Genomic DNA, 130499 nt, shown 5'->3' with positions numbered 1-130499 from the left:
CCCATCCATCCATCCATCCATCCAATTCCCCCAACCCATCCATCCATCCATCCAATTCCCCCAACCCATCCATCCATCCATCCAATTCCCCCAACCCATCCATCATCCATCCATCCAATTCCCCCAACCCATCCATCCAATTCCCCCAACCCATCCATCCATCCATCCATCCATCCAATTCCCCCAACCCATCCATCCATCCATCCATCCAATTCCCCCAACCCATCCATCCATCCATCCATCCAATTCCCCCAACCCATCCATCCATCCATCCATCCAATTCCCCCAACCCATCCATCCATCCATCCAATTCCCCCAACCCATCCATCCATCCATCCATCCATCCAATTCCCCCAATCCATCCATCCATCCATCCATCCATCCATCCATCCATCCATCCATCCATCCATCCATCCAATTCCCCCAACCCATCCATCCATCCATCCATCCATCCAATTCCCCCAACCCATCCATCCATCCATCCATCCATCCAATTCCCCCAACCCATCCATCCATCCATCCATCCATCCATCCATCCATCCAATTCCCCCAACCCATCCATCCATCCATCCAATTCCCCCATACACCCCCCACTTGCATCTGCCATTTTGTTATTTTTGGCCACGCCCCCAAGCTTTATTGTGTAAACCCAAAGCCTCCAGTTAGCCAGTTAGCCATCCAGTTAGCCTCATGCGTGGACAATCGATGCTCGCCAAGCGCTCCAACGAGGCCGCTTCCACGGAATAGGCCTCTCAAACAATTTCCCGTGTGTCCAACAACATCCAGTGGCTTATGTCCGCCCAGGCGGGGTCTGAGAGCCGACATGCGGGGTCCGAGACGCATCAAACTGCTCAGCCAACAAAGCCGGTAAAGCGTCACCTTGGCTAGCTGGCATCCACTCATCTTGTCATCCAAACAATGCAGGCTGTCGTGGGTGCTGAGTGGGACCGACTGGCACAGGAAATAGACTTTGCACTCCGTCTTCCGCCCCTCCTCCCGTCACGCAGGTACAGTTTATTGAATTGTGATAGAATCTCACCAAACAAAAGGCGTCGTGTTGAAGCGATTGTTCCCGTTTGAACATTGGATGAGACGCGACGGCCGCCTTCTTATTCTCGCTATTCCAATGCAGGGGGGGCCATGCAGGGGGGGGGGGGGGGCATGTGTAAGAAGCAGTAGATTAGACAGCACTTCCATAGCCGATTCCAGGTATTATGCATAGATTCCTGCGGCTGCGTCACATTATCAGCAAAAGTCAGCATAATGTGAAAATCCCGAGCGCTAAATTGAATGTCAAAATGTGGCAAAGACGCCGGCTCACCTTGGACTCCATGCAAATGTGAGGAGCATAAATGCATGTCCAAATCTACTTAACAGCGGTGAGTCACCGCCATGTGACCACGCTCGGGAAGCGGCAACGCTGACCTTTAGTATGCTAATGTAAACGTGTAGCGCTGCCCTACAAGAAGCAGGCCTGTGTTTTATTCACATCCGGCTTCAGTAGCCGCCAAAATACACTTTATTTTGGCGGCAGTTGACCCGTGAAAGGCTGTTGTCCCCAACCGCAGCCGAAAAACCGTTTGGGTGGCTCTTGAGGGGCTTCCTTTTTAAAGTCGCCACAGCTGACAACAACGAATGGGCTCACCGTGTCGTCATTCATGCTGAGTATTTCCTTTAATACGAGCGTGTTTGTAATGTTTGGACGGGATGATGGCCTTTTATGGCGGCCATTAGCATTCCACTCAGCCCATCATATTTTTTGGAGGACATTTACTTTCTCCTCAGGCTTGAATGGACGCGCTGATGGACGTGCTGATGGACGTGCTGATGGACGTGCTGATGGACGTGCTGATGGACAGGCCGGACAGCAGCTGACCTCTTTGGACGCCATCCCAGCTTCCTCCAAGCTTTTACCCTCTGAGGGAGACATGGCGTTCTAGCGTGGAACTGTCAGATGCTAAATTCCGAGTGGCAGCCTAAACTGAGGCTTTAGAAAGGACAACAAACTTTTCAATCGGGTTTTTTCTAAGCGTCATTCGCTGGAAAAAAGTCCTTTTGTTTCACGCTAGGAAGCTAAAGTCTCGAGGGGAAGCGGCCATCATTAATCAGTGGGGGTGACGAAGCAGCCACGTGAGGGGAGACTGGTTGAGATCCCAAAGCGGCTCCACGGAGGTGGAGGTCGGTGCTCAGCGTCGGCCAGACGTTAGCATGTTAGCAGGCAGGCAGGCTGTGATGTTCTCAGCAGGCCAGCGGAGTGGATTTGATGTGAAGCTGAGGCATTAATGAACGCCCCTCCAGGATTGAAGCGGGGGTGGTGGGGGGAGGGGGCAGGTAATTTACTGCTGAGGGACAAGATGGAGCGACTGCGTTATTATGGACTTGATCGTCCCTCGGCAGGCTGGTCAGTAATTGATCTGCAGGGCGTGTCCAAGGAGGACGGGCTTGAAGGCAGGATGTAATAACACTCGCTGTCATGGCTGACACCTCCAAGAGGCAATTAAACATGCGGTACTGTATCAGGCCCATTTCTATGATATTCTATCTGCAGCTTTGGGAAGCCATCCTTCGATTGTGAGTAAACATGGTCTGGTGAGGGAGCGGGAATTCAACCGCGTTATTCTCATGGATGGCTGTGCTCCAGAAAATACGGAATGTAGAAATAATAAGGTTGGATCATGGCGACCACCGGTCCTCCGAACCACCAGAGGGGGGCCCTACGTCCAGGAAGTAGAACCAGGAAGTGTGAATGGCAACTCCCACCTGGAAATGTCAAAGTTCTAGGAATGTTCAAACCTCATCCACAGCTGTTGGGACCATTTTTTGGTAGTCCCAAGTTGAGCGTGTGCATGTACCTTCTTCAGGTTCTTGTTCCAGGAGTGTTTTTGGATCCCTTGGCGCTAATGAAATCCACTCAGGAGGTTATTGTTGTTTTACTCCACCTTTGTTTGTGTGCAACATCCTGCACGGCTGAACTTCACCTTGGTAGGGACGATGATGATTTTCGACCCGCGGGGGCCAAGTCGAGGGCGGCGTGCACGTGCATTAACATGCTAGTCTGCGGCCGAGCGAGGGCCAAAAGGAAGCCATTATTATTTATGTCAGGGAAATGTAAAATGAGCTGATTTCAACAACATGCGGTGAATCCGTCAACACGGCGGGGTAATTCATCTTCAACAAAAGCACACATGAATACCAATCTGGAGGACTCGCTACATTTAAATTGCACATTCAGACTGCGTGTGCGTGCGTGTGCGTGTACGTGTGCGTGCGTGTACGTGCGTGTGCGTGGTTTGGTTGCGAGGCAGCAGATGAATCTGGGCTCTGCATTTTCTAAACTGCTGTCTATCATCTTTACGGAAGGAGGAGGCGTTGCAAGGCCGGCCGAGAGAGCAGGAGCCGGCGGTGGGGATCAAACCTTCTACTGAAGCTGTGGGTTCCTCAGTCAGTCAATGGGGGGCCGCCGAGGTCAACTTCATTGAAGACCACGTCACCAACTTTGAAGCGCGAATCATAAGCACCTACCAGACGGGCGCCAGGCGGCGATGCGGAACACTTCCTGCGTGAATCACGGCAGAGGCGGCGGTTGGCGGCGGTGTCACTTTGCGTTACGTTGCGTGTCAGCGCCTTTGAGACTGTTTTGGGGAATAAATAGAGATGTCTTTTCACATCAACGCCGGCATCAAGCCTTAGATTTAATCCCCGCTTCCTGTTCCGCCGCCGCCACGGCGCTCGCTCGCTCACGCTCCAGCGGTCCTGCGCACGGAGCGGTGGCATGTGGGTCAACGCCACTGACTCAGGCCCTCGGCGGGAAGTGAAAAATAGTGTCAGAACACGCGGACACAAACGCACGCGGCCTTCATTACGCTTTTATCTCCTCTGCTCGGCAGCAGCAGATGCGGATGTTCTGTGACCGCCCCGTAACGCCGCAGAGCGAGCCGCTTCCTGTCAAACAAGGGATCGCACCATCGCCGCCTAACTGCTTGGAATGTGGAGCCCAGTCACCATCACAATGTCACGACTCGGTATTGATCTGATCGGGTATCAGAAACATGGCTCCTTGGATCCGGCCTCCTTTAGAGCCCCCGTATTCTAAGTCGTATTATTGGTTAGCCACGGTGACCCCCCCCCCCCCCCCATTAAAGCTCCATTAGCTTCCATTTGCATTGGCAACAAGAGCACTCCATCGCAATGTGGCGGCGACGACCTCCATGATGCTTCCCTCATCACGGGAGACGCCGTCATGGAGGAAAAGTCGGCCAGCAGACGGGAAAGCTGCATTCATTCATCATTAGCTGGCGTGCCAACATCCACCCCAAACGTGCTGTCCCGTGCTGTCCCGTGCACGGGCGGCGTGATGTAGAGATTCGGTGGGACGTCAAGAGGACAATTATTGCCCCCTTGTGTTGATAGACGACCTCCATGCAGACGCGCGGCCATTCCAGGATGCAAAGGCTGCGGTGGAGGTCCAGGATGCTAATGACGAGCCCGGCCAGCTATTAGCCGTTTCCTATGAATATTTTACAGCCAACAAGCGGCAGCCAGGCCATTACAAGCTTAAATACACAAGGCAAGGATTATTCTCCCTTTAAAGCCTTTTAAAAGACAAGAATCAGGATTTATGTGTCGCCGTCTCCGCTGCATTATAGCTCAGCTTCATATTTCATAATTACTGGCCCGTTGTGGGCCTTTTATGTGGCTACCAGCTACCAGCTACCAGCTACCAGCTACCAGATGATGGCAAACAATAAGAACAATCACAATTAAACCTTACATCTTCAACATTAGGCTGAGATGAGACAAAACGGCTTGATTGCATCATTTGGCCGTAGCGTAGCATAGCTTAGCGTAGCGTAGCGTAGCGTAGAGCAGCTAATGTGTAGCTAATGTGTGCACGTGTGGCTTTCCTGTCAAATGCTGCAGCTCTAATTCCACAACATTTGATTAGAACGACGCTAACGCAGTAAAACACAACACTCATCATCATCATCCTCCTCGTCCTCATCATGACTTCACACAGGAGGGCCACACTTTGGACACCCTACCTTCATCCCTAATATATTTTAGAAATGAATCCATGTTGGAGTCTTTGGTCTTTACTGGGACAAGACATACAAGACATACAAGAATACTGGAAGGGCCTTCCTACTACTTCTACTACTACTTCCTGCTACTACACAGTGTGTACTGTATGTGTATATCATATGTACCCAGTGTGTACTGTCCGTGTATACCATACGTACCCATCATGTACTGTATGTGTATACGTCTCCAGTGTGTACTGTACGTATATACATACCCATCATGTACTGTACGTGTATACATACCCATCGTGTACTGTAGGGGTATATGTACCCATGGTGTACTGTAGGTGTATATGTACCCATGGTGTACTGTAGGTGTATATGTACCCATGGTGTACTGTAGGTGTATATGTACCCATGGTGTACTGTAGGTGTATATGTACCCATGGTGTACTGTAGGTGTATATGTACCCATGGTGTACTGTAGGTGTATATGTACCCATGGTGTACTGTAGGTGTATATGTACCCATGGTGTACTGTAGGCGTATATGTCCCCATGGTGTACTGTAGGCGTATATGTACCCATGGTGTACTGTAGGCGTATATGTACCCATGGTGTACTGTAGGCGTGTATGTACCCATGGTGTACTGTAGGCGTGTATGTACCCATGGTGTACTGTAGGCGTGTATGTACCCATGGTGTACTGTAGGCGTGTATGTACCCATGGTGTACTGTAGGCGTGTATGTACCCATGGTGTACTGTAGGCGTGTATGTACCCATGGTGTACTGTAGGCGTGTATGTACCCATGGTGTACTGTAGGCGTGTATGTACCCATGGTGTACTGTAGGCGTGTATGTACCCATGGTGTACTGTAGGCGTGTATGTACCCATGGTGTACTGTAGGCGTGTATGTACCCATGGTGTACTGTAGGCGTGTATGTACCCATGGTGTACTGTAGGCGTGTATGTACCCATGGTGTACTGTAGGCGTGTATGTACCCATGGTGTACTGTAGGCGTGTATGTACCCATGGTGTACTGTAGGCGTGTATGTACCCATGGTGTACTGTAGGCGTGTATGTACCCATGGTGTACTGTAGGCGTGTATGTACCCATGGTGTACTGTAGGCGTGTATGTACCCATGGTGTACTGTAGGCGTGTATGTACCCATGGTGTACTGTAGGCGTGTATGTACCCATGGTGTACTGTAGGCGTGTATGTACCCATGGTGTACTGTAGGCGTGTATGTCCCCATGGTGTACTGTAGGCGTGTATGTCCCCATGGTGTACTGTAGGCGTGTATGTCCCCATGGTGTACTGTAGGCGTGTATGTCCCCATGGTGTACTGTAGGCGTGTATGTCCCCATGGTGTACTGTAGGCGTGTATGTCCCCATGGTGTACTGTAGGCGTGTATGTACCCATGGTGTACTGTAGGCGTGTATGTACCCATGGTGTACTGTAGGCGTATATGTACCCATGGTGTACTGTAGGCGTGTATGTACCCATGGTGTACTGTAGGCGTATATGTACCCATGGTGTACTGTAGGCGTATATGTACCCATGGTGTACTGTAGGTGTATATGTACCCATGTCCAGTGCAGTGGAGTGTGTGTAATCTGTCATCCAGCTGGCAGGCGTCTTGTGTTGTGCTAATAAGAGCTGATTGATGTCGCTCAAGGCCTATTAGTTGAATCATGTCGGAGCACCGGTGCAGCACTCGCCCACACGCTGGAGATCTTTTACAAGAGTTCCTCGTCGGGGCAGCTCGCCAAGCGCCGGATGGCGTGGGAGGGAGGAGCTTGTTTCCAAGGACGCTCATAGCGGATTGGATAAGTTGGATGTTTACGTTTGTGCACTGCCGGCCGACAGGGGGCGGCAAATGGTGGAGCTCAGCAGTAAGTCGCTGTGTGATGAATAACACAGGCCAACTGTAAAGGGGCACACAAACCCTTGCTCATGGATTCTTGGATATTGACACGCTACCTGTTAGCACCCCTCTGCCGGGTACTACCACGCAGTCAAAGTCATTATGCTACTTCAAGATCCAACGAGTACATAAGCTAACCTTCTAAATGGACTTTTGTCTTCAGGTCGTCAGGTCTGGGACAGACATGGACCATGGTTGCCTTCCACCTTCACGGTCATCAGGTAGGCCCATCACCTGTTCCTGTTCAGGATGATCTTTTAGGAAAATTGAATGGAATGGGATTGAATGGAAGAGACTCTTACTTTGAAAGGATGCATGGAGTGACCGCGTCGCGGATCGAATTTTCCCGTGTAAATGGCAGCCGGTCTCTGAGGAAGTTGACATTGTGATGGGCGGAGAATCACACAGCAAAGACGACGAGCGTGCGAGGCGAGTCAATGAAAAGGAATTCTTCTTATCGCTTCCCGACAGCCTCCGCACCGAGCCGAGTGGCCAACATGGCCGACGCCGGGAAGCTACATTAGCGAGGAAGCAGACGCCGCCGCCGCATTGCGTGAAATATGGCCCCCCGGGCAGACAGCACAAACAGCATTCCAATCCAGTCCCATAAAGGGACTATACATTTTTGATTAGTGTTCCGTGGGGCAAATCTTTGAATGCGCTATTAAAAGCGGCGCTAACAAATAGGCTTGTCACTGATATCCGATGCCGGCGAGTACTTCAACTAATTGCGTTTCCCCGCCATGAAGGAGCCATTTATATGAGCAGTGCGGGTCCGTGCTCGCTACACGAAGACTGCGGCGTCGGGAGCATGCCGGATGCATCGGAAAGTCACGTTGGGATTTCAACACGGGATAAAAATGATTGGTGTTTTTGTGCGCCCGTGCTGGCCTCAGATAAGTGATGAGCGCACGAGTGCTCCTTTAATGAGCAACTGTGCTGCTTTGTCTTATTACGGTGATGACGTCCACGTGCCCTGCAATCAACGCCGCTCTTATGGACGTTCAGGAAATGAAAATACTGAATTTCCCGCGGGACCGCGGTCTAGTTTTTAAACATGGTGACGGTCTCAGCCGTATAATTGGCCGTGACGCGTGCGCATGTTGTTTTTATGGACGCCGCGGGAGATAAAAGTCACTTTGATGAGACGTTTTTGACACAAGCAAGACGGAGCTGCGGCCATGTTGGAGATTCCAAATGTATCCAATGAGAGCTCAAAGTTGCTAGGGGGGTGTGAACTGATGCCTCATGCTACGTCTTCTTTTTCTCTGTTGGAGAGTTGGAACGACAAGCGTCAGTCCCGGTCAGTCCCGTTATAATGTGTTGAAGCGCCAACAGACGGTCCAAATTGATCGCATCCTTCTTTCCTGCTCTCCGATTGGCAAATCTGTCGATTGGCAGCGTTTCACTCCTAAAAGCCGCATTCGCAGCACTTTGGTACTTTTGATGTTGACACCAAATGTTGCCGAGCTCGTCAACGTTCATCCGGATTCTGTCGACTTGGATTCCAAAGTGTGTATTCCGATGGCTTTTGCGAGTCGTGCCAGTCGGTACTCGGAGTAACAGCAGGAAGGAAGCACGGCAGTGACATCCAAACATGACCTGACGCCTGACTAACGACATCGGCGGCACACGCCAGGAAGTACAGGAGGCGAATAAACACATTCATCCAGGAACTCCCACTCCCGCCATCACAGCCATAAAAGTGTCGGAGCGCTGCAGCCCACGCCGCACGCCGCACGCCGCACGCCGCCTGAAGGGTTAGCATGTAGGAGTGTGACGACTTAGTTCAATGAATATGAAAGCACGCTCGGCCTTGTTAGCAATCAAGTCAGGAACACGCCAGCGCCAGCGGGCATCCATGATTGTTTGATTGTTGGCATGACCTTTTACCTCGCGGGAAGGCACGGAAGCGGGAATCGTTCGTTCCAGGATCAAACTGTCACCCACGCCGTCGTCTCCTTCGGTAAATGCACCTCACTTTTGAATACTCCATCATCCCTCCTTGTTGTCCCGTCTTCTCCTCCTTCTCCTGGTCCTCCCTTCCTTCCCGGTGCCTTCCGGTTTTCACATATTTTTAACTTTTGTGAAAAAACCAGGTTAGCGCAGCTTCCGGTCTGCTGATGCTAGCACAGCAAGCTAACTAGTTAGCCTCTCCAGTTTTCCCCAGTCTATCTCAGCCATGGGGCGTCCAGTTAGCATTAGCATTTCAATATATAACTTTCAGTATGTACTACTCCGTGTAGTACTAAAATGGGAATTGTAGTTCAAGCTTAGGGGTAATGCCCACCACGTCTGGCCCCTCCCTTGCTAAGCGCTAATGTTACACAGGCTCCTTTGGTTGTTCAGACACGGGTTGGTCTCATCCAGCCGGCCAATCAGATTTGTAGACTGACTGAGTCTCCATGTGTGTATTTTATTCATGAAGCCTTTAGAAAGGGAAATCGACTTTGCTTCTGCGGTTATTGGTTCACGGCGGGGTCGCGGTGGGGTCATGCCGAGGGCAAGGCTTTTTTTTTTTTTTTTTTTTAAAAGCTTCGCTGTGTGTCAAAAGTTCACCTCTGTGTGTATTTTTAGATGACACACCACACGCCTTGGACCCGGGGTTGGACCAAGACACACACGATGTCCCAAGGACCGATGGTGAGCGTCATCCATGTCCTCCGAGACGAGACTTTCTATCTCCGCTTCTTATTTTTAGCCACTCCAATGGGAGCGTTGGTGACCGGAAGCTAAAGGTTTTCACTCTCCAGCAGAAACAAATGGATTGACTTGACTCTTCCATGACTTCTGTTCGCCGCATCCTGCGTTACGTCAGCCTGGCTTATGGACGCCAGTCAGGAAGAGGCGGGATATCATACCAGCGGTACGTTGGAACGTTGGCGCCCTCCAGGTAGCCGAAGGAGCCCGCAGCTTAGAGACCCTTTGAAGGTGAACTTTGAACCTGCGGATGTTTGGGATAGAATCCGTGTTCTCCTTTCAACTTTTGTCTGGACTTGATTCCAGCCATGTTGGCTGGTGTGGACTCTGCGGGCCGAGGCGGGCTTTGCTGTCAGGCTTTCATCTCCAAAATCAGACTCATGTTAGCCGCAGGCCTCGGTATTCCCAGCTGACTGGAGCGTTCTTTTCGGGCCTGGCCGGGAATGACAGCTCTCATGGGGGGGCGGGGGGCACGTGACTTCCTGTTTGATACAACAACTGCTCAGCGGGAAAATAGCTGAGTGTTTGCCTGTAAAAAAAAAAAACACGGCTTCAAGGTCTTGCTGAGCGAAACAAGCGTCCATGTTTGCTGATTGGGGCGCTTTAAAGGGGGGGGGGGGCTGCCAAGTGCTTGAGGGCTCTCTGCAGGCGCTTTCCTGGCCAACGTAGCTCACGGCGCTACGCTGTGGAACTGCAATAGCTCTCAGTATTCTGATTATTCTTCATGGGCAAAGCGACCCAAACGATACCCCTTGAAGCGTAAGGCGGCGTAAGGCGGCGTAAGGCGGCGTAAGGCGGCGTGAGGCGGCGTAAGGCGGCGTAAGGCGGCGTAAGGCGGCGTAAGGCGGCCTAAGGCGGCCTAAGGCGGCCTAAGGCGGCCTAAGGCGGCCTAAGGCGGCCTAAGGCGGCCTAAGGCGGCCTAAGGCGGCCTAAGGCGGCGTAAGGCGGCGTAAGGCGGCGTAAGGCGGCGTAAGGCGGCGTAAGGCGGCGTAAGGCGGCGTAAGGCGGCGTAAGGCGGCGTAAGGCGGCGTAAGGCGGCGTAAGGCGGCGTAAGGCGGCGTAAGGCGGCGTAAGGCGGCGTAAGGCGGCGTAAGGCGGCGTAAGGCGGCGTAAGGCGGCGGCGGTTAGCAGCTGCTTGGACAAACGCCATCGTGTCAAAGAAGTGCGGCGTCATCCATAGCCAATCAGAGCAGATGGCTTCCAGAGGAGACACTTTGAGGAGGGCGTCAAGGCGGCATGCGTACGCGGCGTGTCGATACGGCGGCTATGGCTCCCTCTTGCACGCTAGCACGGCGCTCAGCAATATTCTTTGGCTTTTATTACCTGAGCGTCAGCAGGCGCTCCACGCTTGCAGCAGGGCTCCACAATAGAGGAGCCGGAGTGCGTCAGGAAGCATTGTTATTTCAAGTAATTGTCAAATTAATTCCTATTATCCTTATCAATATGCATGTAATGTGGCGCTCTGAGCGGCGTTGACATTTAGCTTGTGATTAGCGCGTGGAGACGAGCCTCATCAAGCAGCGTTTATGTGCATTTGATTTGACGGCTCCAGCGTGTTCCCAGCTAGGCGACTTCTTCTTCGGTCTGAAGTGTCCTACTGCCGTGTGGCCTCCAGTTCTTTGAGGCCAGAAGGCCTCCAGGCCAACGCCGGGGCTCCTCCTGCCCTCAAAGAACTGGCGTTGCCGCCGGGTTTCACATCCACACGGCTGGGAACAGCCTCTAGCAATTCTTTGGAAAGGATTTGTCGTTAATAAACCATCGCTGACCTTAAAGACAAGTTTGACATTGACGCAACGTGCGGGTTGGACTCGCGAGACGAGTGCTAATGGGCCTAACAGATGCTAGCTAGCGCCATTAGCTGCTAAAAGAGCTAATGACTGGAATGGCAGCTGTTCTCATCGCCGGTGGACAAAACATGCGTCTCAACATTTGGGGGTCGAACTCATCTCATCCTAGTTTGTGATGATTTCCTCTTCCATTCTTAAGACTGCTATTTATAAAAGATAGTTGATGTTCAAAACCCTCACAGACCAAATGTGCTCCTCAACATTTGTGGGTCAAAGTCATCACATTGGAATGCTAATGTTCTTTTAAACGCCCGACATTATTCATCATTCTCTTTATATATGTCATATATTGTAATTGTGTTCAACGTTGTCCAGTTTTTTTGAACCAAATTGTACAAATGGCGTTTGTAGATTATGGCGCCAGCTCAGCAAAGTCCTCGCTCAGCAAATTAACGCTTCTCCGAAGTCCATCACTGACTTGGTTAGTATGTTTTTCTTCAAAATAATAGTCATGCCAAAATGTCGTGTTGCTGCTGGATGTTCACAGTATCTGAACGATACTGATGATGTCACATCAGGAAACGAGGCTGAGCTCCAAGAGCAACGTGGTCAGGCGAACGTTAGCCCGGTTGGTTTTACCCAACTGATGAAGTGTTAGTGAAATAAGGAACAAGGGAATCCAGCTCGGTAAATCCCCGGAAGCGTCCTTTTCATAATCTGGACGCTTCTTTTCACGGGTGTCATCTTTCAAAGATCCCACCATTTGTCATTTTCTGCTGCCGTCTGGAGCGCCGAGCGCTTGTGGCGCTCAGTTAAAAGCATTAAAACGCAGACGGCAATATGCAAATGGACCAACCTTGAGCTAACGATGCCTTTTATTGCTGCCAGGAAAGCGTTCCGGTGCATACCCGACCCACAGAAAGGTGTGTTTCCTTTCCAGCGGCCTTCCAAGTCCATCTTTGAAGGACACTTTGTTTGAAGCGGAGCCGGCCCAAAGTCAAGCGTTTGTACTTTTCCACATCCGAAGCCAGTTCTTCTCCACAGCCGTCAGTGTTAGATACGCGACTATCGATCGCGCTCCCGTAATTAGAAAATCCTATGCGGAAGATGGTAAACAGTGCTCAAAGGCGGCTGCGGCGTGCCTCTTCATCCTTAATGAGATTTCAGTGGGAAAGCTTGCGAGCCATCCCAGGAATCGATAGTTTCTCTCTCTTTCTCTCTCAAATGCTTTTGATAATCTTCTCTAAGGCCCCTGATCAATTTGGACTCGTTCAACTCATTAATAAAACTTGTCCCGGCCAACTGGGCCCGTGTTTGAGTCTTACAAAAACAGCCTTAAAGTCACTCGTCAGTCTGCCGACGCGGGAGTCGGGTGACGTCGGCGGAATGTTCCGGCACGGATGGCGTCTCATTAAAGCGTCAGTCTTTATTAACATCTCATCTGGCGTGCCCACATTCCGAACGGGAAGGATCGATAAACCATTTGCTTCATTTTGTGCTTTGCTGCAGATTACGTGCACGATGCCGTCCAAGTTGACACCAGCGATAGAGACGGTTTCGGCCAAGCGGTGCACTTATTCACGGTGGCGACGAAGATGGCCAACGTCCGTGCCAACATTCTCCAATTCTTACTTTCACTTTGGCAGGAAGGATGTTCTCAAAAGGAGGCCTGCTTTCTGACGGTTGGAGAATATTTACATTCATAGAGACGACCACTTTCGTTGCTTCGTTGCTTCATTGCTTTTGTCTCCAGAGGGGATCAATGCCATTGACCGATTGATCAGCCAGCCCGCCTCATCATCCTGTTTACTCAGGTAAAGTCAACCATAAGCACTCAAGTCTTCCTCGCTCTAACCGCATGGGCGTCTGGAGAGAGAGAGACCAGCCAGGTGGTGTAAATAGTCCTCATTTGCATAATAGTGACAAGAAGTCAAATTATAGTCTTCCTGCTACGTGACGGCTACGTGACAGCGTGTGGACGGCCAAGAAGCCAGCAGGGCGGAGGGCATTGTTTGTTTTTTAGCCTCCATCTTTAGCAATGCCCCGTACTGTCCTTTCTGGTTACGTCTGAAAAGCACCTTGCACCTTTGAAACGCTGGTCACGATTAAGTGGTTCCAGACCCAACCCCCATCCATCCATCCATGTTCCTACCACGGTCAGTCAATTTCCACCAAATAAACATTCAATGTTTAATCATGGAATTTTATTTGGAGTTTATCTTTTCAACGTGATTAGAGTCTCGTATACATCGTCAGCTTTGCGACTCCTATTCTTCAACTGTAAAGCTGCAGGGACTCAAAGGCCACTAGCTAGCACGATAGGGAGCTAACAACCTCCTGAGCTAACCAACCTCAAATTCATTTCTTCTCAACTTAAGAAGGCCCAAACTTACCACTTCCACACGCAATGGGAGGATATTCTTTTTTTCACTGACTTCACTGGCTGAATTTGTGACTTGTGTTAAGCTAAGTCATGTAAGCTAATGTCATCACTGCCACCTAGTGACCACATTACGACATATTACTTGTATTTCTAAAAAGCAAACAACTGGTAACCAAACCACGGCATTCATCCTGGTTCTTTCGCCCTGCGCTTGTGCTGCAGGCGGCCGTTGGGCTGGCGTCCATGGCGGAGCGGACGAGGGCATGGAATATAGTCGGCTCGGTAAGCGTAATAGCTACAGTATGTTCCTGTGTCAAAGTCAAGCAGGTGACACATGAAGACCAATTACAGGCCTCCCACTCACCAGGCTGCACTCGGAGGACTTCTCCTGGCTTCCTGAAGATCCTTGGCTATTAATATTGCACTTCCTGCTGTAGAGCAAAGGACGTGGCTGGCGTGAAGCGACAAAGGCCACTACTCCAAAAAGCCTTGCGCTTTAATGAGGCAGAAATATTTAACAGGACATTCTTGTCTTTGATTCCCGCCAGCACCTTCAGCTATGATAATAAGCTACATGCTAATGTGTGAAGAGCGACCAATTGAGAGGACCAGTGCGGGGTGGGGGGGGGGTTTCGCTTTCACGTCTGGGGGAGCTGACAACCTTTTCTATAGGATGCACGTTTTCATGGGATTCTTTCATGTACTTTCCAGGTACGCGTATCCACGTCACTGAATGACTGTTGACGTTGACTGAGCAGCCGGGACGGCCATGTTTGAGGAAGTACACGACAGCCACAGCTTGGAAGTAAGACTTCATGTTGGGGGGGGGTTGTTTGCTGGCGTGTAGAAGTCATTAAATGTGATAAGATATCTTGTGGTGTTGACTAACGTGTAGAAGCCGTGGGTTACTAACCTGCTACATCCGTTGACTGTTTTACATTGCAGGTACTGCAGTACTCAGGGTTTTATATACTCTGGTCTAGGATTATGTTTTCGCCACAAATGATTGCCAAAAATGTCTTTGGTTTTTGTAACCGGGCCGCCCTAACTAGTCAAAGAAGGAATCTCAGGCATTGGTCTTTGGTGTTTTGAATGGACTGCATGAGTCCCCCTTTATTCCCAAAGCTTAGCCGTGACCCCTAAGAGGATGTAGAAAATGGATGGATGGATGGATGGATTGATGGATGGATGGATTGGTGGATGGATGGATGGATGATGGATGGATGGATTGGTGGATGGATGGATTGGTGGATGGATGGATGCATGGATTGGTGGATGGATGATGGATGGATGGATCGGTGGATGGATGAATGGATGGATGGATGGATGGATGGATTGGTGGATGGATGAATGGATGGATTGATGGATTGGTGGATGGATGAATGAATGGATGGATGGATGGATGATGGATGGATGGATGGATGGATGCATGGATTGGTGGATGGATGATGGATGGATGGATCGGTGGATGGATGAATGGATGGATGGATGGATGGATGGATTGGTGGATGGATGAATGGATGGATTGATGGATTGGTGGATGGATGAATGAATGGATGGATGGATGGATGGATGATGGATGGATGGATGGATGGATTGGTGGATGGATGAATGGATAGATGGATGGATGGATGGATGGATGGATTGATGGATGGATGAATGGATGGATGGATGGATGGATTGGTGGATGGATGAATGAATGGATGGATGGATGGATGGATGATGGATGGATAGATCGGTGGATGGATGAATGGATGAATGGATGAATGGATGGATGGATGGATGGATGGATTGGTGGATGGATGAATGGATGGATGGATGGATGGATGGATGAATGGATGGATGGATGGATGGATGGATTGGTGGATGGATGGATGAATGGATGGATGGATTGATGGATTGGTGGATGGATGAATGGATGGATGAATGGATGGATGGATTGATGGATTGGTGGATGGATGAATGGATGGATGGATTGGTGGATGGATGAATGAATGAATGGATGGATCGGTGGATGGATGATGGATGGATGGATCGGTGGAACAGCTGAATTTCCATGATGAAGAATTGAACATCCAAAACGTAGTGTAGATGTGACCAATGGTCTGAGGTTTCTACCACAGGTAGAAGAGGCCTGATGTGAGGACGTCCAATTCCGCGGCTCTTTACTGCTGCCAAATTCACGTCTGAAGCCCAGAATAAATTCTGACATGTTGGCAGAAGGCAGCTAATGAACCAAACAAACTTCTGGAGACGTGCAAATATGAAACGGCGCTTTTGTCAACCCCCATCATCGCTCCTGCGCGGCGATCACAACAAGCGCAACGCGACAAAAAGAACAGGGTGCGGCGTGTGGTGGGGGTGCGGCGCGTGTGAAGTTGATGAGCTGCACATTTCAGCGCTCGGCCTTTAATGTAAGGAGTGATGCGACACCACAAAGGCGGCCATCTTGGCCCAGAGATTGGTTTGCAGTCAGATGAGATCCACTTCCTCCGTGCGAGCTTCATTTGCGCTGACCCAGGGTTTGGTCTGGACGCCTCATGCAGTCATTAAGTTCCGTCAGCAAGGAGGCAGCAGCGGCTCGAGAAAAATAAGGAAAATGTTTTCTAAAGCTGATCCATCTGCTGCTGACATTGACGGCCACGTCAAGCTAGAAGTGATTGCAGTAAACGTTACCTGTGAACTGGACTGGCCGTGTGTCACCTGGTCAAGACAGCCTTTGTGGTCTGGTCTCCAACTGAAAACAAAGGCAGCGTTCCGCCAAGTTGCTGACCCTCTAATAAACGTGGCCGACCTCCATTGAGGCACCCCGGGGAGTAATAATTGTTATTCTGCGCTCGCTGCAGCTTTGGGCCGACACGGCGCTATTATGGAGCTGCTTTGATGCTCTTATGTGAGCGTTGTTTGGCGCCCTTTGTAGGTTAATGGAGGGATAATCGCCGCTATTTGATCTCTGCCAACGTGAGGCTGGTGTGAGGCTGCGACACAGGATTTCCTCGTTAAAAACACATTGGAGGACCGCACGCTACGGCCGGGATAGGATCTTATCAACCATAATGATATCTAATCATATCACGATACAGCGATTATGTGATGATGCTTTTTTGGAGAATATCAGCTGCAGGCGATGGAGGACATCACAAATGTGTAGAAGTGAGGAAGACGTACCGACATCAAACGATTTTATAGTCGAAAAACACTTTGCTCATAATATTCCCTTTTCTGGAAAAATGATTAGGATAAGTTTAGCATGAAATGTGTGGAAGAATAAAGCGGCTTGGTTACTAAGACACGCAGTGAATGAAATAATCATGGATGGATTGGATTCTCTCCCGTCAGGTCCTTCTCAGGCTTCAAAGTGCTCCGTGCTGATCAAACGCTGCGTTGCCTCACCTTGCCGCCTGGATTAAAATTGCATGTTTAGACGTCAGAGTGAATGCGGCCAACCGCCTTCACCGCCGCCGGCTTCTGGAAGAAAACGGCTCAATAAACCCGCAAAGGATGACAAACTGCCATTCTTTCTCAAAGGTCCTGATGCTAACCTGTGCTACGCCGTGTGGGACCTACATGCGTATATACTAGTATGTATTACAGTATGTAACTAGTATGTACAGGAAGTGTCCTTCTACGGTAGCACCATCTGGAGAGCAGCAAGATATTTTTCTTTTGAAGCAAGTTATGCAATTTGAATATAAATGTCATGAAATGCATGAGCAATAGTGTGGAAATATCATGGGGTTCAATTCCTATATTTATATTCGTCCCTATGATGGCCGCCATAACTGGCCATCTCCTCATTGGACACCAGAATGTTACCTGATCAATTAAAGATGAAATTATAATGAATGGGACTAAGAAGTATAGATTTTTTTTAAATTGACATTTCCCATTTTATTTGGCGGTCCTTGAACACACCATGAAATGTAAATACGACATCTACACTGTGACTCCCATTCCTGTCACGTCCTGTCTGGTGGCGTTCCTGTTCCATGCCCTTATCGTTCCTGGTTTTCTTGTCCTGTTTTCAGACCCACGGACCCAAGGACCCAAGGACCCAAGGACCCAGGGACCCACGGACCCACACTATCACTAAGGGCATGTTCCCCTCCACTTGGGTCCTGCTCTCTGCATCCGGGGTCGCCGCCGCAACAAAAAGCGATCCAGCACGTGGTGAGTAGCTCTACATTTTATACGTGAAATGTGTTCATTATTTCAATATTTGGGGATTAAACCTGGATTGTGTGGTGAGTGAACAATGGCAATTGAAGAGAGAAGGGGAAGGTCCTGGAGCTTGATCTAATCTAATTATTGCAACAGTCATTTTTATTGCAAATGTTGATATAAAATCAAAGGAGAAGATCAACAAGTTTGTTGGCTAGCAGGCGAGCTCGGAGGGGGGAGGGATGATGGGATAGCTACAGAAACATGTGCTGATGCATCCCTGGCATCCGACTTAACACGAGACATAATTGATTTGATCACACGAGGACCATACATTGCCCCCCCCCCAAGTCACTTCAAGATTCCCACACCGTGTTCTCTATCATCCTCCAAAGCTCCTTTATCTTTATGACCGTATCTTCAATCTGCACACTTCCAATTAACTTGGAGCGTGACATTCTCGGGGGGGGAATGGGGGGGGAGAAATAGGTGAGTCATGAAAAAAGACCAGTAAAAGTGGAAGTGGGAATAAAACAAGAGCTGGCGAGGTCCCGGGCTGTGAACGCCACTGAAGCGAGGAGGAAGTCGCTAGCGGACTGGCTTCCCATTGTCACAAATATATGACACACTTTGCTGAAACGACGCTACGCCGCAACGTTCACGTCAAATATTCATGGCAAAACATCATTTAACATGCTGTAAAATTCAACATTTATCCCCAGCACGGCCGCGCTACGTTTTTCAATGAATAGCTCTCTGACATCAAACCTTCTCCACTTCAACAACACCTCAGACATCTCCGTGCTGTTTGGTTGCTAGGTAGCGCTGCTACATCGGCATCGGATACAAAAACAGTCAGTCTCATCCGAACCTGAAGTGGCTCCAACAACGTAGAACGGGGGTGTCAAACATGGAGCGCCGCGACAACACTTGACCTAAACACACCAAGGTGGGTCATTTTAATGATCAGCACCTCCTTCCGTTTGGGGGAGGAGCTCATCAATTACGTCATCAGATTTATTGCTAAGTATAGTTACAGCGTTTTACAAAGTACCCCGTAACAAAAGGCCAAAAAACACCCCACCCACCCCAGATTCACTTGAATGTAGCACATGAAGTTCAATGATATCAATAATTAATATTATTATGAGTGTGACCTTCACCCTGAAAATACAGTATATGACTATTTGATGGCAGTATTGGCATAAAAATAGCATAATATTCATGATATTGATGTGCGATTGATGGCGTCGTGCTCCATACAACAACTAGCTTGCTATAGCACCGACATAGTCTGTATGTCTGTGGTCTGCACTTGGTTGGTTCTTAGATTGTTCTTTGGCTTGTAGATATGCAATGAGACGGTTGTAAGGTGCTGCTGTGAGGAGTTGAGGCGCCCCAATCTACCAATCTTCTTATTTGTGGGGTATCAGGACTAGCCCGTCATATTGGCTGATAGTAGGACAAGATGTTGGGGTTATGGCATCTGCCATTAGTTTGAGGGAAGAGCTTGGGCCTCCCTGTCGGTATCGGTTGGTACGGGTAAGAAAGCCGATACGGAGCACGTGTAATAAACACGCCTCTGCCCTGCTGGAAGGGAATGAAAAAGTTCCAGTGGCTCGATGGAAGCACTTTTGTTGTAGTCCTTTTACAAGTTTGTTGGAGCGTTTGTGCCGGAAGCGAGATTGGAGCTGTAGAAGAGCTCCATACATCATTGTGCCGCCGCATTACTGCAGGTAATGAAGTGTGAACCAGGAGCGCCTCTTGCTTCTGTCATAAAGGGCTCGCCGTAGCGCAGCCCGATCGTGGCCAGTCTTCAGGCGATCACAGCCAAGCGCCTCAAATTACACATGTCCAACAAATGGAGTCGAAGATTCCTGCCGTTGCTTTTCCATATCGGCGGGGAGTGGGAGCTAATGTGCCAATGTGGAGATGGACTCCGTCTTCACCATGAGGCCTCGTGTGCTTCCTCGGCTCCTGTGAACATTTATCATTCATGCTGTCTGATACTTGACATGCTGGATCTCCTGGAAAGGAGGTTGGCTTTTAGCAGACTCACCGAGGAAGATATGACACACAACGTTGGCGGCCCTGCTGCCTTGGACAGTACTCTGGTACTCATCCTTCCATCCTTCCATCCTTCCATCCTTCCATCCACCCAAACATCCATCCATCCATCCATCAATCCATTCATCCATCAATCCATCCACCCATCCACCCATCTATCTTTACATCCTTTCATCCATCCATCCATCCATCAATCCATTCATCCATCAAACCATCCATCCATCCATCCATCAATCCATTCATCCATCCATCCATCAATCCATTCATCCATCCATCCATCTATGCACCCATCCACCCTTCCATCTTTACATCCATCCATCCATCTATGCACCCATCCATCTTTACATCCATTCATCCATCCATCCATCCATCCATCCAACCATCAATCCATTCATCCATCAATCCATTCATCCATCCATCTATGCACCCATCCACCCATCCATCTTTACATCCATCCATCCATCTATGCACCCATCCATCTTTCCATCCATCCATCAATCCATCCATCCATCCATCCATCCATCAATCCATCCATCCATCCATCCATCCATCCATCCATCCACTCATCCATCCATCCATCCATCCATCCATCTATGCATCCATTCATCTTTACAGCCATTCATCCATCCATCCATTCATCCATCCATCCATCCATCCATCTATGCACCCATCCACCCATCCATCTTTACATCCATCCATCTATGCACCCATCCACCCATCCATCTTTACATCCATCCATCCATCTATGCACCCATCCACCCATCCATCTTTACATCAATCCATCCATCCATCCATCCATCTATGCACTCATCCACCCATCCATCTATGCACCCATCCACCCATCCATCTTTACATCAATCCATCCATCCATCTATGCACTCATCCACCCATCCATCTATGCACTCATCCACCCATCCATCTATGCACCCATCCACCCATCCATCTTTACATCCACCCATCCATCCATCCCTCCATCCATCCATCCCTTTGTATCCTGTTCAGCTGGAGCCTATTGGAACCCCAACATTTTATGTGGGTCGAAGGCAGGGGTGTCCACAGTGCAGCTGGGGGCCATTTAGACTAAACAAAAACTGGCATCATATGAAGTGAAACAGGAAAACAACTAAACTAGCTAACAAGGTCATAGCAGAACCAAAGTAAACAACAATAGAGTTGCATTTTTGGGAAAGTTGATGAATGAATTGAAAAGTAAAGTGTAATAAAGGAGAAGAAGGCCATGATAGCATACATGGGGTTCACCACGCCGCCATTAAGGGTACGGGGTTGGGTACTGGCTTGGGGTACGTTGTAGCGTGAGGCTTAGGTCGAGGTGTTTGTGGCGCTGTGAAATAGAAGCTTGGCCAGACACGGCCGACCTAATCAGGATGACAGTCCAGGAATCCCAGGCTGAAGCCCAGACAAAATGTTTTCATAAATAGGACAGCGGCTCTCCTCCAATCATCTAACCTGCAGGCTGGATCAGCTCCCCGGTGGAAACATTTCTAGACCTACAATAGCTTCTCGGCCGACACCGATGATTTTACTGCGTGATTTATGGTCCACAGACAACACGGCCCGGGGATATTTCCAGACCAGCGCACTACATTAAAAAGAAAAAAGCCTGGGTCTCACGAGGCAGAACATTTAGTTGTCATGCGGCGCGCTGAACAAGAACATGTACGTCGGCTCGATAAATTGTTGTCACGCCGAGCATCTTGATGAGAGAATGGAAGCTTCTGGAGCTGAATCATGCTCCTCTTGTATCTGATTTAGAGGTTCATCTTCTCTGGATGAGCTTTATCGATCCCACTTAATGATCTGGGCTGATTGTGGAAGGGCAGACAAACAACGGGAGAAAGATGTACTTCACTTCATCCTTCCCTGCCCCCCCCCCCCCCTCCTCCCCCACGCTTGGTAGTTAGCGGAGACGCTTTTGCTGTGCGGGTGACATTCTTGTGTGTGTCGCTATCAGGCCGGCGCTAGATGGCCGGCGTACGGCTGACACAGCAGCCGTGCATCTGCAGCGCCTTCCTGGAGGAAAGGTATCTGATGGCGGGTAAACAAATAGCTGGCCGCTAACAGGAAAGGAATCACGGTGAGTGGACAAGTGGCGGACGTAGCGTACGCTTTCCGTGACGGCAGACAGACGAGGGGCTTTCTTAAAGGTGCTTGAATGGAGTCCTGATTCGGAGTCCTTGGCATCTTACCTGTCACCAAGCAAACACCTGCAATTACAATCAGTCCGCTGTGACGCGCGCTAGCTTGTTTTCAATCAGCTTGATTGGCCGTGTGATTGGGACACGCATCGTTTGGAATGGCTGCCACTTGGCTTTGTTCCGTGCTAATGACTCTACTGAACCGCCGGGTTCAGTAGGTCAGAGATCTTAGAGCAAAAACCCCCGTTACGTAACGACCTGGAATCAGTGGATGCACCTCGCCTGCTTTTTCTCTCTTCCACGCTTGCCGTGATGGCGGTCTGGGGATCGCCGTAACACGCGTGTCCTCGTTAGGATTCACTTTGCAATTGTTGCAATTGTGCTTCGGTCCTTCATCGTTGGTGCTCCAACTTTCAGGCACATTTTGGCCTTGAGTTGGAAGCTCAGTTGGAAGCTTCTGTCGCTAGCTACTTCCACATGCAAGAATGGCGCCATTTTTGGTGGTGCCATTGTTTCTGCTCTGAGCTTACCTGACTGATTCCGACTTATATCCGAAGTAGAAACCAAAGTGCTGCACAAGCCATATGGGCACCAGGACAAATAAAAGCAACACATGGACTACAACGTCATATGAAACCAGCAGTAGTTTTCCTGGGGGTGCTGGACTGTTTGGCATCTGTGCCGTTGAGTCCCTGCGGACTGGTGGAGGCCCGGCAAAGCCAGTTGCATGTGTTGCATATTTCATTATCTTCTCGAGGGCGAACGGAGCGTGATGCTGAAAGGTCCAGAGTGAACCCCGTCGGTTAAACCGAATAAAGACTCGTCAAGCGATGTCAGATTCACCGCCACTCTACGGTGTGATTGACGGAAGCTAGGTTGTACAATCGTGGACCACCTTCTCATCTTAGCACATCACGGCTGTGCACCTCCTCCTTGTTCCCACTCTTAAATATAGTACTTCTCCCCCACAGAGCATGAAGGGGCGTCTCCTTTGACCTCTCATTTGGAGTTCCCATGGCAACAGGTCCCGTCCTGGTGGTAGACCACTGGATCTTAGCATCCATCATCCATCTCTGTCCTGTGAAGGACCGATACGGTGTAAAATGTTTCTATTCCTTTGATCAGGTGGATGATGTTGCGGCAGGAAGATATTCCTTCACTTCCTGTCTGCACTTGAAAACAAAGTCCTTACTGAACGTCAGGATGTTTTTGTGCGGATGCCTGAAAAGGAGTAACAAGAAAGCAACATGTCAACGTTTGAATCATGGGCCGAACACATGAAAGCCATCTGAAGGATTCCGACGCAGCACGCCGCACAGAAGCATGAGCTAGTAATGATACGGTCTCCCACGCTAGCTTGTTTATGTCTCCACGGGCCTCATTACGATAGCGGGGGTCTGCGGCTGTCAATTGACGGCAGGAAGCCTCAGCATCATACTTGATTCTTGACCCGCTCTTCTCACAAACCCAAGGCTGATTCTGTCACACGATTGATATCATATGATTTTGGTTGCGGGAGTAAACATGCGGGAAGTGGCGGCTCTTCTTTGTCACCACGTATATTCCTCTCCGACAACGACAGTGCTGCTCCGTGCCTTCTCCCAGCCACGTGAGGGATAATGAGGGCGCTAGGAACGCCGGTGAACGTCTCCAGTGCGTTTAGAATGCTGTGATAAGCAGCGAGAGGCCGCACGGCGACGGCTGACGACGCATCATAATCTCTCGACTTCGATCTTGCGACATCTCTCCTTGAAGGATGAGCGGCGCTGTCAGCGTGGGAGCTATCGAGCGGCCCGTCTCCAAACATCACACTTTAGCGGGGCGTCTTCAAACGTCACCCCTGACACCGGCGCTAAGAAAGACATCTCTTTGAATCAGCCGCCTTGGAGATAAAGTGCATTCTCTGTCAGGGAGCGCAATCTTGTAACGGCGTCGTTAGCCCCGCACAATGTTGGCGCTCCATCGCCACGGCCCCTCTGGGAAAAGGCGGCATTTTTCCTCCAGCCGGAGCCGGGATAAAAGCGATATTTATCTGGCAGCACAAACATCTCTGTGGGCCTTGTATCAATACCGAAGTGATGGTTAATCATCGGCGCTGTTGATTTACTCCTCCCACTAAGCAGCTGACTGACGTTTGCTCCACAATGTCCACACAAGACGCCCCGTCGGGGAAACGTTTTGTTTACCTGCGCCACCCCAATGCCAATCGATAAAAAACCTATTAGCCCCGCTGAACTCTTTAACACCGGCCAATGATGTTTGTCGCCTTAATGGGATTAGTTGCCGATTTCTTTTAAACCTTTCTGGTGACTCCTCGTGGTCTGAGGGCCGCGTTTGGTCCGACGGGTCAATGTCCAATTTAATGTCTTTCAAAAGTGCCGACGGCGCCTGCGTCGTCAAGGTTCGTCAATACGGCGGTGGAGCTTAGCATTGACAACGTTTGGCGGAAACGTATTTCCTGGTTTGGCCATCGCTGATCTTTGACCTTGTGGAAGCCCGACATGTTGGTCTTTCTAAACGATGATGGATGGCGTATGCCGTGTTGGGGAAATGACTAACGACCTGTCTTAGTGCTTACTAGCGACTTCACCAAGTCATGGAACTACTGACCACGGAACGTATTTATTGCCCAACCTTCGGGTAAAGATATGTCAACATGACGTTTGGTGGCGGCGGTGAGGTCGGAGCCACTGACGGGCTTTGTGGTCGTACATGATGGACACGTACATCCTGACAGCCGTACTTGGAACCTGTCGACACTGGGGGCATGCTGGAGCCTATCCCAGTTGGGTGTAGCATGAAATATTGTGAGGTGAATGTACCTTGGACAGTCCCCTAGTGCAACATTGTGATGCCATTAGTGCATCTCGGTGAAGGTGAAGCACCTGAAGGACGAGGAACCTAACTTGGTAGTTTTCCAGACGTTAAACGGAAGGAAAGGATGTCCCGGCCATGCTAGCTTGAGGTGTATTTGCATGAAAGGAGCACACGCGGTACCGAGGCCGACCGCGGTAGCAGAGGACACGGGTGAAGTGGGAGCAGACGGGTCCGGGGTGGCCCCGCGGGTGGTCCGCTCTAGCGTTTCATTAGCTTGACTGACGTTTCATTAAGTAGGAAAACATCTTCATGTGGGACCTGACACGTCCAAGTCGGCGTGCATCTGCTGAGAATGCTAAGTGATGATGATTGGTATGTACATGGTATCTCCGCACCTGAGCTGGAGCTCGGCGGAGGCAGCTAATGACGTGTTTTCTGCTCGGCTTAGCTGGGGGGTCTTGATGGAACAAAAGTAAGCAAGTAGCCTGCTGCTCCAGCTATTGACTTTTGTGTTGCTGCTGACAATCGGGGGCCTAAATGATGGGGGATGCTGCGGGTGGCGTCTGGTGGCGTCCTGGGAGAAGAAGCTCCATATTTCTCTTTCAATGACTCTTCCATTGCTGCTTTCTTCTTCAGCGTTGGATGTTTTTGGAGACTGAAGTTGGCCTCCTCTGATGTTTGACCACACTTTGGATGAGCTGCTCCGTGGTTGGAGTCCTTGGAGTCTTTCCTTGGCTGAACGATTCATTCGTGCTGCCATTCGGTCTTTGCCAAACGTTTGTGCTGACACCCAACACATCTTCATTAGCCTTGCAAAATACCTTCTTTCATACCCGTACTCATAACCCTCAAGCACAAGAGTACTATCAGTAGAAGCAGAGTATCGTGAAATACCATGACATTAGTACTAGCACATGAGTACTATCATTAGAAGCAGAGTATCGTGAAATACCATGACATTAGTACTAGCACATGAGTACTATCAGTAGAAGCAGAGTATCGTGAAATACCATGACATTAGTACTAGCACATGAGTACTATCAGTAGAAGCAGAGTATCGTGAAATACCATGACATTAGTACTAGCACATGAGTACTATCAGTAGAAGCAGAGTATTGTGAAATACCATGACATTAGTACTAGCACATGAGTACTATCAGCAAAAGCAGAGTATCGTGAAATACCATGACATTAGTACTAGCACATGAGTACTATCAGTAGAAGCAGAGTATTGTGAAATACCATGACATTAGTACTAGAACATGAGTACTATCAGTAGAAGCAGGGGACCGTGAAATACCATGACATTAGTACTAGCACATGAGTACTATCAGCAAAAGCAGAGTATCGTGAAATACCATGACATTAGTACTAGCACATGAGTACTATCAGTAGAAGCAGAGTATTGTGAAATACCATGACATTAGTACTAGCACATGAGTACTATCAGCAAAAGCAGAGTATCGTGAAATACCATGACATTAGTACTAGCACATGAGTACTATCAGTAGAAGCAGAGTATTGTGAAATACCATGACATTAGTACTAGCACATGAGTACTATCAGCAAAAGCAGAGTATCGTGAAATACCATGACATTAGTACTAGCACATGAGTACTATCAGTAGAAGCAGAGTATTGTGAAATACCATGACATTAGTACTAGCACATGAGTACTATCAGTAGAAGCAGAGTATCGTGAAATACCATGACATTAGTACTAGCACATGAGTACTATCAGTAGAAGCAGAGTATCGTGAAATACCATAACATTAGTACTAGAACATGAGTACTATCAGTAGAAGCAGGGGACCATGAAATACCATGACATTAGTACTAGCACAAGAGTACTATCAGCAAAAGCAGAGTATCGTGAAATACCATGACATTAGTACTAGCACATGAGTACTATCAGTAGAAGCAGAGTATTGTGAAATACCATGACATTAGTACTAGCACATGAGTACTATCAGTAGAAGCAGAGTATCGTGAAATACCATGACATTAGTACTAGCACGAGTACTATCAGTAGAAGCAGAGTATCGTGAAATACCATGAGATTAGTACTAGCACATGAGTACTATCATTAGAAGCAGAGTATCGTGAAATACCATAACATTAGTACTAGCACATGAGTACTATCATTAGAAGCAGAGTATCGTGAAATACCATAACATTAGTACTAGCACATGAGTACTATCATTAGAAGCAGAGTATCGTGAAATACCATAACATTAGTACTAGAACATGAGTACTATCAGTAGAAGCAGAGTATCGTGAAATACCATGACATTAGTACTAGTACATGAGTACTATCAGTAGAAGCAGAGTATCATGAAATACCATGACATTAGTACTAGTACATGAGTACTATCAGTAGAAGCAGAGTCCAGAGGGGAAGGAGCCACCTGCTGTGGCCCAGCAAGGTGTCCTGTATTCAGACACAGGCCCCGAGCAGCTGGTGCTGCTATGGAGGTCTCCGGCAAACCTTGTCCCCTTTTTGGACGCTGCAGCACCCCGTAGCCTGGACCAAGTAGCAGGGAGTTTTGTCGTGTGTCATCTGGGTTTTTCGTGGAGCTTGTGGTAGCACGCACAATGAAACGTAAACGTCTGGTTACAAGTGAGGAAGTCACAGGCAGGAGAAAAAAGACAAAACCCTCACCCATGTAGACCAGGTGTGTTTGTCCTGGGAAGATCCTTCAAGGTTAGAATCAGGACCAGGGTTAGGTGTGATGGGTCAGTCCTAGTTCTCCACCATCTGGGGGAAACCATTCTCCAAGGTGCCCACTCCAAAGGAATGGTTTTTATCAGAGTCGAGTAATTGGCAATGTAATTTGTTGCGTGTGGCTGTCGCGGAAAGACTTTGGAACGTATCCGGCTTCATTTCGCTGGGAGAAACACGCTGCTGGTGGAAGCCAGGAAGCTAATCTTGGGATGATATTAGCCATTAGGAAGACAAAGCGGGTTGGGAAGTATTCATTTAGCTTCGGGAGAACGCAGGTGAGGCTCTTGGAGCTTCCAATTGCGTTGCAATCCTCCACTGCACCTTTTGGAACGCACGGAACGTCTTTATCATTTTCAATGGAGGCTTTGGCAGCGTGCCCTCATTGTCTGCCATTGATTTTGGTGGGGGGTCGGCGGGCTCGCACGGGGGAAATAGGATGCACGAGGCTCCTCACCGGAGCGCCTAATGAGATTTGCTTTGGGAATCGACCCGGAAAGCAGAACAAAAGGAATTTGGTTCAAGGCCTTAGACAGCCCGAGCGCTGCGATGACCTCAGCGACCTCCTCCAGTATTCCTTCATGTGGGTATGATGCTACGTCGTCTCCTTGGCCGGTTCGGGACCGCTTTGTTGGCACCAAAGTGCTAGAGACACAGGCGGTCGCTTTTTGATGCTCACAACGTCCACCGGTGACATCGAACAGTCGGCGTCTCCAGCGGTGGACACTTAAGTCGGCGGGGGGGCTGCTGCTTCTTCTTGTCCTCCCTTTGACTTCCACTTATCTGCAGTTTGAAACCCTCCTGTCCTCAGAAGCTCGACTTGCACCCGAGTCACGCCGACCTCTTTTTTCAAATGGGAATCAAACTCCAATAGTGAACAGCCCGTCCTTGCATTGTGATTTTTAGATATTTATATTTCTATATTTCTATATTTTTATATTTAGTTCCTGCTTGTGGAAACAACAATGGTGCCAAAATGGGAGAATAGAATAGACATGAATACACACGCAGGTTTAAGTACGCACTCCCATTCATCCTGTAGGAAAAGAAAAGGACAACTCATTATTAGAACGCCACTTCCTGTTTAGGTGCGTTTGACCATCACCCTTCGTCATTGGTCAAAGGAAAGGGAAGTGAAAGGTCCGAGCTGTGTCCATCATGTGAAAGGATCTGCTCCTCTCTAATGGTCTGTGATAACTAAGCAGTATCATGCCCCTGTCTCTCCCTCTTTTGCAACGCCCCCTTTGGTGTGCCAACGAGTACATGTAGTCTCTGGACCTCGGCATGCGTCCAAAAAGGGGACAAGTTTTACCAGAGACCTCCATAGCTGCACACCGGCTGCTCGGAGCCTGTGTCCGAATACAGGGCACCTTGCTGGGCCACAGCAGGTGGCTCCTTCCCCTCTGGACTCTGCTCTCCTGGTAGTACTCATGTACTAGTACTAATGTCATGTACATCGCTTTACTTCTTTTTACGCTTGTATAGGTGGTAAAGTGGATGGCTTTAAATCTTGCGTGTCCTGGTGTTCTCCATGTGTTCTCCGTCAGTCACATGACCGTGTCATCCAATAATGCCATGAAACGCTCCGCCTTCGAGTGTTTCCTTCTCGGGCCGCCGACGCCGCCAAAGTGCTTGTTGCTGAGTCGCATGTAAGCGATGGAACCTGCGACGCTCGGCTTTAACGCCGGCCCACTCAGGTCCTCGGGGGCGGGCGGCTGTCACTCAGCCATCGAGCGCTCTTTATTGGTGGAGGTAATTGGCAGGCAGGCTCATCTCTCGCCTGCACTTTCCTGATCTGTCAGTAGACTCGGGCCTCTGCTGGGATTAAAGAAAGCAGGTTTTGGAGCGCACCCCCCCCCCCCCCCCCCCCACACACACACACGATATCGCTCCTTCCACCCTGACATAAAAATCCTTAGTCAATCAAGCTGCCCACTCTGCTTTGCTAGCACTGATGCCCGCTAGGCTTCTTTCTGCTCCTCCGCATTTTCAGCTGTTTAATTAAAAGGGGGGGGGTCCGAGAGGGGCCGTGACCTTGCGCTTATTGACTGACATTTGATTTGAGATAATATACAGTGGATGCTCACGTGTTTGCATCCTCGCTGACCTGCAGGTTTTGGCTCGATTTTATTTGGAATCTAATCTAATGACACTTTTATGGCAAATGTTAATCTGAAAGGTGATGGCACTTTGCTGCAGCAACATAATGGTGGAAGTCCTGCATGTTGTTGTTCAGCGATGAGGAGGAAAAAGGCGGAATAGCGCCGTCCTCCTGGTCTCGTGCGCCCGGGGCAGGCTTGCCGGAGGAGGCTGCGTCCGCCGTGTTTAGCAAGTCCAGAAGACAGTAATTGCATGTGTTAGGTGGCTATCATCTGGTAGAGGTCAAGGCAGGCAAATTATTCATGGTGGGGGGGCGGCCTGACTTAATGTTGCACGGAAGGGAGACGCGTACCTCCGAATGCAAAGTGGCCGCTTGGCGGGGGGAGGTCACTTCCAAGGTGTCTGTGGGCCACCTTGTTTTACCACCAAAATATGCCGGCATTGATAGGAAGTTCATGGGCGTCAAGTCGCCGGTTTCAGCGAGCAGACTGTTTGGAGGAGGTCGGAGCGTGAACACGTGTTACAAATGGACGCTAATGTCTAAAAAATGTACGGCTAAAAGCGACAGTGGCGCCATTTGGACAGCGGAGCGCTCCATTGGAGGGCCTGTCAGACCCAGCTGGTCAATTCCTGCTGCAGACACAAGACACTTCCCTGAGCCACTACGGCAATACACAATACAACTCCATTTAAAATAAATACCCATCCTTACTTTCTGATACTTGAATAACATGTACTGTAGTACTGACGGAGCAAAGGCCAAATGGTCACCACATGGGAACATCTCATCCTAGCAGATCAGGCTCCAAGACTTGATAGGACAGATCCAGTCTAGTCTAGAAGTGTCCTATCTAGTCTCCAAGCATGAACTTGAAGATGTATTCGTGGAGATGTATTTGTGTAGGTGTATTTGTGTTGGAATGCTGAGAAATGTTGAAATGCAACAAAACTGGCAAAGAGTTTCTCATCATGCGTTCCTTTGTAGGCCCCATGATGTCTGTTTAGCAACACTGCTAATAATGAGCCTCGAGCATCAAACCCCCCCTTATACAGTGCTGTGTGCGCGTGTGCGTGCACGGAGGCTAATAAGCAGCTTTTAGCAGGTAGCGCTCCAGAAGTTAAAAGTAAATATCTGGATAGCTTTCCCCTCAGAAGACGCGGCCCTGGCTGCTTCAAAAGGATCGTGTAAAGAAAGCGCACGTTACGACACACTTGGCAAACCACAACGTGCACAGCAAAGGATGCTTTAAGGAAGCCATTTTATCCCGTTGTCTTTGCTCCCGGAAAGATGATGAGATGGAAGTTAGGTTGTTTGTGCACATCATTGATGGATGTGGTGGTGCGCCGTTAAGAGCGTGTCTGATGGTCTCCCGTCCGCCGTAAACACGAGCGCTGCTTTACATGCCGCCGCGTCCAAAGTACCGTAAAGCTGCTGTCTTGTGTATCTTCCAGCACTTTACGAACGTTTCACCGAAGGATTCTTCCTCTTTCTCAGGTCAAAGGTCAGATGCGGACGTTTTAAACTTAGTTTGCTCACAAAGCTAACAGGCGCCATTGTCTTGCTCGACAAGCGATGCTAACAAAATGCTACCGTACAATATGGAGGGGGTCACATCAGTTCAGAAATGCATCATGGACAGGAAATAAACATAATAATAATAATATGTAAAAACATTCATTACAGTTCATTCACGCAGTTCACGCAGTTGGCTAGCTAGTTGAGCTGACTCGCTAGTTGGCGAGTTGAGCTGGCTAGCTAACTAGCTGGGTAGTTGGGTTGGCTAGTTGAGGTGGCTAGCTAACTAGCTGGTTGGCTAGTTGAGCTGGCTAGCTAACTAGCTTGGTAGTTGGGTTGGCTAGTTGAGCTGGCTAGCTAACTAGCTGGTTGGCTAGTTGAGCTGGCTAGCTAACTAGCTTGGTAGTTGGGTTGGCTAGTTGAGCTGGCTAGCTAACTAGCTGGTTGGCTAGTTGAGCTGGCTAGCTAACTAGCTGGGTAGTTGGGTTGGCTAGTTGAAGTGGCTAGCTAACTAGCTGGTTGGCTAGTTGAGCTGGCTAGCTAACTAGCTTGGTAGTTGGGTTGGCTAGTTGAGCTGGCTAGCTAACTAGCTGGTTGGCTAGTTGAGCTGGCTAGCTAACTAGCTTGGTAGTTGGGTTGGCTAGTTGAGCTGGCTAGCTAACTAGCTGGTTGGCTAGTTGAGCTGACTAGCTAACTAGCTGGGTAGTTGGGTTGGCTAGTTGAGCTGGCTAGCTAACTAGCTGGTTGGCTAGTTGAGCTGGCTAGCTAACTAGCTGGTTGGCTAGTTGAGCTGGCTAGCTAACTAGCTGGGTAGTTGGGTTGGCTAGTTGAGGTGGCTAGCTAACTAGCTGTTTGGCTAGTTGAGCTGGCTAGCTAACTAGCTGGTTGGCTAGTTGAGCTGGCTAGCTAACTAGCTGGTTGGCTAGTTGAGCTGGCTAGCTAACTAGCTGGGTAGTTGGGTTGGCTAGTTGAGGTGGCTAGCTAACTAGCTGGTTGGCTAGTTGAGCTGGCTAGCTAACTAGCTGGGTAGTTGGGTTGGCTAGTTGAGGTGGCTAGCTAACTAGCTGGTTGGCTAGTTGAGCTGGCTAGCTAACTAGCTGGGTAGTTGGGTTGGTTAGTTGAGCTGGCTAGCTAACTAGCTGGTCGGCTAGTTGAGCTGGCTAGCTAACTAGCTGGTTGGCTAGTTGAGCTGGCCAGCTAACTAGCTGGGTAGTTGAGTAGTTGAGCTGGCTAGCTAACTAGCTGGGTTGGCTAGTTGAGCTGGCTAGCTAACTAGCTGGTTGGCTAGTTAACTAGCTGGTTGGCTAGTTGAGCTGGCTTGCTAACTAGCTGGGTAGTTGGGTTGGCTAGTTGAGCTGGCTAGCTAACTAGCTGGTTGGCTAGTTGAGCTGGCTTGCTAACTAGCTGGGTAGTTGAGTAGTTGAGCTGGCTAGCTAACTAGCTGGTTGGCTAGTTAACTAGCTGGTTGGCTAGTTGAGCTGGCTTGCTAACTAGCTGGGTAGTTGGGTTGGCTAGTTGAGCTGGCTTGCTAACTAGCTGGGTAGTTGAGTAGTTGAGCTGGCTAGCTAACTAGCTGGGTTGGCTAGTTGAGCTGGCTAGCTAACTAGCTGGGTTGGCTAGTTAACTAGCTGGTTGGCTAGTTGAGCTGGCTTGCTAACTAGCTGGGTAGTTGGGTTGGCTAGTTGAGCTGGCTAGCTAACTAGCTGGTTGGCTAGTTGAGCTGGCCAGCTAACTAGCTGGGTAGTTGAGTAGTTGAGCTGGCTAGCTAACTAGATGGGTAGTTGGATTGGCTAGTTGAGCTGGCTAGCTAACTAGCTGGTTGGCTAGTTGAGCTGGCTAGCTAACTAGATGGGTAGTTGGGTTGGCTAGTTGAGCTGGCTAGCTAACTAGCTGGTTGGCTAGTTAACTAGCTGGTTGGCTAGTTGAGCTGGCTTGCTAACTAGCTGGGTAGTTGGGTTGGCTAGTTGAGCTGGCTAGCTAACTAGCTGGTTGGCTAGTTGAGTTGGCTAGCTAACTAGCTGGGTAGTTGGGTTGGCTAGTTGAGGTGGCTAGCTAACTAGCTGTTTGGCTAGTTGAGCTGGCTAGCTAACTAGCTGGTTGGCTAGTTGAGCTGGCTAGCTAACTAGCTGGTTGGCTAGTTGAGCTGGCTAGCTAACTAGCTGGGTAGTTGGGTTGGCTAGTTGAGGTGGCTAGCTAACTAGCTGGTTGGCTAGTTGAGCTGGCTAGCTAACTAGCTGGGTAGTTGGGTTGGCTAGTTGAGGTGGCTAGCTAACTAGCTGGTTGGCTAGTTGAGCTGGCTAGCTAACTAGCTGGGTAGTTGGGTTGGTTAGTTGAGCTGGCTAGCTAACTAGCTGGTCGGCTAGTTGAGCTGGCTAGCTAACTAGCTGGTTGGCTAGTTGAGCTGGCCAGCTAACTAGCTGGGTAGTTGAGTAGTTGAGCTGGCTAGCTAACTAGCTGGGTTGGCTAGTTGAGCTGGCTAGCTAACTAGCTGGTTGGCTAGTTAACTAGCTGGTTGGCTAGTTGAGCTGGCTTGCTAACTAGCTGGGTAGTTGGGTTGGCTAGTTGAGCTGGCTAGCTAACTAGCTGGTTGGCTAGTTGAGCTGGCTTGCTAACTAGCTGGGTAGTTGAGTAGTTGAGCTGGCTAGCTAACTAGCTGGTTGGCTAGTTAACTAGCTGGTTGGCTAGTTGAGCTGGCTTGCTAACTAGCTGGGTAGTTGGGTTGGCTAGTTGAGCTGGCTTGCTAACTAGCTGGGTAGTTGAGTAGTTGAGCTGGCTAGCTAACTAGCTGGGTTGGCTAGTTGAGCTGGCTAGCTAACTAGCTGGGTTGGCTAGTTAACTAGCTGGTTGGCTAGTTGAGCTGGCTTGCTAACTAGCTGGGTAGTTGGGTTGGCTAGTTGAGCTGGCTAGCTAACTAGCTGGTTGGCTAGTTGAGCTGGCCAGCTAACTAGCTGGGTAGTTGAGTAGTTGAGCTGGCTAGCTAACTAGCTGGTTGGCTAGTTGAGCTGGCTTGCTAACTAGCTGGGTAGTTGGGTTGGCTAGTTGAGCTGGCTAGCTAACTAGCTGGGTAGTTGGGTTGGCTAGTTGAGGTGGCTAGCTAACTAGCTGTTTGGCTAGTTGAGCTGGCTAGCTAACTAGCTGGTTGGCTAGTTGAGCTGGCTAGCTAACTAGCTGGTTGGCTAGTTGAGCTGGCTAGCTAACTAGCTGGGTAGTTGGGTTGGCTAGTTGAGGTGGCTAGCTAACTAGCTGGTTGGCTAGTTGAGCTGGCTAGCTAACTAGCTGGGTAGTTGGGTTGGCTAGTTGAGGTGGCTAGCTAACTAGCTGGTTGGCTAGTTGAGCTGGCTAGCTAACTAGCTGGGTAGTTGGGTTGGCTAGTTGAGGTGGCTAGCTAACTAGCTGGTTGGCTAGTTGAGCTGGCTAGCTAACTAGCTGGGTAGTTGGGTTGGTTAGTTGAGCTGGCTAGCTAACTAGCTGGTCGGCTAGTTGAGCTGGCTAGCTAACTAGCTGGTTGGCTAGTTGAGCTGGCCAGCTAACTAGCTGGGTAGTTGAGTAGTTGAGCTGGCTAGCTAACTAGCTGGGTTGGCTAGTTGAGCTGGCTAGCTAACTAGCTGGTTGGCTAGTTAACTAGCTGGTTGGCTAGTTGAGCTGGCTTGCTAACTAGCTGGGTAGTTGGGTTGGCTAGTTGAGCTGGCTAGCTAACTAGCTGGTTGGCTAGTTGAGCTGGCTTGCTAACTAGCTGGGTAGTTGAGTAGTTGAGCTGGCTAGCTAACTAGCTGGTTGGCTAGTTAACTAGCTGGTTGGCTAGTTGAGCTGGCTTGCTAACTAGCTGGGTAGTTGGGTTGGCTAGTTGAGCTGGCTTGCTAACTAGCTGGGTAGTTGAGTAGTTGAGCTGGCTAGCTAACTAGCTGGGTTGGCTAGTTGAGCTGGCTAGCTAACTAGCTGGGTTGGCTAGTTAACTAGCTGGTTGGCTAGTTGAGCTGGCTTGCTAACTAGCTGGGTAGTTGGGTTGGCTAGTTGAGCTGGCTAGCTAACTAGCTGGTTGGCTAGTTGAGCTGGCCAGCTAACTAGCTGGGTAGTTGAGTAGTTGAGCTGGCTAGCTAACTAGATGGGTAGTTGGATTGGCTAGTTGAGCTGGCTAGCTAACTAGCTGGTTGGCTAGTTGAGCTGGCTAGCTAACTAGATGGGTAGTTGGGTTGGCTAGTTGAGCTGGCTAGCTAACTAGCTGGTTGGCTAGTTAACTAGCTGGTTGGCTAGTTGAGCTGGCTTGCTAACTAGCTGGGTAGTTGGGTTGGCTAGTTGAGCTGGCTAGCTAACTAGCTGGTTGGCTAGTTGAGTTGGCTAGCTAACTAGCTGGGTAGTTGAGTAGTTGAGCTGGCTAGCTAACTAGCTGGTTGGCTAGTTGAGCTGGCTTGCTAACTAGCTGGGTAGTTGGGTTGGCTAGTTGAGCTGGCTAGCTAACTAGCTGGTTGGCTAGTTGAGCTGGCTTGCTAACTTGCTGGGTAGTTGAGCTGGCTATCAGGTTGGTTGAGTTGGCGAGCTAGCTGGCTAGCTGAGTCGGCTCGCTAGTTGAGCTAGCTGGCTAGCTGGCTAGCTGAGTTGGGGCAGTGAGAGCCAAGGTAATGAGAATAAATAAAGATACCAGAAAAGTGCATTTGATGGGTGAGCGATCAGACACGCTGGCATCGATTAGCGTAGCCTGCGGCAGGCTGTTGCTAAGCTGTTGCCAACGGAATCCATCGACATTGTACTATTTTTGATCGGTCCCGTTTCAGCTCAATACGGGATGCAGACTTTTGTTTAGGAATGGGAAGGATCCCGTGAAATGGTGTGATTGTGTGGCCACAGAGGAGGGAATGCAGAACAGTCGTAGTTTCTGGAGATAAGAAGCTTAGCAGCCGCGCCGCTCTTTCCTTCCCTGAAGCTTCTCCGAGAGCAGCGCGCTAATCCCGGAACGCCCCGGCCAAACGGATGCTTGTTCAAAGCAGGTGCTTCCCGGTCGGCATGGCCACGCGTGCAGGGATTGGGAATGGACGGTTTCGATGTGTTTGATTGAATACCGAACGGGACGAGAGAATCCAGCTTAGCTTCCTGCGCTTCATCACCGACCGACCGCTGCTTCTCCTCGAGCTCTATTGTTGTTCTGGCGACTTCTTTCGTCCATTGTGGCCTCAAGAGGTCGCTGCTTTAAGCTCAGTGTGCTCTCCATCTCCGGGTTCAAACAGTTCAACGCTTTGAAGGACGTCAGTAAAATCCAAAGCAGCTTCTTCATCTGGAGCAGCAGGTTGCCATGGCGATGATGAAGCGGCCATTAGTGAACTTTCTCGGCAATGGCTGCTCGCAGGCGGATCAGCTTGTCAAGTTCTGGTGTCAGCGACTAGTCGAGGGCTGGATGAAGGAACGGCGACGTAATTACCTCCTAACAGCAGCCAACTGCCTGCCCATTCACATCGCCAAGACGGGGAAGAAAGGAAGTGGTTTTCAGCAGCCAGGAAAAAACAAGCCTATCAAAAGCCATGAAAGAGCCTTGACCCTAATTGTGTGAAACGAAGGATTTTAAAGACGCCTGGAGGCATTGTGCGAGCGCAGCGCAGCGGGCTTTTAACTAACGCCAGCGCCAACCTTTTAGCGTTGACGTGCGCTCGCTCTTATTTGGAGGAGGAAAGAGCGGCTCATTGGATTGCGTCATCAGTGGAATTTGGCGCCAGTCGGTCACAGAACCAAACCAGGAAGGACGAGGCCACAGAACCTCCAAAGTCAAACGTGTTGTGTTTGACCGCTTTCCGATCAAATCGTTTGGAACGAATGCAGCGGTACCTTTCCCGAAGTTATTCCTTCGGTAGACCCTGAGTACAAAACGTCCAAAATCAGGTTGGGAGACGACCACCCTTCCCACCCCAAAGTATGCGTTTCAGACACCCAAAAATAAGAACAATTCCTGAAACTGTAAATTCCTGCCAAATTGCTGTTAGGATGACTTCTTTCTGGAAGTCAATGGAGTCAATTTCCGAACATTTGCATTTGCTTTCCTGGGCACATCACTCCGTGCTCGGTCAGATCTTGGTGGAACGCCGTGTGGTACGCAAACGGAGGCTTTGGAAAAGCCAGGTTTGATGGTCGGCGGCCAGATTAGCCGAGGTTAAGTCAGTCTTTTGTCTTGTCACTGCGACTAAATCCACAGCAGCTAAAGATTTAAGTTTCCTCCGGGGAAATGTCGCCAGCATTCCCCTCTTCAAATATGCTTCTCTTCTGGGAAATAAAGCATCGTCCTCCTCGCCGCCACTCCATTCATTTGTCAATAAAGCCATTGTTCCCTCACATGTTTGAAAGACTCGCTGGATTAGATGAACAAACTCTTCCTTGCTAGCATGAGTTGCTGGAATCAGCAGGGACGTTCCTAACTAGCTGGCTCGTCTGTGATATTATTGTCCGGGTCCCCCAGGATCCTCTCAACGTGGCAAATATGATCACAAATTCATATCTGAGGCGTCTAAAGAGGCAAGCTGAAATCCAGCGTTGGCTTTGGTGACACGGCGTGGGAATATTTGCATGCCTTCGTCTGACAGCGAGGGGGGGTGCAGGTGTTTCCGTAATCACGCCTGGGGGGGGAAACCTTTCAGCCACCCACCCGCCACCTCGTGATCAGCAAACGTTCCCGTCTGCTCCTCCACAATTCCAAAAGCAGCATATTCTTATGGAGCCAATCTCTGCTGTAACGGAGAGGCAGCAGCGTTCCGTTTACTGCAAAAGTCGGTGTAATCTTTGAGTCTTCCACTGTTTGCGACTTCTCGTTAGTGCATGTGATGGCTTTTCTGGCGCTACGAGATTGGATCTGGTGACAAATAGAAGCGCCCGCCGCCCCCGGACAATTGTTTGCCTCCACCGAGCTCGGACTTTCCGAGTCGCTTTGTGTCCACCTGCCAGCGAGGACAAATTGATTTGATGAGGGTGCCGGCCAGGACGCTGCTGTCAGTCAGCAGCGTCCGGCTGATTGGGAGTGACACGCCGTCACCCGGGCGGGCTCAAGTCCGTTGAAGCGAGATGGCCTAAACCTGTTTGTGCCAGTCTATGTCACTCTGTCTCCAAGATGAAGCGTAATAAAGTGTAATAATGAGTAATAATGTGTAATAATGTTAAAGTACACCTCCAGCTGAATGCCACTTTCTGCCCTCGGGTGATGGAGCCAAATTGGCGGCACAGCGAGAGGCTAAAGCTAATCCTGTTAGGAGGACAGGGCATTCTTAGCAGTCTATAGCAGACCTGCCAACATGTACACATCCCGAGTACACGGCATGCACCTTCACCCTCGGAAATGCTTTGCTGCTCTCCAGCTGTGTTCTCTGTTGCATTTCAGTTTGGAGTCTCCTCCAGCCGTGAAGGCTGTGATTGGTCGGCTATTAGAACATTATTTCCTGTGTGTACGACTCCTTCAAAGTGTGCGCCCCCATGGTGCCAATTGGTGCCAAGTGGCCTGGCTCGCCGTGAGAGTGTGCTGTATTTTCCGTGTCGAGTAACTCACTGTCATGGTTTACCGCCACAAGTTAGACACCAAATTCCCGCTTAAAAGCTGCAAAGAGCAAGGAAATGGGATGTGCTATTTTCGGAATGATTGACTGTTTGGGGCCGGCGCTCCCACCTGGAGAAGGTCGGCCTTTCAGTCAGGAATGAATTAGGTCAGCAGCTCTACGAGACTCCAACAATGGGGACCCGTCTCCAAAGGCTGCTTCACTTCTTTTTACACTTGCATGGCACCTGACGTTGCCAGGGCAACCAATGAAATATTGCGTAATATTGTGAACTTTGGCATTGTCCATGTTGTTACAGTGGATTTGGATGGCTTTACGCTGCTTCGTGTTTGTGTCTTTCTTTCGCCGTGGTCCAGATGTCATCTTCCATTTTGGTCCACGTCCTCGATGTCTTTGAGGAGAACATTTCTTCAGGTCCTCGTCTCACCTTGATGTAGATTTTACAGTTGGCGCCATGATTCCCTCCCGGTCCTTCCGTTGTGGATTTCTCATGGATTGAGTCTGTGTGAGGAATATAAAGACGCTACATGATGAAGGAGGGAGTTTTGGGAGAGAAAATGAGAGCGCCGCCGCCGCCGCCACCATCGCTGCTGTAATTGATTGTGTTTTGGCGCCTGCTCACATTTAGCATCATGAGTCAGGCGGGGAGTATCGATCCAAAACAAGAACGGAGGCGTCCTTAAATGTATTTCATATTTGTCATTTCCCCTCATTTGCAACTTGTTGGACGCGGGGGTGCTCCTTCATTGTCTGGGTGCTCCTTCATTGTCGGGCATCCTGGGAGGAGGAAGTGGATCAACAGTTCAATTCCTCTGCTGTAATGACATTTTAATAACACTTTATTTGCTGTATTAGTGCAGCTCATCTGGAAATAATTGCACTATTAGTATGGGTGGCATCGGCCCCCGCTCCCCTGACGTCCCATTCTAATCACCGTCTTCAATTATTTCCTAAATGAGAGGCGGCTTCGTGGTTGATGCCAGTGGGAGTGTCTTTACATGTTGGGACTTTTTGGAAGCAAACACCTGCAGCACCTTCACTGACGAGGGGGGGCAGAAATGATGCATTCCAACTCGCCGGCTTTCAAAGGAATAATTAGGAGGCCACTTTGATTCATTAGGCGCTGGGAAGTGAGGAGGAAGCTTCCTCTTCAAAAGCCGTCTTTGATCCAGGAGACGCGGCGGTGTGATTACCGCCTGCTTCATGGCTCCGCCTGCGGACACCGGCTCTGCAAGATGGATGGCGGCCGTCAGCCACCTTGGAAAGATCATTTGATGTGATGCGGAGGAGGAGGAGGAGGAGTAGGAGGAGCAGTTCCCCCCATAACTTGCTTGTCCACTTCTTTAACTTTGTGTCCTGAGATCTTTGTTGTCTATTTCACAGACCGCTGGTCACAGGACTGATGCGGTCTGGAGGCAAGCGTACGCATGACCGAGCACTTTCTCCGCCCGTCTCTCCTTGGGACGTTCCAGTTGTTGACTTTGGTGTCCTCACTTTCCGCAGCGCCTCCTTTGTCCGCGTCCTCACCTTTTAAAAGCTTTTGGACAGTTGGGGCAGACGGATGCGCGTGCGGGAATGCGGTTTAACGTGGAGGTGGTTTGTTTAGGCCTCCTCATCAGATCAATTTGATGCGGGGGGGGAGGGAAAATCATTACGCAGCTTAAAAGAAAGCTAAGTGAATTACAGTAATTATTTAATGCTTGCTCTTGATCAAGCTAAGTGTCCGTACAGGCTCTTTATTTATTTCCCTAATAGGTCGTTCATCTCCCAAGGTCCCTGTGTGGATACGAGAAACATCCATAAACGGCCAACGTGCTGCATCTTGCAGCGGGAGAAAACACTCGGAATAGCTTTAGCCTGCTTGTTTATGCTGGAAAGAGCAGCTTGGAAGTTGCGGCACCGGCCAGCAGGAAGATGGAGCTGCTCTACTGCGGACATCTTGCTTTGAATACCATTTTTGGTCAACATCAGTTTTGGTGTGTAACCACCATACTGAGTGGAGAACTAGTTCCGGAACTCGTAGAGATGATGATGCTGTGTACAGTGCAAGGATGCTCCGTGTTCGGCTTTTTTTAAACGAATGAATCAACAATGGACATGCCGTGGCTGAGATGGAGTCTCCTCTCATTCCGTGTGGAAGTGGTAAGCTTTGTGCTTCTTTGTCCTTCTTCGCCCGGCTGTCTGTGACGTCCCCGCTGGGATGGCGTAGCCTGTGCGATGTGACGTAAACCAAGAATCAAACGCCACAACCGTTATGGAGGACATGTGAGAACATCTTCCCCTGTGAAATGGACAGTGATAACTAAACAACTAATTGCTAATTATGGTCAGGACTGGAACATGTTTGGACCCCAAGGAGCACCTTGATTCTTGTCCTGGAAGAACGGCGTTCCCTAAGGAACCTTAGGTTCAGGCTAAAACAGGAATGGTCTTTACGTGGGCCTTGGGGGAGGTCTGCTCTGTCTTTGCCAGCGACATACAAACATCAGCTGGTACGGAGTGAAGGAGGAAATGTGGAGCCAATCGGGAGAACGCTCCTCAATGAGCCTTTTTTCCGGCTGTGCCGTAACGTCATTCCAATTCCAGCGCGTCCCTTCAGGTCAGTCGGCGAATGAGCTGCGATATATCTCTGCAGCGGCGTAGCCACCGCTGACCCCCTCAACATAATCAATTATCTCTGCTCCGACAGCAAAGAATGCAGAATGCTGATAAGACTTTGTAGACTTTTTTAATGACGAGAGAAAAGAGCGCTTGGTTCGATACCTCAGGGGAGGATTTTTACCATCTTGGTAAAAGAGAATTATTCATTGCATCCTTGGAGGGAAAAGTCCATGTTTCCCAACAAGTCACGGAGTTGTTGTTGTGACTTTTCGGTCACGCTGAGCAGGACCTTGGGCGATGTGGACTGCAAGTCGGATGCTGGGTCCGGCTGTTTCTGGTTTGAGGGCATGCCTGTCCCGTCCCCATCAAGCCGCTTCATGGAAAGATGATGTTCTCCCCCCGACATATGAAAACAATGAATCGGCCCCCTCCGCCTTTTGGATTTTGACCAGTCCCATGACTCAAAGTCACGCTGACCTTTCACGGGCAGCGTCTAGGGGGGAGGGGCGATTGATGGCGGGTGCTGCAGGCTTGGCGCCAAATACACCGGCTTCTCTTTTTCTACCATTAAACATGAGTTATGTCATACTTCCCATTTAATCACACCAGCACGGTGATTCACTGCCAGAGGCCCATTTGACAAATGACACCTGCAGTCACACTTAAAGGGAATGTTTGCCGGCCTAACAATTCCATGAAATGTTTTCAATTGACCTTCACGCTTGTTGCTTTCCACACAGTAAATGCTCACAACAATCAATATGGCTGCTATGAGGCTATGAATCATTATTTCCCACAAAGTCACATCAGGACTTTGGCGGTGCCCCCCCTCGCCGAGTATCCTTAAAGTACTGGAGCGTCTTCACAAGGGTACACCGGCACTCCCAGGGCAAACGCAGCAGTTTCACGGTCCAGCGGCGCGGTGGAAGCGCTGCCTCGCCGCCATGGAGAGTCCCTGAATTGTATGGACAGCAAAGTGTGCTCCAACCTCTTTTACACTTCATCACCATCACGGCATCCACGCGGAGTTGGCCAAGGTTGATCACATCTGTGAAATGAGCAACACTTCAGGCCTGAATGTGGAACAAAGTCTGTTTACTTTTGCAATTACGTCAAAGCCCCGAGCTCACGCTGCTCACGCTGCTCCTTGCATAATGCACCGAGCTCACGCTACGCGGAATAGTCACCATGAAATTTAGGGCGGATTTCATGGCAAATAAACACCACAGCAAGTTTATTGCGTGTCCTGTTACGTTTTAGAGCATAGCACATTAGCTTAGCAGCATCCCGACCTGGGATTGGTTCAGTGGTCAGGAAGTGTAAACACGGTCATATTATTAAGCGGAAACAATCTGGTACAGTACAGTCCCTAAATCTGGTAGCGGTCCCGCGGTGCCCCGGCAAGGCCCGGTGGACGCGGCGCCGATGTCGAGGCCGCGTGAGGTGAAGGATGATGGCCGTCTTTGTGGAAGCTTAACATGAGCCAGCCGGCAAAGCTTCCGACCTTGAAAGTATCATCTGGTGGCTTTGCTGGGAGATCTGCTCGGTCCGACTCTTCCAGGACTGTTTTACTATTAATCTCATCCGCGGGCTCGTCTCTTCGGAAAAGTGGCTTTATCGTTTTAAGCCGCACCGGAAGGCGAGCTCACGGCAGCTCTGTCTATTTTGGCTTGGCTGGTATGGGCGCGCACGTGTCCGCAGACTGCAAACCACCATTTAAACATTCACCCATTAGGATTCCCACAGAAGCCCACCTCCGTAAGCCCCTTGCCGCGTGGAAACGTGGGCTGGAATGAATGACTTTCAGCACGCACGGCGGGGTTGGCTTTGCGATTAGCTATCTGAAAACTATTTAGGAAGGCCGGGCTATATATAGCGGCAAGAAGACGTTCTCATCCCTTAGTTAACCAAGTGTGAAATAGCTCTGGATAAGTAAGGGAGGACAAGCATTAATACCCATAAAAACACCACCAGGTGCTCTCAAGGTGAGGTGTGACTTAGCACCAACAAAGTGATTTATGCCACCTTCGCCTGCGACCCTGGATAAAGATCACACACACACACACACTATTTTAGACAGGTCTTACCCGGACTTATATGTTTGTAATGCCACAATATTCAATCCAAGCCACAGTTGAAAGCTCCATGATTTGCTTGAGCTCAAAAATTCATTTTAAGGCGATGGCTAGCATAATCTCTGAAAGCCAACCTTACGTCAGCGGCGTCATATTTTGTCTTGCAAGGCTTTGCAACACCAGACCTTGTTAGGGTGAGAAAGGATAGGACTTGGACCTGCTAACGAACTGTTGAGCTGTCACAACAACGTAAGCACCGCTGGTTGGGAAGAGGCTACCAGTACAGATGGGTTGTAACGTTGGGTCCACACAAGTACGGATAAAACTGGGCTGGGGTTTTTGGTTTTGTGTCGGGAGAACCTAACTTTAACATTAACCTTAACAAAACCGTCATTATCATGCAAGACCACGTCAGCGTCTGATTCAAGTCCGCTAAAACGGGCAGGACATATTTTAAAACTCCGACATTTCTTCAACAATAAAACCTTTTTGAAAAGCCGTCGTTTGTTCATCAGTGCGAGGCAGCGATATCGGAACCGCGATGTGTGTTTGCGTCCACGCGGTCTAATTGTGCCCACCAATGGAAACAGAAGGTTTGGAAATAATGAGCGTCTTTGTGGAGTGCGGCATCCAAAGTCTAAACCGGCAGACGGAGCTCTGGCTTTTTGAGTTCAAGTGAAAAGTGGCGACTGTTTGATTCTTGTCTTTCAAGTCCGGTTTGAAAAATGTCTCCCTGGCGTCATTATGCTAACATGAGATTCCCGGCGTCTGCACAGAGAATGTGTCCAGGGCTTGTCACATTCCTAATTGGCCGAATCAGCGTGCCGAACGTGCCCGTGGATATGCGTTATTAGCCTAATCAGCTCTCTGGAGGCCAGACCCACGCCATAAGACCCTTGTCAACTTGTTAATAAGGTCCTTGGTCAAGATCAGGTCAGAGCGCTGCAGCCTTGTGATAATTTAGCGGAGGGGAATAAGACGACGAGAGCCTTTGGAGAGGATGGAAGGCTTTTCCCAGCGAATGCTAAGCGAGGAATACATGCAAGGACTCTCAACATGAGAAATGTACACCCAAGGCTGCGGCAAAGGTCCTGGGCAACAGCTGGGAGTGGTCCAAAGGCGGGCTGCTGCACTATTTACAGCTTAATCCTCGCATGTTGCCGCATGAATAATGAAAACCCAGGCAGAAATATGCACACCCACGGTTAATTCCACCCACAAATGCGAGCGGATATTGCCTCTGCGAGAGGCTGCTTATTCCAATTAAACATCTTAACCGCTCTGACTTACTCGGCTCCTTTCTGCTGGCGCAATAACACAATAAGCTCGATTGCTGCACTTGCTTACCAAGACCCCCCCAAGATCCCGCTGATGTCCTAAGTCATGCCGCGCTCAGGCAGGGGTCCTCTTCAAGTTCGGGTAGAAATTAAATACATTCATTTCACAACCAATCACAGCCAGAAAAAGGCACATGCATGCTGGGGGGGGCATACTTCTCTGAGACTCGCTGCTGCTGTTGATGTATATACCCTGGTGAAGTGTAGGTACCAAGGGTAGGTACCAGGGATAAACACCAAGGGTAGACACCAAGGGTAGGTACCAGGGATAAACACCAAGGGTAGACACCAAGGGTAGGTACCAAGGGTAGGTACCAAGAGTAGACACCAAGGGTAGGTACCAGGGATAAACACCAAGGGTAGGTACCAAGGGTAGGTACCAAGGGTAGGTACCAAGAGTAGACACCAAGGGTAGGTACCAAGAGTACACAGCAAGGGTAGATACCAAGTGTAGGTACCAAGGGTAGGTACCAAGAGTAGACACCAAGGGTAGGTACCAAGAGTAGACACCAAGGGTAGACACCAAGGGTAGGTACCAAGGGTAGGTACCAAGGGTAGGTACTAGGGATAAACACCAAGGGTAGACACCAAGGGTAGGTACCAGGGATAAACACCAAGGGTAGACACCAAGGGTAGGTACCAAGAGTAGACACCAAGGGTAGGTACCAAGAGTAGACACCAAGGGTAGACACCAAGGGTAGGTACCAAGGGTAGGTACCAAGGGTAGGTACTAGGGATAAACACCAAGGGTAGACACCAAGGGTAGGTACCAGGGATAAACACCAAGGGTAGACACCAAGGGTAGACACCAAGGGTAGGTACCAAGGGTAGGTACCAAGAGTAGACACCAAGGGTAGGTACCAAGAGTACACACCAAGGGTAGATACCAAGTGTAGGTACCAAGTGTAGGTACCAAGAGTAGACACCAAGGGTAGGTACCAAGAGTAGACACCAAGAGTAGACACCAAGGGTAGGTACCAAGGGTAGGTACCAAGGGTAGGTACCAAGGGTAGGTACAAGGGATAAACACCAAGGGTAGACACCAAGGGTAGGTACCAAGGGTAGGTACCAAGAGTAGACACCAAGGGTAGGTACCAAGAGTACACACCAAGGGTAGATACCAAGTGTAGGTACCAAGGGTAGGTACCAAGAGTAGACACCAAGGGTAGGTACCAAGAGTAGACACCAAGGGTAGACACCAAGGGTAGGTACCAAGGGTAGGTACCAAGGGTAGGTACTAGGGATAAACACCAAGGGTAGACACCAAGGGTAGGTACCAGGGATAAACACCAAGGGTAGACACCAAGGGTAGGTACCAAGAGTAGACACCAAGGGTAGGTACCAAGAGTAGACACCAAGGGTAGACACCAAGGGTAGACACCAACGGTAGGTACCAAGGGTAGGTACCAAGGGTAGGTACTAGGGATAAACACCAAGGGTAGACACCAAGGGTAGGTACCAGGGATAAACACCAAGGGTAGACACCAAGGGTAGACACCAAGGGTAGACACCAAGGGTAGACACCAAGGGTAGGTACCAAGGGTAGGTACCAAGAGTAGACACCAAGGGTAGGTACCAAGAGTAGACACCAAGGGTAGGTACCAAGAGTACACACCAAGGGTAGATACCAAGTGTAGGTACCAAGTGTAGGTACCAAGAGTAGACACCAAGGGTAGGTACCAAGAGTAGACACCAAGAGTAGACACCAAGGGTAGGTACCAAGGGTAGGTACCAAGGGTAGGTACCAAGGGTAGGTACCAAGGGTAGGTACCAAGGGTAGGTACAAGGGATAAACACCAATGGTAGACACCAAGGGTAGGTACCAGGGATAAACACCAAGGGTAGACACCAAGGGTAGGTACCAAGGGTAGGTACCAAGGGTAGGTACCAAGAGTAGACACCAAGGGTACACACCAAGGGTAGGTACCAAGAGTACACACCAAGGGTAGATACCATGTGTAGGTACCAAGGGTAAAGTACCAGTGATGACATTAAACAACAGTGGGTCTCACAGGGCACCCTTTCAAGAGTGGTGGTGTCATGTGACACAACACCCAACCCAGTCACTGCAGGAAAAGACATGTTTATTTAATGTTGTGGGTGTTTTTTTATGCATTTATTGCTTGAAATAAAAAATATAAAAGGTGAATTAGTGCATGTTGAACACAGGAAGTGAACAAATGTATGAGCAATTGACACAGAGACACGGGGGGGGGGGTGGGTAGGTTGAAATCAACTTATTATTCTTCCTACTCCTACTCCTCAGGCGTGGAATTGTGAATTGTAAGATGATGCAAACTGCTTGCATGATCAAAATAAACAAGATAACAAGAACAAGTGTTTTTATTGTTTTTATTTTAGAGCATCACGGACTGTCATGGACATTCCCGTTCCAAAAGGTGAGCTTTGGACGTTTGTTTTTCATTGAAGCTGCAGGCTTCCCGGAGCACCGACTTGTCCATCAGCAACCGTGCGACCCCGCCGCTCTCGGCACAGAATGGCCGCCACATCACGACTGCCCTCGCCCCTGTGCCGCCGCTTGCCTTTCTCCGCCACGAGCAGATGTCGCTCGGGCCTCCTAGCAACGGCTCCAGCTGCTTCACGACGAGCCAGACCCAACAGCACCTTATTGGTGTCACGCAAACATGCACGGAGTCGGCACGGCAACGCTCCACACGCTAGCAGGAGCATCTGCTGGGTATTTGACGTTGATCCTCGTTGTGCGACGACAAGTGCCAGCAGGTATTAGCCACTTCACACCGTTTGCAGGTGCATCGCTTGGAAAATGTCACGTCTCTGTCCCGACATTTGCACCGTATGTCACAAGAGCTTTGTGATGATTCAACTTCTTATGGACTTGAACGTGGGTCACTGCTTCCCTTGCTCTGGCATGAGGGCGGATGTGCTGCACGGCTAATTTGATTTCATTTCAGCCTTTTTCATCTGATGCTATGATGCTAGCCGAGTGGATTGGATGGCAACCTAAAATGAAAAACCTGTGACGTATGTAAATGTCTTATTATTTCTATGCTTTTATTCTTGGACTTCTTTTCAAGTTTTATTGTGTAGTTCCAGGTGACTTTCCCTGGAAGAAGAGTCTGTTCGTGGTGTCCACAGCTCATGTCGAGTACATCCTGGGGGGCTCGCTTTTCATGACAGTCATTTGGCGGCGTCATGTTAACAAAATGCATCAGATTGCGACTGGCATCAATATTCCAAACTCGTCTTCCACGGCAGGGAAGCTGAGCTGCCGGCAGCCGTGGGCGGCCTTGTTGTTTTCAGGGACGGAAACAGCCTGAAAGACACGAGACAACAACGTGTCACAAGGTTTCGTGGGCTTTATGCTCTATTTATCGTCTAGTTATCGTCTATTCATCGTCTATCGTGGTCGATAATGGAATAACGGTAGTTCCAAGGCTCCGTGTCAGCCGCACCTCATTCCAGCGGATTAGAGGTGTTAGCATCATTTTCCAATGACTTCCTTCAGTCATTAGGGAGCCACAATAATTGTTGAACCTTCATTGCTTTGATTGCTGGTGTGGAGTGGATCAATGGCGACGGGACACGGGGCATCAATACCTGTCATGGTGTCACCAAGCCTTCCAAAGACATGACGAGTCACAAGTTGACTGCAGAGTTATTTCTAATGAGCATGGAGCCTGATGGATCGCTTGTAGAAAGCAATCATTTATTCTCTTCTTGGACTTTTCCACCAGGACGATGATCGGATGGGAATGCCATAGACGCCCGTGGCCCCTTTCCATCACACATCTGATGAAGGCCTGAGAAGAGTGGTGGAGGCTTTGGACTAAGATGGTTCCCCTTGGCGTCCGGTAGTATTTAAAAGCACCTGAAACGAGCGGGAGATGTTCTAGCTGACTCTGGGTTATTGATACTGTTGATACAGCAAAATAATCATTGTTAGGGAAACCGGGAGAAACAGGGACAACATTCCTGATGTTTGCTGGGCTCACCAGATGGATCAACACATGTGTTCATAATGTGTGGTACAGTAGTCCCTCTTTTATTGCCATAATTGGTAATAATAATAATTCAAGACCAGAAGTGAAGTTCCACAAAGCAGGCTTCCTTATTTGGAAATGGAATACTTCCCCACCGCCTAATATGGCTGTTAATATTATTAGAGCCCTGTAGACATGAAATAACACCCCTACAGCCACCTGTACCCTCCCGTTATCCAGTATAATAGACATAATACAAGAAAATAATACATAAGACTATGTTTATGTGTGTTGCTGGAAATGTTTGGGGAGTTCAGCCTGGCAGTAGGAATGTTTTTGCTGAATATTGTACATTTTGTGTAATAATTCAAACCTGTTGCTATGGCAATCAGGTCTTGTGCTTCGTGTTGATGCCATTACTGACACCTAGTGACCACTTACAGGTCCAATGTCCCCTGCTGGTCAGCATTGGAATGGCCAGCCTCGCTGCTGGTGCAGTATAATGTGTTTGTGACCAGGTAGCACCAGCTGTATCAGTGGCGGTCCAAATATATCATTGGCAGGCCGCCCCAAATGAATGAATAGATGTGAAACAGTGCAGTAATCTTTGCATGGCGAGGCGGCGTCGTGCAGCGGCTGCTACTCAATATGGAAGTCATTGTGTGGAAGTACATTTAGAGTACTACAAGTACTACTAGCGCATTTACAGCCAATGAGCATAGGATGAAGATGACATCAGCACCATCGACCTGTTTACGGGCTCCCGGTGATGACGGCCTTTTGCCAGAGATGTCAAGCCAAGTTATTTTCCGTCAAAGGCGGGATGACCGCACGGGTCGGTCCACGCTGATAATGGCCGCTCCACCACGCTGTCGGCACACAAACAAGAGACCCGCCGTCCCGCCGCGAGTGATGCCGGTAATCAAGCTAGCAGCGGGTCAGACAGACAGCAATCAAGCCACGGACCCGGCCTCACTCAGCACGGCCTCCTGTATCGGGGGCGGCCCGGCGACCCCCACCGAGGGCCATCTGCTCTGCATTTCATCTCAAAGTGCCTTAACTGGCTATCTGCCTGCTCGCCGCCCTGCGGGGGCGGGCGCTCAGATGGGGGGCGGCTTCTGAGGATTGGACCTCCATTTACTTTCTGCAGTGTTGGTTGTGCTTCGTGCGACCGACGCCCATTTTAGTGCTGCCGATTTAGTCTCTCAATAAATAACACAATGGCCGCCCCTGTCACTTATACAGATGCAGATATAGTACAGATAAAGTACATATACAGTACAGATACAGATATAGTACAGATACATCTATAGTATCTCTATCTTTATTGGAAAGTGTTTCATTTACAACCAAAGACAATCAAATGAAAATGATGCTATAGGTTATTCACCACATTTGACAAATAATGATCAAATAGAAAGAGAATATAGTCAAACATACGGTATAGTAAGATGTACTTCATAAAGAAATAACAAAACCAAAAACTAAAAGTACTGGAGCTAAAGATGGTAATCAGAAGGGAAGAAAAAATCGGGGGAAAACACAAAGTCGGAGTAGTTAAATGGAACGGAAAGGACCGCCAATCCCCCCTATGACTTCGGCGCTGTTGGTACAGTCCTCTAACCTGGCCCGCACGAGCAAGCCCCGCCCACTAATCTCAGTTGGCGCTTTCAAACTGGCAACAGCTGCACGTCCACGCAGGTAAAAACAAGCCAAAAAGGTCAAATAAACATGTCGTTTGTCCATGAATAGTCATGATATGTATATTAATTCAGCGGTGACTAATGGATAGATGTGAACGGGTGCTGATTGTGACCACATTTCTTCGGAAGTTTAACGCCACGGACTTGAATGTGGGGTTTAAGGCTGAGAGTCCATCCGACTGCATGACTTTAAATCACTTAGTTTCATACCCAATTCACGTTTACCCCAAATATGATGGAGCCGAATTCTGGGCCGAGTTCATACGGGAAAATAGTGCTTTTGGTCCCCATGGCTTTAACATTGACACTAAAGCTGTGATGGACCCACTCACCTTTGCTAGTACTACCCTACAAGTACTACAAAATATACTATTATGACTTACACTGGGGAAATCTCTCTTAAAAGGGAGTAGCCAGAGTCGCCATTTACATGTTGTTGTTATCATGTTTGTCATGTGTGGCAGCATCAAGCGCTAATGGAATACCTGGCTAGATATCATCACTCATATTTGGGAAGGTCACTTTCTAGCACCGTTTGGTTATAGCTACAGTGGGAATATTATGTTTGCAATCAAGGTATCCATACTGGGAATAGGACACCAATGCAAACATATATCAAATAAACATATTTCACAACATCTGATTTGAGTGAAGCTGATAGTTATGATGGTCCTTCATGGCCTACATTCTCTTATCCCAAAGCTCCCATCCATCAGTTGGAAAGTTGGATTTAACATGTGAAGCCCCCCCATGAAACTGCCCTACGAGTCCATGTGGTCCTACACAAAGGACACAAGGACGTCCTACCTAAGAAACATGTGATATCCTATGAAAACAATCCATTTCTAAAGACGCCCCGCCCCCTCTTACACTACAAATGTCAGATGTTAGCATCGCTAAAAGGCGGGTTTTGTATTCCTGTAATCCTATTTCAGGGCAAACAGCAGTTGAGTGTGCCAACAAATATATACGGTATATTTATATTGCATTTGAGTGTGCTAGCATGCTAGCATGTTGTGGTGCAGCGCTGCCTCCCGTTGACTTTTTGGTTGCTTTTTCACGCCACTCAAAAACAACAAAGTCAAGTCTCGGGTGACATGCTTAATCCGAGGCTCGGAGCCTTTAGCTTTTCAGCTAGCAGCCCCGACACCTTGACTTAGCATTTGAAATGTCCGCAGAGAAGACTTGAATGTCTTCCGCTGCCGAGCACGCGCCACACTGAATTATCAGATCCAGCTTCAAAGGCGGTGCTCTCACCCGAAATAAATGAATCAACAGAAAAATGCGAGAAGCTAATGTTTGGATCTGAAATCAATCTGCTGTCTTTCATTCCGTTCACAGTGCAGACCCCCGCCTCGGCGCTGCGCCTCATTAAGATGTGGCTGGTGAGACAGAGACAAGGTTTGTGGGTTTTTGGAGACGCTCAAACATCATTGATATTTTTCTCTGCTTTCTGATACTCTCTCTCCTCTCTGCAGCATCTCAATGTGCACACGGTATGGCTGGATGCTTGACACTTGACTTGGACCATGCTAATAATAACAATAATGCTAATGCTAATGCTAATGCCTGCTGCTGTATAGACATCACTACATTCATAATGACCCTGCCTCAAGGCCCAATCTCCACAATCCAAAGGCCCTTTTTTATTATTTTAACATTACTTACTATTTCCTAGAGTCAGCTGAAAGGAAGCGCCGGATGCCGGGAATAAATCCCATTTACCTTCTGTGATTTAAGGTGGCGAGCGAGCAGAACGCCAGCGGTGTGAACCGGCGGAGGAGAAGCCCAACACCAGCATGGCGTCGTCCTTCATCCCACGCAAGAAGACGAAAGCGAGTGAGTTCATTAAACCGCTTATTGTCCGACAGAAAAGAGAAGTTAGTCTCAAAGCGAGGAGTAGATTGCGTGTCAGCCCCAAAGATACCACGCGTCTTTCATCATTGTTACGCACGCCGCTGAAAAACGGAGGCAAGTGAAATCGTTTTTGCCGGGACGCTGACAGAAGCTTCATGAGTGTCTTCTTGCCGGGAGATTTATTACCTATTGCAAATTTGTCCGTACCAGATATTGTTCTATTCAACTTTTTACAGTGGGCAAATGTAAGATGGTGAAAGCTGAGTTGGGACCAAAATATTTGCCGGCTGCTGCAATTTATCTGATCTGATTTTAGATTAGAAGCCAAAGAATAAAACCATTGACACGAATATTGTACAACTTTTAGCCTCACCTTACATCAACCCTCTTACATAGAACACAATAGTCAGTTACAGGGACAATGAAAATCTTCCTTATTAGCAGCATTGAAGATAAAAAGCTCCGAATCGGCCAATTGCCGCACTTTGGATATCCAGTCTTCCCTAGCTTACTGCGACCCCAACGTGTAAAACACATTTTTTTAATATTAATAAATGGAATATTTTTGCCTTGAAAGCATGGAAAACCCGTGTGTGACTTTCTAGACAGTATTTAACAGTATTAGAGCCCTGTACACCTGAAGTAACACCCCTATAGTCACCTTTACTCTCCTATTGTTGTCTCTTTTGCTCAAGATGGCCTCCAGCTAGTAAGCCAACGAGCTAAGCGTTTTGCCGCAAATATATTCATATTTAATATATATTAAATATAAAATATATATTTATATTTCTCAACTTAAGAAGCCAAACAGTAACCACTTCCACACAGGATGTGAGGGTAGTTTATTCATGGCATGGCTGACGTCGTGATTTCATGCTGTGTTCAGGTAATGTTGTGTAAGCTAATGGCTCATCCATATATTGACTATATTATACTATATCATATGTATATTACTATATTACTATGACTTCACTGTCAATTTCTTTTACAAATACGTTGTTGCGTTCACTAGAATAGGGGAGACTCTCGTCATGTCTTGTCATTGTACTTACTTAGCGTACCGTAAAGTCTTGTCTCATCTTGTTCTCGTAGAGCCACTTGTGTATCATCTCGCCTCGTGATGCCCGACTCAGCACGTTTGTTGTGCTTTATTGGTGTACTTTGTGTCATATATTGGGAAAGCCTGTACGCTTGACGGGTGTAATATAGCCACTTGTCCCTCAGGACGCGGTTTGGAAAGAGCAAGAGAGATTTGATATGCAAATAATGTCGACCCCTCGGTCTCGGTTTGAGCAGCCATCTGTTAGCACGCCGCAGCGCTGGGCGACACAGACAGGGGTCGTCCTGCTTTCAGTGCTCACGCTAGGACCTGATGTCCAAACGGGATGCTTCATACGTGCAGCTGACGTATCGCTAATCGTCTTGTTTTTGCTCGCCGTGCACGCCGTACACTTCCTGCAACGTCTCGTATTCTTCTATGGGCTCCCCCTGATTGATCTGTCGCTGTTATCTCGTTCCCCTGACATGCACGTTGCCTTCTGCGTAATGTCAAGCAAGCCATGTGGAACTGTTGAGTCGTAGCTGCACTGACGTCTGGTGTGCATTGTTTACACAATTAGCATGTTTTGTCTAGCTGGAAAAGAGCAGCCTGACCTTTTGTTGACGGTGGCACACGGTAATATTTGCAGCCAGCTGGCATTAATAATCAATTCAGTCAAACAGGCCAACGCTTGGATGGTCTACTCCCAGTATTTTATCTGCTGATCCCAGACCGGGGAAACCAATGCTGCCTACCTGGTGGGGGCTGCTATACAATCCTCTTTTTCATCCGCAGGAATTTTCTGATTTTCGGTCATAATATTCCCTCCAAAGGACGTTTTTCCCACCTAAAATACATCTCATTCTCCATACGCTGTGGGTCACATGTGCTAATAAATACATAGGTCAAAATAAAGGTAGTATACATGTACTACATACATGTACCATTTGCATGTTTCTCTTTTTATGCTTCATGGATATCTGTTGGTTTTTGCCTCGTCAGTGACTCTTTTAGCTTTTAGCTTTAGCCTAATGACCAGGATAAAGGCTACATTCTGACTCTGAGGTCTTAAAACCCCTTCCAAAATGTCCCGTTGGCAGGAGGACTGGTCTTGTTATGACATGGGATGGTGGTCTGGGGGTGTGGTCACGCGTATAGCCTATTTCTCCACTCTAAGCCGCTACCTTGTCTACAGCAATGGCGTACCAGAAGCAACGTTGCCATGAAGCTACGAGTGCCAAAGCAGCATTTAACCGCTAGCTTTTACGACGTATGCAGCCATCGTCTTTTGATCAAAGGCAATTCGATCAAGTGTTTTTCTCACTCCAGCTTCTGCTTGGATTGTGGCAGCTGTTCAACTCCGATGGGGGGGCTTTGGGGGGGGGGGGCAGGAACACAGTGTAGTTAGGGTTATTACATTGTGTGTGCAACGTGGTGTGAGGTGTATTTAAGGTGTGTCCGTGTGTAAGTACCTGCAGCTTGTACACAAGTGCAGCCCATCCATGTAGCATTTTTTTCTCTTTAAATTGAGTGGGCGGGGCTTACGGTATATTCAGGTGGTATTCCGGTGTATTCAGAGGAGCAGCAAGTTCTTCCCGGCCTGATTGCCTCACACTTTGCGCTTGAGGTTATTTGTTTCCTCAAGTTGTGCCGTGCGGTGAAAGTGTAGCAGATCCACACATCAGTGGCTAAATTGATCGTGCGAGACGAACACGAATTGCACAAAATGAAATGTGTTCCTCTCGGCTCGGCTTATGCCCCATATTTTCCGTGCTGTGAATGGTAGAAATAATGACTTCCTAATTGGTATGCCTTTTCTTGCCCCTCTCTGTAGGAATGTTGATTGGTGGGGCGCAGAGAGCCAGTACGCCGCCTCTGCCTTATTAAAAGTCTGCTGTGGGTTGGGTATCGCTATCTGGCGTACAGAGGGCGTAAAAAGAACAAGCCACCATGTTAGATTGCCTGCGCCAATGGTAAATATCAGGTGTATAATTAGCCTCCCTGTCGCTGCTTGCCTCTTTTGTTATGTAAAGTGGTCGCGCATCCCTGAGAGAGGCTCCCACGTTGCTTCCCCAAACAACATTCCACCCTCCGCGCACGTCCCGACCACGTCCTGATCCTCAGCGGCATGAAAGCCGAAGCCAAGCTTCACGATAAAACAAACGGACAAGCTAATCTTGCCTTGTTGAATACCGGAGAGCTCCTGAGAACGCATTTAAATACGCCTCCCCACCTTCATCAGTTACACTTTAATTAAACCGTAGGAGCGCTCTCCTACCGGAAAAGGAATCGCTAATGAGCAATTATGTGCAGCAGAGAATAGAACCGTGCATCTTAATGGAGGCAAAAATGTATTTCTTCACCGAGGATCTTCATTGAAGGAACCTGGTAGTCCTCCAACATCAATATCTGGTTTCTTGGAGGCAACAACCTGGAGTCCAATCTACAATCATGAGATGGTGAAATCACAATCTGCTGATATGCTGGTGTTGCTAGAGCAGTGGTCCTGTACGCCTTCAGACGTCATGTAGCCCCCACCTCTGCAGGGGTTTTGGAATTTATCCCATCTGCAATCTTGTGAGACATGAACACACGTCCTACTGCTTTCTGTGCGTGGATTGTAGGATTTCCAAACGGCTAAAAAGAGGCAGGTAATTGATGCCGGCTATTAAAGCGCCTCCAACCAAGATGTTGCTATCCTTGCTGTGAGCATGGACTAACAGGTACGCTAATGTAACGCTTGCAGTACTGTTGGCTGCGTGGATGTCACATAGCAACAATGTGAAGGGAGGCGACACCTCGCCTCCGCAACCAAAGACGGCTCCGCTATGTAGCCTTACCTTTTGGCTAGTGGCCTGAGGCTTTAGGAGCAGGTCTGGGGAAGCTAGTCGCTAGCCAGCTAGTAGCTAGCCAGCTGTGTTGTGGCTCGGTGTCGCTATGCCAGTAACGTAGTTCTTGGTCGGAACAATCTTAATATACATCATTATGGAAATGGATGCATTCACTTACCCCTGTGAAAACGTGGGTACCCAGACAGTAGCTGGCTGAGATGAGACAATTGGAAACATGAACGGCTTCATGACCAAACCCTGGTCCATCTTCCACATTTAGAGTGCTTTGTTCAGATGTTTACTCGGAGTGCTCTACATACTTCCTGGCTGACTCGGTGTCCCGGCCAATTAGTCCATCAGCGTTGCAGTCGTCACGCTCCCTGAAGAGCGTGTGATATTTTTAAAGGAAACATTCGGGGCTGTCGTGATGATTCAAGCGGTGGCCGTGCTAAGGATGCTCAGTGCGTGATTCATCTCTTCTTTGAAATGTTTCTGACAGGACACTTGCCATCTGCTGCAAAAATACCGGGCATAATAGCGTTTGCCGGGATGCTTTGATGTAGAAGGAAATAAAGTCCGCTCCAAGTCGTGTTGGACTGGGTGACAGGGACCGCTTGCCTCCCTGAATGACAGTCAACCTTGTTGCATTCTGTCCGCCGCTGCAAACTGCAACTGCGGCGGCATCCATATTCATGACGGCGTCGGTCCAAATGATCATCATTGCCTTCGTCAAGGCAAACCTTGTGATACAATCAAGCTTTAGAAATGTAAAGTGAAGGTTGGCGTCATGGATGAATGTACAGTTGTGGGAGATGATCTGTTTTCATGTTGAATGCACTACCCCGCTGTTAAATGTGCATGGTTTCTACCAAGGTTTCTTCATTTTCTGGTCATTATGGCGGTTTGATTGCCATGAAGGCTGAGCACCTGAGGAGGCCGAGTTGGCCTTGTCCTCGTTATTTCTCATTAATTTCTGGAGTTCTATATTTATGTGCTAACTGAGTAGATTTTTCTCCCGCTGATTGATTTGTTGACGGAGGACCATATTGTCTTCAGTCACAGTAAACAGATGCGACTGAAGTCAGCACAGGTCTCAAATTGGCAATGTTCCCCCACATCCCAAGAAGACACTTGTCGTTGGCATTTATTCATGTTGCCAGACGTCCAGATAGCTGGTACTGTCCTCTTTGCTTCCTCTGGCTGAGAGGAGTTGCTCCTGCAGCCAGCCCCGACGCTGGAGTTTATGAGGGAATGGCTGCATGTGTTGTCTCTATTACTTATTCACCACTTTGTTTGGATACACCACCGCAGATTCACACAGGAACCATGCATTAGCAATGTAGTAGATAGGCTGAGTCTGGCCCAGCGCCTGCAGGAAATGGAATGTCTCCATTTAGAATCCATCTCTGGTATTTTGGGAAGCTCATCACCCGTATGCAGCCTGTGGCCCTGCAGCGCTGCCACCACCAACATGAGCCCAGGGCGAAGGAGTGATGGGAGCCATGGAAGGGAAGATATGACACCGCCAATGTTTGCTCTCCTTGACCTACAAAATATAATGACATTTAGAATTTTCCGTTTTGGGCTTTCCGATAGGGTGGTCGATAATCTGCTTTGACACTGCGGATGCAATTTAGCGACGGTCCAATCCTCCAATTGGAATTCACCTATCTTTGTGTCTGCGGCATGGAAAAGTGTGCGCCTTGGTTGTAACCTTGGCTGAGGTATTTCTACTGCTGCAAGGCTTTTTCTCAAAGGGTGTTCAGTAATTAGAAAGACATTTGCACATCATGGTGGCAGCCATATAAGTTCTTGAACTGTTCTTGACAGGCTCCATGCTGAGACCACAGTGTTGGAGATGAGTGTCCTCATCTTTGGGCCATTTGGACACCACCCTGAGAAGAATGCCTCACATCCTGGTGGCCACAGAGACCTTTCTTTGGCCATTCAGCACATCTCGCTTGATGAGCCCCCCCGTATCTTTTATCGGAGTATCGGCTGAATACTAATCATTCGCCAACTTCTTCAAGCTTTGATTCTTTTTGTAAATTGACACAAAAGATGTGAATAAGGCGAAGTGAAAGTAAAGCACCATCCTCTCCTCCTTTGTCGGGGAGGAACATCAGTGAGTCCCTAATGGTTGGCGTTCCTCATGAAAGCATTTATTTACTCTACGCTTGAAGTTGACTTGTGATCACAGATTCACTGAAGGCGGCCACATTAACCGTGCACTGCTGTTTACCCCCCCGCTCCTCCACACAGATCCTCTCCCCTCCCCACGACCCCCCGGCCCGATGCGCTTTCAAGCCCCTGTGGCATTCTTCTACTCAGCTGATGAAAGAGATTGCTTGGGTCTTGCACTAATGAATTGGCATTATTATTAAATGATGTTTATAAATGATGACCCAGTTTGCTCTGGATGAATGGTGCACAAGCCTAAAACACACATCATCAATTAGGAGCTCAGCTATTTGTGGAGCTCACAGCTCTGGAGTTGGCGAGGCTCCATTTGCAGCTCAATAGCACCACCTTGCGGCCAGCATGGGAAGGCAGTTGTGCTTTGGAGGCAGGAGCGATCAAACGTTCAAATGATGACTTCTTTTCATCAGTCACTGCACTGAGAAATGTTTTGACTCATGTTTAAGACAACATCTTGAAATAAAGTTGGCCAAAGAGGCGTGAGGCAGTTCCGTCCTTGGCCGCCAGGGGGCATAGCGGCATCAGGCAGCCTTGCTGATCAAATGCTCCTTAAATGTAGCTTTGTTGTTTGTGAGGTTGACCGCATCTTCACTCCTTCTTTTGAAGGCAAACGTTCCTGAGAAAACTTTAACTCCACTCTCCCGTCAAACGCTCTTGTTTTCCCTCCTCCCTTTCAAGTGGGGATTTGGAACCTGCACAAGTGTGTTGTTCTTCAACGCTCACAAAGCACTCAAGTGGCGTCTCATGGCACAATTCATTTCAACATCCAGTCAATTTGGCCTACCGTGGACCATCATTAACATGCACACACACACACACACACACACACACAGATAATAAAGCATGCCTGCTGGCGCCGGATGAGTGTTGCTAAGTACGTGTGCCAAACTACTCCTTAGTTTAAACAGCTGTGTTGACTCTTAGGGTGTTTGTTTGGGGGGTGCACACCGTAAGATGGCAGCATGGACATAACGGTGCCCCCTCAGGCCCCACGCCGGAAAGAAAATGCTTAACCAGTATGTTTTAAAGCACTCCAAAAGCCGGCTTGCCAGAGTGGAAACTTTGATTTGCAATTATTTTGTCAACCGATATGACTGTGCGAGGAGTTTTCCCTGGATTTAGGCCCCAGCCGCTTTGTGCAGACTGAGAGAAGGGATTGGATGCGGTCCACCGCCGCTGTTCACTGACCAGATGCGTGTCCCACGCTGTAGACAGCCTGAGAGATCCCGCCATGATGACTACATGGCATTCACACCTAATTTCCACCCACCTGCAGTGGAATCTGTCTTGATAACGGCTGAGTCATGCTATCAGTGCCGGCTGATGAGTAACACTTAGCAAGAGATGTGCTGTGGGACGATGGCTCTAAACGCTTCCAATGCGAGAAGACTGCCGTCCTCCATGCAGCGCTTCATCACCTCACAGTAGAAACATCACGTTGGCACCCAGCTTAATGTGCCATCCACACTGGAACATCATGGAAGGGGGGGGGCATTACAGTGCATTATTTGTGTAACAAGCAGGAAAATACCCAAATACCCAAATCATTGCCTGGTGGTGTTTTAGTGCTACTTAGCGTCCCACCGTCTCTGCTAGCTGCCAGCTTCCCTGCCTCATGCAGGACGTGCAGGCTTCCTTTTGCAGATAGATTTCATCCGTCCAGACTTTTGAGGAGGAGGAGGCAACCTGTGGGTTTTTGGGTGGGGGGTGACATTCCACATCCACTGGCTGACAGGAAATGATGTCAGCCCTGCCCAGACTGCCGTGAGTCATTGTTATGTTCATGCTTTCATATTGGCCTCCATCTGGGAGAATGGCCACCGTTTCCTTTGTGGGAAAGATGCAGTTTGGCCTGTGAACGAGGAATGGACCCGAGCCTAAACTTGCTGGTCCACGGATCCTTTAACCCTCACAGCGTGGGTGGCCAAAATGTTGGATGTGCGGTCTAAATTGATTGACGGAATATTTGATACTCGTTTAATCTTATACTCACAGTCCACCTGAAAGGATTTCTTATTTCATCTGTAAAAGTCATACAATCTGCTCTATGTCTTTTATTCAAGAACATAAGGAAATTTGATGGTTTTGGTCCAGAATCAAACACCTGGATTGAGCATGAATACAGAATGCGTGATGTACAATCTGAACTACGAAGAATCCAACATTGCCAGTGCAGCGGGGGGGTCAGTTGCCTGTTGACTTGTGTTAGTCGGGCGCCACGGGTGACGTCGTTGTCTGGATCGCTGGATGTGGAAGGCGACCTCAACCATCAACCCACATCAAACCATCGTCTCAGTTTGACTCACTCTGCCTACTTGCAAGTCATGTTGCCAAAAGATCGGATGTGACCCCTGGGCCGTAGTTTGCCCACCCCCGCCTCACAGCTTGCCAAATGGAAACTTGTGTAATGCGTGCAATGCAGCCCACGTTGAGGGATGATTGCTCATTTCTCATTTTTCTCTGGAAGTTTCAAGACAATTAGAAATAATTGTTAATGTGAATAAACCACATTGGAAGCACCAGAGTCTTATGTCAGTCAAAACAGCTACGTCGCCTTCGTTAGACATGCCGTTTGAGTATTAGCCCGGTTAGCATCTGCCATCAAACACTAGCGACAACAAGACATAAAAATGATGATGCAAAGGACAAAGCAGCCAAGTCAAGGCAACATGTTCATGGTGAAATAACGGTAGAGCAGGCGGAAGTGGAGAAAGCACGCATTCCTATGGTGGAGTCCAAACATGTGTCTGGGTAACCTTTGTTTCAGCTGGAGACATTCCTCCTGCTGACATCTTTAGTTTATTTATCCAAATCACAATAATAAATATGCAATTGTGTGTTCACCACTTTATCTTTGCCAGCCAATCAGGAGGGGGGCTTCATGTCAGCTGACTGTCATATGACATCCACAAAGTGACGTGAAGTTTAGACATGCAGAGCTGACTCCGGGTCAGCTGCTCTTCGCTGCTTGCGAGTGCAAATGATAGGAAGTTGTTTATGAATAGTAGGCACACGTAGGCAAACGTGCCAGCCGCAAACTGACCTCAGTTATTTCAGCCGCGTGACTGAATCCAATTAGTGCCTGGAAAGGCTTTCTAACTGCAGGTATTTGGCGTGTTGGTTAATTAGAAATGCCACGCTGGGCACATACCGAGATCTGCTTTTCGAGATGGATTTCTGGTTTAGTCTCATCTAAAGTGTCCTTGGTCTCAGGGTCGTGGGGCAGCTGTAGCGTTGCCAGTATTTGCATGGTGCATGTCAAAGATGTACGCTTAGCAAGGCTTTGTCCAAATGAAGCCACATTTCCCAAAGTGGAACCATGTGTGAGACAGCAGCTCCCGTTCCCCTCATTAAATGAAATCATGTTGAGGAATCTGCTCACGTAGATAAGTTGAAATGTTGTTCGTATTTTTACCTTTTAATTGGAAGCGTGAGAAGCGTGGGCGGCGAAGAAGGCAAAGAAGGGAGAATGATGGAGTTGGAGTTGCCGGCCAGTCTGAGACTTTGCATTCCTGGGAGGTGGCTGCTTGAGGGATTCCTCGTGTTCCCCGTGCTCGCGAACCTCTGATTGTGGGAGGAAGTGAGGATGAGCGTGGGGGTGGTCCAAAATGACCACTCGGCTTTGGCACTGTACTCTGCGCTTGTTCCCATTCCGACCTTCCGAGGCGACGTGTGGGCCCACAGGGCGACCAGACGCAGGCCACCTTTTACAGCGTATATACAAGACATAAGCAAGGTAATTGCAGGTCTCTGCCGCACCAGGCTTTATGGACCGGCCCAGTGCAGCCATTTTGTGATATGAAGAACGGCCGTTCCAGTTCCACCCAAGGGAAATGTCCAAATGTACTAAAGGTTTAACTACCTGCCAGTTATTGCTTTCAGCTTAAACAACACCTTGTAGGCATCATTCCAGTTCTGGAGGGGAGGGGGGGTATGGAGAGACAGCTAGCGTTTTGTCATTAAGAGTACAATCCACTTAATTCAGAAAGTTTTTATCTGGTGTATAACAAATACAGTAATATGTTTGGAAACCGGAACAAAACTGGACTACTTTTTAGATAATAAATATGTGGTACCGCAGACATGTACAATATACTCTATATGTGCTACTGCAACCTTGCTACCTTGCAACCTTGTCTTTGGGCTTCACTGCTAATGTGGGGGGGCTGTCGGCTGGTAGTTCTGCCACTTGCCATCAGTGAAGAATCTTTCCTTGGCCTCGGCCTGTCAAGTCCAACTAAAGCAGATTCATGGCAGGATGACCAGCACCGCAAAATCCTGCGTGGATGACTTTCTTCAGCAGAGGAATCCCACAAGAAGTTCTGCTGGTGGATCTTTTAAGTGGGAGCCAGAGGGGAGGATCAGAGTGGATCAGCGCTGGTTTTGTCACGATGGCTTGTGGTCACCACATTGCCAGGCCGCTGCTGTTGTGATGTTTGTTTGGGCCGGTCAGAGGGCATGCGGTTCAACGAGATGTCTTAACGTTCCTTCTGAGAACGGGACGGGCCTGCATAAGCAGCGCGAACATGAGCCAGACAAGCAGAGCCTGAAATTACAACGTAGCGAGGAACAAACAGCTCCTCAGACAGAGCCCACTGCTTTTCTCCGCCAGGGCGTTTGGCTCCCAGGCGACTGCGACTGATTACGTGGCACAAGCCGGGATGTGTACTTGGCTGAACCCGCCATGCATCCATGCATTGAAGTGGTCAGGTTCCCTCCGATCGTCTTTGCATCGTGTGTGGTTAAAATGTTCATTGACCTCACTGACCTCCGTTGGCCAAAGGATTCGGGTTGAAATCAGCTCAAATGAACTTGTCCAACAGAAAAATATTCACATCCTCTTTCTTGTTGTTTAAAAGCCCCCCCACCACCAATGGTGTCATTTCTTTTCAGTCACGCTTAGAAGCCCGGATCTTCTGATGTCATTGTGTCTGGCGTGTGCTGACTTTCCGATGAATCGTGGTTTAGCTCAAGCGGTGGTTGACTGGAAAAGCGAATTCTTTCTAGCACAGCCTTAGATCTATCTGGTAGTTTTCCATTTGCTCCTCATGCAGTTTGTACGGATATACAAGTCAGGTATTAACCTTGAAATCTTCGTCATACTCAGCATGCCTTTGGAAGACTTCTTGACATAGTAGATTTCATGATGCTTGGAGACCAAAACGGGGGGTCTCTTGGGTTATCTCGTCCTGTTTCTGTGCCCCACACAGAGACCCTTGGACCAGAACTGCCAACACGGCTATTTTTCACCAGCAAACAAAACAGACTGAAGGATTATTCAAAGGGACCCCAGAATAGCTCGCAAAGGCTTGTATTTTTCTCTGCTTGCTATAAACGGAGGTTGTGTGGCTTTGGAGGGCTCCCCGTGTCCCATTCATCTTCCTTCAGCAGCTTGTCGCCTTCATAAATCAGTATCTGTCTGGCGGGTGGAGCTGCTGCTGATTCTTTACAAGGCGCTGTGTAATTTGACTAAGTAGTACTTGCACTTCGTACTCATGCTCAACAGTCTGCCTCATAAAAAGTGTGCGCATGAAATAAGCTATAATTGATATTGTAGACTGTGATTTAGCACTTAGCATCTCTTTAGGCAGGTAGTATTATGGGGCCATTATCATCACGACTGTTTTAGTCTGCATGTAGCACATTCTACCCATCAGAACCAGAGCAGAGCTGAAGGAGCCACCTGCTTTAGCCCGGCACGGTGCACTGTATTCAGGCGCGTGCTCCGAGCAGCCATTGTGCATCCAAGGGCAGGAGAAGCGGAGCATTGAACGAGAGGAGCGGCCCGGCCCAGCTGAGATAGATTTGGGGGTTGAAGGCAAGATGTTCAAGCTGTCGGTGTTAAATAAACATCACTTTCACAATGTTTACACAGATGTTTCACTCGCAATTGCACCATGTGCAGACCTGCACACACTCGCCCCCGACCGCCCACCGCCCTCTTTTTCCAGCCTTACCTACAACAGGTCACCTGTGTTCCTAGCTGGCTTTGTTTGGAATCAGCATGCGATATAGATATGAGATATAGATCTGTAACTCCTAGCTTTGCAGGAAGTTGGACTGTAATGCTGATATGAATCTATCATGTCCGTACGCTATGGACACTATGGTGCATTTAAAGTAGTTTACTATAGGGTGACTGTAGGGTTGGTGCATTAGTGACGTGAGTGGTTTGGACAGTAATGCCCGAATGCCGTGGGAATTCTGGCATCGTCATGTATACTTTATTTCATCTTTTGTTTAGTTAGGACCGCAGTGTTTTCCAGAAATCACCAGCCGTCACCGGGCAGCCTGTAGTTAGTGGTGTCCTTAACTCGACATGTATGGAATCATGCTTCCTATCCCCGCGGCCAGGCAGGCACTCCGAGCATCACTGCCATTTTGGACCCACCCAGGCTGGACTGTGAAGACATTTGCCGCTGGAATGTCTCATGGTGCTCTTGAGCAAATCATCTGAGGATGCAATCAGACACCCGCTCTGCTGCACTTTCATTGTAGATCGTTTTTCCCTCAGTTTTTGCTGCTGGATAGATTCCTGTGCTAGTTTGGGCGGCAGCTGCCTGCCAGGCTGCGATCAATGTCACCTTTCAGAGAGGCTGGACGCAGGGTAGTCTGATGACCACAAAGGGCTCTTTCAGGAAGAGGGAGCTGACCCAACCCCCCCCTTCATAGCAGCTACCCGCACATTCCACCTTCACCAGGTTGCACACAAAGGAGAAGCATGCGAGTCCCTGATATGGGCCTCATTGTGGGAGGCAAGTCAGCGTGGGTGATGGTAAATGTAACGGTAATTGATGGGAAGGTCACATGATGTTTAGTTTATCTCCTGGTGCGGGCAGAATCGTGTATATAGTATATATAGATATATGTATATAAGCATATAGCTTTTCAACACAACGGATGTCTATCCAAACAGATCAGATCATAACGTTAGGGTGACAACTGTAATGTAAATAAATAGGCTCCCCTCCATTCCTCCACCAGGCTTAACATTCCTCATGTGTGCAGCTTTCATGCTTTCATGTTCACGCATGTTATATGCGCCCTCTCCCCAAGGTAAACTGAACTACATTTGCACCGTGTAGCTCATCAATCCACATGTAAACATCCACATGTTGCTGCAGCGCACTTGATGCTTTCTGCATGTGACGTGAAGTGAAGGACAGGTTGAAGGAGCCGTGAGCCAAGCTGATATTACCAGAGGAGCACTGACTCATCCATTCCACTCGTACGCTTTAGTCGCTGCTTGCCAGAGCCCCTCGCCCGGGATGTGTACATTGGAGGTACTTTGGGAAGTCCAATACTCATCATGTCACTTAGGTTTATTACATTTTGGCAATAAATTAAAAGAAAACTGTTGCAAAATCCATTCACACACGACTTACAAGAGTTTTGTTTCAGAGGAAACAACATTTTGGTGTGCAAAATACAAAAAATAGATGTATTTTTTTCGTCAAACTGTGAAGGTTTACAAATCAACTGAACGTGCTCACATCACCTAGCAATGAATTCTGTCGGAATGTTTCATTAGCACCATCTGTAAGGTCTGTAAACCAATCAGTGATGCTTCACCGGTGAAGACGTCAGAAACCCCAACCAATCCACATGCTAGCATGGTACAGCCAAAATGGGAATGAGCGTCCTACATCCGCCCTGCCAGGAAATGGGAGTTTGTACCCTGCTAGCATGGTGAGAATTTGTCACACTCAACACTCTGTTTGACAGAGACTGGCTTAATGTAATTACCCATCTTTTCAAAGCAAATGCTTTAAAATGTGCATCAAGAAAATGTTAAGAACGACGGCCGAGATCAGTCAAAAGATGGCATGACGGTGGAGTCAGAGTTTCTAGGGGTCGATGAAGGACACCGCGATGTAGCGTGTCCCGTTGGTGGTTGGCAGACCTTCGTGGAGATGAGTCAGTCGTCCAGGGTGCATAAAGCTCCAGCCTTTCCTTGGCGACTCGATGGAACAGTTGTAGCGATGGAAACGACAGCCCCCGCCCTAAAAGTACAGAATGCGTGGTCAGATGTGGGAGAACGCTTCCTTAACACTTGATTTTTTTACCTGGAAGTCCGTGTCTTTGTTATTGAGAGCGATGTTGATGGTGAAGGTGGAGGAGTCATGGTGAGGTCTTAGGTAAGCTTGCCTCTCGGGCGTGTACTTGACCACAAAGTTCATGACGGCGTAACCCTTCAAAGGGACGACAAGACATCAGCGTCGTCTGACAAAGACATGAGCAGGCTTTCTTGGCTCGCTGTAAAAACACGATGCTACCAACCTTGGTGTAGTAGCCCGAGAAAACCTTGAGCGTGACAGGCGCAATGAACTCTCGGATAAAGTGAAGCCACTCCTTGTCGAATCCGATTTGCTTCATGTGAATGTCGTCAGTCGGCACGGTCTCATAGCCGCCGGATATACGCTTGTCCTAATGAGAAGAGAGAGCGGCTTTGTAAACGCGGCGTGTACAAGCTCCGTGTACAACCAATCAAGATCCTGCACGTTATTCCTTTCTGTGCTTGGGGTCAAATGTTGACATGCTCCATCTTGGCTTTCTCACACGCATCTGATATCCAATATTGTCCAGCACTTCAGACAATATAGGCAGCAGCTCTTCACTCGGGCGAATGTCAGGTCGCATCTTGATGCTTTATTGACTATGATGGCACAGGATGCATTTCACAAATCAACCTACGCAATAAGGCAAAGACTGTATAGACTGTAATATGAGATGTAAGTTGAGGGAATGACGCGCTTAATATGTCTTAATAAACGTAATATGTGATAATGTGAAACCTCTAGCCAGCTTGTTTATGTATAATATCCTCATCCTTGTTCCAGGAACAGCCTCTTTGCCGTCTTAAGACTGGACACATCCCTACGGTGGGACTCGTGCCACAGATTTAATTAGCATCTAACAACATAAAAACACAACCTCATAAGCCGTTTTATGGCTACATTAATGCAATGTGGGCAATAATAAACCAAAGGCACATCTGATGAATATACCACCCCGCCCCCCTGCAAATATAGGTAGCGTCAAAGTAACTGCTCCCTTGATTGGCAGACCGCCCACTTAAGAATCAACACGGGTGCCGTGAAAAAGTTTAGACTTAACGAGGGATGCTCCTAATTCCCAACTCCCGACTTCTTATACTGTCTGCTTCTTATTTATTTACGACTACTCATGTAAACACTCCAGCAACAAAGCGCTTTATTATTGTGTGAAATGACACCATGGATAATGGGCACGCCCTGGGCAATACCACTCCATGGATTCCCACAAAATATGGTACTGAATATATCAAGTAGATTCGTCTGTACTTTTCCTGAATCTAAATAGCATTTTCTGGCTTTGGCACACAATTCCATCTACCAAATGTAGAAAAATGCACTTATTTGCAACATTAGATTTGCCCCAACGTTTAAGGTCATTTCTCTGTACCTCTGTACGGTGCCAACATTCCCTGTCCCTTTCCTGGTCCCTGTGGGGGGAACCGGGCTGAGCCTGTGAACCACGGCCCGTTTTGTTCAAATTATTTAGTGGAAGTTGGCCGCTGTCATAAATGCCTTGAGGGAGAAGCGATCGCATTCATGAAATGACTGGCGAAGGCGGAGAGTACACCCTCGTCCGTGAGGTCCATGTTTTGTCCATTCAGGAAGTTTTTGGGAACATTTGTCCCAGTAGTTTAGCCGCTGTTTCGAATGCAAACCTCAACAAAGGTTAAAGCTTTGCAGATTGTCCATCGGGTTTGAACGGTTATCAAAGGTTTGTCTAAGCTTAGACTGCTTTAGCGATGTCTAAGAGATATGACCAGAGATTTATGAGGGTCCTTCTTCCCGCATACTTCGTCCCTTCCACCAAGCAATGAAAACACAAACTGGGTGGAGTCAAGACCAAAACATGCGGTGGAGTTAGCTTGCTGCAGGCTACGCCAGCGTGTGAAAGGAGGAAAGCTAAGCGATGACTACAGCAATGTGGTGTCGGTGAAGCGGAGCTAACTGGACTGACCTCGTGTTTGCCCCCCGACCACGAGCCGTAGTTCTCCATCTCCTCCACGAGTTCATCACAAGCCTTTTCTGTGAAGACCGGGAACCAAAACACATCTGGACAAGGCTGCAAGCCAAACACACACATCGTATTATTTATTGAGACTTCTTTCAGCCTCACCTTGGCTTGAGGTGCAATGTGACTTATTCACATGAAAAAGCATTCCTCATTCAGCCTCACTGTACCCCCCCACAAACCTCTTCCATGGAGTTCTCTGTGAAAATGTTCATGTAGTTGGGGTGGATGTACTTCTCCTTCCAGTCCTGCAAAGAGAGACACTTTCATATTAGAGGCCTTTTTTGCTCCGTTTTCTGACCCACATACCAGACTGCACTAATCCCCCCCACCCCCACCAGCAGTCGCCCCCAGGTGCCCCTTGGCATCGCACTACATGCCAGTCACAAATGGATTCCATTTATTGTGGCAACTGCATGTACAGGCACTAGGCCGGTAGTTCTTCCGGAGATGGCGGTGGTGACTTACCAGGGGGTTTTCAAAGATCTGCCACAAGTCACTGTTATAATGAGAGGTGTTATAATTGGCTGTGGAAAGCAGCCTTCCGAAAACATGGCGGTTGGTTAAGTACATGAAGACTCCCTGCAACAGAAAGGAAGAAGTCAGTGGCGTCCAAAAGCATCCTTCTACTGCTATAGATCGCCATGTTTGACCGAGGTAGAGCAGAAACAGAAGCCATATAAATAATCTAAGATTATTTATGGGTGGTGTAAGAGTGGGTCGGGGGTTGTTGGGGGGATGGGAAGAGGTCAGGGTGGGGGTTGGGTGAAGTGAAAACAAGGGTGGGAGTACAGGGAGAGAGGAGTACAATTCCAGGAATGATATTCCCCTCTGTAAGGAGGTATGGGGAGGGGGGGACCCACAGTCAGACTAGGCTTTGGAAAAGTAAGGATAAATTGGGGATAAAAATCCACTGCACAGTGACAATAAAGCTGGGATGATGCCCAGATGCCTGAGATTGGATAAAAAGACGAGCCTAGTCTGAGATAGGTCTGTGGACTGAGATGGTGCTTTTAGGGTCAAGCATCACCACGGGGGGCTGGAGTGTATGGACAGTATTCCTCCTCCTCATTGTGTCTTGGGACAACTGTGTCCTGGTGGGCACCGTGCATCATGGGACATATTTTTCAATTTTGGCCTGGGGTTTGTCTTTATTTCGAGGACTATGGAGCAACATCGCCCTTCCCCTTAGCCCCACTGACAATTGGGATGCAACTTGCTAAATTCCCAAAACCAAGGGTTCAGGATTGGCCTAATGGATTGGGATTGCTAACCTAAGCTCAAGCTGCTAACCAACCTAAGCTCAAAATGACGTTGAGATCTGTGGACACCAAGATCACGTCCTCAATCATGTGTTGGTATTCCTGATAATATATCTATTTTCATATAAATGTATCTATGAAGTTGTCGAGGATCCACCCAAACAGTGACAAGCCGAAGCTTGGAATGGCTTCTGTGTGCTAGCTCGCTGGAAATGGATGTTTCAGATAGCGTAGTAATCAAAACAGATTGAAACCTTTGGGGGCCTGAGCATATGGAATGATTCCGGAGAAGGGGATTCTTTTTCTCTGTGACTGGTCTAAAATGAAGGAGAAGCATGATCAATAGGATAACATAAATGACTGTTTCACTTCAAGACAGGGCAACACAGCAACACCAGGGGAGGGAAAGGTCATGTGCCCGTGTGGGGAAAGAGGCAAGAGAAGAAGCTGAGGTTTTTTGCGTTAGCATGGGAAGAATGCATGCAGAGGATCAACAGGCAGGAATCCCAACAGGCAGGAATCCCAAGGGTGACGGCTTTGGATTAGACCCGGAGGCGTGCCGTGGTGCCATGTTAACAAGTCAAGGCGCTGATGGGTTAAAAGCATGGAGACCTTTGATCAGGTCATTTCCAGCCCGTTGTTAAAAAACAAATGTTCATATGACCAGAAAAGACAAACGGAGGGTATGATGGGATACGACCACAACACACGAAGCTGACCATTACATGAACGTAGTACCATCATGCCATCGGCACACACACAAACAACGTATACTTGCCATTCTTTCACTTTCCATTCAGCTGTTGGCTTTTGTAGGATTATGATTCATAGCAATTTAATATTTCTATCAAATGTCTCTAGAGAGGAGCTCTTGGAAGTCGTTCTTACCAGGTCCCTGGTGTGTTTGCACAAAGCCATATCAGGGTCCAGTTTCTCAAGAACAAAGTAGTTCCTTTCTTTCAGCTCCTTCCTCAAAGCGCTGCCCTGGACCAGGTATACGTGCGCCATGAAAGGGATGTTCCACACCCCCCTGGAAACAGTGCAATGTAGGGAAAGGAATGCCGGTGGCCATCTGCTCCAGTACGTCACGTAGCTCATGGACATTATCTATCTTGTAGGCCATGTTTGTAGGCAGTAGCTGAGGTTGCAGGATATGCAAATGGGAACCCTCGTTAAACTTGTGACTTACACTCGTTTTCTTTGCACGATGTCGACGTAATCTTCAGAGCGGGCGTAATAACCATCCAGACTCAACGCTCCCCAGAAGTTGGACCACAGCTTACTGTGGCGAGTGACAAGGGGGCCGATTATCTTCCTGTGGCGAGGCAGCAAGTGGCACAAAGAGGAGATGATAGTTTTGTCAGGGTAGAGAAAAAGCTTTCTGACGTCTGCAGCCAAAACGATAAACCCCCAGGAAAAAACTAAACACATCCCACACAAACTCTCTTGCATTTCACAAGCTGCAGAAAGGAGCCAGACGTTTGCATGTTTGTTTTTTGTGTCATGCAAAGGGCCACTTTGGAGTTAGGCGCTGTCGTCACTTTCACCGTTTCCATGTGGCCGGTGAAAACAGGAAGCCGCTGTGGATTATTTTTAAACCCTCAGTCACACCGTTGCAATGCTCCAGCGGTTCTGCCACTTGGAGAATAAATTCAACGGTCCGCTGATCTTAACAGCAACACAGGGGTTTTTCCAGGAGGCGTTCCAATACCTGTTCTGCTCGATGAGGAGCTTCAGTGTCTGTCTGTTGGTGAGCATCACGTCTGAGTCGATGCTGAAGTAGTAGTCGCATGTGGAGTCCTGACGGCAAAGGTCCCTAATGACATGGTGGCAAACACATCGTTATTATTCAAGCCTAAACGAACACACAATCTCAGACCACATTAAAATGTATCAGCAAGCATCGGATGTCAATTTCAATTTAGGAGTTGGTCTCTTGCTGATATCTGTTAGTAGCTATGAGTAATAGATACTTCCATCTGAAGAAGATTAGAGAGTGCTTATGGACTGAAGAGTTCATTAAGGGGAAGATCAAACATCAGGATTAATTTTTAAATCCGTACATGCCCATGTTTCGGGCCTCCCCTTGGCTCAGATTTTCTTCTGGTCCAACCACCTTGAAACTGCTGAACACGTTCCTATGTGCATCAAAGAAGGTTTGGATGTGCCTCTCATGGTAAACCTCCTGAGAAGGGGAAAGACATTCATGAATTGGAATCAATGCTCTCCAACAAGCAGCAGCTGGGGCCGCACGTGCTCACATTGTTGTGGACAAAAACTTTGATTTTATCTTTGGGATAGTCCAAAGTCATCAACCGTTGGAAGAACTCGGGGAGAAATGGCGATGGCTGCTCAATGAAGATGCTGACCAGCACACTGGGGAATTCCTGTTGATGTTGGACAGAAAGAAATGAAAATGGAGTCCTGTTTAGCATAAATCACGGCTCCGTTTGACATCTCGCCACAAATGCCTTAAAGCTGTGAAGTGAACTGATGACATCAGTGGAGCCTTTTGTTTACTTTGGTCACTAAGCTAATATGCTGTAGACCATATTGGGTATCCTGTTGCTGGGTTCTTACAATTCTTTGGGAATTCAAGAGCCAAACTGAAGGATAGTAATAGTATGAAGAACATTTACTCTGACACCAAGTGGTGGCTGCAGTGATTGCCATCCAAACTAAGTAGTATCAGAAATTTGGTGTGTGTACTGGACTGCTCCACAGGGCCTCTGACTCCCATCCCACATTGCCACATAGAACTTTATTTTCAGCAAACAGCCTGTAAACACTCAGTTCGGAAAAGAAAATCAAAGAGGAAACTTTTTCCCATGAGACTCCGCTTTACCCACTCGCATTCATTGTGGATTTCAAGTCCCTGTGACCAGTTCACAGTGAGGCAATGGGACAGGGATGAAAACGGACGTAAGCCCAGGCATCTAATTTGATGGTTTGCAATGTCTGGCGATGGAAGACTGAGGAATTTTGCCAATGTGCCAATGGGAGCAAAAAAAACAACCCTTTGGGAGCAGACCAGTGCAACGCTGTGTTTTTAAAAACAAACTAAAGCATCAGGATGTGGTTGGCTAGTTTGTTGTCTTTGACGGTAAAACTCAGACTCAAGCTCCAATCCTAACAGATAGGATGCAAGACTCAAGCAAGAGCAGCTTTTGTAATCGGGCTTTTCATGCAGCTGTCTTGAACGAGTTTCAGCTATTTACGGACATCCATTTTACTAAGCTCGTGGGACACTTTATAGTAAATAAAGATCACCACGGAGCAACATTCTTCCAGACCAGTGATGTGAAATAAATCCAAAACTAAAAAATCATGCAATACAAAAATGATCAGTATTATGCTGCAGCAGTTGGTTAACATCCGAAACAGACGCCACCGCATAAGCGGAGATGTTTTCAAAGTCTTCCCATTCCTTCCCTCTTGACCTTGCCGGTCTCGGCTGAACTCCACGGCAAATTTTCAGCGTGACCGCCATAACTGGCCATTACGGACATAGCCTGTACTGAGAGGCCCACCAGAAGGAACGGCGGCCAGCAGTGACACCCCTTTAAATGAGCCCTTCTGAAAACCCCAGAAGCCATATCCTGCACCGCTGTGGTAACGGGCTTCCTCTTGCTAGACTAGTTTCCCTTGCACTTCTGCTCTTTTAAAAGGATCCAAGAGCTCCAGTAGGCACACAACCTATGATTTTCTGAAGGGGGTGTGGAGTCTTGCTTATCTGTTGAAATAGGACAAGCATGAACGGACTCCTCCTGTCTAGACGGTCACTGATGGATGGCATGTGATGCTTCATCCTTTCCTCCGTCCACAGGGAGGTGGCTAAAGATAAACATTCCACAGGACCAATACGATCATGATTAAAGCGAAGGAAAACAGGACCTACTTTGACCTGAGACAAGTCCACGATGTTGTCGTCACAGTGGCTGCAACCGTGTTCGTAGTTCCATGTGTTGGGAACGTAGTTGGCCAAGTAGTTCAAGTACATCTGTTCGGGAGATAATCCAGAGTTGGTTGCAGAAGATTTTGTGCTTTTTTTCCAGGTCAAGTATCATCTCTTAAATATTATTGTGACAGACCAAGAGTGTTGTATCCTAAAAGTGAATACCAAATAAAGAAAAAGAAAGCTACTCAATTCTTCGCCATAGCAAATGATTCTGATATGGACGGGCTTTTTTTGATTACAATAATTTACCATTGTGGGTTTTTTATTCCGATGTTAGCGATCGTGAGTCGAATGACTGTTACATGAATTTTAAATCAGGGACGACAATATAATAGTCCAGAGAATGTCATTCCAAAGAATAGAACAGACAGAAGCACTTCGGCGTAGTTTGGGTTCAGTTTCTTCAATAAAAGTCAATGTGGAGGAACAGGTCCATATTTCCTCAGTACATGTGAAACTTTTTAGAAATCTTTTAATAATGATCGTCAACAGAACTCTTGTTCATTAAGTCAGCATCAACACAAACAGCAGCATCCTTGAAGCATCCATGTTGCAGTAGCGTGGACGGAGATTAACCTCTTTGGTACTCACTTTGGTGTTCCCGTTGCCATGGACAACCACGGGCAGAGAGTCGTATGCTGTGTTTCTAACTCTCACACGGTCAGTTCCAAACTTGAGAAGTACTTCGTCTGCCAAAAGCAGAAACATGAGACATTTTGAAAACTGACATATTGTCTCTGCAAAAACTCAAATGCTCTAATACTTCAAGTAGAAACAGCCAAACCTCAGACTTCTCTATACAGTACACAGCCTTTCAGAAGATGGAGTAAGTGTATTGGGTATTGGGTATACCGATGGCAGCAGAAAAGCCAAGAACCATTAACAGGAAAACGACTTAAGCAACTTTCTGGGAATTCTCACCAATTGCTCCGTTCAGATTCTGGAAAATCTGGCACTTGTGGTCCAAAGTGACATTGAGAGAGTCCTAAGAGACATGGGTCCTGTTTAGCCTCTCATGACCAACACAATAGAATTATCATTTAACTGTCGGGAGTAAAAGTACTTACTCTTTGTAATGGATCCAAAAAAATTTTAGTGTAGAAGAGCTGGTCATCGTCGTTGTCGTGAAGGTTCCACTGTGAAACAATTCTGTTTATGTACGGGGCATACCCAATTATTCCTGCAAGTAATAAACAGTGTGAAGTACATAGCAAGAGTAAAAACAGAGTGTGAGAGAATTACAAGGCTTTACATAACTAGCAGCGACTTGGAGTCAATTATTATGTCAGCCGGGACCATAAACCGCGCCTAAGTGTCATTTTGACCGGTATTCCTAAGGCCAGACTCTCTTATCCCCCGAAGAATGAACGTTCTTAGAAAACCTGAACACCTAGAACCATAGAATGTCAATGTGTGATGGTGCAGGACCAGCAGAGCGCCTGGGACAGTACGTATGTGCTATTACAGTACATCCAAATGTATACTAGTCTGATGGCGATCTCAGCTCCCACTGGTTGTAGACTTGACCACACCACCTGATTGTAGGGTTAGGAGCGTCCGTGTGCACCATTTTACATCCCATCATTTAGAAAAGCCTCAGGGACTGTAAACAAGTTGACGCGTCAACAGTAATTTCAAAAACAAAAATGAGGATAAAGCTAAAAGGAAATTGTTTTATTTTTGTCAATGTTTTGTTGTGTCTTACCCAAAATGCTGGCCTCAAAAATGCTGTTAAACCGGTTTAGTTTTTACTGCAAGGTTTCCAAACCAGTATCTGTATCTGTAACCAGTATATGAGTAAAGTTAGGGCCCCCAAGACCTCATTTCAAAGATGATTATTCTGTTTTTTTTTTACTGACATTCTTGTAGGTCTAGTCTCACAAACAGAAGGACACGTCAACACAAGCTGTTGTGTATTTTGAATCTACTCCAAAGACGCTGATTGCACTTTTGTTGACACTGCAGTGAGCATCCCGCTGCTAAAAAGGAACAAGCTGCAAATGGTCACTTTGCTACTCGCCAAGAGAAAGCAAACCCGGCAATTTCATACAAAGACGGATCCTTTAGGGAGGCCAAGACAAAGCCCACAGTCCGTGTCAGTGAAAGCGAAAGCCAAAAGCAGTCTGTCATCAGAGGGAGGGCGGCATGACTCCACCGTGGGAGGTCACGCCATGTTGATGACCACAGAGAAAGCGGTAATTATGTGTCCCAAATCCCCAGAAGGATGCAGACAGCCTTTACACTTCAGCTACATTCTGATCACTATTTGTCTGAGCCCACTTTTCTGCTTTCACGTCTGCACATATTTAGCAAAGTAAAGTTTTGTCTTGCAAGTCATAGTTCAAAGTGTCATACAGTCATGGAATATGATGCAATCCCTCGCATAAGAAAGTTGTTCTTTGGAATGTGTCTCACGAGTAAACTCCTTTCCCAAAAATGGTCAGTTTACATTGTAGATATACATTTTGAAGCAAGACGGTTATGTCTTGTGGTTTCATCTTCCTGGCAATCCTTCAAGTCATTCTACCACTTCAATGTGGAACAAGCGCATTAATTAATTAAGTGTGGGGTTCCCAAGTTTGGTTAGCTAGTGCAGGCTGACAGAAATCTGCACATAATTCAAAGAGCCTTCATCTTGTGTAGTCAACATACTCTCTGGTAATGCCGAGTGCTGATTCACGACAAATCAGCAACAACCACAAATTGCTTGCATGCTTGGAATGTTTGGAACCCACCTCCTGAGTTGAGGTACCGCTTGCCACTGCGGACCGAGGGATACTTATCAGCCAGTCTCTTATCCGGCCATATCAACCCCTCTGCAGCAAAAATGACTTTATGATTGGCTTGCTGGAACTTCCTGAGAATCTCCTCCGGTCCCCCCGCGAAGATAAGATCATAGCTAAAAGGGCAGGGTGGAAGATGAAATACAACAGAGGCTTAGTTTCCCCTTCCAGGGTCGGTCCGTCACTTGCTCCAGGTAGATAATCATCTCTCCTCAAACCAGGACTGTCTTTGCAAGCTAGCTTTTCTTTGGCAGGCATACTTTAACGACGTGCATGGACTGTATGTCTTCTTTTGTCAGGCTGTCCAACCACGTTGACGCTTAAAAGTGTTTACATTGGCCATGCTATTACTCGCATGGTATTCCAGAATGGAGAGCTTGAAGGACACAGGAGCTTCAAAAGTTCCTGCAGATTTCTATCTTTGTGTCACTAAATGAAGACCAACCAGAAGAAGCGCTGGAAGGCAGGAGGACAGTTGTAGCCATATCTGGACCACGTGTGTTCATAGGAATTTACCTGCCCTCCATAAATCATCACTTCTTCCACAGCAGCATAAAATGTGGCAATGTTAGTAGCACTTAAGTCAATTGAAGAGAAATCCTTTATGCCTTAGTCTCTGCCAATAACTGGCAGAGAATCCTTGTGTAGCATTTTGGGAGTGTAGTTTTTTTGACACTACAACCTTGGGGTAAAATGGCAGGGGGTTGCTATCTGCAAATTGTACAGCTTTAATGAAGTGCTTGACTGCTAATGAACTGAACGACACCTGGGTGAACTCTGTTGTCTTGTTTGATGAATGATCGGAATGACCTGAAGCAAAGATGCCGCGGATAGTTAGCACCGTGGAGACTTTGGTAACACAAAAAAACGTCTCTGCTGGATAACGGGCTTCGATTACAACAATCTGATACACTTTCTAACACTTGAGTCATTCTTCTCGAGGAATCATATTCTAATGACGTCTTTCCAAGGTGAGAGCTTTTCACAGAAATGATTCACAAGTCAGGCTTCTTTAAATTATCACCTTCTGCTCGGTTGGCCATATTTGGCCCACAAAGCTGCTATTATTCCTCACTACATTAATGCTGTGAAACTTTCTAGTGGCTTTGTAAACTCATAAATCAGCTTGCCGCCTATGAAAGTGAAGCTCATGTCATAACACCTTTGCCGAAGAAGTACAAGGGATGTGAAAAATGTGCAGAAACACCTTACACTGGAGCTTTCCAGGTAATTGTTGGTGTCTAATTATGAAGCAAAACCTTAGTGTTCAAATGCTACCGACCTGTCCACGAACAGGACCACAAGATCTTCCTGGTCCTCGAAACCTTCCATGGCCTCCTTCAGTAGTCTGACTTTTTGTCCTCCACCGATAGATCGGCCAACGTCGCCACCCTTCCATGGCTCTCCCAATCCCAATACCTGCCAGAGAGCGCATGGGGTCATGTAGAATATCAACCTTGCTTTCAGCCGTACTTTGAAAGGAGACATTTTGAGGTTTGAGTCAATGTTGACATGGCAACCAAGCATAAGTAGCTCATTGTCATCAGATGTTAACGTACACATGGGTGGCCAGCACCTGAAGACAAAGTCAAGCTGATGCAAGTGGACAAAACTAACTGGAAATGTAGCCGGTAGAGTGTGCCAAAGCCACCTGAGACAAATGTGGGCAGAGATGTAACTCTTGGGTTTTGTGCCAAAACATGATTTTCTAGCGCTGAAGTGAAAAATGAGGAGCCCACGCTGAGGAGTGTCCAAGATGCTTTGCAGCTTCGCGAGGTGGTTTTCTTTTCTTAACTGGGACTAATGGGTCCCTGGCAGTGCGTGTTGAAAATGTTGTGCCAGTGTTGCATTGTTCGCTGATATGATGATTTTGGAACAGGAAATGAGGATTTTACCTTCACAGTGTAGTTGAAATAGTTTGCGGATCGCATAAAGCGGAGGAAGCCATCTGTTTCTTCTGTAGCCACAGTGAGCACCAGCAATTTTTCTGAAAGGCAACACCCGCAACATCAGTCATATTTAGCGTTGGTGATGAATACCATCACTTCTTTAGGTGTTTAATGAAGGATAACCTGCAGGGGTGGGAATAATACAAAAAAATGTTAGCTTTTGCAGATATCAAGAATAAGTTCTCTGTGAAGGACAGCCTTTATGACCTATGTCAGCAAACTCTCGGGTCTCAAATTTGTAACACTGATTGTCGTTTTTAACTGCATTCTAGAACAGACGGCTGCAACGTGCATTGTCATCATATTTGGTTAGAAAATCTCCCACAAAACATTGCAGACATTCCCAGAGACGCTGACCTCAAACGGAATGTTGACTACACCAACGCCATTGTTTTTTTGTTACCTGTTTTATGTTCCCAGAAACCAGTACCATACTACACTATGTGACTATAGCATCCATGGACATACTGCACAGATGTAGTGTACTGTATGTGTACCATATATACAGTATAGTGTATACAGTGTTACCATAAACTCTTATTCCCCTGCACACAATCTGACGGACGGCTTGTTGGAGTTTAAATATAAGGCATCCATTCCACATCCGGTCATTCCGCACGACTGTCTGTGACAGTCTCATTCCCTTTCCGGCTATTCTGTCTTCCCAGATCTGTTGCGGACTGGAAGAGGTCCCAGCCTCATACTTGATATGACACATAATAAGTAGAAAAAGAGGACTTGGAGACAATATGAGCTTCACATTAAGCAAGAAAGCCCTGGTCATTTGGAAACGCTTGTAAAACTACGCGGTATAGTGCAGGGTAGGAATCATGTCCTCAGCATCTGGGGAAGCCATTCTCCATGCTGCTCTGTCACATAATGGATTTCAATGCTTGTTGGAGCGTTGCAGACTCTTTGTATTTGCCCCCAGGGATTTGCAGCTTGTCGCCATTGGGCCGTAAATGTAACTCATATATGTTTACAGTGTGAAGCAAACGCTGCTCTGGGCTTGAGCAAGTACACTGAGTTGGCCGCAACGTGCAAATAGAATATCAGTAGGGACCATGTCGATGCCCACATGTTGGCCATCAGCTCTATGTTTGCAGGACCAGCAGGATCCGTGCCGTGGCTCTTCGGCAGCCAAGTGTTTTGCTATTTTCGCTGCATGGTTACGGAGTCTGTCCTCTAGTCTATATAAATGAACAGTTGGTGTTGTCTGTGAAAACGAGTGCCTGCTGTGTCCGAGATCAACATCAGGGAGCAGCGTGAGAGGGCCGGAGAGGAAACGTGAGGACTGAGCGGATAAATAATGAGCTGCAGAGCTGGCTTATAATTGACACAGGTGGAAACGTGTTGTCATCCGATCCACCGCGGTCTGTGCTGCAGCCAGGACATTGTATCAGTTGGCTGAGTGGTGCAACATGTTCCCAAACATGTTGTGGTCAAGATGTTTGGACAGATCAGTAGCACAGTTTGCTAATGGAATTCCAGCCGGGAGCCAACTGGGATCACCGATGCTAAGTCATGGCCATCGTTCCGTTTTACTGGTCAGCTGCTGTCTTATGCTAATAGAGTTGTCCCAATATTCCGCTTTGATTATTGTAAGCAATACGTGACGGACAACTGCAAAACTTTAGGAGCTCCATGCTGACAAACAAACTGGTCTGTCATGTTAATTAAGATTTATTAGACTGACGGGGTCAAGTAATTATTCCACTGTGGGTTTCTAACCTGTTAGAGAAAGAACCGACTTTCTGTATGTAAATGAGTGCATCCCGGGGGTGGTCCTGCCCCTTGAACAAGAAGCCATCTTGCTTTTAAAAACATGGTTAGGACAGAGACATTTTTCTTTTTCGCTGCACAACCAAGTGTTAAAACATTTTTGGAACGTCTAACATTTTCCATCCACAGTTCCTGGTGGAGGAAAACTTGTGGCCTCATGTGAACTATCAGGACTAGAAGCTGTGGATGGAAGAGCGCCGTCTTCCGAAATAAATCAGAAAAGTTTTTAGGGAAGAATTTCCACTCCCAAAAGTCCACTTTTAAGTGAAAGTATCCCAGTTGTTTGGTAGTCTAAGTCTAGTCTAAGTCTAATATGCGAATAAAAGTATCTGTATACAACTGTACTCCACTTGCTTTGGACTTAATGTGATGTCCTCATGATAGTTTACAGTACCCTAGTGTATTTAGTCTGCATGGCGTACATACATCCATGACAACCATATTTACATTACATACAATCTATCCTCCTGAGGTGTACAGTTGCTGATGACAGTCTTTGTCATGCTAGTAATCTCCCCAACAAACTACTATTAAAACCTAACTTGAAGTACTACTTCATCTCAAATTTCTGGCTGTCATTTGATCCATGGGGGGGGGGGGATTCTTTGTGTTTTCTTGCGTGGCATCTCCAAGGTAAACAAATTAATAAAAGCCAGCCAGCACATCTGTCGGCCTGTCCAGATGTTTATTGGTGTGCTGTGGCCCACAGTAGCTTGTTTTGTTTGTGTGATAAAGAGATTTTTGATGGCTGATAGGAGGAGTGTTGAGGAGAGCGCCATATAGTGCGTTCCTCTGCTGGAACAAGTTGAATAACTATTCCTGCATAATGAACTTATGGGAGCGTATGTAAGACCAAAATGCAGCATGGAGGAGCACTTTCACAAGGCCTGCCACAGACGCCGCATGAGTGTCAACAGAAGCTGCGGAATGTAGCGCCTACTCTCTCCCGCTCATCCATTGGTCTTCCCCGGCTCTTCCTCGCCCTCCCCACCACATGGGATGCAGCTGTCTTAAAGTAAATGATCACACTTTGAGGTGCAAACATTGTGATTCGCAGGCCGCCGCTGAACCTGCAAAGATGGCTGCCAGGGAGGACTTTGGTGTCGTGGGAATGGTAGCTGGCCATGAACATGTGAATGACTGAATAGTTCCTCTTTGACGAGACATGACAAGACAAAGCTTCCTGTGATCGATGCTAAGATGCGGTCAATTAACCTTCCTTGCAGGCTGGTTCTACCCTCGGCCATTGTTGCTTGATCAGACACATCATGTGACCACCCCCCCCCCGAGTACTAAACAGTAGCTTGACTTTTCTGTTCCGCTCGTTACTTCCACTGAGTTGTGCTGATGGTCCATGTTGGTGTTTACTGTCCATAAAGAGAGTTGCATGTTGCCGCTGCAGCAGCCTGTCCTCCCCACATGTGGATTCACTTGGTCTGTGAAATGTATGACCTCATCCAACAGAAACGTTCACAAATGCATCAAGTATGGAGTAATATAGGAATATCATAACTAACTTGTTAGCATGTACGTCTTATGTACAGTTACAGTAGACCAGGACCGGCCGATGGAAGCAGTACGATAAAAACAATAGAAAGCGATTCTATCGTGCATATGGATGACGCAACTGAGCCGTGTCCTGCCAAACCGAGAGCAATGAGTTATTATAGTTATTGCGGTGTATGTCACATTTTAGGCCTAACGCCCATTGCCACAGTACACGGGGGGGTAGGAATCTGGTAGATTTAGAATGCCATGCGGCCATATTGCATCACCAGGCAGCAATTCTGATACCCATAAGTCTTAAGTCCCTCACCATGCCTCGTGATTTCTTTCAGTTGAGCTCTCCATGTGTTAGTAATTATCACAGCTAACACAGCTGCCCCCGCCTTGACACCATTTTGCTTGTCTGGTCAGCATAAAATGGTTTCTTTTTGAATGCAAAAGTTGTTGTAATTGACGGAGAAACAGCTGGACCAGAACCTCCAGCCATGTGCTGGAATTATAGGAGGAAATAAAAACATCACTGCTTTCAAAGCAAAGCCAGGATGCCCTCATGTGGTCCACATTGCTGAGCCGACTGGAGCCTTCAATTATCAAATTAGAACAATTGGGTGACATCTTACACCGCTAAGTGGAGCACAATATAATAAACTGATTTACGTGTCAGTAGTTCCGTGTTTCCAGAAAAGATGGAGCCTAAACGTACGTTAGGGTGGGGGGGAGGGGGGGGGTGTTGGCCTAAAAGGAGAATTCTGTGACTTGTGACTTGGAAAATGTAAAGCTGATGAATGAGCGATGTCTCTGCTGCCAAACACAGGATGGACTTAGTGGTGATCTACTGTGACCTAACTGTAGATAAGGTCTGCCAGGAGGACTTGTTGGAGCGGTAGACAGGAAGTGCTGACATTTTGGTCAACCTGTTTCCGTGTTGACTGTGAGGATGTTTGCGCTGAGATCGGTGAAGACTTCTACTCTTATCATACTTTTTTAACCCCACCCATTAGGGGTGTAACTGTACATGTATGGAGGGGGGGGGCTTTGGTTTGGTACGGTTCCCGATTTCCCACACGGTACACATTACAAAATAAAGGCCCGGAAGTTTAGATTTGGGGTTGTGATGCGCCCAGAAATTCTGTCCATGAAAATTGTGAACAGAATCGGTGACAAAGCCCAACGACCCCCCCCCCCCCCAATGTCCATACGCTCAGTTGAGTCAAAGCCTTCTTTGAGTCCAGCAGTGGGGGGCGGTCCACGGGACAAACCAACAGCCGAGCAGGTAGCCCGGCCACTGCAGCATCAAGTCATAGAGGGGCTTTGTGCAGACACACTTGCACACAACCTGCAATCTCTTTTAGTGGAGCCTGCATAAAGGTGTTAGGCTGTAATAACATATCATTTGGGGGGGGGGGGTGTACACGCAGTCTCACTCTAGACTTACCAGGCGATTCATCAAGGGCGTATAAAGTGGGCTTTTATGGGCTTGTTAACTTGGTTTGGCTTCATGCATCATACCTTGAAATGAACTTGACAAATCCCAGCGCCCCTCCCAATAATGAAAAAAAGCACCATAGTTTGATAATGGCAGCGAGTCTGTCACTGGTGACCTCCTTCCACCTTCAGGAGGTGAAGGTTTCAAACATTGGACTGAAGTGGTGGCAGCAGAGCAGAGGGGGACCTGGAACGTCCTCCAACTGCTTCTGGGCTTCACCACCTCAGAGATGCTTGTTGGCATCACGTTCAACGACTCTCTTGGCCAATTACTGTCAACCAGGGACGAGACCCCCACTATGTTGACATCATGCAAAGTTGACAATGCACAAAAAGTTTTATGCACATTAAGTTTAAAAAAGGGGGGAACGTGCACGGCTTCTTACCATTGGGAAGAGGAACAGGAGCCCGGGCTGTGTCAGTGGACACCACTGAGTCTGCACACGTCATCCAGCATGAAAACACAATGCACAACTTGAGGTACTCCATCGCTGTTAAAGTGCGTGGTTCCGCCGAGGAGACCAGTGGACCTTTTCACCTCCGAGCCGGGGAGCCGTCGTCACAACCAAAGCCAACCCCCGAGGGTCTTCTACAGCACGCTCTCGCGATAACACATCTAATGAAGAGGCGGGTGGAGTTGGATCCGAGAACAGGAAGTGTGAGTTGCTCTGCGGGGCAGCAGTGGAGGGCAATTAGTGCTCAAAGTGGCCCCCGGTCGTTAATTGTCTTGCAGCTCTGGTCTTCCGGAAGGCGAGCGAGGCTGAGGAGGCACGGCACAGCTGCCTTTCACGCCTGACACGGACAAGGACGCCCGGCGTCAAAGTGTGACCTAGTGTTTCTGTTTCAGCTCCCTCCCCTCCACAGTTACCCCTCCCCTCCCCCTGGCCTCCACACCACTCCCCTTCTTTACAGCACACTGGAAACATGATGCAGAAGAAAAGAAAATCCACCAATCCAAGACCGCATGCTCTTTGCTGCTGACATGACACCAGTTCATGGTGCTGTCCATCATTGTGCCGCTTCTCAAACACAAATGAGCCATGCCGTTTTTGCAGTGGTGGTATGGAACATGATTAATTCATGTCTGTGCCATACAGCCCTGCCTCTTTTTGTGGGGGTTATCGGGGAATGGTGGAAAACCTAGAGTACAGTCGTCCCTCATTTATCGCGGTTCTTTGCTTTCAGACCCGATCATGTCAGGTGAACTTCCACGATATGGGATTCAATGTTAACAAAAGGAATATTTTCATAGTTAGACCATAAACTGTGATTAGACATGATTAGAGCCCTGTAGACATGAAATAACAGCCCTATAGTCACCTTTCCACTCTTTTTATTCTTTGCTTACACCGCATTGTAACTCTTATGCTGCAGAAACTTGAGATGCTGTCAGCTAACATGCTAACTAGCAAAACAGTTAGCCTCAAATGTATTCCTTCTAACAAAAGACACCAACAATATACCACTTCCACATGGAATGGGAGAACATCACATTCATGCTGTGTTAAGGTCATGTCATGTAAGCTAATGTCCTAATGTTTTGTCTCATTACTACCACCTAGTGGACACGATACTGCATACCAAATCTTGTTTATTCATAAAAAACCATGATCTAATATACTCTCAGAGTGCAGTAGGACCAGGATACGGCAGCGTAGCCATGTGGTACAACAGCAGTCCCGGCTTATGAATGGTTGATGGAGATCATGTGCCACATGTCTGTACTGGGAATGGTGGTGTAGTTAGTTTCAAATGGCAATGATTCGGATTAGCAGTCGTGGCGTTAGTAATCTTAAACGCCATTACTCCCAACACTAGGATTAGATTTCAAACACACGGTACGAAGCAGAGGTGGTTTGAAACCCGGCTGGCTTCCACTGTATGTCTCTTCAGTCTGTGGAAAGATTTTGTCACAGCAATTAGATTTACAACAACACGCCAACTGTTTTAATGTGCAGTAATTGGCCAAAGTAATTCGTCAGAATTGGAAGGAGGGGCCGGTGTTTATTTTGGGTTTCCATTAGTTTCTGTGAGATCACGGATACTTGTGTATACTTGTGTATACTTGTGTAGTACTGAGCGACAAACCACCGTGCTAAGAACAAAAAGTGACTTTTTCCATGCGTTAGACTGTGGTCTAACATGTCAGATGCGGTGTATGCCACGACACCCAGCTGACCCTGGAACTGCCATTGGCTCATTTTCCCCCATTCTTCGTTACGGCCAACAGATCGGCCCCTCTGGCGAATCGTTCAGCGGCCATGCGCTGCGTAATTGTTTGACTTAAACGGCGTCCCAAGGCTGGGGCCTCAGCGTGTGGGAGATGTGAAGTTCTAACGAGGGGGATTACCTCCCTCTGACACCTTCAGACCATCCAGTATCCATGCCAGAGTATTTGACGGGACCTGATGTGAGCTCATGGTTTCCCTCCATAAGTCAACATGCAAATAAGACTAATGTGAGTGCTGGGAAGATGCTAGGAAATGATGGTCGTTTCCGATCCTCCCACGTTTCTACCAATGAGAGGAATGGACTTGGCAAATGGAAGCCAAGCCTAGCAGAGGTATGACGTGCATTAAAGATGGACGTCCTACGATGGGGGGTCAAGTATTTAATAAAGATTTCAGTAAGTTACAGTAAAAACTCAGCAGCTGATGAGTGTTTGTGATGGTGAATGTCTTCTGCATCTTGGCAGCACGTAAAAGACAAATGAGCTTTCTTGCCTCACTGCCCAGGCTCGGCTCTATAAAAAATATCTAAATAAAACAATTTGAACATTTGGAAAAGCCGGTGAGCTGTCCTCTGGATTTCATTACATCTCCACAAAGCGTTCAAACGTTCTTGGTGCAAATCCAACTGGAGTCCTCACTGAGATATTACGGAGCTCTTTACCTTTCTAAACGCCCGTGAAAGAAAATGACATTTCATCAGGGAAGCAAACGGCAGATACAGCAGACGGCAGCTCTGGTAAACGAGGTCCTTCCAGAGAAACACCCGTGTTTGATGGCCTGTCAGTTCCAGGAGACCAGGAGACGTTAGAAGGCCCGACATGACCCAAGCAGAGCTGGCAAATTCTTGGCTCTGCACCTTCATTAAACCTCATTAGGGTGCCATAAAGTCCCAAACATCTAGCCTCTGCTGTCTCTGCTCCTTCCTCCTCTTTTCCTCTGGCCCTGGTGTGGAGGTGCTGGCCGTAATGGAGCTGAAAGCAGAAACAGATGACACAGCAGACTGCCAAGGAGATGTCTAACAGGGAAGATATATCAGAACATTTCCTTTGAGGAAAGAGAAACAGAACAAGAAAAGTGACAAAGCAGGTGGAGCGTATTGACGTGTTGACGCCATCACCGATGTTGCACACGGAAGAAAGACAAAAGCGTCCGTCTGTGGTGGGAGACACGAGGAGGATGACGTCAGCCTCCCTTGGTGGTACCAGTGGCTGCTTTAGCAATTGTGCAGGCCAGTCACATATCCTAGACACTTGGTCCCTGCTCCTGGAGGAGAAGCCACAATTGCAGCATGACGGTAAAAGAATGGCTGTTTTATTTTTAGCCTCAACGCTCGCTTTGATCCCCCTGCAAGCGTGCTTTACTTCCCTGGGGCCATCTTCCAGTCGCCCGGCCTCGTGCGCCGTCCATCTCCACGTCACCATCTCCCCTTCTTCTGGCCACGTCGCTGCCACTCTCGGAGGGTGTGGTCCAAGGTAGTGGTTCCAGTCCAGATAGGGGGCAGGCCAAGGGGTTTAGTCAACATAGTATTTACTCCAAAGACCACAGTGCTTGAGCAAGTACACTTTTAATGGTCTTAAGGACTTGTACACACGTACATACTTATTAAATGGGAATGTCTTTCGACCACATGAAAACTCACTAGATGAGGGGTGCTAGAACCCCCAATCCCGAGGCAGTCGTAGCCCATAGTAGACCAGAAGAACTTGCATATAGAAAAGTCCAAGATACAACCGAGTAATCAAGAAAAGGTGGCTTACTTCTAAAATAGTACAGGATGAGCTCCTTGGCTCCTGGCCTTTAATTTGAGTGTCATCACCAGCTGGCCGCGTTTATTGCGTCATTTCAGTCTGATGCCGGGATTCTCATCAGAAGGGAATGTTTCCCTGACAAGGCTGAGGGTGGCTCGTCGGGACAAAGTGTCATGCTTCCTAGGAAGGTGATGTTCATGTGAGGGTTGCTTTGCGACAGCGTCGGTGCATGGACGGACCCTGCGTGTCCAGCAGGAGATGGTCCGGATGTCCTGATGATTGGATGTGCCAAAGGGATAACGATTACGTCCTGCATCCGTTGCTGCTTGGCCACTTGTGCATATATGGCGTTGTCTTTGGCTACGTGTACACAGATCATTCGGGATGTTTGTTTATCACGCCGGGCTGCAACACGGCTACCACAGATTCCAGATTGTGGATCGCGCTTCCCGGCGGGAGCTAACAGCAGCCCAACTTTTATTTTCAGTGCACAGCACACACACTCTTCTGTTTCCTGTCCCAAGTTAGTTTTTTCTGCCAGGGCGCTTCTTCACCAGGAGGGCGTTGCAGGCCTGCTGACTCTAAATAATCTCCTATCAAGTTGTCTTTCGGGTGCAGTGGCTTTATTTGTAGAGACATTGGCAACCCAGAAAAAAACAAGATGACACAACTAAAGTGATCATTGGCCAGTATTCTTTTTACTGATGTTTCCATGAGCTAAGTCAGTTTATTTGCTTTCATGAAATTGTTAGTACTCACAAGTTGTGCAAAAGTACACAGGGGATTGCAGTTTGGACATTCAAGCCTGATAGTTTTGGAGTGGTTTACTCACAGGTGACAAGGAGCTGAAAGCTGGCGTAGCGGCAGCGTCTTCTGTTTTAGGAACACATTCCAGCCCATCAAACATCCTCGGATGATCGGCCAAAGCTTAACAGAGACAATTCCTGCCAAACTGATTTATAGCTGATATTCTACCAACAATTGGATCCACAATATCAATAAAATACGCTTGACATAAATATCTTCTCTGAAACATACAAACATTTTGCATAAGGAACAAATATTATTTCACTCAACTCATTATTTGAAAGAAAATCAAATAAATCATAAAAACAGGAAGTGCATATATGAAGAAAACATCTGCTTCAGTCAGTTTTTGCTACCATACCAATAGAGTTTATCAACATAGAAAATAGAAATATTTCGAATAAAAGACGTCGAATGTGTGTACAATCCATAGTCAGTTACATGTGAGTAAGCAGAGGCTGACATTAAATTCAAGTAGCATGCATTTCAACCTGAGTTTGTCCAAAAATACTGTACATGTACATAGACTACTATCTTCATAAAAACATGGCAGAAAGCAGACTGGAGGCTTGTTCATTTTCATGGATGAAAAGCTGGCGCCCTCTAGTGGAGCACACCGGAACGTACACTTTAAATCCTTAACTAAGCAATGGATGTCTGTTCAAATTGACACTGGATCACTTGCAGCACACATACAGGAAGCAGTGCAGACAAGTAGCGCTCTGTCCAAATAAAACACAAACAAATGTCCTTTTGCCGTATTAGCTCTATAGCCACTATTTCAATTGCCTATGCCTTAATCACACAAATGCTTAACATCTTTTTGGAAATGTATTTCAGTAATAATCGATGCTTCTGTGTTGGCTCAGCAAACATGAACACAGACAATAACAAAACATCTCCTGCATCGACTCAAACTAAGATCAGCAACAAACTGGATGCGAATGCAGTTGTGGAAAAGGAGGATTCTACCGCCACATCCATCCAGCTTTGATGGTGATTTGAACGTGATTTCATGAAGGTTGCATGGCGTTGTGGAGCAGCTTTTTGGCCCTGATCCTTCTTCCGGCAGTGTTGCAGGAGAGCGATTTCTCCTACTCTTTAGTTAGTCGTCTCAAAAAACATAAAATCCTGCAATGAAAGCGGAGAAACATGGAATGATCATACATTTAGCATAAAACACTTGTGAAAAGTCCACTTGACTGTGAAATGTGTTTTACATTTGTGGTCAAGAAAGCGGCTCCGGCGTCACAGGCTCCACTAAAAAGGAAGCAAAGCGCTACACGGAGCGGTTGCTATGTGTGGAGATCATCGTATGTAAGAATGTGTGCAACTTGACATTTCCAGAATTAGTTAATGCAACACACCAGTGGGTGAAATTCCAATAACCAGAGTAAAATGCGGTGAGCTGAAGTTGTGCTGTCGTCCTGGTGGATGTAGGACTGGGAATCCAATGTGTCCCAGTGAGTGTTTGACTTACGATGAGAAAACACGCCCCGATCATGACGGCCTTCATCCTCACGTCCAGGTCCATGGGGAACTGGATGCCAAAGTTGTCTGAATCAGTGAAGGCTTCCCGAAGGAGACCCGTCCACTGTTTGCTGATTTTCCCGATCTTGCTGGCTTCATCCATGGTCAGAATCTGGAGCAAGAGAGACCAGTTCCTAGACTTGTTGGGGTTTAACCATGAAGAAATTCACAAGTCAACACAATTCCAGGCTGTCTTCCCTGTGACGACTTGACTCGTGCGCCTCTTAAAAGCAGACAGCGTGGAGATGCTATGCTTCACTTACTTCTTGGTCTGGATCACAGACCCCAAATCCTCACCCGGCTCAGTCTAATAAAACCAGCTGAGCCGTGGAATAAACGTGCTCTATCACATGATCTCGGTCTTTGCATGGCTTCACCCAATCCTGATTGGAACCGGATTCCCTGCCCTGGTGTGGATGGATGGACGTGTTTGGCTGAGCTCACCTCAAAGTCCACATCTGGAAGGCAGCTCCATCCGCAGAAAGGACCGTGGATCTTGAGGACAGGCTCCGAGTGTTCATTGGCCACGATGAATTTCGGGGAGAAGGGGTGCCACTGCTGTACCACGTAGCCCACCGTGTTGCCCGGGGGGGCCTGCACTTCCAGCTGCACGAGACATTCTAATTTTACTGCTGTGGACGGACCAGCCGACCGGGACAGTGAGCAGCGTCTCACCTCTTGGAGACAGCAAGGGAAGAAGCAGGACATGCATTTGAGGGGGCGGGTGACGGTGATGACCTCCTGTCCAAAATTGTCAAGGACGTGGATGGCGAAGGGACGCATGGGGCCGCAGCACTGGCGGCTCAGGCAGTCGTTCTCCTCCACGGCGTAGAACACGTTCTGGCCCATGGCGTTACGCACCTCGTACTTGTTGTTGCTCTCAAAGCCCACCAAAGCTGCATGGAAGAATGACTACGGGCGATGAGGACCCAGCCGATACCGATACAAAGACAGTGCTGCTACAACATCACTACTGTCGGGAGAACCAGAGTATAGAGCAGAGGCGGCCGCCTGCTGTGGCCCAGCAAAGTGCACTTTATTCGGATACATGCTCTGAGCATCTGGTGTGCCGCTATGGAGGTCAGGAGAACCACCTGCTGTGGATCCTCTGGATGGATGGATGGATGGGTGGATGGATGGATGGATTGATTGATTTTGTCACCCCTGGATAATGAGTAATGCCACCTAATCGAGGCGATTTTTAATGATGGAGCAATTTTTAATGTGAGCAGAATTATCGGTATGATGTCTCATGATGATCCCTCACATCGACCTGATATTTGTCATGCATCCCGAGTCTATCACTCATGCATCCTGTTGCCTACCTTCAACTAGTTCAACTTTCTGTTTGATGAGCAGCTGATCCACCTGGAAAAACAGTGCCAACATAGATATAGAGGACAGTGGTCACCATCAAGTACTTTGTTTCAAGGCTGAATTAAGCTTCAGCATCGTCACTGCAGTACGTCTTGATGTTTTAGTAGTAGTAGTAGTAGTATTGTAGTAGTAGCAGCAGCAGCAGTAGGCAATGACTGACTGAAGCACCATCCACATTGTTGGAGCTGGAACCCATCAATGTGGAACATGCGTCACTCACTTGTAGGGGGAGGGGCCAGCCGGTGTCACTCACACAGTGACGTAATGCAGGATGCTCCAATGGATGCTAGGATCAGACTAAAGGGGATTTATGCCACTTACCTGAGTGAGGTATTCCAGCCCAGGTGGGCATCCGGGTATCCCCGGGCTTGGAACTGTGTACATGTTCATGTCCCACCTGTTGATGAATGACAACGTGTCAATGTCAACGTCAATGAGGGACATCTGGCGCCCTCTGATGTTCACGGGGGGGACAGCAGTCAGCACAGATGGACGGCGGGAGGGGGGGCTTTAATCCCACCATGCGTGCATTGATTGTACCTTTTTAGGAACAGGAAATGGGTCACGTACGTGCGAGCGACGCAGCCCCCGCCCCCTTCATGAATAACGCCACCAAACAGCCCCCCCAAGATGACCCAGCCAAGCGATCTAAAATGTTAAAGGTCAGGTGTGTTGGCGGCTGTCGCTTCGTAACCCCCACGTCCGGCAGCGACGGGAGCGCGCGCGCGCACTTTGTCACCGTCACTCGCCACGCGTGAACACCCCTGGCGGATGACGTCACCCCCAGCTGTCAATCACGCAGCTGTGCGAACAATAAATAGGAGCAATACTCACCGAATTTTGAGCCTCCGCTCGTGTGAATAACGGCCCACTCCGGAAATAAAGCCTTGGAATAAAGCTACGCTGCCATTGGCTCACGTCATCGCACTTCCTGTCCGCAACAACCAATGACGAGGCAGGGCTGTAGAACATCACGGAGTAGAACGGCGTTGTCTTTATCCTGCTTTTAACTCACATTTCTTCTGCTTACACGACCTTCTTGGATGATGGAGAATGTAGTCTTTCATTTATTGGAGCGAAATAGCAATTTCAGTGGGAGAAATCATGAATTTAGACGTTATTTACCCGTCTCTATGAGCCTGTTCGTGTATTATGCCGTGTCTCCGCAAGAGGGCAGCATAGCGCCAAGAATGCGCTGCTTCCTGCTCAGCGCCGACACGGCAGCATTTTCCCTCAGATTGCAAACATTCCCACACAATAAACACACAATGCAGACACAAGCGTGCACTCGGATGTCTTTTACAAATAGCACGGTGGCGTCAGTGGGTCGGCTTTCCCTATTTGTGAATACAAATCACCCGATTCCCTCAAGCAGTGCTGATTTTTTGTCTTTGTGTTGCTAATGAGAACAAATGATGGCTGCGGTGCAGATCTGCTGACACTAAAACATTCTTTTAATTGATTCGCGTAGTGACCGTGCTAGCCTAGAAAATAACCCTTAGTACCACTTTTTTCTCTTGTGATGTTGCTTTATCTTGTAAAGTCTTGTTTTTCATCTTAATAATGTCTCTTTATTCAGGTAAAATGTTATGTTCTTAATTAGGACCTCACTCGCACAATGTTTATCTTGGAAGATGGCGATTTTGGCTGTTCTTCGACTTAATGTGACCGTACTGGGAAATACACACAGGATCACGGACCAGTGGACGATGCCCGGTGGGATACATGGTTTGGCACGCTTTTTGGGCCTAATGTTGCGGCCGTGGGCAGCCGTGGCCGAGCGAGTAGAGAAGAGGCGGAAGAGAGGGAGGTCTGCGCGGACATCAAGGGGGCACTAGATCACGTGGAACGGCCGAGAGGAGCACTGACACTGATGTTCTTCATCAGTGAGATGAAAACAAAGCGGTCCAAGGCTCCCATCTGAATAAACACAGCAGACGGTCGGGGGTCTTTGAAAGGCAGTCGGATTGTCTTTGTGACTCTAAGAGCCCAGTTACTCCCACCGGGGGTTTCTCTCCGTCGGTGTGTGCGCCCTCGCCGCATTCCTACCTGTTTTACAATCCGCCGCCGCTGCTCTTTAGCCGCTCGGGTAATCTTTCGTGCACTCCTAACGAGCTTGTCATATCGGCCGCATAATGAGGACGCCCCAAGATGGATGTAAAAAATGCCTCCATTTACGCCACTTTCATCTTCTTGTTCATTAGCTTAGCGTAAGGTTACAATACATTACGCCGCTCCCGGTCTTCCCAGCTCCGGGAAGGAGGCTGCTTTGCTTTGCCGCTTGGCTTCTGTTAAAGTGGGGGCTGAGGTAGGAGTCCGTTTGGACCACGCTAATGCCCCCGTAGGCCTTGTTACCCGACCCGCGGGTAAGCTTTGGGAAAATGTGCAGGTGTGTTCCCAAAGTGTACGAGTCAGGCCGGAAGACCCCGTAGGTAAACGTTCGGGCGCACCCGAATGCACCACAATTATCCGCATCAGCGCAGAGTGCGTGAACTCATCACTTGGGCTTTTTCTTTGACAGAAACCGGATGTTTTTTGGAACCAATAAACACCGTATGAGGACACGCCCACTGGCTAAGTGATAGCTTTCAAAGAACATACCTACTAATAAAAGTCTCATTTTCAAAATGGAACACACGTGCACGCACACACACTCACACAGTCGACTGCATTCAATGCCAACGTTGGTAGCTAAACTTTGCCAAATTGCTGGCGGCGTTGAAGGCTAGCGGTACGTTTCAATGTTGACGCCCTCACGGAAGCCGCTGGTTTCGTACCTCCAACCTCTTCTTACACCAGATATAGGCTGTTTTTGGCTTTACCTTCCAGCATGACCAGCGGTTAGCTTCTTTCTACGCTAAAACACGGAAACTAGCCTGTGCGGGTTATATTTTTAAAAATAGCGTTAGCGGCCCTGTAGGTTTTCAGACTTTTGGAAAATAATGATTTAATCACTCCAGTATACTGGATGTTCCACTGGACGTTCCACTGGACGTTCCACTGGACGTTCCACTGGACGTTCCACTGGACGTTCCACTGGACATTCCACTGGATGTTTGATAAGCTTTCTCCTGGCAATGTGTGCAATGACTGAGGCATACTGAGGGATTCAACCAATTGAAGATTTTATTGCAAATGTTGATGTGAAATTGGAGGAGAACATCATTGTTAAGCGAGCATACTATATTTATTGACCGGGGGGTTCCGTGGTGGCACGCCGGCCAAAAGCCGGGCCCCCCAACAACACGGAATTGTTTGTTATTGTTGATGGGAGAATCCTTACAAATTGGAGGCGGGACTTTTTGAGAGACGCGTTTGCATCATCCGCGGATGTCCGAGCTTTTGTCATTTGGTCTTTTCCTCTCAGCTTCCCCCTCCCTCCCTACCTCCCTCCCTCCTTCTGCTGCACTCTCCCTTCCCTCCCCTCCCACCCGCCCGGCCGCCCTCGTCAAGTGCTTTGTGCGGCGTGACTTTCCACGGGGTTATCTGAGCGAAGACAGTCGGCCTGGCTCTGGCACGGGACGGCAGTTTCCACGGCAACTTTATAATTGTTTTGGCCGCCTTCCAAGCGCCACTGGATGCCGAGGCATTATTGATGTCAAAAGAAACATGTATGAAACGAGGAGGCGAGGAGGGCGTCCATATGCTTCCGTACGCCGTCTCACGCAAAGCCGTCTCACCGCTTTCCCTCCTCGCTCCTCGCCAGAACCCACAAGTCACCCGATACTCCCGATGCCGCATCCCGGCGTGCACCAGGCCCCGCCCCGCGTGTCACGAGGTCACGGCGCCACGTCTGGGCTGAGTATGCTGACCTTATTGACGACAATGAGCGTACATCACGCTGCGTTAAACATTTGAATAATGGCTGCAGCGTCCCGTCATGCATCTTTCAGTTTTGACAGCAGCAGTCATCCCCACTGCTTGTCACTATAACCGTGTTATCACCCCCCCCCCCCTCTCCCCTCCCGATTATTACATGCCGCAGCTCATCCTATTGGCCAAATGCATGTGATGAGTCGAGGCCTTTTATGTACGACAGCGTTGCTCCTCCGTCGTGTGATCGAACGTCACCTGGGTCCGCATGTCACAGTTTATCGTTTCAAAGATCATCTTTTTTCCTCCGATGCCAGCCCCCCCTCCCTGCTTAATTTATGAGCTGCGAGGCAGAGCCCGGGGAGTGAGAAGTGAGTGAGACTGGTGTGAAAGCCCTGAATGGATCGGCGCCAGCGGAGCCTCGGAGCAACACAAAGGAGGCGCCACAGCTGTTTGGAGGCCACGCAACATCACGTCTTCCGCAGCTCGCTCCTGACCGACTGGCGAGGCGTTCACTGACTCCAGGAGTGTTGCATGTTCAGGTGGCTGGCCTCGCCGGACGTAGAGAAGCTTAGCAAGGCCAATCAAGTCCAGACATCAAAGTTGTCCTCCTGACACGGACCTGCAAAACGACTCAGAGGAACCAGGATGGGCTCTTTGGAAAGGTTGGGGGGGGGTGCCAAAGGTTGGTATGGCAACGTACAGTAAGTACAGTTGCCCCCCCCCCCCCCCCCTTTACTGTGTTCATTGGTTCCAGACCGACCCATTCAATCCTTTCTGAGACGTTAATAAAAGGATATTTTTATGGTTGGGGTTTATAGCTTCCTAAATATGCTCAACTTTACTGGCCCCCGTAGATGGGTGGCTGTCCTTCCATTAGGGTGCTACATTTTAGCAAATGGTTGAGAAGGAGGTGGTGTCTGTGATTGGCCGCTGGGATAGGCTCCTGCTCTGGAAAGGAAGATGAAATGCTTCTTCCATCCTGTTGTTTTTCAAAGCTGGCCAAGCGCACCTCCTGCGGGGGCCGTGGTTGTGGTTCAAGTGAAGGCTGGAAGGAGGCGGCCCCCGTTCCACCTCATACCCGCCCCCACCTCGGTCCTCCCTGTCCCTGTAATGGCGGCATGTAAAACACGGCTCACGCCGGATGGCCTCCCCTCTCCTACTTCCGGCCGGGGGGGGGGGCTGCGTGCACTTTGGCTTGTGGAATGTAGAGGGTGCTCCAAGTCCATGACACGTCCCCCCCACCCCCAAAGAAACGGTAGAGATGTGTGCCTTTGTGCTGTCATGATGTCAACTTGTGAGAAACAAAAACACAAAGTAGATGGAGTCTAGGAAATAGTCTAGGAATTAATCTAGAGTCTAGGAAATAGTCTAGGAATTAATCTAGAGTCTAGGAAATAGTCTAGGAATTAATCTAGAGTCTAGGAAATAGTCTAGGAATTAATCTAGAGTCTAGGAAATAGTCTAGGAATTAATCTAGAGTCTAGGAAATAGTCTAGGAATTAGTCTAGAGTCTAGGAAATATTCTAGAGTCTAGGAATTAGTCTAGAGTCTAGGAAATATTCTAGAGTCTAGTAAATAGTCTAGGAATTAGTCTAGAGTCTAGGAAATATTCTAGAGTCTAGTAAATAGTCTAGAGTCTAGGAAATATTCTAGAGTCTAGTAAATAGTCTAGGAATTAGTCTAGAGTCTAGGAAATATTCTAGAGTCTAGGAAATAGTCTAGAGTCTAGGAAATATTCTAGAGTCTAGTAAATGGTCTAGGAATTAGTCTAGAGTCTAGGAAATATTCTAGAGTCTAGGAAATAGTCTAGAGTCTAGGAAATATTCTAGAGTCTGGTAAATAGTCTAGAGTCTAGGAAATAGTCTAGAGTCTAGGAAATATTCTACAGTCTAGTAAATAGTCTAGAGTCTAGTAAATAGTCTAGAGTTTAGTAAATAGTCTAGAGTCTAGTAAATAGTCTAGAGTCTGGTAAATAGTGTAGTTTGGTAAATAGTCTAGAGTTTAGTAAATAGTCTAGAGTCTAGTAAATTGTCTAGAGTTTAGTAAATTGTCGAGCGTTTAGTAAATAGTCTAGAGTTTAATAAATAGTCTAGAGTTTAGTAAATACTCCAGAGTTTAATAAATAGTCTAGAGTTTAGTAAATACTCTAGAGTTTAGTAAATAGTCTAGAGTTTAGTAAATACTCTAGAGTTTAGTAAATAGTCTGGAGTTTAATAAATAGTCTAGAGTTTAGTAAATACTCTAGAGTTTAGTAAATAGTCTAGAGTTTAATAAATAGTCTAGAGTTTAGTAAATACTCTAGAGTTTAGTAAATAGTTTAGAGTTTAGTAAATAGTTTAGAGTTTAGTAAATACTCTAGAGTTTAGTAAATAGTCTAGAGTTTAATAAATAGTCTAGAGTCTAGTAAATAGTGTAGTAAATAGTGTAGCGTCTAGTAAATAGTCTGGAGTCTAGTAAACAAGGCCGAGCCTAATGCGTGTGTTGACGTAAACCGTGACGGGCGGCGTCAGCGCCGTGTCCGTCATGGCAGAGAGCGAGGCCGGCACCTGGTACTCACCTCCCTGGCGGACACGACGCCATGCTGGCACGCCGTAAAAGTCCATTGTGGGAAACACTGTCACGCTGAGGCTGATCAAAAGGAAAAATGTGTGTGTGGGGGGGGGGGGGGGGTCACATTTTGCATGGAACAGCAGAAAGAAAAGAAAATAATTGAAAAATCTTTTTACAATTGCTGTGTGCTTAGAGAGCTTTTTTAAAATTCTTACGGCGAATTGAAAAAAAAAATCTATATAGAATCATATAAAATATTTGTTGACACATTATCTATGTGGCATATTTCATCATATTCATTTGTCTTGTGTAATTGCTCTCAAATGTGCAACACATACTGTACAGCAGAGATAAAAATACATGTTGAGGAAAAACACGTCAATGTGGAAAATATTTGATTGCAGTGTTTTCAAAATAATATTGAAGTATCATGTACTTCAAAAAATGTGCGTATTTCTTTATGCCTTAGTATAAATGATCTCAAGTTGAGTCAGCGTGTTGAACATTTACACACGGCTCCCGGCGGGCATCGGCGTCCAGTTCAAAGGTCGTGGCAGAGTGGGACGCCCATTTTAACTCGGCTGCAGCATGTGGACGGCACGCTTGCACCGCGCCGGAGGGGAAGGCCGCACAATGCTGCTCTGTTCTTTGTGCCGTACCTCACACACGCACACGCACACACACACACACACACACACACACACGATCGCAACTCCCCAAAAGCAGGGGTCACTAGTTGGGTGCTCCCAGCAGAGACTCCTTACACACATTCACGTCTTATCCATGCTGGCAGTCCGTGTTCTTGCCTTGGTTTTCACTGAGAGCGTTAACCCTCTCCCTAAAATGTTCCCTGGCAACCATCTCGTACGATTTACCTCTTGATCATGATGCATCACCACTCAAATACTTGATTCATCTCCAAGGGAATTCCTCAGCAAAATATTTTTTGTGTCATTTTATTTAATTGTTAAAAAATGAAGTCATTCATTTAACAAAATGTGAGGGTCTTAGACAAAAATACATAAGTAATTATAAGTTATTAACAGCTATAATACAGTATGTATGTATTGTGCCTTAGACAAAAATACATAAGCAATTATAGGTTATTAACAGCTATAATCAGTATGTATGTATTAGGCCTGAGACAAAAATACATCAGCAATAATAAGTTATTAACTATAATGTATGTATGTATGTATTAGGCCTTTGACAAAAATACATAAGCAATTATAAGTTTTTAACAGAGCTATAATACTGTATGTATGTATGTATTGGGCCTTATATAATATACATAAACAATTATAAGTTATTAACAGCTATAATACAGTATGTATGTATTGTGCCTTAGACAAAAATACATAAGCAATTATAGGTTATTAACAGCTATAATCAGTATGTATGTATTAGGCCTGAGACAAAAATACATCAGCAATAATAAGTTATTAACTATAATGTATGTATGTATGTATTAGGCCTTTGACAAAAATACATAAGCAATTATAAGTTTTTAACAGAGCTATAATACTGTATGTATGTATGTATTGGGCCTTATATAATATACATAAACAATTATAATTTATTCACAGCTATAATACAGTTTGTATGTATTAGGCCTTGTATAAAATACATAAGCAATTCTAGGTTATTAACAGAGCTATAAAGCAGGATAAAAACATGCATGGACTGATGATGCCTTCCATATTGCCCACTGATGAAATAGTAAACAATCCGCCATTGAAGTATCCCTGCCAGGATGGCTGTACTGTAAATATGACATCCGTACACCCGTCCAACCATCCACAACTCAATGGGGCATTATTTACCCTGCCCCTATACGTCCCCCTACGGCTTGGGTATTTGTGTATTTATGTATTTATGTATTTCTGTATTTCCAAATGGCATTTGTGTTGTTGTTGCCAAAGCTGTATTAGAGTTGTGGAGGAGCGTTTGAGCCCCAGCCCCGCCTGGCTTGTTGCTGCATGTTTGTACCACGTTTGGCCCACGATCCTTTGCCCTGACTGAAAGGGAGTTGAACTACATCAGTGGCATATTATTCATATAAAAAATGGACCAACTTTCTGAAGCGCCTTGAGTTTTCCTCCTGCAGGGCAGATCTCTGACACCGGTGTGGCGATGCGTTGTGGCGCATCAACGAGGGGTTTGTTCAGGGATGGTGTGTTTCTCGAGGCAGGCGGTAAAGCCGATTCATGAAAGCGAGATGCCGTGGAATCCATCAGAATCCGAGGCCTGTGGTGCTCGGGGAGGAGGAACGCATGAAGAGCGTGAGGCTTGATCCCTCTGCAGCGTTGACGTCCAGCATCCATCTCGCGCTAATATTCCTTAATCGGATTGACTTGGCGGCGTCGCCCGCCGGACGAGCTTGGTCCGTGATGGATGACGTTGTCAGAAACGCCAAGGTCAATATGCGACAGGGCAGCAGAGAAGTTGAGAGCTTTCCGTGTATCATCATGGCTGCAACCTGACCTGGCTCGCCTGTCATAACACTCAGAGGGAAGGACTGCTGCTGGCGCGGCGTTCACCCGCCGGCGGGTCACGCCATCAGGAGGCCCGTGTCGCTCACTCGCTCGCCGCCGTATTACTTTACACCCGGCTTGGAAAAAGCGGACCTCTCCACGTCGGGACGTCTTCATTTGAGCGTCCCGACAGGAGGGATGACGTTTGGGTGCGCTTGGAGGCGCATTAGCGCATTGTTATGTGATGCTAGCCAGCGTCGAGAGAGACGCTTTGTCTCTGCGATGGACAATGTTGGCTTCGTTTCGTCTTAATACTCGATTTGACTTGAACATGGTGTTCATCTTTATCACAGCTTCTCATTATTCCGTCACATGACTCCGTACCTCCAGACCGACGTGACTGCAGGACGATGACCCTAGTTGGCACCTCTTCATGTCTAAAGATACGTTAGGTTGCTAAGCAACTCATCCTCAGAACTCCAAGCAGCCCACTGCAGACCTCCAAGCATGGCATGCACCGCGGTTAGGAATAACAAACGGGAGACCATCTGGAATTTAAACAGCTCAAGCCAAAAATAAAAACGATCTGCTGTGGTGACTCCGTAATCAGGAAACAAAAATGGAAGAGATGAAGAGTTTTCATCGTTCCCTTCCTGAAGACTTGTTGGCAAGACGGAGCGGAAGGAGGGGCGGAGACGCCATTCCTGAGCTTTGTCTTCTTAGCTTGCTTTTCCCCACCGGGTCTTCCGTTCCCCCCGACCGCTGGGGGGCCAATGGCCTCGTCAACCACCTCCCATGCCCGGTGAAGGACGCCGTGTCCAGCTTTCGTAAATAAACTGTAAAGTTCATCAATCATCAAGCTGAGACCAAACCCTTGATGGAAATTGTTCTAATTGTCGGAACAACAGGGACAAATACGTCTCCGTGCCTAATTACACGTGGCTTCATATTTAAATGTGGCGTTTACAGGCTGGGAAAGTATGCTAACCGCTGCCATTCATGTGAAATAGCTGGCATTAGCTGTGTGGGGGGGGCAACACCTTTTGCAGCGTGACTGGTTACACGTGGCAGGTAACGTTAGCAGAATGTCACGTATGTATTATGCACGAGGCGCCGCCGACAGGAACGGGTAATTGTGCCTTCCACGGCCGGCGGGAGGCCGGCGGGAGGCCGCCAACGGTCCGTTCACATCTGCTGCAGCCCGACATTCGTACTGGATGTGGCCGTCGGGAACAAAGGTCCGCTTTCACGCTAAACTCTCGTTTTCATCACGCCAATCAAATACAAGTACTGCTTTTACACATCATGTAGTACTTCAAGATTCAGGCTGCAGGAGATGAAGCCCAGGTTAGGAATTGGCGCTAACGTGTTTGCCGAACGTAACGTGCTCACAGGCGCCTTCCCAAATCATCAACCGTAGGAAATGCACCAACCACCGATATCATCTACAACCTTCTGTTACACCCCCCCCCCCCAACCCCCCCTCACAGCCGCGGTCATTTAAACTTGGCTCCTGGAGGATCAGGGGTTGCACCCCCGGCGTCCTGGCTCGCGGCCAAGCGGCGACTCTCCCAATCTGGCCGCCGAAATCGCCACCTTATCTAATTGGCCAAAATCACCCGCTGCTCCAGGACCCCCCGTGGACGCGTGGCAAAGGCCTTTGTGAGGAATCAAACAATGTTTGCAAACTGCTAATGCCGTGTTTGGTCGAGGCTACGAGGCTACAAGGCGACAAGGCGACAAGGCTACTGAAACCTTGCTAATCTGAATTGTTTTTCCTCCGCGACCTTGACTGTCTGCCAACAGCGTCCTTGAGTCGGCCATCTTTACAGTACACCAGTCTTGGTGTGATTCTCTTTTTGTTGGATTATTTTGCCCAAATGCTGCCTGGTTGTCGTCCACGATTGAACGTAAGGAACTAGTTTCTGCTATGGTATGTTGAACCCATCTGATGTTCATAAAGACGTGTACTCTACTCCCCACACCAAGTACTTGCAGTACTACAGTGTCCTGCAAGGAAACCGACTCGCCCGTTTGCCACATCCCGTTCTGTAAAAGTCAAATGAAACGGTGAGACCTTTGTACAGTGGAAAAGTGGAGCAATGCAAACCAATATTGATTATGAATGAGACCACCTCCTCCCAATAAGCCCGTCTCTCCCTCCTTTGCAACGCCCCTTCCCGTGTGCGAGCCCACCACAGGGATGAAAGTTCATCCTTGTATGTCCTGTCGTCATTGGTGTATTATTATTTTGTGTGCGTCGTGTGACCGACTTCGATGTTCAAGAGTTATCGCTTCCACCGCAACGCCGTGCTAGAATAGAGGACGGAGATGTCCACCTCAGTGTCAATGCCTGACATGTATTTTGATGTATGATTCGCCACCCAAAATGGCTGAAGCGGTTTCCCAAGTAACGATGGAGAAAGGCCAGGCATTTGAGTAAAAGCGTTCCACTGTATGTTTCCCAAACACTTAGTTGGTAGTTTGAGAGAAATGACTGCAATATACGCAAAACAACCAAACCCCGCCATGCCGCTCGCCCACCACGCCGCCACTTATCGAGCGCCGACAATAAGCGGGAATGCTGCGGGGCTAACAAACACGCTCAAGCTAGCGCAGAGTTAAGCAGACCTTTGGGTCGCAGTGTGAGCGAAAAACAAAGCGGGAGCGAGCGAGCAGCTGCAGGAACCGTGGGGTGGGCCCGGCCTTACGGCGAGCAGCGAGGGGCAGGGGGAGGCTTCGGGGAGGCGGGGGGCCGGGGAGGGCCGGGGGGGGGGACCTGCGGCACGGGGCCGCCTGTTTAATTGGAGCTCATTTACACAGCAGTGGAGCAGGAGACACCTGAAGGGCCTCGGCCGCCTTATCAGCTAAATGGCTCCCTCTCTAGCACTTGCAGCAGTCAGACTCCTCGTCTTGTTAATGCCTTGCCTCTCTTCCACCATCATCACTTCTCTTTCTGCTTGTTTGGACTTCCCGTCTTCCCGTCACTTTAATTCCGCTATTAATGGCGTGCCTCGTAAAAAATGTCATTACACGCAAATGTTCCAGCTCAAATGGAAATTCTTGAGAATGCCGAAAGCGTTCCGTAGCATCTGCAGCTGGGTTGCCAATGAGGCCCCCTTGTGGCCGTGAGCGGTATTTGACTGAAAGTGCAACACAGGCGCCCCCCCGCCAGTCACTGGAGAAACTTCAGCAATGAACTGATATGCTCATAAAAACGGCGACTCCTTCCCCTCCGAACCCTCCCGCTAGCTTAGCACCGCCGCTCTCCTCCCATTTGCAATAAATGTGAAGTTGAAAGCATTTTCCAGTGTAAAATGCTTAGCGACTCGCCGCTAATGAATGACAATGGAAGCTGTTCCAGGAACAGATGGGATCGGAGTCACGGTGCAGCGTTAGCCCGCAGTCATCGGGCTAGCGCTGCAACCGTGCTCCCATCTGCTGTGGGTCCGCCTCCACCTTCCTTTAAAACGGCTAGCGGTGGTCCGAGAGCCGCGTCTACGTGATCCACGCCGCTTGCCTGTTGTGTGGAGTTGGTTTGCAAGGTTCACGTTGCATCGCAGCGCACAGCGATCGTTGCATTCGAGGACTACCGTACAAGGTGCCAAATGTCAAAGACGAACACGAGCGATGTGCGGATCCACACTGAAACATCAGCTCTCTGTGCTCTAAAATCCAAATATTGCTGCATTCCATCTTTCAGTCATCTGACTGTAAATGGAGCCATGTGTGAATAAAGTTTAGTTTCCTATTTATTTATCACTTATTTATGGATCATGGTTTTCCGATTCTACATCTTTTCTTTGTTGTTGTTTGAAATACGGTTTTCACTCATTGTAGGATTTTTGTCTTCTTTTTTAGTTGTATATTAGCTTGGCTACGCTAATACTTCACTTTCACACAAATAACTCCATGATGCAATTCAATGAATGTAGCAAATACTACCTTAGTGTACTAATATTTTGATATGAAATACACCACTTGATGAGCCATCTACTGCGTCCTGTAGGTGGCGCTAAGGGATGCTCTCCACAAGACGAGCGAATGCCCCCCCCCCAGTTCTCCCCATTTGAGCCCAAATGAAGCAGTTTCGGGTGAGGCTGCGTGGGAGTGCGGTGAGGATGACGAGCAGCGTGAGGAAGGGGAGGAGGCAGGAGAAGAAGCAACTTACTGTAATCATAGTCGTGTTCAATCAGACACCCGCTATTAAGTTGATAAATACACTTTTCCCAGTGTGAGTCCAGATACACGGAGTACCCCTCAGGCACTCCAACCAGCGTCTCTCCGCACGCCAACCGCCACTCTCCTCCCATCACATCGCATTTGGCACAGTCCCGCACCGTGTCCCCGAATTGGTCTGTGGCGTCCTCGGCCAGGGTGTGATGGACTAAATGCGGTCGTCAATCGGGGCGGTTTGGGCTTTCCCGGCTTTTGGGACCAAAAGACATTTTAGCACATTAAGAAAACACAATTGGATTCTCTTTGCCCACCTTTCCTTGTGGCGGTAATAAGAACAAATGGAAGCGGAGTGTGTTGTGTGTGTGTGTGTGTGTGTTGTGTACGTGTGTACTGAAAGAGGAAAAAAACCTTCTTGCCTCCTTAATCTCCTGCCTCGCCTTTTCAGCTCCCGTCGCTGACCACATGCTGGCGACGGGGCCAAGAGGAGGCCTCCCGCAGCGCCTCGTGCTCAGCGCGGTGTCATGGCCGCCGCCGCCACACCTGATAAACATCAGGCACAGGTTGGGTGTTGTCGCCGAAGCGTTGTTGTTGTTGTTGTTGTTTATTCATTTTACGTGCCCTGGGAGCCTGGCGGCCATCTTAGCTGGTCTGCTGGAAGATTAGCGTCCCATACGGAAGCCAAGTGTATTTACGATGACCAGAAGGGAAATAACGTTTAATTGGGCCGTGTGATTTCTTCACCACAATGGAGATCATGTTTGAAAACTATCTGGGTGGATTCGGGCCCACGTGAACAAACTTTGTAATGCCACTGTTTTTTTTTTTTTGGTTTGTTTTTTATTTGTTATTGTGCTCCGCCTACAGTCGTGTGGAAATGCCTGTGGTGCGTTCAAGGACAGCCAGACAGGTGCAAAATGGAATAGCTAGTGAAGAAACCTAATGAGTGAGCTTTCTAACGTGTCTTTTTTAACGTTCCTGCGTTATCACGTTTGCAAATGATGGACTCGGAGGGAATGGGAAAAACAAATCCAATGAGTTTTTAATCCCAAACCTGCGGTGCCATGCAAGCATCCACTCTACTGTACATTTTTTGTAAGTAAAGCCATAAATACATCGGGTATTGTACTTCAGTCTCGATACAATCGGAATTGCAGTAATCCCTCGTTTATCCCGGTTTCCACAAGGGAAAATCTGGGAAATGAGAGCCCTAAGAAAGCCCTGTAGACATGAACTACACTGTAGAGTACTACACTGTAGAGTACTACACTGTAGAGTACTATACTGGCAAGCTGAATGATGGTATTTGTATGTGACTTCATGTAGCTTGGCTATGCTAAAGATGGCCGGTCTGGGCAGGTCCCACCTAAATACGACCGCTGTTGGGCTGATGATGTCTGAGGACAGTTGAAATTCAGCGTTTCCGTGTCGCCATGGCAACAGCAGCAATGAAGCCGTTTTTATTCCTCCTGACCAGAGGACGTGTGTTGAGCAAGCCACCGTTGGAGCGATGCGAGCGAAGCGACGAGGGGGCCTCCTCGCCAAGGAGGCCTCCCCATCAAGGAGGCCTCCTCGCCAAGGAGGGAAGCCAACAAACACGTGGCAGCAGCGAGTGTTATTGAAATCCACACTTGCTTTGAAAGATGAATATCCTGTGGACATTGTCGGCCCAAAATGGTTCCATCGGTTCCTCTGAGCCTTAAAAGCAAATTCATAAGTCGTGCGGTCAAAGTTCAGGGACCTTCTCAGCATGAAGACGTGAAAGGAGGAGCAGCGGCGTTGGAGGCTTGTTCTCCAGCTTCCTTTCTCCATTCCTTCATCCCTCCATCTATCAGTCCACCCTGACGGGGGAGCCCTAGCTTACCTTGGCTATCCCGCTAGCAAGCGCTGACCTCCCTGTGACCCGACCAGGGGCGGAAAACACATGTTCTCCTGGTCTTGGATGGCTGGCTACCTGCGGAGAGGGTTGGGAATTCCTGCCGCAGGAGGGATGGAAGAGGAGGGTCTGCGGGACGTTACGGTGGGCCCTCCTCCAGCCGTACGTGGCCTGGCCGAGCGCTTCATGGCCACGCTCCATCGGGCGAGCTGTGAACCTGGAGAACGAGCGTGCGCTAGCAGACGTTCTAAAAGTGCTAATCCTACAGCAGCTCAGCCCCCGCGGCCCCCTGTTGTTTTTTTATGACGTGTGGAGCAGTTGCCAGCTTGCTAAGCCGCCATCCGACTCCATCCGGGATCACCCGCATCACGTCCTCGCCGTTCCGAGACCACGCAGGGGAAGCGCTTGGAAATCTAATTTAAGTGGCGCCCACGTGCACAAGCCTACGCTTTCAGCCGTGATGGCCTGAGCAGCTGCGGCGTGGAAATGAGTTGAGGTGTTTGCTAGCCTAGCGTAGCCTAGCCTAGCATAGCCTAGCCTGCAGGCCAGGCGGAGCCATGAGGGCGTGGTCTTAAAAGACATCCTGTTACTTTGGGACCAAAGGAGGGAGCTGGGGCCGAGGGGGCCGGGGGGGCCTGGGGGTTGCTAAGGGGTTGCTAGAGGCGGTGCACATTTCCCCCCTTTATTTACTCTGACCCCACGTCGGCAGGAGGCCCGGGGAGGGCACATGCCAAACTCCCCAGGCGGGCAGAGCGGCCCTGCCCTCCTGCTCACCTCGCTGCCCGCCCCTCCGTCTCCACGTAGATTTATGTGCGTTAGCCTGAGCCCCGATCGTCCCCTCCCCCTTTTTGTGGACATGCAAGTCGTACAACGCTCGGCAGCACGTAGCCCCACGCTAGCGCTGGCTTACGTTTTTATGTGTCCTTTCAAAAAAGAAAAGAATGTCTCGCATTTTACTGCACGCCATTTCAAATGTCAGCCATCTCAACGTCTCGGGAAAGTCCTGCTCACGCCCCCACTGCACCCCCCCCCTCAGCAGCAGGAGAGCACGTTGTAACGTTGCCTCAACGCCAACACCCGGAAACTTTTTTTGGTTGCCGGACGCAGCGAGGTGCTCGTCTTCCTCACGGCCAATCAAAGCATCACAGTCACAAAGGAAGAGGCAATCCTCCAAAAGGAAAGGTCATGACCTTTGTATGTTAGCTCTTTGCTAACTTGCTCCAATGATTAGCATCGTAGCCCCTCCCCCACGGCCCATCACAGCGTGTTTATTAGGTTCAAGCAATTAGTCGCCGTTGCCACCAGAATCGCCAGGGACGCTAGTCTTATTTCCCCTCCATTGAACCTCCAAGCCTCTGTGGTGAAAATAAGATATGTAATATTCCGCCATGAAAGATGTTGCTAACCCCTTTAGCGCTGGCCAACATGTGGAGCAGCTCCAGCTGGTAACAGACTGCCGGGGGGGGGGGGGGGGGGGGGGGGGGTTTGTCCCTGCAGGACAGATTTGGACTTTTATGACGGATCGATTGCGAAATGACGCGGTCGTGGAGCAGGTAAGTGAGATGACTCGGGGGGGCCAGACGTGTCACCGGCAGCCGGGCCGCCCGGCCGGACGGCGGAGTGCGAGTCGCAGCTCAGCGGCGGTGCTGAAACGTCACGGCGAGACCACAGTCGTATTCCATTACAGCCGGGGGTCGATATCTGCTCGCCGAGCAAATGACAGCATTTCAGCATCTCCGCTGGCCCAGGAAGGCAAATATTGATGAACAGAAAGAAAGCAACACTGTTTGCCACGTCTTATGGACACAAACGTGCTAATTAATTAGGATCTTTCAAGCCGCCCTCACTTGCGCCATGGAGGATCTAAAAGGCGGGCCCCCCCCAACCCCCCAAAAGTGAAAATAGACATGTTTTGTGTGGAGAGGAACATGCTGAGACATATCGGAGGAGCAATTACGGCGCTTTAAAAACACTCGGCCATTGAAAGGCGCGGCCAGCGGCAATTGCAGCGGTTGCAGGCCGCCAGGACGTATTGGACCCGGATGGGGCCGCCGCGGTGCCGCTGGGCATCCAGCGCATTTTGGCTCTATCTTCTTCTCTGCCTCCGGCGAGGCCCCGCCCTCGCCAGGCGCCTCCTGAGGGGACTCTATCAGAGCCAGTCAAGCCTGAAATCAATCACTCACAGCCATCAAAGCGCCGGGCCGCGCCGCCATTGTGACGGAGCCATCTGGGCCTCGGCGAACCGGCCGCATTTATCTCTCTTAGGAAACTCTGGAAAGTCCATTCCTGCCAGGTAAGGAGCGTGGGGGACCACATCAATATTTGGCCCCTCATTCGCTCTTTGGCACATTGATATTTAATACAGAGTAGATCCAATGGGGCTGGTGTTGGGGGGGGGCAGGACTTCCCGGTCCTAAGACTCCTTCAGCCTCTGGTTTGTCATTCAAAGTTTGATGGGCGTGGCTGGCATATGCCAAAGGTTTTGATTGATGGAACCCTGTGAATCCTGCCCCCCAACAAGTTGCCGAGGAGGGCCGGGAAAAGAATCCAGGCTGGGGTGAGAGTCTGGTTCAGTCGGTCATATTCCTTTAATTGACGCCATTAAAAGTCAAATTAAAAGTCAAATAGAAAGAAATGAAGAAGACGGTAAAGCTTCTCCAACGAGAGAATGACCTCAGAGTCCAGCCATTAGCCTGATGGTGCGTTGGTGTCACCCCTGGCCTGGGGGACAGAAGCGGACTCCCATAGTCCTGACAGTGAACATGTTGACCGGCTTCCACTACATGCCTCTCCTGCATGGCGTCATCTGCTTCCCGTGTGGAGGTCCTTCTCCTTTGGCCCGCTCTGGGTCTCCAGCAGGAGCACAGCAGTGCCGGGCGGCCATTGGAGGGCAGTAGAGCTCCAGCGCCTCCGATGCCGGGCAGGCGGCTTCCACTGGAGACAACCTGGATGCCAAAATAGATGTTTACCACGAGAAGCGTCAGCATGCCTGGTATATTTAGTGGAAGTCTGATGTGCGGGAATCGCATCTTTTTATTTCTCTATTTTTTACCTCAATCGTCCAGTTTTTAGTGCAATCACCTTGAGGGACTCTGAAAGACGTCTCAGGTCACCTTTGGACTCCCTTTAGAAATCTATCTGGCTCCCTATAAAGGCACTTGTACTTCTACTTTGTATGGAAGCTACCGCTTTAAAGTACTTTTTGTTGCCGTTTATCTGGTGTTGTGTTTTCTATCATACAATTATCTGCCAGTCACGTAGTCCAAGTCTGGTATTTGCTATCTGATCAGTTTTCCCAAAAGAGGAGAAACTACGTCAACTTCCAACCTTTGTGTATGCTCGTACACCAACCAGCCATATATATACATATATATATATATATATATATATATATATATATCTGATATGAGGAAAGAAACCATGGACGGCTTGACCAAGAAGCTAATGTAGCAATATGAGCTGGTGTAAGAACACACGGTGTTTAGCAGTATAGTTACTGTGTACTACGTAGTAGTATATGGCTATGGTCATGGCCGTCATATTGAATGCTGCACTGGCTCTTTATGCTCCATCCTATTGTACTACACGTATATCCTACGTATATCCTATGTATACCCTACGTATATCCTGGAGACGCCTGGCAGCCTCCAAGGGCTCGCTAACGCTTCTCATTCCTTTCTTCATGAGTGGACGCTCTTTCTATTGCTGAGTAGCCAGATCCTCACGGCTAACTCCACTTTGACACATTCTCTCCTCTTCTTTCTTCCTTCAAATATTGCTAACTGCTACACACTGAAGACAGGAGGTGAACAAATGAGTATTAGCTGTGATCTGGACCAGGGGAAGGGTTCAATAAGTTCTGCTTCTCCTTTTTGGACGTGTTGAATTGTGTGGAAGCAAGAAGGCATCTTGGAAACATGACCTTACGTGCACTACAGGAAAACACGGAGATGGGGCTAATCTAACTCATAACAATAATAATAACACGTAATACAAATAATCATACTGACAAATAATACTAATAATAATGATAACACTTAATACAAATAATCATACTGACAAATAATACTACTACTAATAATAACACTTAATACAAATAATCATACTAATAATAATACTAATAATAATATTAACACGTAATACAAATAACCATACTAACACATACAAAATATAATACTAACATAGTACAAATAATCATACTAAGAAGTAATAGTAATAATAATACTAACACATAATACAAATAATCATACTAAGAAGTAACACAAATAATACTAATAATACTACATCATACAAATAATGCTAAGAATTAATACAAATACTACAAATACTAATACTAAGAAATGATAGAAATAATAATGAGAAATAATACAAATAATAACCCTAAGAAATAATACAAATAATAATACTAAGACATCATACAAATAATAACACTAAGAAATAATCCAAATAATAATACTAAGGAATAATCCAAATAATAACACGAAGAAATAATCTAAATAATAATACTAAGAAATAATTCAAATAATACAAAGACATCATACAAATAATAACACTTAGAAATAATACAAATAATAATACTAAGACATCATACAAATAATAGTACTAAGAAATAATCCAAATTATAACACTAAGAAATAATCCAAATTATAATACTGAGACATCATACAAATAATAACACTAAGAAATAATCAAAATAATCATACTGAGAAATAATCTAAATAATAACACAAAGAAATAATCCAAATAATATTACTAAGAAATAATCCAAATAATAACACAAAGAAGGAAGTTAGGAATTAGGAAGTGTGCATTAGCAGGAAAGGACATAAGGAAAGAGAGGACACATGTTCCTAGTTTTCTTGCGTCTACATGAACCTCCATGTTTTCTGCTTCCATTTAGACGGGGAAGGAGGGTGGCGGGGGGGCGGGGGGGTGCTCCAGTCGGTCCCGGGTGCAATGTCCCCGATCTCAGCCCGGCTCTTTTTTATGTCAACAAAAACTCCTCGCTGTGAAGGACTCCCATAGTTAGGAATTCCACTTAGACAGCGATCCGGCAAGATTCATGTTTCCTTCGGAACGCTTTAAAGCTGCTTCATGTCGCTCTAAATGTGGCCTCAATGCCCAGTCGGCCCTGCACAAATATGGATGTATGTTCCATACGACATGCAACTTCACTCACTCTTCGTGCTTCCTTTTCTTCTTCACTGACATCCAATAAAACCTTTCCAGCAGAAAGACCTCACTGGGCTTCCAGTGAGATGGCACGCGCCAAAAATACTTTATTACCTTCTTTAGCAATACCAGAGAGACCAAATATTAGCAGTTTGACACCACTGCAAAGTAGAAGGATGCCAATGTGTTTCTACCTGAACCTTTAGCCCACCGTGTGTAGGACCCCAACCTGCTGACTAAAAAGACAACAATGAGGGCAAAACGGAACGCTGAGGTGCACCACGTCCTTAAAAGCAAACATGACAAAAGATGACCTTGCAGTGTTGATGGCAAATTCACCCTTGCACTCACTGAAGTGGAAGTCAGACATAACGGCGGCGATGGTTGGACACCACATGGTGTTTGCCTATCAATACTTAATGAAGGTTCTATTCTGGTGGAGTAATTTGGGCCTAGAACTGTAGCCTAGCTAAACCCTTTCTTTCTATAATCATTAGTATTAAAACTTGCTGCTGTAATGATATGAAATAATACATAAAGCTAACAATAACCTATTTAGAAATATCTAAAAATGTCTTCATTTGTTCCTTTTAACAACGTCTCCATTGCTAGTCGTAGTTGAATGTCTTCTTCTGATCTTCCCTGAGCTTGTTAAACTATCGACTGACACATTACCGCCACCATCTGGTCGGAAGCTGCACTGCGACTGAGCATCTGGTGGATAACATACATTAGCATAGCGGCTAGCCTGTCCAGCAGTCCTATGGCCCTCGTGGCCCACTGGTGCCAAAGGTAAAGCTCTTGCGTCCCTGTAGGTGGCGCTGAATTCAATGAATTCATGGGAGGACGTTTGTAGCCACAAAGCGTAACATGGAGCGGCGTAAAGTGAGGGTTTTTTTTTTGGAAGAAAATAGAAAACTAAAAACTATCTTTAGTTTTATGTATTCACAGATTTCCAAAATTCTCCGAACCGGCTGACCAAAAACTTGAGAGTCCAAATTCCCAATGGAGGCGCACCCACTGCACAACATGAACATGTCAACAAATAAATGTAGGATGTTTCGTCCACGGCAAATAAAACCTTCATAAAGCATTCATGTCAGTGATAACAGTTGTGATGATTGGACGCCACATGATTTGACAGAATGACATCATCTTTTATTGACATTTTATTGACATGTGTAAATATCCCGAGAAAGGAAGGTCCTGAGGTTGGGTGCTATGGTGATTGTCCACCAAGATGGCCGAGTCTTTACCCGGGAATTGGATTAGATTTCTCGAAAGCAAAATGAAAAAGTTTTCAGGATGACGGAACGTTTTCCTCGCTAATGCTGCGGCCGTGTTTTGCCAGAGGGTGAAATGGGACCTTTTTATTTCCCTCCTGCTAATTGTTTGATTTCCTGTTGCCGCCGGAGAGCCCGGCTCAGTGCGGAGGGGAGGGGCGGCTTCACTGGGTTTTGTCGGAAGCGGCGCGATGGCTCCAGGCAAACGTCTCTCCAGAGCTTTGTACAAATACCAAACAGTGACATGTGACGTTGTCTGTCTGCGCTTCCTTTTTTATCGTCTCCTCGTTTCCCTCGCCGCCGTGCGCGTGCTGATAGGCTGCCGGCACCTGTGGTGTGTTTGTTTGCTAGCGTCACCTCGCGACCTCGCCGGGGTGCGTGCTAGCTACTTTTGGAGTTGTGTTTTCCAGCACCGTGTTCCTGTTTACGTGGAAGTTGTCACAGCGAGTTTGCGTAGATGCCATCTTCATCGTCGTCCTCATCCTCTTACTCCCGCTGATCCCGCTTCTGACGCCTTTACAAGCCGGCATCGGGAAAAAGGCCCTTTTACGACGGTCCGCGCCGGCCAATGAGCCTTAACGTGGCCAAGCGTGGACCGCACCCCCCGCCCGTGGCCCGCCGAGCCCAGCCATGCGTGGTCGGGACCGTAGCGCCACATACAGTGCGGCCGATTCACCTACCAGCGTTTGATCACGCAGCGCTATTCTCATGTTAATGTATGCAAATGAGGAGATTGTTTTAATCCCATTGCTGCCTTTTTTGTTTTGTTTTTGTGGACAACGAGGAGCAGAAAGTGTGGCTGTAGGCGGCAGTAAGCCAGTAATTCCTCTGCCGGCAGGGACCTCGGCAGCGACCTCGGCAGGGACCGGGGGCTCCGGGCGGCTTCACTTCTGAACCCGGGTGTTGTCTGTTTGAATTAACACAGAGAGGCAGCCTGGTTGCCATGGAAACCTCAAAAGAGGGCCCGTGACGACGCTTCCAGGACCAGACAAGTCAGAAGTTGAGCTCAGCGTGCGGCGGCGTTCCCGATTCCTGAAAGTAAATAAAGGCTTCCTAAATTGGGATTAGACGGTCAGGCGCGGTGGAGCAGCGGAGACTGACGGCGGCTGCGCGGTGACTGACTTGTGCCACACCACCTCGGGTGTCGTGTGACGGATGCCCCCGCCGGTGCCAGCACATTTCTGCTGCCAGCGGGCCTTTAATCCCTCCTAATGGGGGTTGTCATCTCGCCGCTAATTTAAATGCTCCAACCACGAGGCTCCCCCACCTGGCCCCGATAATCCCAGCGCCAAGGGCCTCCTTCCCCACAGCTAGCCGCCTGGTTTTTCGGGGGGCCCGAGGACCCGGGGGCCCTCGCCACCCTCCCGCACAACAACAGCATCTTTCAATCATCTCTCCCTGATTGTATTCATCTTATCTGTGTTTAATTACATTTTTTTTGACGACTGCAGCGTGCCATCTTTGCACGCTGTGGGGGCCGCAGAGGGCTGCTCATTTCCCATGCATTTTCATTTGAGCGTAAATCCCCATCAAAGACGGACAGAAATTATAAGGGAGCCATATTTCACGCTTGGGGGCGTTGCTAAACTCCAACCTATAGCCTCAAGAGCTCCACGTTGCACGTCTTGGACGCCGCATTCCCGTGCAATTTCACAGACGTGGCGTTTATACCTATATAATACCTAATAACTGGGGGGGCGGGGGACGAGACGGGATTTTAACATTACTTTTGAGACAAGTACAAGGAAAAATACTAAACAAGTATATAGCCATCCAAGGCTGTGCAGTATTTCCGGGACGGCACTGAATGTTCATTTTTATTGATCGTTTCCTCAACGAGCCATCTTTCACGTTGGAATGGCGTGGATCTTGTGACAGCGGCAGCATCCCTCGTTGTCATCGTCCGTCTATTTTTCCACAATGAAGTAGATTTGTCATTGTCTTTGTTGCCACGGTGACAGAGGACGGCGTTTAATTAAGCAGGGCTAATTCCCATCCGCATTCAGCGAGCAACAAGCGCTCACTTCCACATCGGCATCAGCGCCACTCCCAGCCGGCGAGGCCTAACGAGGCTGCGACGCTCGGGAGTGATTGCAATCAGAGGCGGGCTTTCGTCACGCGAGTAAACAATCAAGCGCTCGGCTCGGGCGAAGTGTGTGTTTGATTGCAAACTCTTTCTTTCTTTTGGCGCGGACCCGCCGGGCCGCAAAACGCCTCGGATCAATCACGCTCGCCTCGATGCCGAGCGTCTCGACAAAGCCAGAAACGAGAGCGATGCTCGTAGTGAAATATGTGGCAACAAACGGCGCGCCAGAACGTTTAGATCAGCGGCCATATTCATCACGGAGCCGCCATGTTCATCCGCCGCCGCTGTAAGGCTTGTCGGAACCAGCAGGACCTTCTGCTCGCCTTTTTTCCACGATGCTTCACGGCTTTGTTTCCACCTTGAAGGACGGAGACGAGGGCCAAAGGGTGACCATCAAGCCCCTCCCCCTGCCTGCCAGGAGGCCGCAAGGTGCTTATTGACACTTTTTGGGGGAGAAAAAGATTTGATGTTCAAAGGTGCGGCGCCGCCGTGTGAGGCGACTTCACATGGGATTACACGCGTGTTATTGTTAAGACTTCAAGTAGCGCTGTAAAATACATGTGACGGCGAGCTGAGCTCATTTGAATAATGTCTGGAGTGCGAGACAGATATAAGGGTTTGGGCAAAGAGGGGGTGGCGTCTCAGACGGGACAAAAGAAGGAGTCTTGGCAGCACATGAAAATGATCGTTTGACTTCAAACATGGCCGTTTGATGAGGAAGCAGAAGCCGTATCAAATGCTGCGACGCCTTTGATTTGTACATGTCTGTTTTCTTGTCGAGTGGCTGGCCAATCAAAAGTAAAAGAGCGCGCCGGTCGGGAACGCTGAAATGGCCGCGGCGTTTGCGGGTTAACGAGCAAAACGACACGCCATGTTTGTTGATGCGGTTATGGCGTTTGGCTACGACACATTAGGACGGCGACGTCTCCATTAGCAGCCAGTCGCCCTTCACGCAGGCGGGAGAGCGAGAGCGGCCATGTTTGAGACCCCCTCCTCCCCTTCCCTCCCCCCACCAACAAAGCATTACTGATAAAAGGATTAACTAATTTAATTAACAGAGTAAAGTACTTTATAACTGTTAATTACGTGCTTCCCTTGGCTGCGCTGGGCCTCTAGCACCCTTTGTTGGGAAGCTTCGACTCTGGCCTAATTGACCTCCGGGGAGCTTTTGCTGTGCGCTTGGGGGGCGGGTCCTAACACAATCCGACGGCATGTGGAAACAAATGTGTCTTACGCTCACGCCAGCGACTTTCCTTGAGGGGATCCTGATTGGAGCCCTAAAAGCGGAGCCACTATCAATTACTGAATTAGGAGTTAACTATGAAATGACTTCTAATTACTCTAATTGTCATTTGTTAGCAGGGAAAGTCGTTATTGTTACTTATGAAAAAAACAAACCTTTACATAGCAGCAGTAACCGTATGCAGGTTTTTTGCGTACATGCCCCCCCACCTGTGATTGGTGGAGAAGGAGGAAGTGTGTGGACAGGATGCAGAGACGTTCTACTTCCTGGGTATGTTGTCTCCGATCTCCGCTGTAGATGCGCTAAGGTCAGCGTAGAGTCAAAGAGCCGACGCCCCACGTTTGGGTAACGGCGTTGTAACGTTGATCAGAGTCGTCGATGGTGTCGGTAACGGCGTTGCTCGCCGCGGGATCGGCTGTGGGAGCGTGTGCATGTGTACGCCATTCATCAGCAATGTCAGCAGGCGTCATCGGGAGGTTGGTTTTCTTTCTTCGGAGACTTTTCAGAGCATCACACCGAGGCCGGCTTCTTTTATCCCCGACGGTGTCTCCTCCGACGCGTGGCCAATCCCATTATTAACCTCCAAGGCCGCAGTCAAAAGGCTGATGTAAGCGACCCCGTCTCCCATCCATTCCCGTCTACGACCCCTCCATCTTGGCCCAGACTCTTTTAACCCCTTCTCCCCCCCTCCAGCGGGTCGGGGGCCAACCCAACCCTAATGATGTCTCGGACAAGCGATCCATCAGTTGGCAATTACAACATCTGTCGCCGCCACAAAGATGGCCCTCTTTTAGGGCGACCCGTCCTTCCCCGCAGCGGCGTCGGAGTTTGGGTCGGGTTGATGGGGGGAGGACGCGGTGTGTTAAGGCTCGTGGAGGGGGTTAGCCGCGTTGACTGCGGCAAAAGGGCCCGCCCCACGACACGGTCGGACGTGTTGACAGCAAACACAAACATGGCAAAACAAACGGTTCCCGCCCACCTCTTTAGATTCCCATTGAAAGCCACTCCACTGGTCTGTGAAAGTCCTCTATCTTCTATAGAGGGAAGAACCTACCAGCTGCCATGGTCTCTCCTGGCTATAAATACCACCTTTCACTGCGGAACAATGAGAGGGCTCCTCTTTTCTCCGGGCCCGGAGTCTCCAGCACACCACGTTTGATTTCAATAGGCGCAGTTGAATGGCCAACGACGCTCCAGAAGCGATAGGGCTCGTCTGAATCAGCCGACACGGCCGTTTAACGTCCGCCAACACGGCCCCCGATGTTGAATCGGCAATACGCGGCGGCGTTCGGGCGCCGGCACGCTTTGGCGCAGTGGGCCAAGGTGCGTTTAGCCGGGGATGAATCCGCTTTCAGGTGGATACATTTTCAGATGACGCCTTTCACGCATCTTTTCTGTGGCCCAGCGGGTGGAAGGTGTGGGACTTTGCCTTGATTTCCTTTCAAGCTTTTAAGTGGAGCCGTGGATAGATGGCATGACATCACGGGCCAAGCTGGCAGCACAATGCAAAGGTCACGCGGCCCATTGATCCGGGGGGCCCCGGATAGAAACTCCCTGTATTATGGCCGCACGCACGCGGGGTCTTCCACACACTGCGCCATAGAAACGGACCACAAATGGAGCCTTGTTGTCTGCCCATTCACGGCCCGCAATCAGCGGATTTACACTTTGATGTAGAGCAGAGGAATAAAGCCTTTTGGAGCACTGACCTTTATCGACTGGCGGATTAAAATCCATAGCCTTCTCTCTCGCCCCCCCCCCCCTCGCTCTCCCTTAACTACATATCTAAGTTACAGTCCAGCTTGAAGCATTTCTAAAGCTAGCTTTTTTCTTCGCCGAGGCGTCTGATCTCGCCCCAACTTTTGTGCCTGGCTGCCTGCATGGAACAATTTTCTTGACAGGAAACGGCGTGCGGACGATTGTTGGCAGTTCCTGCTAGAAAACATGTACTTGAAAAGAAGCGTGTTTGCCGAGTCTTTAAGGAGCGCTTGGCGGCCAGCCGTTATTATTCCCATATTGTGTTAGCCCGTCCCAGATGCCCGCTTGTACACGTCTCCGTCTGCTCTTCTCCCAGAGGTGCCAGCTTGAGGCAGATAAACAGGATCCAATACCAGCCCGACCGCCTTGGATAGCCCCATTCTGCTTGGTCACATTCTGCGGCCGAGCAGCGTCACGCCATCGCCGGCGGTCTGTATGCGGCGGTGCTTTTTCAGAATCTCCCATCCACTTAATGCAGCTGCTGCTCCGGGAGGGCCCACCTGAGAATTGCGAGGCCGCCCGCTGAGAGTCAACCATCAGCATTAGAGAACATTAGCACTGTGCAAGCAAAACACTCAGGCTATTTCCCCCTAGAAAATACCCGGCTACAAGCCTTTCCCAGAGCTCTTCTAAGTGGAATGAGACTTCCACTCTTGGTTTACGGCCGCCGCCGTCGGCCCAGAAGACCTATTTGACCCGCTGATACGCCGGGTTCCATTCAAGCAATTACTCCCCTGTTACTGGCGGCCTCTGTTAAAGAGTCGTTAATTTGTTCACCAAACAATCAGGATTTAAGCACTCTGGCTGAGTCGGAACGCTTCGGAGGCGTAGAGATGGAGAGACCTTTGTTTTGCGCTCACAATGCCAAAGCTCTGGCGGCAAAACAATGACATCAGAGGCAAACAAGGCCCTGCGTGTACAACAATGACAGGAGAATTGTGCCTTCAGGCAGAAAACACTTTACACGCTGGAGATGGCCGATGCCGGCTTGATGAGCATGAAGTACATGGTCCGTTCCGACAAAGGGGCACAAACGACACGATGCACTGAGCCTAAGCTGCCAGGAGAAAAACAGTGGAATGAAATATTAATAGCATATATTTACAGACAAGCTACTAGAACCCACAGCGCTCTTCGGGGACTTCAGGGAGTCTTTGAGCTCGGCTGACAGTCGCTCGCTGCAGACGTACAAACACTCCTTTCTGCGGGGAGTCCGGCGAGAATGCCCCATTTCATAGTTCCGGAACAGGCTGGAAACATGCCTTTGCTTGGTTTCTGGAGCATTTAGGAAGAGCATCCCCGATGACAACCTTGGTCAGACCATCAGACCATCAGACCATCAGTCCATCGGCGGCCGAGGTCGGGGCGGGTTCACGTCCCGAACTCCTGTCTTCCAGTGTCCCAGAACTTTGTTTACCTAATAATTGCAGCATATTTCTTTGCCGCAGGAGGTGGTTATGACAAATTAGAAGTCTACAAACGTTCTGATGGTGCATAGGCTCCAGCTGTCACCGGGGAGACGCTGATCGGGTTTCCGAGCCGCATGGTCTCTTGGCGCCACAAAGAGTTCCATATGGTCATCCAAATGCTGCGCCTAAATCTGCTCCCAATCTCCACCCTGGAGCTCAGCCCTTCCAGTGAATTAGTCACAAGGCTTCTGGAGCATGTGAGGGACGAGGATGGGATCAATTAGTCATCCCAAACATCGTTAGTATTACTTCAAGTCGGGCTTTGTCATCCTTCAATATGTACTGTGTACTTTACGTACCATGTACTTTATGTACAGTACGCAGGCTGGCGTCTTCTACCAGCCAGTTATCGATCCATCAGGGCAAGGGGCGGGTTGTTCACGTCGTGGTCATTTCCTTCTGCTTCAGATGAAGTCGGTCGGTCGAGGCAGATGGCGGCCCACCCTAAATATGATTGAATCACAGACTGGGGCCACCATCTCCCCACCATCAGCAAATAGAGACACCCATAACAATGTCTATTTTTGACATTTTGATGTTCTCCTCCGATTTCAGATCAGCATTTGCAATACGAGTGACTTCTACAAGTTTGATTAGATTCAGTTTTTTCCACCTGCCTCACACACTTTAAACATATTGTGTCGCCAAATGTGTTGATGCAAACAATGATGGAAGGTGTCAGCCGTACCAGTAGCCGTTTGAGTCAAGTGGTTCAAATCCCGTCAACGTAAAACGGCGTTGACCAAGGCATCCTTCATAGTCGTGGCTGTAGTCTCTGATCCTCTCCCGGTTGAGCAGCCAAGAGAGAAGGATGGAGGAGCTATAATTAACCGGCAGGTCGGCGCTGATGTCATTGACGCAGCCAGGAGGTAGAAGGTGACGCTGCCAAGGCACCTGTTGTTGTGTAGTGCAGCATCTGATATCATTACCTACCCAGCCGGAGCGCCAACGTCCCCGCTGGGTCGCGAACTGTCCAAGCGACCCTCCGCACTCACCTTTCCTTCACACGCACACACGCGCGCCGTCACCGACTGTCGTCATGTCCTTTACGTAACTCATTGTGACAGGCCTCAACACCTAGAGGGCAGCCAGCCGCAGAGACTTCCAATTACTGGTAATGGTCTTTTGATGGCCTGCTTAACTTATGCAGCTGTACAAATACTGCAATACTGCATGATGACATGCTTCAAAATAGAAAGGGACAAAGAGAAGAGCGCTAGTGTAATGGAAATACCAGCCTAAGCCTACTGGAGCTACACTCATCAATAATATTCACGTGAAACATCTCCAGTGGATCCATGCATATTTGACACTCGGCATTCGCCAACCTACAAAGTATTTTGCTCGTTTTTTGCTCTGAACTTGAAGGGCAACCCACCACATTATGCTTATCATTTCCATAATTTGTTCTTTAATAGAGAAAAATCCCAACGAGTCCTGGACCGTAGCCCATCCTGGACTGAGTCAGGCCGGGATTGGCTGTACCGATCCCATGCCGATACCTAATGTACCTGATGGCTCTACTAAACAATGTAATCATTTACGTGATATTTATTTGATATATTATATTATATTGATGGAGAGAAGGGACTAATATAGCCAAGGTAGTAAACAGCATATAAAGCATATAAACTATGTGAAAATGGTATTTTAAACACAATAAAAATAAAACCTTGAAATGAGAAGGAAGTAATAAGAATGAAAACGTGATTGACAATTCACACGCGGCTCCGTTAACGACAAAGGTTTCAAACATCAGCTGAAATGGGATGTATCTACTAAAGTATACATAACAGTATTATGTATTTTATACATACATACATATGTATTTCCATACACATCCTTGGTTTTTGGTTTGGTTGTTTGGTTTATGCGGGTCCGAGTCGTCCCAGGTCTGCACGGGACGCCTCCCAAGTCCAGCCAAGAAGGTACATGGACCTGAAATGGAGATGGTTGCCTTCTGTAGTAAATGTATAAATCTCGTATGTGGATATTATTTGGAGATAAATCATACGGAGGAGTCGGAGAGCAATAAGACAGTTGGGCTGGCGTTGTCGTGTTTAAAGGTTGGCCATTGTTTGCCTGCCGCACAATGTTGCTGATTTCCCGTCATTGCGGAAGACTGTGAATGTCACTGGCAGTGATGTATGAAGGAAACGTCTCTCGGCCATTATCCGGTGCACTGGTGATATTTTTGCAGGTTGCCTTTTCATTAATGTCCCTCTGAGTTAAAGCCTGATGTCCTCCGGGACCGCTTGCCATTGGCTGACAAGGATGAGGGATTCCAGCGCATTTTCCTGCAATAATGGAAATATCCCAAAGCCCGTGAGACAAATAGAGAGGAGACTAGCGGGAACGTCTTTATCCGTATGGAGCCTATATGTTGGCGCTCGCCGAGCATCCTCGCACGCACGCTAGCGGAGTACATCTGCGGCTGTGCGTGGGCGTGAGCGCCGGGGTCCGGTGCACCGTGGTGAGAGCCCTCCATCACTCAGCCTCCTGGCCTGACAGGGTCCTGGCTCGGGGAGCTCGACGAGGTCTGGCCGGGCGCGCTCAAACTGTGCTCTGCTCGGGAAGGGATTTGGTATCCTTCTAATGGATTACTCACCCGTCACCTGTCCAAGCACATTGTCCTGACAGATACGCTCACCGGGCTCAAAAAAATACATTGTTGGCGTCGGTGTCTTTTTTTAGTTAATCCTTAAAATGCTGATGGTTGGAACATCCACTTTGCTTTTGACTTTGTAGGCGTATTTGGACTTTTGGTAGAACTCCAAACAGTGCAACTTGCGGGGTGTTTGTCTTTGGAGGTTCCATCGCTCCTAAAACTTAAAGGGCTTTTGTTTTTACAAACAAGAAAATGACTTGTGCAGGCGGCCATTCTGGTCCTATGGCGCTTTCTAACTCGAACCACAAAACGTAGCACTGAACGCTGTAAAGTGTGGACCATAACATGAAGTACAAACAACCTTTATTAGTTTTACGTATTCAGATTTTTAAACAAACAACACATTCTTTGAACCTGCGGACTAAAAATGACTGTAGCTGTAGCTTTTCATCTAAAATAGATGTACAAATTCATGGCAAGTAAATCCATTTAAGTCAGTGATAACAGGCGTGATGATTGGACACCACATGATTTTTGCACATCAATACATGGAGTCATTTGGTCCCATAACCGTAGCCCAGAGTCTTGCACGACACAAGGCGCTCAGAAGCTAATGAACATGGAAGGTAACGATCATGATTGGATTGGCAAAGTTCCAATATTTGGACCATATTATGTGTGTGGCTTAAACATAAATTGTTTCATATTTTGTAAACAAAATATGGGTTTTTCATGCTGGCAAATATATGTTATGATTCAAACTTCAAGCCAAAGTTTATATAAAAACAAGAAAACCTGAGAAGTAATTATTAAATATATGCAGTATTTTCATCCAAAATAGGTTTTGGACGACGTCACACTTTTATAGTAAAGAAAAGTGAGCTTCCCAACGTGGTCCGTTGTTTTTGCCCGCCGGCCTCGTGAAGCCATTTTGTCTTCCAAGTAAAAAGGTCACCCGGCTGCCTCACGAGGCCGGTGTCATGCTGCTGGACACCTGCAGACCAGGCCCAGACCGCCGCCCTAATCAGGCTAATACGTACGTGTCACTCTCAATGACCCGCCGGCCCGCCTCATCATAAAGGTCACTGGTTGAGAGATCCTCCGTCCCCCCAGGTCGTCCCTAATGGGCCTCTTCCTCCGCTGCATACGTGCATATTTGGCCATGGATTCCAAGCGCCGCCAATAATTACACGTATGCTCACTAGACACCTGCGCCATCTCATTAGGTGCAAGATGGAATTAGCTGAGATTGTCCCTTCAGCGAGGCGTAGCGTGTGCTCCTGCTTTGCTTTGGTGGAGAAGTGACTTCCTGCTCAGCCAAAGCGGCTTCATGAGCAACGGAAGCAGAATTATTGATAAGCCGACGCCCATCATAAGCAATCATTCACGTGTGTAAAGGCCATTTAGTTCAAGGTTAAGGCTCCCAGACGGACACGCTCCATCAATGTTCCAAATGGCCTTTTCAGCGCTCCAGCCGCTAGCTAATGGCAGCGGAGGTCACGTATTGATCGGCCATTGAACGAGGCCTCGGGGGCATGTTAAGGAGGGCTATCGGGGCTTGTCAATGATGTCTTTATGGCCGTGGACTTGACAGGTCCGCAGCGATCAGTCAGGGTTAAGCTATGCTTCTAATAGCAAATCAATAGCGCTCAATAGATATTATCACGTGATCATGAGTCGGCCATGAGTCAAATAGTTGTTGTGGCGTAGTGCGGCTGCAGCTGCAGGAAAGCGCAAGTTATATGGCGGTAACCTTTAAGCAAGAGCAGATATTTCACCCGCGTAGCCTACTTGTTATTTAGCGCTAAGCCTCCTCCATCAACGCGGCCGCGCAACAGCCGGCGTGCAGCATCAGTCAGCGGCGTTGCCTTGGCGTCAAAGCGTAACCTTTGCGGCGCTGATATTTATGATCACAACACCATTAGGCGCGTGGGACTCGCTTGCATGAACGCTGGGGCGGGCGGATGCTGCTGGCGTCATCCATCGAGACTTTGTGTCCACACTAAAGATGGCGTCCACACATGCACCATTCGGAAAAGACATGTCATTCACTCCATCAGTGGGAAAGCTATTCCAAATACGTGGTGAAGGTATTTATTCCGTAGCCAGGCTTCCCAAGCCTGGGAAGAGGAGGTCCTTGAACACACCATGGCTGCTGTGAGACGCAAAAGTGAAAAATGTATTTAATACGTGTTTGAGGCGTACTTAATGGGGTCATGAGTGAACAATGGCAGTTGAAGAGAGAAGCTGAATGTAATCATTACCACATGCACTTTTATTGCAAATGTTGATGTGAAATGGAGGGACAACATCAATGTCAAGGTCATAGGAAGGTTGGGGGGTAGGAATTAGTTGATTTTTGCCGGTCGTCTTAGAACATAAAAGTGACGTAATGCCACTCAGCGAAAGCTTCTGGAGGTAGATGGTGGATTTGTTTCAGTATATTTGTCATCAAAATAGTCGCCATTGCAAATGTTTGTGTCGCTGCTGGATGTTCATGGTGCCTTTCTGGCTTCATGGTTTCTTTTCCAAAAAAGAGAGGTTCCAGACATGAGTGGATGAAGCTAGTGTAACGACATCTTTACAGTGATTTTTTTCACTGATGAATGCGATGCATTTGGCTAGAAAGTACGTTACGAACGCATTTAGAAAAAGGATGCAATTCCGCACAAGCCAACAACCATTAGCAGAAAAGAGCCAGTCCTGTAAACACTCAGCCACCATAGCGACTAGGCTGCAAAGGCTGCAAAGCACTGTGCAGTTACGTAAGCATCTTTTCACAGCCATATGTCGACTGGGCGGGCGCAGCGGTCAACATTCAACCTCAACGTGCAGCCACACGTACATGAAACAAAGCTATAAAAGCCCTTTATGCTCATTAAGAAGCCAATTTCTAACAATAATTGAAGGATGAACAACTGCAGTCATTTACACTGACCAGTCTGTGTTTAGAAGGCAGCAACACGTCTTCACACCCGAGTCCATGTTGTCCAAAACCGCTGTAAACATCCTCTCCTGTACGCCGCCATGTTTGTGTAGCCGAGCCAGGCCGGACCGCAAGCCGATTTGTAACCGTAGCAGAACATAATTACACCCAATATGAAATACTAGTAAGCATCATGTCAGGGTTGTTTAAATGTCGGTCCGGCACGTTAGCGGGGCGTGCCGGACGCATCGGCGCCGATACGCAAACATGTCACCCAGGAAGCAAATCAAACTCCAAAGTCTGCTATCAGCCGCTCGGGCGCAGCAGCGGGACGTCGGCTCTTTTATTTAGCATATTCATACGAGCGTGCTTCCCAAAAGGACAAATACTTTGGCGGGCTTTGATTCCACGTGATAAAAGGCCGTCCCGCTTCCTCGGCGCACCTTTCTAGTTCAACCTAGACACGCTGATTTGGGAAAATGTAATTCTAATTTATCATTTTTCAGCCCGAGGCGAAACTCTCTCAAGCCTGGGGCTGTTTGAAAAGCGGTCGGACACAAAGACGGACCCTGGGAACTTTGCCCATGCAGTCAATCAGTCAGACACCCCAGAGTGCCCAAAGCAGAGCGCCTTGTTTTTTTGTCCTCGGATATCAAACGCCGCCTCCTTTGCCTCCAGATAATAAAAACATGTAAATAAGAGTGACTTCTTCCTCGCCTTTTTTGCTCTTCTTTTCCTTTTTTTCACATGGAACCAGAGATGGCAAGACGGTCGGTCAGGGGCCGGCCCGGCGGAGCGGACTTCAAAAAGCCGCCAGAGGTCTGCGACGGCGAATGCAGCTGGTGTCTGAGCCTCGGTGCTGGACTGAGCCGCTGCAGGCCGGGCCTCAGCTGCTCCACTATAAAGAGCAGCGCTTCAAAGGCGGGAATCGCACACGCGCACGCACACACACACACACACACAGGCGCGACATGAATGCAAACAACAAATGCCCCCCCCCCCAAAAAAATCAGTTTCCTCCACCCAAAAAAAGAAATATCACATCTTTTTTTTGACTTGCTGCTGAGTTGCTTTACTTTGCTTGGCCTAAATGGACCAAAAAAACTTTATTCGCTGTGATGTCGGGACAAGGCGCTGCCTCTTTTGCATTTGTTTCATTCCGCTCAATAAAAAGGCAGCTTAGATCCCTGGGGGGGTCATTTGCAAAGACGCGCATGAAGTCGAATTTGCACACCGAGAGCGTGGATCCGAGTTGAAATGGTGAACAATTAGACGCAGTCGCTAACTGCTCATCTCACAAAAGCAAAAGGTCACATCGGGCCGCAGAGGACATAAGTGGAAAATGTTTTTATCATTAAAGTCACCGACGCTCGCATTCCTAAACAACATGAGCTATTTTTAACACGCTTGGAATTACAAGGTAAAAATACTACCTTAGGTTACACCTTTTCTGGAGAAATGATTAATTCAGTCGCTCATTAAGGTCACACGTTATTCAATCACGGGAAAGAAAATACAAATAAAAATGATTGACATTTTACTGGAATAGAATTATTACTGTAAAGTCCTTCACAAAAAGTATAAAACAAAACACAACAATTCCAGTACAGAGGCTGCAGTGTCAATGATGACAAATGAGAATTATGACGGATGAGAAATATGACAGATAAGGAATGCCAGTCAGTCATCATCACGAACTTCAGCAATAGTCCAGAGATCAAAATCCTTAAGATGGATTATTCGGAGTAATTGCATGGTTGTACTTTTTGCAGTAGTAAATGTTTCAGGTTGTGATTGTTGTTATAATTTATAATCATGCATATACTTGAAGAAATGTACTGTTTTACAATAGAATATAAATATAGGAATATATTGACTTATATGTATATATTATTATTATTGTCAGGCTTCAGTTCTATGGCATTACTGCCTTCTAGTAGTATTTCTTAGTACTTGAGCCCAATTTACAAAATGTGAGACGGTAAAGTATTTGTTTAGGATGTAGGCTACAAACACTATCCTGCATTCCTATTCCTATTCCTATTCCTATTCCTGAAGCTCTCCCATGAAGATGTTCAAAGGCCTCCTTTCCTTAAAGGACACTTTGTCTCCGCCGTCGGTCCCGGCGTCTGCCTGTAGAGGGCGCGCCGAAGCCGCAATGTGGCGCAGCCCAGCAGGGGGGCCCACAGGCTCACAATAGCCCCACAGGGGACACACACAGGGCCACTTTCATGTGTCTTTAAAGGGAGGAAATGGTTTTGTTAGATAGAGGAGCTCTAATACGCTAACAGGGAATCTAAAGATAGCGGCCGTATGAAAGAGTGGCGGGGAATCAAACATCATGTATCTATCGGCGTCGCAGTCGGTCAGGCCATCAGTCAGCGCAGCATTTATCCAGCGCTCCATTCATCTGCATAAATATTTAACCATGTCTTGGCATCTTTATGGACTGCTTGCTCTGGCGCTGCGTCGTCCTGGCGCCGCCATATGCCCGCTATCTGCCGTCGCTACATCCCGGCAATTTATAGACGCCGGGTTCTTCTGCGTACTTCTCAACATTCATCTGTGGCTAACGACTAGCAGGCAGGCTGGCGGCACCACCGCCACTCATGTACACATAGTATGGCATCCAACCAACCGGGGGTCCACCATATGGCGCCACGGAGGACACTTGGTTGGATCCAAAGAGCGGATGCGAGACGTGTCCTGTCTTATTGTGGTCGTCCTATTTTGGGGTGTCTGGAAGGGACGGGCTGGGTCGGCACTTCCTATGGGAAGAACTAGTACATCCCAGGATCATCGGCAGAAAAGCAATTCCGATATGATCCGATATGATCCAATATGATCCAATCTGTCTTTTGTAGACGTTATACGTGAGGGTAAAGACCTACCATGACGTCTTCCTCAGAGGGGACCTATTATGCTCATGTTGGCCCTTTGTATTGACTTATGGACTCCTGTAGAGAAGCTACACACAATAACATGCACAGAAAGCTTTCTACATCTTCCAGAATCTGCACCTATTCCGGCGGGATTTCATCAGAACTCCACAAGGGTGTGTTTAAATTTATTCCACTCACGGCCCGCCCACTCTGCTGTGATTGGTCCCACTTAGTTAGTACAGCTCACAGCTTGTACACGCCCATGACCATACAAGGTCGTCCGTCACGGTGAGCGAGCGTTGGGAGCCATCCCAAACGTCTTCCAGGGCTCACCTCCACTTGGACAACGCTCAATACCTGAACTCTGGAATGGTTTAACTCCAAAATCCAAAGTTCTTGCTGCATTTGGGTCCCCTTTAGTATCCTGTAGTCATGTGACCTCTGGAGCGGGACTGTCACCAGCGTCCTCTTCTTTTCTTATTTACCAATAAATGTCACCCCATTTCTCAGTCGCGTTCAGCTTCCTGCACACTGCTCACCCCCAGACTCCTCCTCCTGCTCCTGCTCCTCCTCCTCCTCTGAGCCCACGAGGTCATGGCTGCTGTTTGATACCCGGCAGCTCGCCAGGAGGGCCTGGAGACGTCCACGCTTGATGTGGTGTGATTTGGACAGATGAGAATATGAGAGAAGGTATTTTTTCATCTTGAGAATGAAAGTCATTTTCATTTATGGAACAAAATGTTGGATTTCTACAGCAGGATGTTGAAAATCAAAGACGCAGCCAGCTTCGGCTGCAAATGGCCGTCTTTTTGTCAATTACAATCAAAGGTCACTTTAGCTCCCCCCAAAAAGCCCCCGAGGCTTCCCAAGGAGTGGCGGCGGCGTGGCCGGTTAGCGTCTGGAGCCGCTGATCTCTGGTCAGTATTTGTTCCACCCTTTAGGCTCAGGTGAGCGGATTGTGAGGATGAAAACCAGGACGGTCAGCCTGGCGATGGGATGCCATCCAGGCCGGACCCTGAAGGGGCCTGACACGTTTATGGAACACGTTTCAAGTGTCAAATGTACCGCCACTCGCTACTAGTGGACCGTAATGGAAGATGGTCATCAGGCTAGCGCTAGCTGATGCTACCATAGCATAGCCGGTGTGTTGGAGGACCACCAAACAAACGCTTGAGGAAATGACTTTCTCAGTTGAGGCCTCCAGACATCCAGGTAAATAAGTCAAAATGGCGGCTTTGTCCTTTGACCTGTATTGGCACCTATTGATCCACCGTTGGCCGTTTAGGGTGAACCAGATATTGATCCACCGTTGGCCGTTTAGGGTGAACCAGATATTGATCCACCGTTGGCCGTTTAGGGTGAACCAGATATTGATCCACCGTTGGCCGTTTAGGGTGAACCAGATATTGATCCACCGTTGGCCGTTTAGGGTGAACCAGATATTGATCCACCGTTGGCCGTTTAGGGTGAACCAGATATTGATCCACCGTTGGCCGTTTAGGGTGAACCAGATATTGATCCACCGTTGGCCGTTTAGGGTGAACCAGATATTGATTCACCGTTGGCCGTTTCGGGTGAACCAGATATTGATCCACCGTTGGCCGTTTAGGGTGAACCAGATATTGATATTGTCATCCATGGATGCATAGCACGTGTACATTGATACAAGCGTTGTGTAGCGGTTACCATGGCAACACCGAGGGATGCCATTGTTAAAATCTGAAGCAATGTGTCTTGATGCTTTGTAATATTAATAATAGTAAATAGTAAATGTCCTCATCTGCCCATCACATGACTTCCAAGAGGAAAGCGTGTGGTTTGTTTGGAGTTGGGGTCCTCGGGTATGAACGCGTCCTCGTTGACGCAGCAAACGTTGGCCCGCATCGACGCACTTTGGATGCCGTTGTCGTAGCCGAGGGAGAGCGGCAATGGTCTGGAACGGGGCTGGTTCTTAGTGCGGGTCAGACCTTGGCCGCGGGCATCAGGGTCATACGATCCCTCATGAGGCGCCTCTGGTCCGGGACCTCCTTGAACCTCCCCCTGCTGGGAGAAGTTCACTTTGGATACATCGTTCAGGCCCTGCGAGCACGGCTGAGGACGTTCTGCTCAAGTCAACACAGCGGGGCCAGCCTACTTTTCCGCTTTTCCTTGTCAGCCTGGGGGGCGACCATGTGGAATCGGCATGACGGCACCAATAGTAGGTGTCGCCATCGTGGAACTCTCATTGTCTGGAAAATGTGTTTCGTCTTAACATTTCTGGTTGTTTGGAATGGTGACTTATTTTCTATGGGACATTTTGTTTTGGTTAGAGTCCGTTTTGGTTTGTGTCTTATTTTGTCTCCTGAAAAAAGCAGGTTTGGACACATTAGTCAGCAATATTGGAAAGAATACAGCGGAGGCAAAGACAGACGTCCCTGGTCGATGCCGGTTCATTGGTTGCAGACAAAGGAGGATTCAATATTTCCTAGCTGGAAATAAGACCTTAGAAACGGGAATCGTACCGTTGACTAGTCAGCCTCTCCAAATGACTAAAATATGTCACGTTTGAGTTGAGCTCATGAAAACAAAAACAATATTTCTTTTAGTTCCGTGTGGGAAGATAACGTCAGCATCCTAAAAGGTTTAGAAATGGTTTCTCCGTGCGATCCTTGGAACTTCCACGGAGCTTCTGCTCCGGATCCATTCAAGCAGCGGTGCCAGTTCGGAGTTGATGTCATCACTCCGTCAGGCCCCGCTTGTTCCCTCCCCGCCGGCTCCATGTTGCGGTTTTCCGTGTTGTTTTGTGCCCGCGGAAGACCGAGCTTGTCGGAAGAGACGGGATCAGAGCTCATCCATCTCCAGCTAACAGCCACCAGTCCGGCCCCACGCCGGAGCCCCTGACAGCGGAAGCGATCGCTCACAGCACTGGAGCACATTCCCTCCCTCGACACGGTCAGGGGGGGGGGGCATTTAACCCGTCAAGACTTCTCGCTAGCTCACGCATGTGCTTGCGTGTCGGCGGTGGGTGTATGCTCGTGTCATCATGCGCACATCTGTGTGTATTCAATCATCCGCCGTACTTTCCATTGTCCAATCCCGGGACGGGACCACGGATACATCCTTCACCGTCCCCCCAAACCCCCCGGTTCCTTCCCTCCGGTGTCATGCTAGCATGTAACCAAGCTGAGGAATGGGCGTGCCAAGTGATTGTAATGGCATGGCGAGGTGCCCCC

The 130499-nt window shown here is 48.2% G+C and overlaps 3 protein-coding genes and 1 long non-coding RNA gene across 7 annotated transcripts; 2 read left to right on the top strand and 2 right to left on the bottom strand.

Annotated features, from left to right (window-relative positions):
* Window positions 1-9447: 9447 nt before the first annotated feature.
* On the top strand, window positions 9448-17399 carry LOC144899491 (uncharacterized). The gene is made up of 6 exons (XR_013627622.1): window positions 9448-9819; window positions 12950-13122; window positions 13194-13254; window positions 14046-14105; window positions 14535-14628; window positions 17163-17399. It is a non-coding gene; the product is annotated as an uncharacterized LOC144899491 (long non-coding RNA).
* A 470-nt stretch (window positions 17400-17869) lies between these two features.
* Window positions 17870-126544, top strand: LOC131109074 (uncharacterized). The gene is made up of 8 exons (XM_078791729.1): window positions 17870-17993; window positions 47256-47897; window positions 47964-48727; window positions 51901-51960; window positions 52038-52055; window positions 52300-52398; window positions 125165-125382; window positions 126464-126544. The coding sequence occupies exons 4-8, from the start codon at window positions 51936-51938 to the stop codon at window positions 126542-126544; spliced, it is 441 nt and encodes a 146-aa protein (XP_078647855.1). The 5' UTR covers window positions 17870-17993; window positions 47256-47897; window positions 47964-48727; window positions 51901-51935.
* Window positions 65770-84113, bottom strand: plod2 (procollagen-lysine, 2-oxoglutarate 5-dioxygenase 2). Of its 3 annotated transcripts, XM_058060639.2 has the most exons (20): window positions 83662-84113; window positions 78449-78540; window positions 77836-77972; window positions 76506-76669; window positions 74838-74950; window positions 74692-74755; window positions 74362-74459; window positions 73711-73812; window positions 72074-72199; window positions 71876-71997; window positions 71524-71628; window positions 71002-71127; window positions 70701-70842; window positions 70067-70129; window positions 69019-69132; window positions 68733-68798; window positions 68497-68601; window positions 66766-66912; window positions 66552-66677; window positions 65770-66488 (listed from the first exon to the last, which is right to left on the bottom strand). In XM_058060639.2, the coding sequence occupies exons 1-20, from the start codon at window positions 83762-83764 to the stop codon at window positions 66333-66335; spliced, it is 2271 nt and encodes a 756-aa protein (XP_057916622.2). In that variant the 5' UTR covers window positions 83765-84113; the 3' UTR covers window positions 65770-66332. The 3 variants fall into 3 exon arrangements, with proteins under 3 accessions (XP_057916622.2, XP_057916623.2, XP_057916624.2); XM_058060640.2 differs by lacking the exon at window positions 70067-70129; XM_058060641.2 differs by lacking the exon at window positions 76506-76669 and having other exon boundaries at window positions 74838-74906; window positions 83662-83714.
* On the bottom strand, window positions 87864-91884 carry LOC131109076 (phospholipid scramblase 1). 2 transcript variants are annotated; one of them, XM_058060649.2, is made up of 7 exons: window positions 91803-91884; window positions 91290-91365; window positions 90917-90959; window positions 90267-90487; window positions 90036-90197; window positions 89542-89703; window positions 87864-89192 (listed from the first exon to the last, which is right to left on the bottom strand). In XM_058060649.2, the coding sequence occupies exons 2-7, from the start codon at window positions 91356-91358 to the stop codon at window positions 89163-89165; spliced, it is 687 nt and encodes a 228-aa protein (XP_057916632.1). In that variant the 5' UTR covers window positions 91359-91365; window positions 91803-91884; the 3' UTR covers window positions 87864-89162. The 2 variants fall into 2 exon arrangements, with proteins under 2 accessions (XP_057916632.1, XP_057916633.1); XM_058060650.2 differs by lacking the exon at window positions 91803-91884 and having other exon boundaries at window positions 90267-90503; window positions 91290-91310.
* Window positions 126545-130499: the final 3955 nt, after the last annotated feature.

Source organism: Doryrhamphus excisus, linkage group LG7 (assembly GCF_037039965.1).
Source record: "Doryrhamphus excisus strain RoL-2023G ecotype Guam linkage group LG7, RoL_Dexc_Guam_v1.1, whole genome shotgun sequence".
In the NCBI taxonomy this organism is placed as follows: domain Eukaryota; kingdom Metazoa; phylum Chordata; class Actinopteri; order Syngnathiformes; family Syngnathidae; genus Doryrhamphus; species Doryrhamphus excisus.
The sequence above is the reverse complement of the archived record's forward strand: the minus strand, read 5'-3'. Positions and strand labels throughout refer to the sequence as shown.

What these genes read in the sequence shown, in the direction of transcription:
- LOC131109074 (XM_078791729.1), top strand. Translation starts at nt 51,936, where the DNA reads ATGTGGCTGGTGAGACAGAGACAAG. An exon ending in ACGCAAGAAGACGAAAGCGA is followed by an intron (nt 52,399 to 125,164) that starts GTGAGTTCATTA and finishes ATGGAACCAGAG; the next exon opens with ATGGCAAGACGGTCGGTCAG. An exon ending in CACACAGGCGCGACATGAAT is followed by an intron (nt 125,383 to 126,463) that starts GCAAACAACAAA and finishes CTATTCCTGAAG; the next exon opens with CTCTCCCATGAAGATGTTCA.
- plod2 (XM_058060639.2), bottom strand. Translation starts at nt 83,764, where the DNA reads ATGGAGTACCTCAAGTTGTGCATTGTGTTTTCATGCTGGATGACGTGT. An exon ending in ATGGCAACGGGAACACCAAA is followed by an intron (nt 73,813 to 74,361) that starts GTGAGTACCAAA and finishes TCTCCCGAACAG; the next exon opens with ATGTACTTGAACTACTTGGC. An exon ending in GCAAACACACCAGGGACCTG is followed by an intron (nt 70,130 to 70,700) that starts GTAAGAACGACT and finishes CCTTCATTTTAG; the next exon opens with ACCAGTCACAGAGAAAAAGA.
- LOC131109076 (XM_058060649.2), bottom strand. Translation starts at nt 91,358, where the DNA reads ATGAACATGTACACAGTTCCAAGCCCGGGGATACCCGGATGCCCACCT. An exon ending in GAAAGTTGAACTAGTTGAAG is followed by an intron (nt 90,488 to 90,916) that starts GTAGGCAACAGG and finishes TCTTCCATGCAG; the next exon opens with CTTTGGTGGGCTTTGAGAGC. An exon ending in TCGGGGCGTGTTTTCTCATC is followed by an intron (nt 89,193 to 89,541) that starts GTAAGTCAAACA and finishes CTTTCATTGCAG; the next exon opens with GATTTTATGTTTTTTGAGAC.